Raw genomic sequence first — 144,179 nt, 5'->3', positions numbered from 1 at the left:
CACTGCCACGTTTCACCTCAGCATAAAATACTCATGCTCAGCACGGCAGAAACTGTCCTCCATCTCTCTCTCTCTTCTTGTCTCACATCTCAGTGCCCAGTGGTTCCTCATTGCCCAGCTACATTCATATTTCTCTGGGCTCTCTCCCATTTCTCCCTCATGCCTTTAACTTAATAAATTGCCAACATTTCTTCCTTCTTCGCACAGGCTGCTGAGGCTTTCCCCCATGCTTTTGATAATCATGGTATCTAACTCACTCATAGATATCTCCCAGCCCTGGAAATGTAACCTATTCAGAATTCTACTCTCTACACTGTTACACGTCAAGTCCCAGTCAACAACTTTTGTTTCAATCATCCAAACTGGCTATTTGTTAGGCACCACCACCTTAAATCTTCAACCTTTTATCTCTCCTCTGCATTCAAGCTGATCATTCCTACTTTTTGTTTCCCCTTCCTTTTTGACATTCTGTATACATTTTGTTTTATGCCTCAAGTCATGTTATTTTGCCCAGATCCATTCTGGGTTCCACACCAAGCATGTTCGGAGAGTCTGCACGTTTAGTAGGATTAAGATTAGCATTTAGCACAACAGTACCCGAAATAAGTGACTTCATGTGGCATGAAAAGAGATGCTGAGATTTTCCGACAGAACTGCTCAAATCCAGCAGGATTTGGTGGACAGATAGTTTTGCAAATTTAAGTCATGAGAAAAACTTTGTTGGGGGAAATTCAATGAGCTAGGAAGAGATGGAATGCACTGCCTGCCTGAAGGATGATGAAAGCGCCTTCAAAAACAAAATCACCTGATTGAACCGTTTTTCTGTGCTTTTTGATTCAATGAAAACCATGGATTATCCTGAAAACAAGAAAATCCCAGCTTCCTTCTGCAAGCAATGCATGGATTTGGAGGGACGTTCTTAGATAACAAACTACTAATGGTACACAAACCTCAGATTACACAGGAATGCTAGTTAATGTGCAACTATACGAACTGTCATAGTTTAGTCCCATGATAGTAGTACATAGAGCCCTTGATGGCACAAGACTCACTGTTAGAACACCCAGTTGGGTTATAAATTTCATACTGGTCTTTCACCTTTCTCTTTAAAAAAAAAAAAAATAGTAAAAAGCCAGCTGTCCACACCAGCTGCACAAAAGACTTCAACAAAAATTCTTACCTGCACCAGGTATCTCACAAGAACATGAGGCACCATCTAGTATCATAACACTTACATTTCCTTTAGCCCATTCAATGATATGAAACCTCATGGGAAAAGTTTTTTTTTTTTAATATTACAAAGATCAGCCTTATTTTGAGGGAAAAACCTGAACAAATTCTCCTGGAAATTGGTCAGGAGATCCCTTTTTCAGATTCACTAGATACTGACGAAAATATCAGGTACCTTTGGTGCATCCGGGAATTTCGGGTGTTCTGCTGGAGGAGGTACAGTTGCTCCCATACTGTAAAGAAGATGCAAAAAAAAGTCATTTTAAAAAACATCAAAAATTAACAGTTATCACTGCAGCCACACCTGATCTGTGTTGGTCTCAAAATCCTTTCTTTAATCTATATAATCCAAGACCTCAAGAGAATACAAATACCAATTTATGATGGAGATACAAGGAACTGCAGATACTAGTTTACAAAAAAAAGACAGTGCTGGAGTAACACAGGGTTTTCGACCCAAGACCTCACGTATCCCTGTTCTCCCGAGATGATGCCTGACCCTCTGAGTTACTCCAGCACTTTGTGTCTTTTTTTTTTTTTAAACCTGTTTATGATGCCCGTTTCTCATCTCTTCCTCACAGGTTCACAGACAAATGCATTTTAAAAGAAATTAATACTGTAGCAAAGTTAACTGGAATTAGTTCAGTTTAGGCCCGCCATTGATTTTCTGGCAACTAGTGGTATGGCACCTCCATTAATCCAGACAAAATTACAAAAGTGTGCTTGAAATCTCCCCCAAAATGTAGCACCGAGGCAGAGTGAGGCAGGCGATCTTCACATCATCGGGACCCCCACACCGATCGGTGGGTTGAATGTTCCAACTGCGGCTGGGGCTCTGGAACTTTGGCACAGCCGGCAGATCCGTTCCCATAGCTGGCAGATCTGGTTGCAAAGGCAACACCCCAGTCCGACTTCGCGGCATCTTGGGTGCTGCCTGCGTAGTTTGCGCATTCTCCCTGTGACCACGTAGGGTTCTTCTGGTTTCTTCCCACATTCCAAAGATATGCAGGTTTGTAGGTTAATTGCCCTGGTCTGTACGGAGTGGATGTGAAAGTGGGATAATAGAACTACTGTGAACGGGTGATCGATGTGGAGATGGTAGGCTGAAGGGCCTATGTCCATCCTGTATCTTTCAATCCATTTCTATCAATCAATCCTACTGAAGTTACTATATTTCAGCTCAAATTATAACTGAGAACAGGCAATACAGTCAAGATGTATTTTCCTTTGCAAATCCTCTGACAGAGGCATAGAAACAAGTGGAGGGGTCGCGTTAAATGAGCAACCGAATTAACCAGTAGACCTGAAGAGTTGAATGGGACACTTTGTACCAAGTGACACTAGGAAGGTTCAAAACAAAAGGTACAAACTAGATCCAGGTACCGGAAAACCATCCTAACCTCCAGCATCGGGTAAAGGAAATATACTGTGCATCATATGTTGAAAATGTGCAATGCACAAATTCTTGAAAAAACGGGGCTCAAACAGTATTTTGTCAAATCTACAAGACAGAATGGCTATTTGGCTCAAATTTTACTTTTCTATTCTACATAATCAAGAATCTGCCTTCACCCTGCCCCATTTCCCTTTCTGTATCTCCCCTAACTAATGATATTTAATATGACTTTGTAAAACACTAGTTCTAGTTGCATATTGCAGTCTTTCAAACTTCTGGGTTAAAAAAAAATCCTTCATCCACACCAATTTCAGTTTTTTTTTAAATTGTCATCTATCGTCCATTTTGATCAAACTATTGAAAAACCACAAGTTTGCAAGTCAACTGCTATTGAAGGATGGCGGGCTTAAGACAAACAGCACCCAAGGATTGGTGATATTTCTGGACAGTGAACTAAGGTATCAGGTTACATTCCAATGGTATTACAGCCGCATGCAGAGGATTAGATTTCACTATCCGTAACCCAGATTGAATTATATCTTGCAGTTAAATTCTGAGCAACCAGATTGGACATTAAACAAACTATTACTACTGATCATTCTAGATCTTGATTACTCAGCAGGTCCTCAAAATTTATTGGCAGAAATCTACAAATTAGCTAATTAACAGCAGCGGAAATTGATCGCATGGTTTGGTGCAGAAGAAAAATCAGACTGTTCAAAAGTTCATAAATTCTAGGAGCAGAATTAGCACATTCAGTCCATCAAGTCTACTCTGCCATTCAATCACGACTGGTCTATCTTTCCCTCGCAATCCTACTCTCCTCCTGCCTTCTCCCCATAACCCCCAACATCCTTACTAATCAAGAATCTGTCAATCTCCATCTTAAAAATATCCATTGACTTGGCCTCCATAGTCGGCTGTGGCAATGAATTCCACAGATTCACCACCTTCTGGCTAAATAAATTACTAATCTCCTTTTTAAAGGTTTAAGAAGGAACTGCAGACTCAGTCTGAAGAAGGGTCTCGGCCAGAAATGTCACCTATTCCTTCGCTCCTTTTTAAAGGTATGTCCTTTTATTCTGAGGCAATGGCCTCTGGTTCCAGACACTCTCACTAGTGGAAACATCCTCTCCACTTTCATTCTATCCAAGTCTATTCGGTAAGTTTCAATGAGGTCCTCCCTCATCCTTCTAAACTCTTACAATGATTGCTGACAGGGTGCATATTGGGAGAGGGGGATCTACACTGATTTGACAATTGTCTACAGGTAGTAGTATAATTTGATGGGCAGGCTAGGCTTGCATCTGCTAGAGTTCAATGTAGATGGGATTTGATTCAAACATGCAAGATCCTGAGGGCAGATGCAAAATGCTGTGAGAGATTGTGTGCTCCAGTGCAAAATCTCATGGTATGCCTACTTTGAAGAAGTTCTCCTCTCTCTGATGAGTTCTGTAACACCCGCTCGCTGCACCTACTCTGTGATTCTGTTTTCACACCTTACCCTTCCATACCTCTAGACTCCCTCTCCCTCGACTCTCAAGAAGGGTTTTGACACAAAACATTACACATTCCTTCTCTCCAGAGATGCTGCCTGCTGTCCTGCTGAGTTACTCCAGCATGTTGTGTCTATCTTCAGTGTAAACAAGGATGTGAAGTTCCTTCCTGCACAAGATACTGAGGGATTGGATCAATGAGTTTGAAGCTCTTGCTTCATCTTGCAGGAGAATCTAGAAATAGGGATCACTTTTTAAAAATAAAATGCAGTCCATTTCAGGCAATGAAGCATTTTTGGGGAAATATATTTCAGAGGGCAAGTCATTAAATATTTTTAAGGCAGAGGTGGATGGATAGTTGATAAGGTAAAAGGGTAAAAGGTTACCAAGAATAGAACAGGAATGCAGAGTTGAGGTTACATTCAGATCATCCATGACCATTTAAATGGTGGAGCAGTGTGGGAAGGAATTGCAGATGCTGGTTTAAATCAAAGACACAAAATGATGGAGTAATTCAACGGGACAGGCAGCATCTCTGAAAGGAAGGAAGGGTCGAGACCCTTCTTCAGACAGTCTGAGGAAGGGTCTCAACCCGAAACGTCACCCATTCTTTCTCTCCAGAGATGCTGTCTGTCCCGCTGAGTTACTCCAGCATTTTGTGTCTATAAATGTTGGAGCAGCCTATCCTGCTCCCAATTCATATGTTTAGATCTATTTAATACTCATTAAAGGAGCCATTTGGGAAATATACCAAATGACACTCACAACCACTGCCAATGGAACGCAGTTCAGTTAGAACAAAATTTCCAGGAACAAAGAAAAAAACCAAAGTAATAAACAGGAAACTAAGGGGACAGATCAGAAGACAAAGATCCAGTGTGCTCCATCCAAAACAGTAAGTATGCCAAAGTAAGTCAACATGTTTTAGAATAATGGGCACACAACTCTCCATTTATGCACCTTGCCAACAGTGCAAGAAATGCCACTGATGTAGCTGGAGGCTTTCACTCGATCTTTCACAGTTAAACTACTGCTCCAATGGTTCCATTCTGTACACTTAATTGAAGATGTGAATAATTTGAAATGTCATGCTTGCTTACAAAGACCAATAGAAGTTTTAATGTAATAAAAAAATTGGACAATACATTTTGTTACTCTTACAAAAACTTCTAAAACTTCCATCAAATACCTGTCACCTTTGTCAAGATACATTTACAATGCTTTGCTTCAGACTGATTCTCTTCCTCTAGTATTTCTGCACTAAATACAGCTAATAAAAGCAGCCTTTTTTAATTAGGTCTCTAACCTGTTACATAAGCAGTACTCCTAACATCCTAAAAAAAACAATCACCTTCAATCATCACCAATGCTGACAGCCTAACTAAGATGAGAGATCAGACTTGCAATTTACATCAGTGGTACATTACCTCAGTTCCATTATGGGCTTGCCCCACTTAGGCAATTTTTAGGCGACTGTCATAGTCGTAGCAGGTCTCAGAAAAAACGGCAACTGGACTAATGGGCCTGTCCGCCTTCTGCAATTTTTCAGGCAACTGCCGGCGAATACGACAATGGAATTCACCGGTCAGCACCGGCGACAACCTACGTTACCTGGTGACAACCTATGACAGCACCTACGTCAAGCCATGCTCATTGGCGTCAAACCCACGGTCGCTGAAAATGTTTCAACATGTTGTAAATCCAGCAGCTACGTCTCTTTGGGCGACTGAGGAGACTACTCATAACCATACAGGCGACACTCCGGTGACCATGTGGCGACAGCCTAGTCGCCTGTAGTCGAGTAAAAAATCGCACATTGTGGGACAAGCCCATAAGTACTTCTCACTCCTCTCCCATCCCCTCCCCCCTTACCACATCCTTCATCCGGCAGTACTTCTCACCCACCGTCCGACCCCGCCCCACACCCTGACCCCTCCCCACACCCTGACCCCTCCCCATTTGGCACCGCCACCCCACACTTTATCCACTCACTCCCTCTCCACCAAAGAATCCTATCACTATAGGATCTTTGCTCTCCACCCCCTCTCATACCCCTACCACCCACTCCCTCAGCTCTCCCACCACCCTTCTCCACCCATCTCACCCTTCCCCACCTCACCCCACTCCTTCCCACCTCACCCCCCCACCTTCCCCCTCCCCCACCTCACCCCCCCACCTTCCTCCCTCCCTCCCACCTCACCCCCCCCCTTTTCCTCCCCCTCCCCCCCCACCCACCCCACTCCCTTCCCACCTCACCCCCCACCTTCCTCCCTCCCCACCCACCCCCCCCCTCCTCCTCCCCTCCTCACCCCCCCCACCTCCTCCTCCCCACCTCACCCCCCCACCCACCCCACTCCTTCCCACCTCACCCCCCCCCTCCTCCCTCCCCACCCACCCCCCACCCCCACCCCCCCCTTTTCCTCCCTCCCCCCCCCCCCCCCCCCCCCCACCCCTCCCACCTCCCTCCCCCCCACCCCCCCCTCCTCCCTCCCTCCCCACCTCCCCACCCCCACCTCCCCCTCCCCCACCACCTCCCTCCCCCCCCCCCCACCCCTCCCCCCACCCCCCCCCCCCCTCCTTCCACACCCCCTTCCCCCCCCTCTCCCCCCCCCCCCCCCCCCTCTCCCTCCCCCCCCCTTCCCCTCCCAACCCCCCCCTCCCCCCCCCTTTCCCACCCTTTCCCCAAACCCCCTCCCCTCCCCCCTCCCTTCCCACCCCCCCCCCCCCTCCCCCCCCAACCCCCCTCCCTTCCCAACCCCCCTCTCCCTCCCCCTCCCCTCACCTCTCCAGCCACTCCTTGAAGAAGCGCAGCTCGCCCATGTGCAGCACGGTCGGGCTGCTTTTGCAGTGCTGCACGAAGGCGCTGAGATCGCGGAGTTTCTGCGCGTCCATCGTGCTCCGTTGCTGCAGCTTGGCCTCCTCCCCCTCTCCCCGCGCACGCGCGCCAGTCGCTCGCGGCAGCAGCGGCAGCAGCTCGCGCACCTTCTGGCGGAACCTTCTGGAACTAGCTCTCCCGCCTCCCGCCAGCTTCAAAATCAAGAGTCCACCCCCTTTAAAACCAACAATACCGTAGTTTAATATTAAACTTTTATTTTTTCCAGCAACAGAACAAAACTTGCTGTGAACCTCTCCTGACAATTGGCACCCCCGGATTTTTTTTAAATGTATTTTAATAACCGGCAGCGACCCGGACGCCCACTAGGTGGCTCTCGGCCGTTGAACTTCCAGCCCGCCAATGGTTCATGAGCATTACGTCATCCCTCACCAATGGGCGGGGGCAACGTCACGGGGAGCGCGCCTGCGGTTGAGAAGGACCGGGCGGAGGGGATCCTCGCCCAATGACAGGGAAGAACAAACATGGAGAACCCGCGGAGATTTGATCCCGAGTTCTAGATCTAACGAGTTATAAATGAAGGCGCGGATTGATAATGATTCCCCAAACTGTCAGAAACATCAGTTCTGCTGCAAAGACTCTCAGGATTCAAGGTCAGAGTCTGAACCTCCCTCCAAGCCCGGCTTTGGGGATAACGTGGGCTGATGGTGTGATTTGGGAGCGCACTGTTGTATGGAAGCCTTGGTGTTAAATGGGCAAAGTGTCTCAGTTAAAATCGACCCTCGTAAACTAAACAACCCTTGTAAATTATCCATTTTGGTGGCAAAAACAGGAAAGCAGACTATTATCTAAATGGTGGCCGATTGGGAAAGGGGGAGATGCAGCGAGACCTGGGTGTCATGGTACACCAGTCATTGAAAGTAGGCATGCAGGTGCAGCAGGCAGTAAAGAAAGCGAATGGTATGTTAGCTTTCATTGCAAAGGGATTTGAGTATAGGAGCAGAGAGGTTCTACTGCAGTTGTACAGGGTCTTGGTGAGACCACACCTGGAGTATTGCGTACAGTTTTGGCCTCCAAATCTGAGGAAGGACATTATTGCCATAGAGGGAGTGCAGAGACGGTTCACCAGACTGATTCCTGGGATGTCAGGACTGTCTTAGGAAGAAAGACTGGATAGACTTGGTTTATACTCTCTAGAATTTTGGAGATTGAGAGGGGATCTTATAGAAACTTAGAAAATTCTTAAGGGGTTGGACAGGCTAGATGCAGGAAGATTGTTCCCGATGTTGGGGAAGTCCAGGACAAGGGGTCACAGCTTAAGGATAAAGGGGAAATCCTTTAAAACCGAGATGAGAAGAACTTTTTTCACACAGAGAGTGGTGAATCTCTGGAACTCTCTGCCACAGAGGGTAGTTGAGGCCACTTCATTGGCTATATTTAAGAAGGAGTTAGATGTGGCCCTTGTGGCTAAGGGAATCGGGGGGTATGGAGAGAAGGCAGGTACGGGATACTGAGTTGGATGATCAGCCATGATCATATTGAATGGCGGTGCAGGCTCGAAGGGCCAAATGGCCTACTCCTGCACCTAATTTCTATGTTTCTATCATCTTTGTCCCTCTCAGTCTGAAGAAGGGTCTCGACCCGAAACATCACAAAACGTCTCTGGAACCTTTCAAGAGAGAGCTAGATATGCTGGCTGCTCTTGAAAAGAAGGCGCAGTCGTCTTTCTTACAGTTTGGCTTTCTTCCCAACCAATTGTCCAAGCGCTTTTGATTGCAACATGCGCCTTAATTTAGTTCAACAAAGAAACTGACAAGTTACTGAAGAATCTTAAAAATAGGGGATGTGGGGAGAAGGCAGGAACGGGGTACTGATTGGGGATGATCAGCCATGATCACATTGAATGGCGGTGCTGGCTCGAATGGCCTATTCCTGCACTATTGTCTATTGTCTATTGTCACCCACTGCTTCTCTCCAGAGATGCTGCCTGACCCGCTGAGTACCACTGTACGAGCTAATTCAAGAGTTCTCCGTAGTTTCCCCTGATTCGAACTCAGAGAATTATGGTAATAGCCGCTCGTGGGTCATCAGGGCTCTCGTGGACATTTTTCAGCATGTTGAAAAATCTCCACGAGCTTATCGCGTGTCCCGAGTACCTGCCGTTAGCGTTACGACCGCTAAGAGACATCCCGAGCTCCAACGTACCCGCAACGTACATTCTACGTGCTTACCACGAGTTTGATTTTTTTTTAAACTCGGGAGAGCTCTTGGGTAAACTCATATAGTGGGACAGGCCCATTACTCCAGCATATTGTACACCAGCTTTCTACCAGTTAATCTGTCCTGTTCTTCATCCTCAGACTGTTTGTGTCCTTTCCACACTCTCTGCATCTTAAAGAAGGGTCTAGGGTTTACCTGGATCGAGGGAGCTCCAGTATTTCCAACATGTGGATTAGATTTTGGATTATTGTTTTCTTTTTCTTTGTTATCAACACCAAAATATGGTCACTGCATTTATGAGTAGTGCAAAATAATTTAACTGTACTGTGCATACGTGAAAATAAAGAACCATTGAAGGCTGCACTGGATGCTGGAATTTCGAGTAAAACAAAGTGCTGGATGAACTCAGTGTGTCAGGCAGCACCTGTGGGGGGAATGGATAGGTAACGTTTTGGGTCAGGACAGTTCCTCAGAACTGATAGAATCTCGACTGCAGCATCCGTGCTTCATCCTGAATTCGGCTGCTGTCTGTGTGGCGTTTGCACGTTCTTCCTGTGAAGGTGTGGATTTCCTCCTGCAACACAAAGAGGGATGGTCATTAAATTGCCTCTGCTGTGTAGATGAACAGTAGAGTCTGGGGGGTAACTCATGGAGATGTTGGGGAAGTAGTGCCAAAACGTTGCCTGTCCATTCCGTCCATAGATGCTGCCCAATTTACTAAGTTCCTTTAGCACCAAGTTTTGCTCAAGATTCCGGCACCTACAGTTCCATTTGATTTTAGCTAATGGGGAACATTAATAAGGGATAGGGCTGCTCTGTGGATTAGCATACATTTGAGATTTCACACTTCATCACAGGGTGATACAGTAACGATGGCTAAAACAGTTTATATCGTCCTTCATGGCCTGTGATTGAGTGGAAAAAGGAGACTTCTAAACATTAAAAGTTCTGATGGAGAGTCCCTGACATAAAATGGTGAATCTATTTATTTCTATAGATACTGCCTGACCTACTGAGATTGTTCAGCGTTCTCTGTATTAATCTTAAAAATTAAAGTTCTCATTACTTTCTCTAAGTAGACTGCCATCACAGTTAAATACTGCTAACGCAGAGGATAATATGGTCCAAACGCAAAATCTTGTAGATGCTGAAAATACTCAGTCGAGCAACATCTGTGGAGTGAGAAACAATGTTTCAGGTTATTGGATTTTGATCAGAACTCGGAAAAATTAGAGCGAGAACAAGTTTTAAGATTGGAGAAACTAGTTTGGAGAGTATGTGAATGATCAGACGGTGAGGAACAGGAGAGATGAACTGGTAAAAAGGTGATGGAGTGTAAGAGGGTGATGCAGGAGTAAGTCACAACTGGTGACATTGATCAAGAGAAGAGGCTGTGAAAGCATGTCTTGGTAGAAACCTGATCAGAAAGGACAAGGACAATTTAATCTAGGGTTTTCACCAGGTGATGTGGATGCGATCTTAAAAGTGAATACATGTTTATTTTTTTTTTCAATATGCCATTTACAATGTCATCTGCAATTACTATTTCCCTACTTATTGTAGGCTTTTAAAAAAATAAAAGTTTTGTAAAAAATATTGTCCAGATTATTGCCATGTTGAATATGGGATTGTTCTCATCTGCGATGATATCCATTTTGCTGGACCAACAGAGGTCACGTAATACACACAATACACCTCAGACCCACTAATTATACCCCTCCCGTGTCTCTAAAGCACTATGACCTGCTAGAACCTTAATTAAAACAAATATTAAATATAAATAAATTTTACATCAAAATTTGCATTTCTTGCATGGGCAGCCTGGCGCCAGTTAAAAAGTTGCCCTCGTAGTCCAAATGAGGGTCGGATCGGTGGCCGTCGGCATGAACAAGGCGCTGTTTTCCTGGCAAGACTACCGGGTAGAACCCTGACATTTTGCCAAAAATGCAGTAGGGCAGGTGCCCGCCTACCACCTGACGTGGGCCTCCGAGAAGAGGTCAGTGGTCCGCCGGGTGGGCCGAGATTCCAGCCTGCAAAGTCGTCCGTGCAAGTTGGCTATGGGAACGGATCAGCCGGCTCTGGTCGGGTGAGAGTTCCAGAGACCTAGCCATAGGGAGCAAAATTGATCTGCTAATCGGCCACGAAAGTCCCGATGAACCTCAGATAGGCCTCACCCGACATCACTTAAGGAGGAGGGGGGGGGGGGGGGGGGGGGGGATTTCAATGTGTGATCTCATAATTTTGTCTGGATTAAAGGAAGTGCCGGACAATCCATTGCTGGAAAATCAGTGGTGGATTTGTACCAGAGACACTCAAAATACTTGCATCAAAAATTACTGTAAGGAAGAATTATATAGTATCAAAAGTGGCATACCTCTCTAGAACTTCAGTGTTATCAAATGAAATATTGTTCCTTGTATGCAACATTTGTATTATTATTATTTAATCTTGATAGTTCAGGGTTTTGCGTTAGTGACAGTGACATAACAAGATGTCTAAGTCCTTTTGGTGTAATGCTACCTATCATGCATGTTCCATCCCACATCCCAAAGACAACCTGATTCAGCCAATCTAAAGAAAGGTCCTAACCTGAAATGTTGGGTCCCTTCCTACTTCCTCTCTCTGTCGGGAGACCCTCTCTCACAGCTCCACCTCTGTGAATTAATCAGAAGGGTCCAAACCTGAAATGTTACCTCTCCATTTTCTCCAAAGATGCTGCCTGACCCACTGAGTAACACCAGCACTTTGTCTTATTTTTTAGTAAACCGGCAATTCCTTGTTTCTAAAATAAATTCAGTTATTATGTTGGAAGGACTAGTACACATGTACACAGTGTGAACATACAATCACTGAAACTTTGATCATTTTAACCTGGAATTAATAGCTCTTTATATTTTCTCTCCTTAGGATGTATAACCTGCCTCTACAAGAGATTTTCCATCATGCCATCTGGGCAGAAGAGTCTCCCCACTCGTTATCTTGGGCAGCCCAGTCCTTTTACACACCCCCATCTTCTCAAGACAGGTTAGTAAAAGATAGTGACATGATTAATCTGTAGTCGGGATTTTCAAACCAACATAATCGGACAAGGATAGTTCTCTGTGTACTTGTGCTGTTTCATTGCTGATTTCCAAGTTGTGGCCTTGAGGTTTGGGTGAAACATATACTGTAAATAATTAGAATAGTAACATCTGCTGGATAGTAAGGTTGGATGCCTTTATTTATTTCTCTGGGGGATCTGAGCATCAATGGCAAGGCTAGCATTTGTTGCCCTTCCCTAATTGTCTTACAGAGGGTAGTAGTGAGCCACCTCTTGATCTGCTGCAGTTGTGATGAAGGTATTCCCACAGCAACCGGAAATATCATGCATTTCTTTCAGCATCGCTGGATCCAAATCCTAGAACTCCCTACCTAATTCCAAGTGAACGTATAGCACCCTTGGAGGAGAACAGACAGTTTGTAGCAACTCTTGTGTTATTAAAGTTATTATTGGTGCTAGAGTTTCTGGATTTGGAAGGTGTTTCCAGAGTAGCGTCAGCAGGTAACTGCAGGGCATTTTGCAGTTGGCACTTACTGTAGCCACTATGCACTGGTGGTGGAAAGATTGAGCATTTAGAATAATGGTTAGGGTGGTGGCAAAGTGGATTTAAGATGTACTTTATTTAGCAAGGATCTATCTGGAAAGCTTAAAGGCAAAATTTGACATGACCTCTGCATGTTCTACATTCTCAATGAAATTATCTGCAATTGAGGAGGTTATTGGAACTTGCACATTTTTAAGCTTATAATTGAACTTTCATCTTTAGGCTTGTAGAGGATGTGATTTTACAATGTAGCCCTAAGTACCTTGAGGATGTCAGTGCCTTAGAACATGAGATGACAGGAAAAATATTTAAATGCGTGATTATAGTCTTGGTGACATTATCTTTTACTTTTGCTGTTTGCCTTGAGTAGTCTTTTCCCAATTAGCGATAAGTTATTTAGTTTTAATACGGGTATTGATTTAAAATACCATTGTTAGCCAAATTGTGGGGCTATAAGTATTTCTTTAGTTCTCAATCTCAGAGGATACATCTGCACCTTAGAATTGTCCACAATTCAATATTTAATAAGATAGAATAAACCTGTGGAGACCACAATCAGTCTGAAGAAACTTCACCCATTCCTTCTCTCCAGAGATGCTGCCTGTCCCAGTGAGTTACTCCAGCATTTTGTGTCTACCTTCGATTTAAGCCAGCATCTGCAGTTCTTTCTTACACGTGACCACAATCATGATTGACGTTAGAAGATTCAAACTCACATTTATTAAAATGAAATTGGAAAATTTATTTTAAAAGAGGAAAGCACTTATTATAGTACAATGTAGCATCTCTCATATTAGAGAGCTGCAGTGAAGGATGGTTTATAGAATTATGAAAAATGAAGTTGATCTTTTGACAAAACTGTCCGTATTGACATTTATGTTTTATACAAGCTTGCTCTCATTCTGTGCTGAGTGCAGCAGCACATTATGGTCAAGTAAAGAAAGTTACTGGGGTGTTTTTGCTTCATTTACAGGTGAGGTCACTCCTGGGTTGACACAGATAGAATATGCACTGCGTCGGCACAAACTGCTAAGCCTCGTCCAGAAAGAAGCCGAGACCTTAGGATCTTCTGACCACGCCATTATTCTGCTGTCCCACCCCACATACTACATGACGAATGACATCCCATTTTCATTCCACCAGAACACAAACTTCCTCTACCTCTGTGGCTTTCAAGAGCCAGACAGCATTCTGCTGCTCCACACTATCCCTGGAATGAGCCTGCCTTCCCATAAAGCCGTCCTTTTTGTGCCAAGGAGGAACGAAAGCCGAGAGCTATGGGATGGCCCACGATCGGGGGTAGATGGTGCTGTTGCCCTGACAGGAGTGGATGAGGCCTATAATATGGCAGAATTCAGACAATATTTGCAACAGTTCAAAGGTTGGTAACATCTAACTTTCACACTTGGACAGTAGTGCTGGAAGGTGATTTGATGGTTTCGTGCACCAAAGCCACAGAAATCGATCAATGGAAAATGGAACTCTTACACGTTTAGATATCTATTATGCTGCTGATGCCTAAAGCAATCTAACATTGTTAATCTAGCTTTGTAAATTTATTTGTAGCACAGACGAAAGAGAACCTTTGCAAGGAGATTTAGCTTAAAATCCACACCCTCCTACCTGACAGCAGATCAGAATAGCAATGGGTTCTACTGATTTCCAGTTAACTCTGCATTAAAGTATGCAATGTTCCAGTATGAATTGAAACCTGCAAACATTTGACCATCTGTCTTGGTATGGGGATTTAAAAAGGTGCAGCACTAAGTAGGTGTTTCAGCTCATTGAGTCTACATCGACCATCAAACCACTCATTTGCACTAATCTCATTTTTACGTCATTGTATAATTTGATGTCAAATTATGTTTGATAGGAATCAGTGGAAGGTCTAATATTTAATCATGTCATACAGCACCAGAGGAAACAATTGAATCTATGGCAGCCTTTTGGTAGAGTAAATCCAGTTATTTCCATTGATTGACTTTCCTCATCTCTTTTCCTGCAGATTCTTCTTCCAAGTAGTTAATCCCAATTTTCTTGATGTGAATGCAAGTCACACTACTGACTGATGAATTTTGCCCACCTCCCCCTCTCCGTCTCTCATTTAGATGAAGGGTGCACGCTGTGGTATGACAATGAGTCACCTGTCCACTCAGTGTTACATTCAGACTATCTGCAGCCCTTTGTAGATATCAAGACTAAGAGCAAGAATGTGGTCAAACCGGTGCGGGTTCTTGTCCAGTATCTGCGACACATCAAGTCAGACACGGAGATTGAACTCATGAAGATGGCTGCAAAGATCACCTCAGAGGTAGGTTGAGTTGGAGACATTGACAGACTGGGATGGCAGTGATGGTGTTTTTGTTAAAGGGAAAACAGGATTTTTTATCTAAACTTAATAGTTCCCTCAAAAGGGGAGGCCAGAATTGAGAGTCAGACGGTGTATAGGATAGGGAATTTCATATATTTAGGAGAGCGAGGAAAGTGTACAAATTATAATACAATGAATTGTGGTGCCAAATGGATGGGTTTATTTGAAGGAAAGCTAAATAAATACCTGGAAGTGAGTGAGAAATTGTATTCATGCTAATGGGAAGCTCTTCTGGGTCATTAATGCCAGCAAAGCTTAGTTGGCTGAATGGACTTATGCCATGCTTGAAATACTAGATAATAAAGCTGAAGGTAAGGCCTCCTGTATAGAATAGAAACAAGAAACAGCAGATGCTGGGTTTAGCTGAAAAATGTTACAAAGTCCAGGAGTAACTCAGCGGGTCAGGCAGCATCCTCGGCGAACATGAACAGGTGATGTTTCAGGTTGGGACCTTTCTTCAGACTTCTGAAGAAGGATCCTGACCGAAACGTCTCCTATCCATGTTCTCTAGAGAAGCTGCCTGACCTGCTGAGTTACTCCAGGACTTTTTGCCTTTTTTTTCTCCAGTATAGAGTATTCTTCTTCACATAGTCTCAGTCAATTATGTAGTGCCACACTGCACAATTGTAACAACAACTCCACCTGTGATTCCCTCTCACCTGACTCTCAGTTTGAAGAATGGGTCTCGACCCGAATTGTCACCCTTTCCGTTTATCCAGAGATGCTGCCTGTCCCGCTGAGTTTCCCCAGCATTTTATGACATCTTCGGTGTAAACCAGCATTTGCAGTTCCTCCCTACACATTCACCTCAGCAACGATCTACTATGGACTTTGCTTCTAGTTGCACTATATATTTTGGTTTTGTACAGTTATGGTCAGCGATGAATTTATTGTTTTATTGATTACGGTATATTTATTTGTGTTTTTGTTTTAACGGACCTGTAAAGCTACAGCAAGTAAGAATTTGATTGTTCCGTTCCCGTTACATATGACCATTAACCCTCTTGACACTCATATAAATTCCAATCTTGATGTGTCTGCCTAGCCCTGTGTCTCCCTGAGTAAATACTGTAGCCTGAGCATCAAGTTGTTTCACAAAGCTTGCAGATAATTAAAGAACTAATACAAAGCTCTGTACACTCTGGAGTTTAGAAGGATGAGAGGGTTTCTCATTGCAAAATATAAGATTGTTAAGGGCTTGGACACGTTAGAGGCAGGAAACATGTTCCCGATGTTGGAGGAGTCCAGAACCAGGGGCCACAGTTTAAGAATAAGGAGTAAACCATTTAGAACAGAGACGAGGGAACAATTTTTCTCACAGAGAGTGGTGAGTCTGTGGAATTCTCTGCCTCAGAGGGCGGTGGAGGCTGGCTCTCTGGATGCTTTCAAGAGAGAGCTAGATAGGGCTCTTAAAAATAGCGGAGTCAGTGGATATGGGGAGAAGGCAGGAATGGGGTACTGATTGGGGATGATCAGCCATGATCACATTGAATGGCGGTGCTGGCTTGAAGGGCCAAATGGCCTACTCCTGCGTCTATTGTCTAAAGCTCTTTTTTTTTTTCAGGCAATGAGCAGCACAATGTTTTCAACCACATCTCCAGTTAATGAATCCTATCTTTATGCAAAGGTGAGGAACAACATTTCAGACTAGATACTGTTTTGATCTGTAGCAGTCAAGTGTACATTGGTTGACTGTAAATGAGAAATCGGTCATCAAAACATTTAATATAGTTCAGGCACCCATTTCGCAGATCCTAGCAGATAGAGGTTTTATATTAATCATGTTTCTGCTGTTTTACATACCTGTACATGTTTTTGTCTGTCAAATATTTTTCCAGTTTCCTTTTGAAAGTTACCATTTAATTCGATTCCATTTTCCATAAAATAACCAGTTTAAAACTTTAAAGTAATAATAGGTTCTGATTATAGAAATAATAGGTATTCTGGTGACATTCTTGAGGTTAACGTTTGACTCCTGGCATTTTAAGATTTATTCTTAAATATAGCTATTGATGTTAAGAGTTTTATCAGAAGTATTGGACACAATTCCTAACCTGCAGTCTTTTAAAGTCTCTGATATTCTTTAGTTATTATCCATAAGGTCCTGCCCTGTTGTGTCATATATGCACTTATGTATGCACTGTTTGAATTGGCACTGTGATTATTTTAATTAAGGGAATGCAATCCTATTCTCAATTAGATGTTTTGTAGTTTGGATGCTAATGTGTACGGATAACATATTCGGTTTCTGTATAAGGCAAATTAAATGCATTGAAGGACGTTCTTTCCTTGCTTATGGTTGCACACCGTTTCTACATTGCAGTTTGACTTTGAGTGCCGAGCTCGAGGAGCAGATCTCCTGGCCTATCCTCCCGTTGTAGCTGGTGGCAATCGTAGCAATATTCTGCATTATGTGAAAAATAACCAGCTGGTTCAGGTAATGATGTAGCAAATGTTGATTAAGAAGAGATTTATGTGCACTCTCCACTGATTGATACGTATGCATGGAGATCCCTCTGTGACTGTTCATCTGGCTCTTAGGATGGCAACCCTCATCAGCAGTCTGCTTGATGTACAACTCTGTCCTTTGAAGTGACTTGAATTTTCTCATGTATATTCATTTTGGATGTTTCTGTAAATCCAAACCTTTCACTTCTATTTCCCTTAATTTTTTGTTGATCTCTCGTTATGTTCCCTGAAATCTGCTCTAGATGTCAGCTGATCCACATCGGTGAGACCAAGCGTAGGCTTGGCGATCGTTTCGCCAAACACCTCCGCTCGGTCCGCATTAACCAACCTGACCTCCCGGTGGCTCAGCACTTCAATTCCCCCCCCCCCCCCCCCCCTTCCATTCCGTATCCGACCTCTCTGTCCTGGGCCTCCTCCATCCTCCATGGCCCACCGTAAATTGGAGGAACAGCACCTCATATTCCGCTTGGGGAGTCTGCATCCTGGTGGCATGAACATTGAATTCTCACAATTCTGTTAACCATTGCTGACTCTTCCCCTTCCCAGCTCTCCCTAGCCCTCGGGCTCCTCCTCCTTTTTCCTTTCTTCAATGTGCTCAGCTAAAATCTGGAGGTGAAAGAGTTAGTTACAAGAGAATGAGCAAGAATGTACTGGGATAAATATCCTGGCTAACTGTTTCTTATCCTCCTGGCATGACTTTCAATCCAACCTGAAATAAGTGAATTATAATGATCTAGCCCGCGTTTCTGAAAACCCATCTCATTAGTTCTCTGAGAAAGAATATTTTATTTTTCATATTTTTATCCAACATTGGGAGGAATCACTTGGCCCTTCAAGTCTTTGCCAGCTCTCTCATCAGCTACACTCCCCATTCATTCCCCTGTAACATATTTGCACTGGCGTCTATCAACCTCCCCCGGTTCTCATGTCACCTACATACATTAGCGGGGGACGTTACAGTATCTGTCACATTTGGGAGCACCTCTACACACAAACTTCACCAACCGACACATGAAGCTATGTAAGAGGGCTGCCGTGGGAGGAATTGGAGATGCCATAAACCTGGAACCCCTGAGAGAAACGTTTCTGCAGCCATACATTACAGAGTACATAATTACATTTTACACAAACTTCACATAACTGATAACATCTCTCCACAGAGTCAGAGTCAAAGTCAAGATGGCGACATTAAGCCACGCCTGTGGTGCGAGGTCGCACACCGGGTCTTGGTGAAGACCCCGGCGTGTAAGTGCCCCGCGGCCATGTAACTGCCGTCCAACTGTGAAAAGCGGGTCCCGTGAGCCCATACCGAAAGTCGCCGTTGGAGCCCCGAAAAGCGGGCTCCCGTAGTGCCTCCGTCAGCACTGCAGCGACAGACCGATCGGCCAGCTCCGCGAAATCTCAGAGTCTCCCCTCTGTTGGAGGCCGTTGCAATGGTACGATATAAGGTGCAGTGCAGGGAGAGATTCAAAAGTTTTCCCACCCCACCCCCGCCCCCCACACACAACCTCTGTAGTTAGGACAGAATAAAATAATAAATGCAGGGTGACCAGATTCCTGCATTCCAGCAAACCTTGCTGCACCCAGTTTTTGCAGGTAGGTGCATTCCAACAATATAATTCTCAATTAATTCTCCTTGAAGTTGTCCATCAAAGTAACCGATAATCATTGTCACATCATGAAGATACTGGAAGATGTCAACCGGCCTTCTATATTTACCAGAGTAAAGGGATGTTTGAAAGTAAAATGGAGTGTCCTGAAGTTACAGAGGGGAGGGTATTACTAGTTTCCCCATCTCTTGCTGCTAATTACCACACCATCAATAGAAAGTCATCAAAGCAGGGCACATTTTCATCAGATGTGATCAACTAGCTAAAAACAGATGGTAAAAGTCAAAAATTAAAACTGAAAATGTTGACCCAACGACATCCCTGGAGAGAGAAACAGAGTTAACGTTTCAAAACTAGTGGATTGAAATTAACTAGGTGTGGGCATCTAATCAGGACCAGGCTGTTCAGGAATTATGTCGGAAGGCATTTCTAAATCTACAGGGCGAGGAAATCTGCAACTCTCGTCCCCAGAAATAGTTTTGAGGCTGGGGAGAAAATGTCAGCACTGGGACTACTAGTTCGTGTTGCACTGGGATGTTCAGTGTTGGAGCCAGAGCAGAGAGGTGAAGCTTAGATACAAATCAGGGGCACAACGGCTTACTCTTCTTTCTCTGCTAACCTCCAGATTCAGAGACAGTTTCTTCCCAGCTGTTTTCAGGCAACTGAGCCATCCCACCAACAACTAGAAAGCAGTCAGTCCTGAGCTACTATCTACCTCATTGGAGATCCTCAGACTATCTTTAATTGGACTTTATCTTGCAGTAATTGTTATTCCCTTTATCATGTATCTATACATTTTGGATGGCTCGATTGTAATCATGTATTGTCTTTCCGCTGACAACAAAAACTTTTCACAGTACCTCGGTACACGTGACAATGAACTAAACTAACCCATTTACTCCATTATTTCGCCAGGATGGGGAACTGGTTTTGTTGGATGGAGGGTGTGAATATTCTGGCTATGTCAGTGATGTCACTCGAACCTGGCCTGTTAATGGAAGGTAAGACACAGAGGTTGAATTTGCTCCAGGTCATGTGTTTCTTAAATTGCCCTGTTTTGTTCTCTTTCTTTCCGAAATGGTTAACTCACACCAGGTATGTTTCAGTAAGCCTCGCCGATCCTTGTTCTCCAAATAATAAGAGAATTGTACTGACCAAATGGACACAGTGCATGAAACAGTAGGATAGAAGTCAAGGCTGCTGTGCACTTTGGAGGAGTGGGCATTGGTTGTCCTTTTCAGCAGGAAAGTATTGAGTGACATGAAGCAAAATGATGAAAGCTGCAGAAATACAAAATGATGTGCTTCAAATGGCTCTCTACAAAACTCACATCAGTCCGTTTATTGTGGAATTTAAAAGCTCACAAAAATAGCAACTTTCATCATGGGACAAGTCTTCTTCTTAAAAGCCAGCAGGTCAGCTCAGATCTCAAGTTTAAAACTGCTAAACACAGGCTGAAGCAAATCCTCCCACTTCATTTAAGTGTCAACTGATGGAAACTTGTGCTGAGCCAAATGAGGTATCACCAACTCCCTCAAATTTCCCCTGCCTTAGGGTACGCATTTGATTAGGAATAATCGGTTTCCAGGATAAGGGTAAATAAACCTTTTCAATTCAGTTAATTTAAATACATTTAATTGCATGTGCATTATATATTTTTAAATCTATTCAAATACTTTTGATTTTGAAAGCTGGTCAATCTCAGTGACTTTTTGCCAGCTAGTGAGCCTGGGATTGGGGGCTTCACCAGCCATCAAACAAGTGCTGGAAGTAGACCCAGCCATTTGGACTTGCAGAGACACAGTACCAAGCTGGGCATTACAATCAGTTCCGAGCATGCCTTCCTGTGAAGTATTTAATTTAAGATCACTCTGGGAGGTCCGAGGGTATGTGACCATCAAGCTTGGAGGACTTCCCATTCGGTCCAACCTACATGGTGAGACTGCGGAATAGTCATGGGGAAAATGGCATTGTGACATTAGGAAGAACTGGAAACAGGAGGAAGGAAGAGGAAAGGGTGCATGGAGGCTGGAGGAATTTCACATAGAGCATAAACACTGCTCAAGCCACTGGTCCTCTGTTGTGAAATTTCAGCAATTCTAATCCTAATAACTCCAATTCTAATTCTAATATGTCACACAAATGTCTGATGTTAGCCTTGCTCTTTCCTGCAAGAAAGTACTAAGTAGCTTCTTGCTTTGCTGCAGATTTACAACGCCTCAGTCTGAGCTGTATCAGGCCACCCTTGATGTTCATAAGTCCTGCCTGAGTCTCTGCACTCCTGGGATCAGTCTGGAGAACATCTATGCTTTCATGTTGAATCATCTGGGACAGAAGCTCAAGGACGTGGGAGTTCTGCAGGAGAAATGCAAGGATGATATTTACAAGGTTAGTTACAAAGCCAGACAAATATAAATCTATAAGCTGCACTGACATGGCTACAATTGGGTTATCAAGCATTTGGCAGGCAAGTGGACTGGTTTAAAAATAAGAACCAAACTCTATTCCTGTGAGTTTATGTGTAGCAAGATTACCATTTCATAAGTAGACAAAAATGCTGGAGAAACTCAGCGGGTGAGGCAGCATCTATGGAGCGAAGGAATAGGTGGCGTTTCGGGTCTAGACCCTTCTTCAGACTTCTTACCATTTCATAATTCTTCAAATCTTTTTTTTTAACCTTCTCTGCACATGGCACAAACCAAACCAGTTGTTTTGGTACTTCGAAGAATAGTGGGGCATTTTAGCCCCAAGGGCACTGCATCCTTGTGCCAAATCAACTTGAAGCCATGTAGTTTCCTGTCCAGGCTGAAATCCATATTAATCTGAAGAGTCCTGACCCAAAACCTCACCTATCCCTTTTCTCAGAGATGCTGCCTGACCCGCTGAGTTACCCCTGCACTTTGGGTCTTTCTTTGGTATGAACCAGTATCTGCACTTCTATGTTTCTACATCACAGGATATTGGTCCGGAGAAGGAACTACGGGGATTCTCCATTAGGAATTACAGGACATTCCAGGTGATTTTCTCAGGAAGATGGCAGTGCAGTTGACATGCTCCAAAGTGATGTACACAACAAGTACACTTGACTTGCAAGCAGTTGACTTGCTCCAAAGTGATGTACAGAGCAATCACCAGCAGAAACACAAAACAAATTGATTATTGTCGAGAGTAAAATTAGAAACAAATTCCTATTGAGTGTTTACTGTTTTAATTTTTAATCCTTAACATTTATATATTTTCTTGTATATACAATACTCTGGAGAATGTTCACAGAAACGGGCAATGAGGCCTAACTAATCCTTGCCAGCCCTCTCATTCCCCCCTTTCTGTAAACTAATTGAAAATTGCTCAACTTGTTATCCTATGATTTCCTCTATTCTACTGTTTTTAGTGGCCCCAGTTTGCTAATTCTGGGAGCATAAAAATATAGTACGGCGAGGCCATTCAGCCCTCCATGCCTATGGCCATGACTGATCTTCCATCTCAATACGACTTATTGTGCTCCCCATATTCCATAATATAAAGTGTGTCTAGAAATCTAGCTAGAATGATTGTTCTGACCTTCCCAGCCTTGTATGTTCATTATTGTCTGAGTGAAGGAATTTCTCCCCATCTCAGTATGTGCATACTTGTGTGCACACACTTCTACTTTTATGTCATTAAGTGAGTTGTCTTTTTGTATATTTTTTAAAACCAAACTTAATGCATATTGACATAATGATGATTGAGTCGGCACAGTGGGGCAGCGGTAGAGTTGGTGCCTCACAGCGCCAGAAACCCGGGTTCGATCCTGACTGCGGATGCTGTCTGTATGGAATTTGTACATTCTCCCTGTGACCACGTGGATTTTCTCCGGATGCTCTTGTTTCCGCCCACATTCCACAGACGTACAGGTTTGTAGGTTAATTGGCTTCAGTAAAAACTGTAAATTGTTCCATTGTGTAGAATAATGTTAGTGTATGGGGTTGATTGATGGTCGGACTCTGTGGGACAAAGGACCTGTTAACGTGCTGGATCTCCAAAGTAAACTGAAGTAAAGTAATCAAAGTAACTTTGTGTCCTGATTCTCTAGACTGTTCGCAGGTACTGCCCGCACCATGTAGGACATTACTTGGGGATGGATGTCCATGACACGCCAGATATCTCACGATCTATAGCCCTGCAGCCTGGCATGGTGGTGACCATCGAACCTGGTAAGCAAGCAGAGGATAATAATACTGAAATTTAACTCACACAAGCTCATTAATTTCAAGGAAGTTTTGCAAACTGTCGAGCTGATTTTTAGCCGAGATTCAGATTATAGATGTTAGACACCCTCTGTATGTTTAAATCGTCAAGTTCACATTCTTTTACAGCAAATACATCTATTTGTCCATCTTGTCCATCACTCTGTTATGAGGCCAAACAAAAGCTGAGGGACTATTTCTCACACTATCCACAGAGCCTGTTTTTAAAATATATGACATCCACAAACCATAGACTGTCTATAGTAAACAGCAGAGTGTTACTAAGCATGATTAAGAATCTTCTCCCCATTACTCTGGTGTTCTACACGTCTGCATTTCCGTGTGCCTAAAAGAGCTTAACTACCTGTTCAATGACTGTCCATTCTTTCATCCTATTACTGACATTCTCTTTGCATCACCTGTGAACCTCCCCACCTTCCCTCTCATGAACTCCAACCTTCCAGGAAAATGCCTTCACAATCCAACAGTTGCTATGAACTTGGTAATTGGCGATATATCTTTCTACATGCTCCAGGATAGCCACCAGTCACCTACCACTGCGAGTACTTGAAAGCTTACCCTTGGCTGTATTTCTGTTAAATTTCCTTTTGATATAATTGTTCCCATTGCAGGAATATATATCCCAGAAAATGACACCTCTGCTCCACCAAGGTTTCGGGGAATTGGAATTCGGATTGAGGACGATGTGTTGATAACGGATGAGGAGCCGGTTATTCTTTCTGCTGACTGCCCGAAGGAATTGCCAGAAGTAGAAAAGATCCTGAACTGTCATTAACAAGCAAATCCTGAAAACCTCATCAATTCATGATATTATAATGCGGGAAGTGACAGGGAAAGGTCACAAATGAATCCAACACTTTTGCTCAGTCAATGATGGCTCTGTGTGTAAGAATGTCACCACCTTATAGTCTGGTCTGTCCAAATGTGTAAAACCACAGTAATATATACACTGCAAGTTGGAATTCCAAGCACTCATGTATTGTCTGAAGGTAGGAGCAATGTTTGAAATGGATAGGAAAGGAACCATTGCACCTGCCCCGTAAAAGCAAAGGAGTCTCGAAATTCCCAGTAACCGCTGTCTACCAGTGAGCATCCTTTTTTTTTCCCGGGGAACTGGACCACTATAATGTGAACCCATCAGGAAAATGTCCATGTATAGACTGTGAATGATAAAGTGATCAGGCAAAGGTGGATGATAAAGCTTCTCGACTCTTATGTGGAGTAACCTTGCCTCGAATTAGTGTCAGATGTCAGCTGGCCAAGAAGATTGACATCAATCGACTCTTCAGGAAAAGTTATTATTATGTAAAGACCTTTGTTAACAATTCACTGATAATATTGTTTCCATGAATGTCTGAACTTACCGAATGTTTAAATATAAAGAACCCAACTAAGCAGGTACTGGAAATCTGAAATACAAACCATAAAATGCAGGAAATATTCCATGTCTGTGATGTTACAATTTGTACATTTTTCCTGTGACCGTGTGGGTTTTCTCTGGGTGTTCCAGTTTCTTTCCACATTCCAAAGGCGTCCAGGTTTGTCAGTTCATTAGCCTATCCATGTTCTCCAGAGATGCAGCCTGAACCGATGAGTTACTCCAGTATTTTGTGCCTTCCTTTCTATACTAATGTTAAACTCAAGCATGTGAGACCTTATTTTATGAAATAACCTTTCCATGATATCTCATCAAATGTCTTTTGAAGATGCAGTTGTACCACATTTTTGTTCCGTCTTGACTTATTTGCAACTTAAGTCAACTAACAGGTTGATAAGTGGCAACTGACATTCATGCCACAAAGGAGGGGGGGGTCAGGCAATGGCCATCTCCAACAAGAAATAGGATGCAGCCCAGATCTTCACACAAACCAACCTCTCTTCCATTGACCCCATTTATACCTCACGCTGCCTCGGCAAGGCAAGCAGCATAATCAAGGATGAGACCCGGCACTCTGGCCAATTCCACTCCCTTCCCCCATCGGGCATAAGGCCATAAGTAATAGGAGCAGAATTAGGCCATTCGGCCTATCAAGTCCACTCTGCCATACAATCATGACTGATCTATCTCTCCCTCCTAACCCCATTCTCCGACCTTCTCCCCATAACCTTCTATACATAAAAGGTATAGAAGTGTGAAAACACACACCTCCAGATTCAGGGACGGTATCTTCCCAGCAGTTATCAGGCAACAGAATCATACCACAACTAGAGAGCAGTCCTGAACTAATAGCTACCTCATTGGTGTACTATCTTTGATCGGACTTTACTGGCTTTGTCTTGCACCAAACGTTATTCCCTTATCATGTGTAGGAAATAACTTATCAATTATCAGTACACTGTATTCAAGAAAGAACTGCAGATGCTGGAAAATCGAAGATACACAAAAAAGCTGGAGAAACTCAGCGGGGTGCAGCAGCATCTATGGAGCGAAGGAAATTTCCTTCACTCCATAGATGCTGCTGCACCCGCTGAGTTTCTCCAGATTTTTGTGTACCATCAGTACACTGTAAACGGCTCGATTGTAATCATGTTTTGTCTTTCCGCTGACTGGTTAGCACGCAACAATAGCTTTTCACTGGTACACAAAAAGGGTCTGAAGAAGGGTTTCGGCTCAAGATCTTTGCTCCTTGCCGATTAATGTGTTTCTGTAAGCGGATGAAGTCGTCTTGACCCATGCATTTGCCCATCTTGCTGTGAACCTATCAACAGAAATGAAGACCTATCTCCTTCGCTCCATAGATGCTGCTGCACCCGCTGAGTTTCTCCAGCTTTTTTGTGTACCTTCGATCTTCCAGCATCTGCAGTTCCTTCTTGAACAATCGCTTTTCACTGTACCTCGGTACACATGGCAATAAACTGAACTGAAGTGAAGTTGCCCCTCAGGTTCCTATTGAATGTTCCGATTGCAGGAAGATTGTTCCCGATGTTAGGGAAGTCCAGGACAAGGGGTCACAGCTTTAGGATAAAGGGGAAATCCTTTAAAACCGAGATGAGAAGAACTTTTTTCACACAGAGAGTGGTGAATCTCTGGAACTCTCAGCCACAGAGGGTAGTTGAGGCCACAGTTCATTGGCTATATTAAGAGGGAGTTAGATGTGGCCCTTGTGGCTAAAGGGATCAGGGGGTATGGAGAGAAGGCAGGGATGGGATACTGAGTTGGATGATCAGCCATGATCATATTGAATGGTGGTGCAGGCTCGAAGGGCCGAATGGCCTACTCCTGCACCTAATTTCTATGTTTCTATCTCCTTCGCTCCATAGATGCTGCTGCACCCACTGAGTTTCTCCAGTTTTTTTGTGAACCTTCGATCTTCCAGCATCTGCAGTTCCTTCTTGAACAATAGCTTTTCACTGTATTTAAGAAGGAACTGGGCAACGTTTCGGGCCGAAACCCTTCTTCAGACTAAGGGTTTCGGCCCGAAACGTTGCCTATTTCCTTCGCTCCATAGATGCTGCTGCACCCGCAAAGTGACAATTAAATATACTCTTGACTCTCTCTTACTCTTGAGTTTCTCCAGCTTTTTTGTGTAGCTTTTCACTGTACCTCGGTACACGTGGCAATAAACTGAACTGAAGTGAAGTTGCCCCTCAGGTTCCTATTGAATCCTGCCCCTCTCATGACCAAAGATGCTCCTCTAGGATCTTTGCTCATGGCATTGCATCCCGCGGGCGGGCTGGCAGCTGACGCCCTGCAGGTGGCGCTTGTGTTGCCCCCCCCCCACACGCCACAAACGCCCATGCGCGGGTCGTCGAGCAGGCGGGCTGCGCGGACAAGATGGCGACGGCGATGGACGTGGACGCACCGAGCTCCACCAACAGCGGCGGCGGCAAGAAGCGCTTCGAGGTTAAAAAGGTACCTCGTCCCGGAACCTCGAATCCTAATTGTGAAGAGCGAAGCGCGCTGAAGGGAACGGAACTGTAATAATGTCCAAAAGATCGGCGGAGGGAATGGGCCCGCCGGTCACATTAACGACGGCGTCGTCCATTTAGGGCGGGGCGTCGGCGTGACTGACGTCTGCGTCTCCGTTCGGGGCGGGGCGTCAGTGTGATTGACGTCGGCGTCTCCGTTCGGGGCGGGGCGTCAGTGTGATTGACGTCGGCGTCTCCGTTCGGGGCGGGGCGTCAGTGTGATTGACGTCGGCGTCTCCGTTCGGGGCGGGGCGTCCGTGTGATTGACGTCCGCGTCAGTCAATTAGGGTGGCGGTTTGTCCAAGGCACCAGCCAGAGCCAATCGTTGAAGGGAGTGGGGGGGAAGGGGCGGGTTCTGGGAAAGGGGCGGGGCCGGTGGGTGGAGGCGGGGCCGCAGCTGCTACCCGCTTCAAAATGGCCCTGCGAGGCGGTGGCTGGTTAGCCTGAGGTCAAGTGTGTTTAACTCATATATCCCAGACAGAACAATTACATTCTTACTTGCAGCAGCGCAACAAATAATACAAACTAATATAAAAAGTAATAAACAAAATACACATAAACAATATAATGACTGAGAGAAAAAGAGTTCAATGTGTGTGTATGTATGTGTATATATATGTATGTATATATATATATATGTATATATATATATATATATATATATATTATACACACACTCACATATACACTGGTCTGAAGAAGACTGGAAACTTCACCCATTCCTTCTCTCCAGAGATGATGCTCAGTTACCCCAGCATTTTGTGTCTACAATTTACACCTCAGTTTGTACCTCGGTACAGGTGACAATAAACAGCATCTGCCGTTCCTATCTACACCTAGAAACATAGAAACATAGAAATTAGGTGCAGGAGTAGGCCATTCGGCCCTTCGAGCCTGCACCGCCATTCAATATGATCATGGCTGATCATCCAACTCAGTATCCCATACCTGCCTTCTCTCCATGTATATAATATATATATACACACACACACACACACATGCATACACAGAAAACAAACAGTAATAGTCTCTGTAGTTCAGAGCTTATTTGAGATTGCCGTGTTTAATAGCCTAATGGCTGTAGGAGAGAAGCTGTTCCTGAACCTGGACGTTACGCCTTTCAGGCTCCTGTACTTTCTTCCCGATGGCAGGGGTGATATGACCAGGGTGGTGTGGGTCTCTGATGGCTTCCATCAACATGCGTTTTGAGTGGGTCAAGTGCACCTTAATGACCTGCAGCCCCCAAAACATCCCTAATCTTAGTGGCAGCCTGACAGCAGACTTTTTGTGGACTAGGGCAGGTTCTAAAAAAAAACCGTTCAGGCTTCATAAAAGTGATTTGCTCAGTACTAGTTTCTTATTCCAACTTTCCTCCTACAGGCAATTGTCTGAGATGGAACTAGGCTGTATGCAAGGAACTGCAGTTACTGGTTAATACACAAAGTGCTGGAGTAACTGAGCAGGTCAGGCACCATCTCTGGATAACATGGAAGGGTGAGGTTTCGGGTCGAGACTGCAGAAGGATTATCTGTAGCTGCTGCCTGACCCGCTGAGTAACTCCAGCACTTTGTGTCATTTTAGGTTTTAAGCAACCTGGTTTTTCCCTCTTAGGGTAAATCTACTCAGTTTACCCCCATGTTGAGCTATCAGAAATATCGACACCATCATCAAAATGTTTTTATGTGCTTAACAACATCTACTTTGTCCTTGCTTCAACTCCTATTGTTGAAATTGTTATGCTCCACTACTTTAGACAATAGACATTAGACAATAGGTACCCCAATCAGTACCCCGTTCCTGCCTTCTCCCCATATCCCCTGATGCTGCTATTTTTAAGAGCCCTATCTAGCTCTCTCTTGAAAGCATCTAGCGACTTTATTTGGACTTCAGTCTTTTATATTCCAAACGGCCTTTGCTCTCGTGCTCTTCTTAATCTTGGTTATTGTTTGCTTAAACTATGCTTAGTTTGGAAAGAGTTGGACTGGTAGAATAAAAGTTTAACATGGTAAAACCTTTAGGATCAGATCTTTCACCCAACATAATAAACATTTCCATTACCAACTTAAGGTTGTATCCTGACCCACAATATCATCCACAATTTTGACCTAGTACTACTACAGCAAATTCCTGTTTATTCTACACTCTTCCTCAGAGTTAATCTGTGCACTGGCCCAATGCAGCTCCTTTGTCCAAAGTTACCTTCACTTGGCCTTAGTCATAGATCTTTAATGTGAACTGGAATGAATAGCACACCCCGATTAATTGCTTTACTTTGTTTTCAGTGGAATGCAGTGGCCCTGTGGGCATGGGATATCGTGGTAGATAACTGTGCCATCTGTCGAAACCACATCATGGATCTGTGTGAGTATCCAGCCTGTGCACGTCCCTTGTGTCTATATGTAGGGTCTTGACTATCCTTTTGCTCTCACAGATGCCACCTGACCTGCTGAGATCCTCCAGCAATGTATTTATTGCTCCCCTGTCTATCTACTGTTGTGTTATTACTTGGATAACCATCATCAAAAACAATATTGGTGTCTGTGAATCTTCCAGAGTGTTGTTACGAACCATAAACATCACTGATGTTTTGGGGGGGAGGATATCTGCTATCCTTGCCTGGTCTGGATTACTGAAGTATGGTTCGAGAAAGCTTGACACAATCTTCATGTGAACAGGTGCTGGCCTGGCCAAACATGTGATGTATAAATCCCAAGATGTATGGAGTGACCAAACAAGCACTTGCTTGAGCCAGATTGTTGCAAAATGGAACCTGGCCCTGGATTTGGAATCAGTAGTCACATCCCACAATTGTACAATCTTTGTACAAACTATGTCATAAGGGCCCACTGAGCAAACATTCAACATCGTACAACCTCATGAATCCAATCTCTCAGCAACACAATAAACTTCTCCATTACCGAGTTTCAGGTAAAATTGTTTGCTGGCCAGCTCCTCACTGTCAACTATTCCTAATATCATGGATTTCTATGGATTCCACTATCACCAATACCAATTGGAGTACAGGTACATTGGCCTGCACCTGTACTCCACTTGGTATTGGTGATAGTGGAATCCACTAAAATATATTGTACTGATGGGCAGATGTAATCCAGATTTAGAAAATGAAGCATGGACAACCCAATATTTTTGGAGTAATCTAGTTTGGAGTTTCCTTGACTATGAAATTCTAACAATAGCAATACAGGTGCACAACCTTTTATCCGGTGTTCCAGAAACCGAAAAGCTCCGAAAACCGGCCATTTTTTCCAGATGTCGTCTGCGATCAAAAAGTAATCTGGTTTGGAGTTTCCTTGACTGTGAAATGCTAACAATAGCAATATACCCTAAATCAGCATCCAGACTAAGCAGGATGGACGACTGAGCCAGCTGTGCTTAGAGGCTTACTCCAGCATGTAGAGCCACCCCATATGACTTTAACATAATTTGACCTCACACGTTGTGTGGACAAATTGAGTGATGTGTTTCATTTTGCTCTGCAGGTATAGAATGCCAAGCAAACCAAGCTTCAGCAACTTCTGAAGAATGCACTGTTGCTTGGGGCGTGTGTAATGTAAGTAGAGATGGTACCAATGTAAATAAAGCTCTAGAACTGGAACTGTAGTACAGTAAACCCTTGTTCTAACAGACCTCTTTATAACGGATTTTGGTGATAAAGGACGGACCTATCGATGGCTACCGACGCCATCCCCCGAAACGCACCGTGGTCCCCTCCCCCACCCCCCATGGCCACTGACACCCCCAGCCCACACCACATCCCCAGCTGCTTCTGCTGCCACCACCGGCCCACACAGCTTACTTGGCCGCTTATAGGCTGTGTCTGCCGCCACCACCACCGACCCTTACCTGGGCTCCAGCTGCCTGTGGGCTCCAAATATTGACTCCACCGATCTCGCCTCTGCTGGCCGTTAGTGCATCTGCATTCCAGGCCCAGTTCCGACCGAGTCTGAAGAAGGGTCTCGGCCCAAAACGTCACCTATCCATGTCCTCCAGAGATGCTGCCTAACGTGCTGAGTTACTTTATGTCCTTTTGTGTATTAACTAAGCACCTGCTGTTGTTTATTCTGCTACTTATACAATGATAACACCTTACTCGGTTATAGTGAACAGTTGGCAATAATGGGCACCATTTCTCCCCTACCAACCCACATGGTCTGTTATTAACAAAGAGTTGCTGTATAGTTTATATTGTATATAAACCAGGCTAAAACCCCAGTTCAGCACCGAGGGGTTGTTGCACCACTGGAGTGCTGTCTTTTTATTGAATGATGATAAATTAGGCCCCTTGTGTCCTCTGATACAGCAACCAGAACGAATCTGGATTACACCATTGGATTCTTTAGAATAATTCCGGTTTTCAAGCAACATCACTTAAAAAAGATGTTGCCGAATATGGATCCTTTCTGCACTACCACGTTTATGTGGCTACCACGTTGACACTTGTCCATTTGAGTCTAAAATTAGCAATTGGGGTCTTTTGGAATTTCTGACTCCTTTATCCATAACACCTTGTGCATCTGGTTCTGCTCCATCTAAAATCACATTCATCATGTGCGCATGTGCACTTGGAAATATCTGACTGATATATCTTGAGTTAACAATCCTGGCGGACCGATTTCTGATCAACCAGCAACACTTGGGGAAAAGTGCAGGGAACTATCCAACTATGAAAGATGCTGTGTATGCATATGTGCTGGTGACTGTACTTCAATCGCTGTCCTCACCTGCTTCCTCCTGCAGCACGCATTCCACTTCCACTGCATCTCTCGATGGCTGAAGACCAGACAGGTTTGCCCACTGGACAACAGGGAGTGGGAATTCCAGAAGTAAGTGTTTCTTTTCTTGAGGATGAGTGCGGTTAACAACAGCATGAGCATATTTTTCTATTTATGTTTTGGTGGCTGTGAAGGGATGTGGTCTGAGGCAATGGATGTGGAATTCCTTGGCCATGACGTATTGCTGTCCATTTACTCCTAAAGCACGTAATTAAGCTCTGGGTCCCACCGAGGTACATGCAGACCACCCTGCACTGCGCATGGTAACCCCACATTAATCCCTCCTTGCTGTCCTCGCACTCTCATCAAATCCCCTGGATTTTACCATTCAATTGCACACTAGGGTCCGTTAATAGTGGCCAATCAATCTACAAACCTGCACATCTTTGGAATGTTGGTGAAAACCCACCTAGTCACAGGGAGAACATGCCGACTCCACGCAGACAGCACAGGAGATCAGGATTGAAACTATGTTGTTAGATATGGGAGGCAGCAAGTCTTCAAGCTGTGCACTATGCTGCCCAGTTCTGCATCTTAAAAGGCCTGTCCCACTTGGGCAACATTTGCGTGTGCGTGGCGCGCAAAGATTTTGTGAATCGCAAAATCCTGGGGCGCCGCACACGACACTGCCTATGTCAGCACGCACCATGCGCACGTCACGTGTAAATGATGTTGCATAAATGATGCGCAAATAACGCAAATAAGTGGGACAGGCCCTTTAGACTACGTAGGACACCCTTTGTGTGTATTTTCTTGGAGGACACTGATATAGTTATCAAATTGCTACTTGTAACCAGGGCCTGGACAGTTGATCCAGGGACATATTTAAAACTCACTGTGGTATCTGGTTAATTTGGATTCAAGTAACCAAATACATGAGACATTTTTTTTCGTGGACTCTTTCAGTGACTGTGAGATCACTGAACTGAGGTTAAAAGTCTGTCCAATGGTCCTCCAGGGAATGAAATTTGCCCTCCATCCGCAGTTGGGTTTATGCGACTCCAGACCGCCAATGGATGTCTCTTAACCTCCTTTTCAGTTCATGACCAACTCAGGATGGACAATAAGCAGTGGCATTGCTAGTGCCATCCCCATCGTCTGAGCGAAAAAAACATCCTGCATGTTTTAAAATACAGCCACCATTATTTTGCTTGCTAACTTACCGTCTGTTATCAGCTAACTCAGTAGATTGTAGAAACAAAGAGTTGCAGATGCTGGTGTATACCAAGGATAGACACAAAGTGATACACGAGTAACTCAACGGGTCAGACAATGAAAGACATGGCCTGTATAAGACAATGAAAGGCCTGTATAAGACAATGAAATTCTTGCTTTGCTTAAGCACATATACCACAATATAAATATAAACAATATATAAACACATAAAGAAATAAACTGATAAAGTGCAAATAGCAGATAATGGGCCACCAATAGTCAGAGTTTTGTCCGAGCCAGGTTTAATAGCCTGATGGCTGTGGGGAAGTAGCTATTCCTGAACCTGGTTGTTGCAGTCTTCAGGCTCCTGTACCTTCTACCTGAAGGTAGCAGGGAGATGAGTGTGTGGCCAGGATGGTGTGGGTCCTTGATGATGCTGCCAGCCTTTTTGAGGCAGCGACTGTGTGATAAATCCCCTCGATGGAAGGAAGATCAGAGCCAATGATGGACTGGGCAGTGTTTTCTACTTTTTGTAGTCTTTTCCTCTCCAGGGCGCTCAAATTGCCGAACCAAGCCACGATGCAACCGGTCAGCATGCTCTCTACTGTGCACCTATAGAAGTTAGGGAGAGTCTTCCTTGCCAAACCGACTCTCCTACTCCTTCCAAAGTCCACAATCAGTTCCTTGGTTTTGCTGGTGTTTGCTGGAGAAAAAGGATGTGTAATGGAAGAGTCCCAACCTGAAAAGTCACCCATCCTTTTTCTTTAGATGCTGCCTGACCTGTTGAGTTACTCCAGCATTTTGTGTCTATCTTTGGTATAACTCGGTTCTGATCCTGCATAGAGCTGGTTCACTTTGAACAGTGTTCTATCACACTGACTTAAAACGACAAAATGCTGATTGTTTCTATACTGAATGCATAAAAGATTTGTTAAACTGAATGAGATTGATTGTATGTCTAATTTGTCTCTCTTCCTCAGGTATGGCCACTAAATGCCACAGGTACGCACCTGCCATCAGCTGTTCCTCTGGCGCATAGACCTACATTATTGGCTCCCATCCTTCCTATTCCCCTCTTCTTGGCGCCTCTGACAGCTGTTTATTCAGATTACAAGGACTTTATCAATAATTGCCTGCTTTTTTTTAGAAAATGCTCTTTAATTTCTCTGGTTGCAGACTCTTCATTATAAAACAACAAAATATTTGGAAAAAGTTTGCACTTATCGCAGGTGAAGAACCAAAAGTCACTCATGTAGACTTTCTTCCCCCCCCCCCCGAATTTAAACAAACCAACAGAAAGAATGTGTGATGGTTTTCTTTGGCTCTTTACCTAAATGTATTTTATTTAATAAATTAAGTTTAGCAGAATATTTCACAATAATGTTATTTTCTTCCTCCTGCGCAATGAGGTGTTGGCCCGCGGTTGTTCAGTTGTTGTCCTCTGGTGCTGTGTTTGGGGGAAAAAGTCCTTTGGATGCCTTGGGAGTTAGTGGGCAGCCGGGGTGGGCACAAAACCCACTTGGAGACGTGACGGGTGCAGGGAGGTAATACAAGGCTGGAGGTGCAGAGTTCTCTGCAGAAGAAAGAGCTGCCTAAAGCCCAAGCAATCCCGCTAGCATTTTGTTTCTGACCACTTGTAAATTCCGGTTGGTGTGAGTCTAAAACTTTGGAAAAGGAGATGCTGTAGAAGTTTCAAAGGGGGGAGAATGAGGAGTGTGTTACAGATATGAACATTAACAACAAACTAGATGCTGGAAAGCTAAGGCCAGGCAGCACAATAGATCAAGAAACAATTGAGGGTTCAGGTACAAAATCATTCATCTGACAAAGTGTCCGTGAAATGTTAACACATCAAATAGCATTTAGGAAGGAGAAAGTCAACTGTTTCCAGCATGTTCTGTTTTAATTGGCAAAGAGTTGTTGTGTACTAGGGTGTCCTGTCCAGAGCATTATACTGCTCAGTACATTGATAATCTGCCCCGGTCTTTGTTGGACCTTGTGTGTGTAAATCTGTTGCTGGGCCCTCCACAGTGAAGCAGGGTGAGAGTACTGGCTACAGAATGTTCTGAAAGATGCTAAATAAATATACGTTTTTGATGGCCTGTATTACCAATTGAACATTTCTGATTTGAAAAACAATTAAAATTTTGTTACATGTGGAATTTTACAATGTTTAGCAGGAGACCGCTTATTTTTACAGTGTGACAATACTGAACCTGGGGACTAGTGCGTCAACATCTTCACACAGGAGTAGATGATGTTTACAGGATACTTTCTTGGAGCAGCAGGTCTGGAACTGATAGGATTCACAAGTGAGTTTGCAGTGAAGCAATCATAACATTCATCTTGAAAGAAGAAAAAAAACCCCAATAAGTTCAGGATTTGTGTTGTATAATTAAATAGGGGCAACTATTACAGCTTGAAAGTTCAAGGGATCAATTGATCAAGATTTCAGAAAATAGATACATACCAACGAGAAAGGAAATAGGGGGAGGGGGGACCCTCCATTCATAATTAGCTAAAGCAGTTAGCAATAGAGGTACCAAACTTAAAGGAAAAGATGACTAAAAAGATGTTGCAATGTGAGTCAACAGAGACTGGGTCTGGGGAATTCATGGAAAAACAGGCACGGCAGATGAATTATATGAGTATTTTAAATTGACTTTTCACTATAGGCAATACACAACTTGGAAACGCCTGTAAATTGGGAAGATTATAATCACGAGATCTGGTACAGAGCACGTTGAAGTGTTGGGCTGACTAGTCGCTGGGTCCTGATGAACTCCCTTAAAAATGAAGATGAGATAGTTGATGAGTGTTTTTGATTTTCCAAAGTTCACATCATAAGTTGACAAATGATAGGAGCAGAATGAGGCCATTCGACCCATCAAGTCTCCTCTGCAATTCAATCATGGCTGATCTATCTCTCCCTCCTAACACTATTTAATACATACTTTGCTTTCTCATTCTTCCTTCCAAAGTGGAAAACACATGTTGTTCGGACACACATTGTACAGATGCAATCTGTCATCTCCTTGCCCTCCAGGCCCTTTGTGCCCGCCTCACTCAACCACTTGACTTTGTACCACTAACTTTTGGTCACTAGAGTCTCCATTCAAATCAGTACTATGGAGTTGACGCCCCAGCATTCCTTCCTATGGAAATCCACTCGTTCCTTAATGCCGATCAGAAAATTATCAATTTTACCCCATTCTTTATAGAGACACACAGCAGGGGAACCGTCTCTTGGACCCAACCAAAATGCTTCCTGATAAAGTAATCCCGTTTAACCGCGTTTGGCCTATATCATTCTAAAACGTTCTAAATCACTTAAAAAAATTGTTATTGTACCTGCATCAACTATCCCCCTCCCCCTCTTAGTTATCCACTGCTCCAGTCAATGCAATATAAACCCCCCAATATTGTCATCTCACCCTTGTACGGAGGTGACAACTGATTGAATACAATGCGGAAATCCAAATACACATCTTACCTTTAAACTCGCCCTGTTTGTTGCATTGCCATACAGGATTTCGCTTTCATAGAGCCACGTTGAGTTTGCTTTTCTAGGAATTCTGTTTACTGACTGGCAGTGCAGGCTCGAAGGGCACACAAGGGTGCAGGAAGGAACCTCTCCAGACTCTTCTGTACCTTGGCTGCACAGAACCGGGAACTGGAGACACTGGAGGAACTGCATATGCTGCGATTTTGAGCAAAATACAAAGTGCTGGAGGGGCTGGACGGGTCAGGCAACATCTCCGGAGGATGCGGATGGACATTAAGGAGGACTGGGAACTGTAGTGATGATCATCGTGCTTCCGTGAAACAAAAGTGGATACAGTAGTGAGCAGAGCAGCGTTACAGCAGATACAGTTTCTAACGCAGGGCGTAATATTTAGCAAAGATACTAGAGGAGCTCCTCTAGTATCTTTGATATTTAGTGACCGACCCGGCAGGAAACACACACACACACACACATCCTGCTTATTCCGAGTTGCAAACAAAAAATGGCCACGGGTTCCTCCAGAGCCGACTACCTTTCAGAGAGGCAACACTCCGTAACATGAGGCAGGCGGCTTCAGAAACCCCTCCCCTCTGTTGATTCACCCCTCTCCCCTTGTACAATCTCCCCTCCCTCCACACACTACCCCCTATAGACTCATTCAACCCTCTCCTTTCTCTACAACCTCTAGAGTGACTAGATTAATCCAGTCACTCTACTCTCCGTAGATTTACCCCTTGTACACCAACCAGCCTGTTGATTCACCCCCTCCCTTCCCTTCCCTCCACACACTAACCCCTTGTAGATTCACCCTTCCCACCAAAGATACTAGAGGATCTTTATATATCTATATATCTGAAGAAGGGTTTCGGCCCGAAACGTTGCCTATTTCCTTCGCTCCATAGATGCTGCTGCACCCGCTGAGTTTCTCCAGCTTTTTTGTGTAACCTTCGATTCTCCAGCATTTGCAGTTCCTTCTTAAACACGATCTTTATATATTTGTTGCGGTGGGAAGCAAAGACACTAGAGGATCTTTATATCCTCTGGTATCTTTGCTTCCACCACAACAAATCCCCTCTCTTCCCGGTTCCCAGTTCTGTTCAGCCAAGGAGGGGGGTCCTGTATATTCACCCTCTGTAAATACCTCTCTGGACCCCTCTCCCCTCCCCACACACGACCCTGTAGCTGTAACCAGCAGCTCAGCGGGACCCGCGTCCCCGCTGTAACCTGATCCCTCTGCACTCGCTACATTAAATTGTTACTCCGGGTTCCCTGGGCCGGCAGCAGAGCGCCGAGCCTCGGCTACAGGGAACCCGGTCCTCGGCCACAGCCAGCCAGCCTCGCTCGGCACCGCAATGCAATGCAATGCAATGCCAGCCCGGTTCCCCTCCCTTCCCCTCGGTTCCCAAGCGTCTCAAACAGCGGAACAACGAGCTTCCGAGTGGCTGGCGACGGAAATTGCGGCTCATTCGACTTGTACAGTCTTCAGCAGAGCGGCGCTGAGTCTAACGTATGGTTCCATGGTGTAATGGTTAGCACTCTGGACTCTGAATCCAGCGATCCGAGTTCAAATCTCGGTGGAACCTGTTCATTTTCGGCCCCAAGCCGATTTCACCTATTAAATTATTTTATCGAGTTTTAGCGTTCCCATTCGTTAAAATATATTACGTAAAGCATTACATTTCAAATCTTTAAAGATATCTTCCAAACTAACCACAACTACGCACCTCATGCAATATGGGTGCAAAATGTCAGTGGGAAGAAAAACAGGGTCAATTTTAAAGTAGATAAAAATGCTGGAGAAACTCAGCGGGTGAGGCAGCATCTATGGAGGGAAGGAATAGGTGAGGTTTTGGGTTCGAGACCCTTCTTCAGACTGATGCGGGGGGGGGGGGGGGGGGGGGAAGAAGAAAAGAAGAGGCGGAGGCAGTGGGCTGTGGGAGAGCTGGGAAGGGGAGGGGAAAGAGGGAGAAAGCAGGGACTATCTGAAATTAGAGGTCAATGTTCATGCCGCTAGGGTGCAGACTGCCCAAGCGGAATATGAGGTGCTGCTCCTCCAATTTCCGGTGGTGCTCACTCTGGCCATGGAGGAGACCCAGGACAGAAAGGTTGGATTCGGAATGGGAGGGGGAGTTGAAGTGCTGGGCCACCGGGAGATCAGGTTGGTTAATGCGGACCGAGCGGAGGTGTTGTGCGAAGCGATCGCCAAGCCTGCGCTTGGTCTCACCGACGTAGAGCAGTGGATGCAATAGATGAGGTTGGAGGAGGCGCAGGTGAACCTCTGCCGCACCTGGAAAGACTGCTAGGATGGAGTCAAGGTGGGGGTAAAGCGACAAGTGTAGCATTATGAAAGGGCATGGATAGACATAACATGCTGGAGTAACTCAGCGGGTCAGGCAGCATCTCTGAAGAAAAAGGATGGGTGACGTTTCGGGTCGGGACCCCGCTTCAGATCGAAAGTGGGAAGGAGGGGGAAACTGGAGGTAGGAAAAGGCCAAAACAAGTCAGGGCCTGCAATAGATGACAAGGATGAATGTAGCTCGGGTTGACAAATTTTCACACTCCCAAATAAGGGACAAAAGGTCAAAATATGGGACAAATTCCCGACGGCAATTCGTTGACCGACTCGGCCGTGGCTGGGTGAACGATGAGTTGGCCCGGGTGCTGGACTGCACACAAAGTCCAGCCGGCCGGCGGGGCCAGCTGAGGAGTTTTGGTCCGGCACCCCATCCAACTCATGAACCAATGATCGGCCATGAGAAGGAGGGGTGGTGGCGGTGTCGGCGGTAAGCGAAGGTCCGAAGGTCAGACAACTGGCTGGGCTGCCGACCAACGGGGCCACGGGCGAGGTGCTGCTGCTGCACTCCATGGGCTGCACTACGTCGGGATGGGTGGCGCGGCGCTCCGACCCAACAGTCCCATCGACCGTCAAATATGGGTCAAGGGCGGTCCCATAGGGACAAACCAATTTAGCCCAAAATACAGGATGTCCCGGCTAATACAGGACAGTTGCATTTCGTTGTCTCTGTACTGTACACTGACAATGACAATTAAATTGAATCTGAGTTGGCAACCCTAACTGTAGCCCATAAGTCGTCTGTTTGTTTGTTTGTTCCCCTTTAGGCGCTGTGCACACGGCAACCACCCAACACTCGCTTGTCTTTTTCTTTTACTTTCAATTTAATTTTAATTCCAAGTTTTCTTGCACCTTGTGTGTTGTGATTGTTGGCAGATCAATTTCCCTCTAGAGATGACACAGGGATGCGAACAGTGGAATTAGTAGGATGTCTATGGTCGGGGAGGAGGGATAGTTTCCAGTGACACTACCTGCCCGGCGTAGTTACTCCAGCACTCTGTATCTTTTTTTTGTTGTAAACCAGCATCTGCAGTTCCTTGTTTCAACATTAATTTGCCCGGCACCTATTCCCAAGTCATAGCACTAAGATCCCCTTTCCTTATTGATATTATTGTTGGGGTGCTCTTACAATGAATGCAGATACATATAGAACAGAGCAGCAGAGGAAGAGACCCTTTGGCCCCAATGTTTGTGCTGAACATGGTGCCAAATTAATCCTATCCCTTCTCTCTGTACATGATCCACATCGCTTCAGTCCCTCAATATTGATGCACACTCTAAAAGCCTCTTAAACATCAGTTGTATCTGGACCACTATCATCATCCCTGATAGCACATTCCACGAACCCGCCATTCTCTCCGAAGACCTTTCCCCCTCTGACCTTAAAGCTGTGCCCTCTAGTGTCTGACATTTCCATCCTGGGAAGAAAATTATCACCCTCTGCCTGATGTTCTCCACTCACCATTTTATACCATATCCCTTCTTTACCGTTCTTGCGACGTGTGTCGCTGCTTTATGGAAACCAACAGCAAGGCAGGGCCCGGCCCCAGAGAGGTCCAGATCCCATTTACATCACCAAAACCAAACGTAGACTGGCCGATCGTTTCGCTGAACACCTTCGCTCAGTCTGCCTGATCTCCCGGTTGCCAAACACTTTAATTCCCCTTCCCACACTGACTTTAATTCCCATTCCCACACTGACCTTTCTGTCCGAGGCCTCCGCCATTGTCAGAGTGACACTAAACACAAATTGGAGGAACAGCATTTCTTATTTTGTTTGTGCAGTTTACAGCCCAGTGGTATGAATATTGACCTCTAACTTCAAGTAACCCCACCATTCCCTCTCTCCTTCCTTCTCCCCATCCAAGTCGCACCAGCTTCTAGTTCTCACCTGGCAAACAGCTAAGAATGTCCCGTTTCCTTTATCATCGTAACTTATTCTTTTGCATATCTTTCATTATTTGTTCAATATCTGTTTCCCTTGCCCACCGTCTATATCTCTTGCTTCCCTTTACCCCGACTGCCTGAAGAAGGGTCTCAACCCTAAACATCACCCATTTCTTCTCTCCAGAGATTGTGTCTGTCCCGCTGAGTTACTCCAGCAGTTTGTGTCTATCTTGCCCTTTAAACAACGTGGCTGAAAATGCAGTGGCTGAGAGAGAGACAGATTTGAGGACTAACATTGAAATTTGTTCATTAAAATCTATTCTGATGTGCGTTTTATCTTAGTTACTTCTGTTGAATTCCTCACACATTGTCAAAGTGCAGGGGTTTGCACTGGGAACAACTGCCAGGATCAGGCATCCATGGAGCAGGTGTCTCTAGGAACAGCAGGTTTAATTAGATTCCCCTACAGCTAAGACATCCAATTAATATCAGAGCCTCGGATGCCCTTCTCCCTCGGCCCAGCTGGGGGTTGATGCTTCCTGCCTCTTGCCAGCCACTAGTTGCTGAGTTTTCAGGCCTGAATGAGCAAGAACCTCTCCCTCCCATACAGTTCTGGTCACCCCGTATGCAGGAAGGAAGTGGAGGCTTTGGAGAGGGTGCAGAGTTACCAGAATGATGCCTGGATTAGAGGATATGAGCTACAGGGAGAGGTTGGACGGACTTGGCTTGTTTTCGCTGGAACAATATACAATCGACAATAGGTGCAGGAGTAGGCCATTCGGCCCTTCGAACCAGCACCACCATTCCACCACCGATTATCCCCAATCAGTACCCCGTTCCTGCCTTCTCCCCATATCCCCTGACTCCGCTGTTTTTAAGAGCCCTATCTAGCTCTCTCTTGAAAGCATCCAGAGAACCTCCCTCCACTTCCCTCTGAGGCGGAGAATTCCACAGACTCACCACTCTGTCCCTCAACACTGGAGGTTGTGGTGATAGAAGTATGTCATATCATGTTAGTTTAGTTTAGAGATACCGTGTTGATGCAGGCCCTTCAGCCCGCCAAATCCACACTGACCAACGATCACCTGTACCCCAGTTCTATGTCCAACACACTAGGGACAATTTATAGAAGCCAATTAACTTATAAATCTGCACGTCCTTGGAATTGTGAGGGAAGTGAAGCACCTGGAGAAAACCCACGCTGTGATGGGGAGAAAATACAAACTTCATAAAGACAGCACCTGTAGTTGGGATTGAACCAGGGTCTCTGGCGCTGTGAGGCAGCAACTCTACCACTGCACCACCATCAAGCCCATGGTAGGTAGACATAATCTTATTCCCAAATGTGGAAATGTCAAAGACAAAGGGCACAGCTTTAAAGGTGAGAGGGACAAACTTTAAGTATGTGTGGGGCAAATTTTTTTTTTTTTCACACACACACGCATACACATACATGTTGCTGAGTACCTAGAAAGGCAGCAGCGGAGACGGATATGATAGTGGCTTTTAAGATACTTTGGATATGTACCTGGATATGCAGGACAGGAGGGATATGGATTATGTCCAGTCAGATGAGAGTTGGTATTGGCATCATGTTTGGCACAATGTGGCTGAATGGCCAGTTTCTGTGCTGGACGATGTTCTTCCCAAGTACTTCAGGATTATTTACACTCATCTCTAAGTGAATTCCATTACGCTAATCGTTAATCCACATTAACTGGCTAATACCAAATTCAACAATGTCAGTGGCTTGCTTTTCCTGCATCAGGACTGGACAGCTCTACTGTGGAGTACTGATATATAACATGAACTGTTTTTCTTTCTATTTGCACTACCTGATCTGATGGGCGTTACCGATATCTGACCTCCATTTCACAGCTTTTACATACTAATTTTCTTACCAAACACATAACCTCATACCCGTCTAGAAAAAAAAGTCTGCATGCCCATTCACCAGCCCACGCCTCTTTGGTGTAATATATGTTTTCTTGATTACAATTCATATCTCCAATTAGGTGCAAACTTTGAAATTATGGCCTGGATATGCCATAACATGGCTCATTTATTCTCCTCTGAAACAAAATGTACATGTATATCAGTCTGAAGGGTTACAACCCGAAACGTCACCTATTCCTTCTCTCCATAGATGCTGCCGCACCCACTGAGTTTGTCCAGCATATTTTTTGTCAACCATGCAGTTTTATAACACCAATTATGTATTTTTCAGAACTTTGAAGTGGTGAATCACTTTTGAAGCAGTCACTGTTGTAGTGCGAGCAACAATTAAGACAGAGAGCTGGAGTATCTCGGCAGGTGAGGCAGCTTCCCTGGAGAAAGGACCTGACCCAAAAGGTCATTTATCTACATTTCAGAGATGATGGCTAACCCGCTGAGTTACTCCAGCACGTTGCCTTTTGCAGAGTTAAAAATTGGGCAGGATTTCTCTTCCAGCTGCAAATTTTACATCCGCACGTGGTGCAATAAGAGTTGTTTGTATATGCATATGTGTGTACATATGTATGTGTGTATGTGTGTGTGTGTGTGTGTGTATGTGTATGTGTGTGTGTATGTGTATATGTATGGATGTAAGTATGTGTGTGTGTGTATGTGTGTGTGTGTATATGTGTATATGTATGTATATGTATATATATTGATGTGCAGTGCCAGTGCAGATGGTGAACTCAAGGATACAGAAATACACCTTACAATAGCGGATGGAATCTTGAACAAGACACATCTACCCCAAGAATAAATGTCAGAGGAGAAATTTTAAGAGCATTAAGGAATGCGAGGTTGTGCATGGCACTGTTGGAGTTTGTCATCAACGTAGGCATCATGTCACTTGTTAGTGAATTGAAGGAAAGATTATTGAAGGATAGAAGACCAAGATCTTAAGTGAAAGATAACACAAGCATGGGGCATGGTGCAGGGTTCACTTATGTTCCTTCTGGCATAAGCCCAGGTAGTCTGGTGCCAGGTCAGTGTAACTCACCTGGAGGGAGCAAGGATGCAGAGGGACAACCTCAATGCCTCTTCCAGTGTTGCTTGGCGGTGTTTGCAAGAAAATTGACAGCCAGATGCATCTTTGTTGGAATTGCATTGAATGGGGTTTCTACCAAGAAGTATGGGACAAAACACAGGAAAATGGGACTAGTGTAGATGGGACATGTTGGTTGGTGTTGGGCCGAAGAGCCCGTTTCCACACTATATTACCCTATGTGTTAATAAATCAAACGCTAAAATGTCACTTACACACAGTGCAGCGGGATAAAACAGGAACAGAAAATTCTGGGAGGCCACCACCATTTCTGGAAGGAGTCGAGTACACATTTCAGGACAAAGACTCCGATGACTGCAGTTTTTGATTTTGAACTGAATCAGGTTCTACTTACCGTCTGTCCCTTTCCATGCATTGTATTCCATGTTTAACACAATGCAGGCCCACAGCAAGTGGTCTCCCCAGCCCGAGAGCTACGAACTCTGTAGAAGTCGGCAATGCTCCTTCAGAGGAGGTCACTAGCAGAGTGCAGGCACAGCAGTGAAGAGTAGAGACTACTGTTGCTGGCTTTAATCTGTCAACAGACTCTGGGGCACATTTAGAGATGTAGCGACATTTGAACGAAGTGCGGGAACACTGATTTAAAAAATCTGTCCAAATAGCCAGTTTCATTTCTACTTTCTATGCAGTTTAGTTTCATTTAGTTTATCTGAGAGATAGTCTGTAAACTGGTGCTTTGGCCCACCATATCCACATCGATCACCCATTTACACTAGTTCCATGTTATTCTACACACTGGGGACAATTTACAGCAGCCAATTAAACTACAAACCCGCACGTCTTTGAGATGTGGGAGGAAACCAGAAACCTACATGGTCACAGGGAGAACATGCAAACTCCTCACAGGCAGCACACAAAGTCAGGATCAAACCCAGGTCTCCTGTGCTGGGAGACCAACCCATCGCATGATACAAGTGGCTCAGCATCTGAGAAGCACATATTTATTTCTAACAGCCTTTGCACAAAGAAACAACTCAGCTGCAATCTAATTTCATTGCAAGACCTTTGGTGCAGAAAAGGCTGAGATTCTTCTTGAGGAAATAAAACCATTGATCTCAAACCAATAGAAAATTAAAGCATCATGTGTATATAACCATATAACAATTACAGCACGGAAATAGGCCATCTCGGCCCTACAAGTCCGTGCCAAACAACTTTTTTTCTCTTAGTCCCACCTGCCTGCACTCATACCATAACCCTCCATTCCCTTCTCATCCATATGCCTATCCAATTTATTTTTAAATGATACCAACGAACCTGCCTCCACCACTTCCACTGGAAGCTCATTCCACACCGCTACCACTCTCTGAGTAAAGAAGTTCCTCCTCATGTTACCCCTAAACTTCTGTCCCTTAATTCTGAAGTCATGTCCTCTTGTTTCCACAAACCATTCTGAACCTCAGAAAAGGTGTGTGTGGTAATGGAGAGAATGAAACCGAATATTTCAGCAAACAAGCTGACCATCATTGACACTTCAATTATAGTCCATGGGCTGAAATTCACGGCCCTCACAGAGAAAATTCAGATGACTTGCTATAACATGTACATAGACATTAGATTTGCTTCCTTCACCAATCTAAGCATCAGCTAAATAATTAGAAATACTTTCCTGAACCAGCCCCAGAACTTCTAAAACTTTCGTCAAATGTTTTTGAGTCGATTGCCATGTGTTAATCTGAAAAGTACAATTCGCTCCCAAAGTTTTTTGTTGGGAAAGGGACCATGACAAAATGTGTTTAGAGTCAAGAAGCACGGCATGGAAACAGGCCCTTTGGCCAACCTAGTCCAAGATCTATCCCCCATTCACAGTGGTTCTATCATCCCCCCCCCCCTTACAATTTACAGGGGCCAGTTAACACACAAACCCGCACGTCTTTGGAGGAAACCGGAGGTTTTAGAGTGAATGTGCAAACTCCACACAGACAGCATCCGAGGTCTAGATTAAATCCCGGTCTCTGGCGTGTGAGGCTGCAGCTCTGCCAAAATATTAAAGATTTTGTATTAGAATCTCCAATCTAGTTTTATCAACTAGTGGTAAAAAAAACATGACCAAAGTTATGGTCACAAATGTTTTGTAACATTGTGAAATAACATATGATCTTGCAGCATTATTGGATCCAAATAGTCAGAGAGAAGCAGTGATTGGAGCATCAGCATATCACCTCAATAACGCTACTGAGCTCGAGGTATGAAAGCAAAACGCATTTGACCTTTTATACCAGTGCAGAACCAAATAAGAGTCCCATTTTCCTTATAGCTGCAGTTTTTGTTCGTTGTTGTGCATCTCAAGTTTATCCCCAAAGACTTGGTGCAATAATAAACGATTCCTTATTTTTTTATCATGAAAAGTTCCAAGGACGTACACAACTTAGCAAGGGATCAATGCTCTCTGTACAAACTAAATGAGAAGTGATCATAATCTTGGGGAAGAACATTGTTTGGTGGACAGCATAAGAACAAACTGTGCTTGTATACCATTGTTAAATTTTAAGATAATCATATTACAGTCAGTTCATTTTCATAACATTGTTAAATAAAATACATAAAGCAGAACATATTCTTCTCCAACTGTACATTTTTAAAGGTCTTTGTATCTGGAAGGTTGCCTTGCGAGTGTGTGAGTGAGTGTGTATGTGTGTGAGTGAGTGTGTGTGTGCGCGCACACTCATGCACTCACACAACAGTGCTGGTTTTGATGGGGCTGAATCCCTTCCCAGGGAATGGCCAATCTATCGGACAATCTTGCCATAAGGCTACATTCAAGCACCATAATACTTAGCTTTATATATTTGCAGATGCCTTAATGCTTTCTATGCAGTACATGATGTGCAGTTAACAAGTTTTGACACTTTTTGAGGCAGCTGCAATGGGATAGAAAAATGTTATCACCAGAGTAAGCACCAATCTGCTGGAGGAACTCAATGTAGCAATGTTACAAAATTTTGAGACTTAAAAAATCAAGTCTGCAATTTATCCCATCAGATAAAGCATAACAATAAGTTTAATTTGACACCTAATTCACTTTCATATCTCAAGTAATAAAAAAGTTATGGCCATTTTCATACTTGGAAATTAGCATCTTGTTCCCTATCGATTTTCTATGGACATAACAAAAAAGCTGTGATCGCGGACAGTCAAAAGCCCATAACCTTCTTAAAAATTACGAGAACTGAATGAAATTTTCAGTTATCATAGATTGAACCATTCTGAAACAAATATAAAACAATCTTACTTGGAGGACCTGAAATTAAAGCATATATTAGTTAGTTACCCAATTGGAGGGAATAGGCAGGTGATGTTTGGGGTCGGGAGCCTTCTTCACATGAATGGAGGCGGGGATGAAACTCAATCTCTGAAACAGATGCTGCCTGACCAGCAGATTTCCTCCAGCACTTTATTTTTTGCTTAGGATTCCAGCATCTGCAGTCTCTTGTGACATTACTGGTGTACTCTTTTGCGTTTGTCGTGCGACCACTCTTCTGGATGGTAGCCTAGTGAATGTTTGCATGAACAGTGGAAAAATTGGGACAATAAAAATCTGACACTTCAAAAGATCCAGGTTCTGCAATATGTTCACTATATCTTCAGGCCAGGGTGTTGATAACATCAGGAATATCGAGGTGACAAGCTGAAGGATATCTTTCCCTCTTTGTACATGAGGAGGAAGAAACATTCTTTTCCGTCCAGATTCATTGCTGCATTGTTGATAACTGTGCCCTGGTTAACAGCAGGAGCGTTTGGGAGAATGAAGAAACGATAAATGCTGAAATCTTGAGCCAAATAAAAAGTGCTGGAGGAATGTAGCCAGTCAGGCAGAATCTGTGGAAGGAATGGGCAGATTACTTTTTGGGTTGGAATTCTTCGTCATCAGTCTGTCCATTCCCTCCACAGATGCTGTCGGACCCACTGAGTTCCTCCAGCACTTTGCTGTCGGTAGAAAGTACACACAAGGCCGAACATTGTGCCGAGGACATTTTGAAGTGAGGAGGGGTTCAGACACCCTTTTCTTCACAACCAATAGATTCATTTTTAAGAACACCCTGTGGTACAGGAACACATCTGAGAACAAGAGCTGGAAGACTAACAATCACGTGGATTTTAGTGAAGATGGCTTAAGGTTGAAGGATGACCAGGGCACAGGTAAACTCCCTTCCCCTCAGGCATCTTCTAACATGGCGTTGGCAGAACATCTCCAAAGGCAACACCTCCAACAATGCTTCAACTAAAACTGCATCGTCCCAATTATAAATTAATCACTTTAGATTTAAATTCTCAACTCGGCTGAGCTAAGTAGATACTTTACATTATAGCTGTAACCCGTTTAACTTTGTTTATCCAGTCGGTATTGGTGCAGATTCTGAAAGCAGATTTTCTCCTCAAAACTGGCAATTCGATCCTCTTCCTCCCCCTTAAACAAGGGAAGGTCGACTTAAAAATGAATAGTTGGAATAAATTCTATCCCAATATTGTTTCAGTCCTGGTGGTAAGTGGAGGGACACCGTTTGGGGAGGATTTTATTACAACATGATCTGGACGAGGGAATTGAAGGCAATATCTCCAAGTTTGCGGATGACACTAAGCTGGGGGGCAGTGTTAGCTGTGAGGAGGATGCTAGGAGACTGCAAGGTGACTTGGATAGGCTGGGTGAGTGGGCAAATGTTTGGCAGATGCAGTATAATGTGGATAAATGTGAGGTTATCCATTTTGGTGGCAAAAACGGGAAAGCAGACTATTATCTAAATGGTGGCCGATTGGGAAAGGGGGAAATGCAGCGAGACCTGGGTGTCATGGTACACCAGTCATTGAAGGTAGGCATGCAGGTGCAGCAGGCAGTAAAGAAAGCGAATGGTATGTTAGCTTTCATTGCAAAAGGATTTGAGTATAGGAACAGGGAGGTTCTACTGCAGTAGTACAGGGTCTTGGTGAGACCACACCTGGAGTATTGCGTACAGTTTTGGTCTCCAAATCTGAGGAAGGACATTATTGCCATAGAGGGAGTGCAGAGACGGTTCACCAGACTGATTCCTGGGATGTCAGGACTGTCTTATGAAGAAAGACTGGATAGACTTGGTTTATACTCTCTAGAATTTAGGAGATTGAGAGGGGATCTTATAGAAACTTACAAAATTCTTAAGGGGTTGGACAGGCTAGATGCAGGAACATTGTTCCCGATGTTAGGGAAGTCCAGGACAAGGAGTCACAGCTTAAGGATAAGGGGGAAATCCTTTAAAACCGAGATGAGAAGAACATTTTTCACACAGAGAGTGGTGAATCTCTGGAACTCTCTGCCAGAGGGTAGTTGAGGCCAGTTCATTGGCTATATTTAAGAGGGAGTTAGATGTGGCCCTTGTGGCTAAGGGGATCAGGGGGTATGGAGAGAAGGCAGGTACGGGATACTGAGTTGGATGATCAGCCATGATCATATTGAATGGCGGTGCAGGCTCGAAGGGCCGAATGGCCTACTCCTGCACCTAATTGCTATGTTTCTATGTTTCTAACATGTCCGCCTTCTGTCATCAGCCCTATTAAGATCGCCCAGAAGAATGGGCAGATCACCTGATTAGGGCTCGCTGTCCACCAACAAGACCACGGGATGAATAATCTACAAATCCAGACCACCAAATGAAAATACAATTCGGTTTTACATTCGTCTGAGAAGCACCATAACATGCAGAGAGCATCCATTAAAAACAGGCAGTGTCGCTGTTGCACACAGTTTATTCAACAATATGGTAAATAAGAAAGAAATCAATTTTAGCAGTCTATACAGTGATCCAAAGTTCATATTTATAAGTAATTATCAATAAATTGCATGATTTACACGTTTCTGGATAGGTTTTTTCTCTTTTTCTGCTTGCCCATTTTCAAGTTTTACACAGAAGTCTGAAAGAGGAAAAACCAAGGGATGTGTTCAATAAAATCAGCCACACAGTTTTTTTTTCTAAAGGATCCTTCGATAGTCTCACCAAAAAAAATAAAATAAAAAGTAAAATGTCACCATTAAACTGAAAACCCCCACAATATTCTACATCTGCAGGACATTTGGCAGCTGCCAGTTTGTGCAATAGTCTCTCATTCTACCTGTACAAATTATTAATACTTTGAAATTTCTGTTCAAACCCTTGTATAGAAATGAAAAAAATTAAGGGAAGAAGGGGCTACACAAGAGGTATGGTAATCCACTGTCGTCAAATAAACAAATGTATACAGTAACGCAGGCTGTATTTTTGCTGTGAAATGCTTTGCATTAATGGACAATGCTTACAAGATTCTTTGAAGTTAGAAAATAAAAATATGAATTCAACTCTCCTTTTAAAAAAAATGTAGGTATGGGCAATCTGCAATTGAAATAACAGAATAGGAAAACAAAAAAAAGGACTGGCTGTTGACCAGTTATAACAAAAAATATATTCTTTGTATAATATCATCCCTCAGTTTTTTTTTCCTCAATAAATTGCAGTTTGTTGAATTCTGGGACAATTGTCCTCCCTAGAAATTTCAAAATTGTTTTTTTTCAGTACAAAAACCCTAAGTAAAGACGAAAAATGAGAATTTGCTCCCAAAATGCTACAAGATGTCTAGTGTATTGTGATTAATGTTTGTGCCTGTTAAGTCTGGGTTGTCAGAACCCAAGCCAAGGTCACTGGCGGCACCATGTAAGCCTGCCATTCCAGGGTTAGCAAGTTGGGAAAGCATTGCACTCTGGTCCGGAGCTGTAAAATGTCCTTGATCCATTGGATTTGCCTGGGCAGCTACCATTCCCGGATGTGGGGAGTTAGTCTGTGGCGAGACATGATGTGGAGACGGTTGAGGTTGCATCCTGGGCGACGGGCTGGAATGAGGTGGTTGGGACTGCGGGCGCGGTGAAGGCACGGGCTGTGGCGACCGGACCTGGTTGCTAAGAGAGGATGGGTGCTGGCCCTGGAGGTGAGGTGACTGAGCCTGGCCAGGGAGCATGTGCTGCTGCGGACTCATGGAGTTGGACTGGACTGGAGAACCCATCTGCTGCTGCTGCTGCTGCTGGAGAATTCGCTGCTGGAGGGCCTGGTGGAGGCTTGAAGTGCCCTCTGCCCCCATTCCTGCTTGCGGAAGTTGGCTCATCTGTCCCATGGGTTGCCCCACTTGGCCCATGGCTCCCTGCTGCATGGGCATATGATGCTGTATCCTCTGTTGCTGCGGCTGTTGCATGGGATAACCAGAACCTTGAGGTTGTTGGAACTGATTAGCCATTCCAGCAGCCATACCAGGGCTCGATTGCTGTTGCTGCTGTTGCTGCTGTTGCTGTTGTTGCTGCTTCTGCTGCTGTTGCAAGAGCTGTCTTCGCATCAAGAGCTCCCGGAATTGGGAGTTCATACTGGGATGGCTCATGTTCATGGACTGTCCTTGTGCATTGATCACACCTATGCTTTGTTGCTGCTGCTGCTGCTGCTGTTGTTGTTGCTGCTGCTGCTGCTGAGGCATGTTGGGCCGTTGAACTCCAGGCTGCATGGGGCTCATGTTCTGCATGCCTGGGTTGCCGTGAATGACTTGTTGTCCCTGAAGACTCTGCTGAGCCTGCATCCCTGGCTGGGGCTGCATTCCTGGCTGCCCCTGCATGCCTGCCTGGCCCTGGCTTCCTTGATACCTGGCTGCCCTTTGCTTGATGAAAGCAGCCATAAGCAGGGGGTTGGAGCGGAGGATAGCAAGCACTTGCTGTTGCTGCATCTGGGAGCTTGGGGACCTGAGAGTCCGCAGTAAGTCCTGCAGAGCTCCCTGGGGAATGGCACCTCGATTGGGCTGAGGCACTCCTGACGTAACTTGGCTCATGGGTGGCGGCGGCTGGGGTTGCATGTTCATTTGCAGGGCTTGCTGGGTCATCTGCATGACTGGTCTCTGCATTCCTTGTGGATGCTGCTGACTCTGGGCCATTCCAGCTTGGGCCCACTGTACCTGCTGCATGCTCGCTGGTCCCATTCCCTGATCCGCATGAGATGGGACTCTCTGCACCTGCTGTGGGTTCATGCTCATCCCAGCCATCTGATTCATGGGCGCAATGTGGGGGTTCATTACGCCAGGCCGTTGGAAAGGCTGCTGCTGTGCCATCAAACGCTGAGCATCAGCTGCTCTCTGAATCTGCAAGGCCATTTCCACTGCAGCTGCTGGTGGTGGAGGCTGTACAGGTGGTGTGGCCTGCGTTGCAGATATTGCCTGACCAGTCGGCTTGCCTTGAGGTATAGGGGCCTGCGGTTGACTTCTAGCCATGCTGTTGTAGGAAGGCATGTTAGACGGTGGCGTAGGTTGGGGTTGGGGCTGCGGCTGGGGCTGTGGTGGAGCTGGGGGTTGGGGTTGAGGAGTCTGTGGGGTGCTGGGCTGCTGTCCTGTTGGTGTAGTGGGAGCAGTGCCACTCGGGGATGGCAAGCTTTGCTGTCCAACGCCGCCTCGCTGCATGGTGGCCATCCTCCTGCGGAGCATCTGGGCTTGCTGTAGACGGTGTTGGAGCTGCTGCTGACGGAGCTTGTGCTTGATGTTGAGACAGAACGGCACGGGGCACTTGGTCTCTTGGCAGTGCTTGGCATGATAGCAACAGAGCGCAATAAGCTGCTTGCAGATTGGACAGCCGCCATTGGTCTTGCGTTTGCATCCCTTGGTGTGCTGCACCACCCTCTTCATCTTCTGGCAGGAAGGCAAAGAACAGTTGGCATTGCGGCACTGACACGCGTGGACCAGTGACTGAATGCAACGCTGTATGCTCAGCCGCCTTGAATCTCCAGTGCTAGCTTCTGAACCTTGCGAGTTGCTCTCATCGTCCAGGCCAAGGCCAAGCTTCTCCATCTTGTGTTCATGTCCTTTAGTGTTAAAGCAGTTGACACAGAGGTCATAATCCTAGGGCAAAGAAAAACAAGATGGTTCAACGACTCCTGCATCTTCAACAACTGGTGCACAAAAACATTTATTCTCAATTGATAACATGAAAACTTCCCTTCATAAACAGCAATCGGACTGGATTATGGTTGAGCAAATTTTGTTTGTGCTACTTTGAATTTGGGACGTTTAATGGTGATTTAATTATACTTAAGAGTGAGGAATAATCGGTGTGGGTGTTTGCAGAGAACTTGCAATCCTTCTGGTTGCGACAAGTAGACAATTACAAAAAGGGTGGCAGAACTTGCATGCCTTAAAAAGGTGAAAAGTACAGGTGCAATTAAAATAGTCAAAAGTCTGATTAAGGGGTATTAAGGTAAATTATCAAGTGGATCAAGAAAAGGATAAATGGAACCAAGATACAGATCAACCATTATAATAATATATAATAATCTTATATATATAGCACATTTTTAGTCAACTTGCATTGACCCCAAAGCGCTTCACATAATTACATTACATTTACACACAGGCAAAGGTGGGTGAAGTGTCTTGCCCCAAGGACACAACGACAGTATGCACTCCAAGCGGGATTCGAACCGGCTACCTTCCGGTCGCCAGCCGAACACTTAGCCCATTGCACCATCTGTCGTCCCGCAACCATTGCTTAAAGAATGGAAGAGGTTTGAAAGGCTGAACAGCTAACAAGTACCTTTTGACACCAAGACAGTTTAAATTGGTAAAAGAACAAGCAATTGTTAGTGAAATATTCCATACGCGATCTAATTCCTGATCTAAGTAATGGAATGAGCAGCCACAAGGCCTGGTTTTATAATCCCAAACATATATTTTGATTGAAGGTGCAGGACGGAAACAGGCCCTTTGGTCCACCGAGTCCATACTGGCCATTGATCACCCGTTAACACTAGTTCCATGTTTGCCCACTTTCTCATCCACTCCCTCCCTACACTCTCGGGGCAACTTTACAATCAATCAATCAGTTTTATTCAGGGCCATTAAGTTACAAACCCGCACGTCTTTGGGATGTGGGAGGAAAGCAGAGCACCCAGAGGAAACCCACGTGGTCACAGATAAAACATGTACATTTTACACACACAGCAGCCGAGGTCAGGATGGCACCTGGGTGCCTGGTGCTGAGAGACAGCAGCTCTACCAGCTGTGTCACTGTGCTTCAATTGATATTTTTTATATAGGAATACAAAGAGCGTTAGTACATGATTCTATACAAATATCAAACTAGAAAGAGTAAATGAAAATAATAAACTAACATTATTCCGCACCTCACAAACAGTGCAGTGCCATCTGGTCTCCACGTGGTGCTTGCACTCATTGCATGTGTATACAAAGCGATCCTGGCCCTGGTTGTGAAGTTCCACCAACATGCACATAGTTGACCACTTGGCTCGTCTCAGCGATGAGAACTCCATGTGCTTGTCCCTTGCCAGTGTGAGAAAGGCATCGCGTCCATCCATCAGGTCACAGGCGATGAGAGGATCAGGATCTAGGATGGTTGGCAATGAGTTTGAGTTGGGACCCGCAATCAGGCGGATCACAAAAAACACCTGCAGAACAAGATCGATTAGACAATTAGAATTCGAGCCAAACATCATCATCAGACCCAAATAAAAATCTGAAAGTTTATTTAATTTGCAACAGGTACAAAGTACCTAACTGGTTGATGATGACACTACTACTGGAACTAACAGACATCTTACTGCCTTATGCATTTCGTTGTCTCTGTACTGTACACTGACAATGACAATTAAAATTGAATCTGGATCTGAATCTGAATCTGAATCTTATCAAAATTATTCTCAAATTAGTACTATAGTATGGCTTGAAATGCATTACACCAACTAGTTCCAATTGTTTAAGAAGGAACTGCAGATGCTGGAAAATCGAAGGCACACAAAAATGCTGGAGAAACTCAGCAGGTGCAGCAGCATCTATGGAGCGAAGGAAATAGGCAACGTTTCGGGACGAAACGTTGCCTATTTCCTTCGCTCCATAGATGCTGCTGCACCCGCTGAGTTTCTCCAGCATTTTTGTGTACCTTCAACTAGTTCCAGTTGTTCATCCCATTTGCAAATTAAATACTTCCAGATTGCATCCTAATTCTATTTAAAAATTATTATTATTTTTTTTTTTTTTTTTGCAGTTAACAGATTTAAACCTTTTGTCCAACCAAATGTCTATTTTTATTTATTTTCAGAGTTTCCTTACAGATTGCAGTAGACATTAGATTTATAACAAAGAGTGCAGTGGAAAGTTTTACAATCAATTCAATGCATACAGATTAATTTGTCTGAAAAGTGCAGAGGGTAAGTGTATTTCTCTCAATCGGTTGCTAGAGGAGTTCAAATTGGCAATGGCTCAACTGCTTGAATGGGCCTAATGGTTAAATCTGCAGAGGGAAAGGCTCTCTGCCAACCACATCTGCTGTACAACATCGCCCTCCAACAACAAAGATCCAGGACAAGACCCAGGAAAATATTTCCATTTCCCTTAGTACGGGAGCCTCCTCCCAGTGGAGGGAGACACTGACGATGAAATTCTGCATCATGTTCAATGACCATCATAAATTTTGTTGACAGAGGGAAAGTATCTGAATATTGTGACCCAAAATCTGTGGTTAAACTCATGGCCTTCCCACCCTCCAAGCTTCCGAGTAGTGCACCACTTACAGAGATGCAGCGAGACCTGGGTGTCATGGTACACCACTCATTGAAGGTAGGCATGCAGGTGCAGCAGGCAGTAAAGAAAGCGAATGGTATGTTAGCTTTCATTGCAAAAGGATTTGAGTATAGGAGCAGGGAGGTTCTACTGCAGTTGTCCAGGGTCTTGGTGAGACCACACCTGGAGTATTGCGTACAGTTTTGGTCTCCAAATCTGAGGAAGGACATTATTGCCATAGAGGGAGTGCAGAGACGGTTCACCAGACTGATTCCTGGGATGTCAGGACTGTCTTATGAGGAAAGACTGGATAGACTTGGTTTATACTCTCTAGAATTTAGAAGATTGAGAGGGGATCTTATAGAAACTTACAAAATTCTTAAGGGGTTGGACAGGCTAGATGCAGGAAGATTGTTCCCGATGTTAGGGAAGTCCAGGACAAGGGGTCACAGCTTAAGGATAAGGGGGAAATCCTTTAAAACCGAGATGAGAAGAACTTTTTTCACTCAGAGAGTGGTGAATCTCTGGAACTCTCTGCCACTGAGGGTAGTTGAGGCCAGTTCATTGGCTATATTTAAGAGGGAGTTAGATGTGGCCCTTGTGGCTAAGGGGATCAGGGGGTATGGAGAGAAGGCAGGTACGGGATACTGAGTTGGATGATCAGCCATGATCATATTGAATGGCGGTGCAGGCTCGAAGGGCCGAATGGCCTACTCCTGCACCTAATTTCTATGTTTCTATGTTTCTATATCACCACCTTATCCCCGCAAAACCTTCCAAATCCTCAAACAGGATAAATGGACCAATGTCCATCTCGAAGGCAACATCCTTTGCATTCGAGTCCTCGCTACCTGATGAGCAGGCCAACATTGTTTATATGTCCAACCTCACGACAGTCTATTCTGAGGCCCATCACAAGAAGAGAAAATGACCAACTTTCTCAAAACCACCGTAAAATAAAATGCAACATCTCAACCGAGTCCTGAGAACTTCAGACCTAAAATGTCAGAGCATTAAGAGTCTCAAATCCATTTGTCAGGAGCACAGAAGCCCAAAGAAAATGGTGGAAGGAGCTCACCTCCCAACCTACTCAGCTTCTCAGCAAAGCATCTCCTCACCTACCTGCAGTAGACTCAGCAGGTCCCACATTGGCTTCATCAGCCACTGCAGAGCTCAAGTGGAAGCAAGTCATTCTCAACCAGGGGACTAGCCAGGGGAAGATCTTTCTTGTTGCAGCATGAAAACCGGGCATCTATTTTAAGGCAGGGACTATCACTGCTACACATGCCCTCATACAGCAACAGAAAAGTAAACATTGGCCATTATACAGTGCATTCAGAAAGTATTCAGACCCCTTCACTTTTTCCACATTTTGTTATGTTGCAGCCTTATTCTAAAATGGATTAAAATTCTTTTTTTTTTTTTTAAATCATCAAATACACACAATGCCCCATGATAAAAAAGCAAAAACAGGTGTTTAGAAATTTTTGCAAAGTAATTAAAAAGAAATAACTGAAATATCACATTTACACAAGTATTCAGACCCTTTGTTGAGGTACTTTGTTGAGGCACCTTTGGCAGCGATTGCAGCCTCGTCTTTAGGGTTTGACGCTACAGGGTTGGCACACCTGCATTTGAGTAAAGTCTCCCATTCTTCTCTGCAGATTCTCTCAAGCTCTGTCAGGTTGGATGGGGAGCGTCGATGTACAGCTATTTTCAGGTTCCTCCAGAGATGTTCGATCAGATTCAAGTCCAGGCTCTGGCTGAGCCACTCAAGGACATTCACAGACTTGTCACAAAGCCACTCCTGCGTTGTCTTGGCTGTGTGCTTAGGGTCGTTGTCCTGATGGAAGGTGAACCTCTGCCCCAGTCTGAGGTTCTGAATGCTCTGAAGCAGGGTTTCATCAACGATCTCTCTGTACTTTCCCTCGATCCTGACTAGTCTCTCAGTGTCTGCCGTTGAAATACATCCCCACTGCATGATGCTGCCAACACCATGCTTCACCGTAGGTATGGAATTGATGAGCGGTGCCTGGTTTCCTCCAGACGTGACGCTTGGCATTCAGGCCAAAGTGTTCAATCTTGTCCAGGCGGCCAGCTCTATTAAGAGTCCTGGTGGTTCCAATGTTCTTCCAGTTAAGAATGACGGAGGCCACTGTGCTCTTCGGGACCTGCAATGCTGCAGAAATTGTTTTATACCCTTCCCCAGATCTGTGTCTCGACACAATCCTGTCTCGGAGGTCTACGGACAATTCCTTCGTCTTCATGGCTTGGTTTTTGCTGTGGCATGCACTGTCAACTGTGGGGCCTTATATAGATGGATGTGTGCCTTTCCAAATCATGTATGATCAATTTAATTTACCACTGGTGGACTCCAATCAAGTTGTAGAAACATCTCAAGGATAATCAATGGAAACAGGATGCACCTAAGCTCAATTTTGAGTGTCATAGCAAAGGGTCTGAATACTTATGTAAATGTGATATTTCAGTTATTTCTTTTTAATTACTTGACAAAAATTTCCAAACCCCTGGCTTCACTTTATTATCATGGGGTATTGTGTGTAGATTGATGATAAAAAAAAAAGAATTTAATCCATTTTAGAATAAGGCTGTAACGTAACAAAATGTGGAAAAAGTGAAAGGGTCTGAATACTTTCTGAATGCACTCTATATGGAAACAGTGGGGCTAGCTGGAACACCAGCACCATTGCTTTGGTTCAAAGCAGCTAAAGTAACTCAGTGGCAAATTCTGTCTGCATAGTTTGTCCATCAAAAAATGTTTTCGATGAATGTTCATGGTATGCAGGTGTCTTCTCACTTAACCTTTGGAGGGTTTGTGGATACATACTTTAGAAATCTAATGGGCACAGAAAGAGGAGGAAATCAGAGGGGCAGCATATTCTTTATTTGATACAAGGAGACATGCAGAACTAATGAAAAAGAAAATCAGCAATTACGTGCAAAAAGACGACAGGAACAGCAGAAACATACCTCCTTGTGCTTTTCCATGGTGGCGTAGAGTTTCTGGGAGAGGTCATTCGACACATTGGGCATTCCTGGTTTCTTCTTGTTGCCCCGGCTCAGGCTGCTCTTATTCTTGCTCGTTTTCTTATTATTCTTTTTCTTTGCATTTTTGCTGTCTCCCTTTTTCCCCTGGAAAGATGCAAATTGATAGTTACAAAATGTCAATCTTTATTTTAATTTTGAAAAGTTACATCAAACGCAAATTCACTTCAACCCAGCTCTCCACTCGAATGGAGCAGACAGGAAGAATTCAGGGCAGAAGTGAAGCCGGCCTGGCAATAAGACGGGTCTTGCATATCCATCACCTCCTTACACACGCTGCCGTTTAAAACAGTACAGCTGAAACATATGCCAAAAAATCACCAACAGATCTCAGAGTTCAGCAAGAGGGAGCATACTACAGATACTGCAGTAGTACCTTTGTATTGTGACATTTTCATGCAAGAAAAGGTAATGCGAATCATCATAGCTGGTCAGGCTTTGAATAAATGAATATAAATGTTACTTACTTTCAATAAGAATACAAGAAAGAGGACACATCCAGTGTTATGTTTTTATGGAAGTGCAATGGTAGTTCTTTTTACAAGAACATAACAATTTAAAACATTATCTAGGCTTCATATCTTATTACATTCAGGCTTAGAAATCCTAAGAAACCCATGAGTATGGTTTTACACTTTAAAAGCCGGAATTAATCTTTGCATCTTAAGTGGACCAATGTGTGCTAGCCAGGATTAGGTTGCTCAAAGCAACTTCCATTTCAGCGTTCTGGTGTTCAGTTGGTTTAAAATGTAAATTGCAGAATAGAATTTCACATGCAAAATAACCATCCCTTAAGGGGCTGTCCCACTGTACGAGCTAATTCAAGAGCTCTCCAGAGTTAAAAAAAAAACAAAACAAAAAACTCGTGGTAAGCACGTAGAATGTACGTAGGTGCTCGGGACGTCACTTAGCGGCTCGTAACGCTAATGGCAGGTACTCGGGAAATGCGGTAAGCTCGTGAAGATTTTCAACATGTTGAAAAATGTCCACGAGAGCCCCGAGTACATACGAGCGGCTATTACCGTAATTCTCCGAGTTCGAATCAGGGGAAACTCGGGAGAACTTGAATTAGCTCGTACAGTGGGACAGCCCCTTTATTTTTCATACTTATTTACCCTTGAGAATGGGCGTTTTTTTTCGTTAAGAGATACAGTGCGCAAACAGGACCTTCGGCCCACCGAGTCCGCACCGACCAGCAATCCCCATACATTAACGCTATCCTACACACACTAGGGCCAATTAACACTTATACCAAGCCAATTAACCTACAAACCTGCTAGTCTGTGGGAGAAAACCGAAGATCTTGGAGAAAACCCATGCGGTCACGGGGAGAACGTACTAACTCCGTACAGACAGCACCCCTTGTCGGGATCAAACCCGGGTCTCTAGCACTGCAAGGCAACAACTCTACCGTTGCGCCACTGCAGTCTCTTGGTTCAAGATCTCCATGACAATGATGAAGCAAAATATATTTCCCAGTCAAACAGTCGGCATGCTTTTAGTTGTGGTGTCTCAAACCCCCCAAAAGCTAAGAAAGAAATGCCTTCGGCTTGGGAAGCAGTATATCCTTCGATTTCGATGTCTGCAGCAATGCCCAAGATGGGAGATTTATTTTAGTTTTGAGTGACAAGTCTTTTCAAAGAGGGGCAGATTAAATCGTTAATAATGCGAAACATGACACCGACCTGTCGGAAAGGCGTCTTTTTGTTTAACTGTGGTAAATCAGAATTAGTTGAGAAACTTAGGAGGCTCAATGATTTCAACATGTGTTTTAAGCTTTTTTGATTTAAACCATTTGGGTTTAAATGTGGAATGGGTATACAAATGTTTAGGGCCGTGAGATGCATTGGATCAGCGATAGAATGGTACATAATTTCCCTGGGTGAAGGGACAGATTGACAACACATGATTTCTGACTGTCACTCATGTGAACCATTGCTCAAATGTAACCACATACAACCAGTTTGTGATATTTCCGTTACTCTCTTTGCAGACACTACTACAGGGGTACTAGCGTCTCTGTGTATGAGCAAATTTAGATTCAGTTTAATCTCACAATCAAACAGCATGCCATCTATGCTTTCCTTCGTTAAAATACAGATACTGTAGCTAATTGCTGGTCCTGTCAGCTTGCAGACTGTGAACATGAACACAGTCCACTCATTTCCAAATGAGCATTGGATCTTAAGACAGGCCAGTTGTTTATTGTGGCATTTGATGGAACGCAATAAAAAACCCCACCAAGTTCCACGGAACGTCTGCCCGAATACCAAACTTTGGGTAGATAGCGGGTGTATCAAGTACATCAGGCGAGAAGAAATTCTGGAAGCTCAGACATTTCAGTAGCTCTATTTGGAAATACTTAAGAGATCAGAAACAAATGGTTAACAAAACAAAACTCGATGCTAGAAAGGGAGACTCGTTGCCCGTAACAATTTGCACTCGACCCCATGGGAATTCTCAACAGCATTATTGTAGTCCCCAGAACAGCTCAAAGGATGGTAATCTCTCAAACTACCAGATCTAGTGTAATTTCCCAGACTTGGGCACATGGGAAGAAGTATCATTTATTTTCTCAAGCTTCATTTTTCCTTCTTTAATCGACTTCACACTCGCCATTTTTCCATGGCCAGAGCCTTTGTTGGGGCACCAACTGATGGGTGTCCACAGTGCACTGCAGTTTTGATAATGAATGAATATCACAACTTACATCAGTGCTCTCACTGGAAGTGTTATTTTCCTCTCTCTTACGCTCCTCTTCCTCTTGCTCCAACTCTTTGATACTTTCCTCCAACACATTGGGCCAAAAGTCACCTTCAAAATAGGGCAACTCTTTTGCACTTGTCAGTCTGTCTTCTGTTGCCTGCTTAAATATGTCCTGCGAGAGAAAAGTACATTGCAAGTTCCTCAATCACGCATTGTATTGTTTAGTAAGATCACAGTGGCACAAACAAGGAACTGCAGATGGTGGTTTGCAAAAAAAAAGACAAAGTGCTGCAGTAACTCAGAAGGTCAGGCAGCATCTCTGGAGAACATGGATGGGTGTCCTTTTGTGCTGGGACCCTTCTTCGGATCCGATCCAAAACATCATCTATCCATGTTCTCCAGAGATGCTGCTTGACCCACTGAGTTACTCCAGCACTCTGTGCCCTTTACATGATTAGTCACTTTACAAATTGCAATCTAATGTACAATATCTTATTTTACATTGTAACAATTTTATAATTTACAATTATAATTATGAAGTTATCATTTTTAAAAGTAAGATAACCGGTTGTCATTGAGAACTAAAATATCATTGCTGGATCTTTGGGTAAATTGCTGCAACAGGGTATGTGAGAAAAAGTGTGAAAGAATAACTGGACATCTACACCAGATAAGATTGTGGAAACAAAGATAACAAGAGGCGTGGAGACAAGAGTGAAAAAGCATCAAAACTAGAAAATGACATTGAGAAATAGAATAACGAGGACAATGAGACAATGTATGTGCGGTTTGACTGAATTAATCATGTGGAGGCTTGATTGAATTATTTCATGTATGTATCTATACAATGTCTTTGAATCAAAGGCAGCAAGCCAAACTGAATTCAATGAGAACAGAGGAAGGAGCACCAATCCAGATCAAACGCAGTCAGCCCGGAAACCCCTTGACACTTACACTGGTTGTCCAAGATGGGCCCATTTATTTTAACCACAAAAGTGACAGAGTTATAAGAACAATAAAAACAATTGACATGGCAATGTCGCCTATTTCCTTTGCTCCATAAATGTTGCTGCACCCGCTGAGTTTCTCCAGTACTTTTGTCTACCTTCGATTTTCCAGCATCTGCAGTTCCTTCTTAGACATAACTCTGAACTTGGATTTAATTATGGATTAAATAATCTTTTGATCTGATACAATTTTAATCCTTGTGCACCTTTGTATCAATAATATTAATAACCTTAGTGCAACAATATCAGAACCAACAGACATTCACAAATGTTACAGAGCTTAACTTTCATTTCTGGACTGTTGGCCAGACAGACAAAGAGGCTGGGTTCTGGGTGTGAAATCACAGCATTTATGTCAACTGGAAAACCACTATTCAGCTCCGCCGAGGTTATTTAGTGCAAGGGGATGGCCGATTGTCAAGAAGCCTCTAAATGAACGATACCCTGGTCTTGTTCAGCATCTCTGGCTCAGCATGGGACTCAAGGTGGGGAGAGTAGTAATGAACATGGTTAACACTGCATAAACAATGTTTTCTTAACCCCAAAATTGACTGCTAAGCAGGTAAAGGTGTTTGGGGGAAACAATTAAGTTATCATAACTCCGCAAGCATGGAAACTCCGATAAGAGTTGCTCAGTAAAGAGTTTAAACCCAGTGAAGATGGAGGAATAATAATAATAATAACTTTATTTATAAAGCGCTTTTAGACAACATCAGTTACCACAAAGTGCTGTACATGGGAAATCAACAAAAAGTTATTACAAACTACTAAAACCATTAAGACGACAGGACTATAAAAACAGTAAAAAATTAAAAGACATTAAAAGCACTAAAACAGGAGCAATGTCTCAGCCAGTGTCGAAAGCCAGTGAATAAAAGTGAGTTTTTAGGGAGGATTTAAAGATGGACAGTGAAGGGGCCTGTCTGATCTGCAGCGGCAAGGTGTTCCAGAGTGCCGGGGCAGCAACAGAAAAGGCTCTATTCCCTCTGAGCTTCCGCTTAGACCTTGGTACCTCAGGAATGGCAAAATATCTTCCCAGTTTTTACCTCTGTTTTCTAATGTGCCCCCAAACATTTTGTTTTAAAATCACATTATTTATGAGCTAGCTTTCAGCTGTTCTCTTCAAACTCCTTCCCTGTAATTTTTTTAATTCTCATTCAATTTAATCAAATTCTTGACCAAGCTCTGGGCTGGGGTTCCAACTTTTCCTCTTATGACCCTGGAACATCAAAAGGAGATTTTTCTATTTTAAAGTCACTACAATACAAGTAGAAATAGTCATGGCTGGAAATGTGCATCCTGATAAATCAGTAGCTCTCAATATTATAATGACAATAAACACCATGCACATACCTTATAGTCATGAATTATTCGTTCTGTCACTGCCTTGTCCAACATCTTCTTGTACCATTCCTGCAGTCTTTTGGGTTTAGGGATTTTCTGATCCAGTGGATGGCAGTGAAAAATATAATCATCGCCTTCACTTGGAGGACAAGCCCAAATGTGCCCAGCTGTGTATCTGGATTGGATTAAAAAACATGAAAATAAGCGCAAAACCAGATTAGGATCTCGTGCTCTGATACAGAGGAAAAAAATGCATGCCAAAAATATAAAGTTGGTTCTACCCGCAAAAGGAATGTGTACTTTGGGTAATTTCAACATTCCTGCTTGATAGTTAGACAGGGAGCAGTTTGGAAGCTCAGCACTTGCACTAGGCAACTTCCCCCCTTTTTGGTAAGTAACCAGGAGCCATAAGTTACTTTTTCTTTAATGAACCCATCAGTTGCTGACAAAACAAAAACTAGATACATCTACTTAACGCACATGGTTGAAACATATAGCAACAAACTATATTTGACTGCTTTTATCTTTGAATCATCTTCTTAAAGGGCCTGTCCCACTTTCACAAGTAATTCACAAATTCTCCCGGGTTTTCCCCTTAATTCAAACTCGCAGAATGTTCGTAACAAGTCCGTAGGAGGATGTAGATATATCGCAGTGGCCCTTTATGCTAGCCGTAGGTACTCGTGGCATCAGGTAACCATATAACAAATACAGCACGGAAACAGGCCATCTCGGCCCTTCTAGTCTGTGCCAAACACGTATTCTCCCCTAGTCCCAGCTACCTGCACTCAGACCATAACCCTCCATTCCTTTCCCGTCCATATAACTATCCAATTTATTTTTAAATGATAAAATCGAACCTGCCTCCACCACCTTCACTGGAAACTCATTCCACACAGCTACCACTCTCCGAGTAAAGAAGTTCCCCCTCATGTTACCCCTAAACTTCTGTCCCTTAATTCTCAAGTCATGTCCTCTTGTTTGAATCTTCCCTACTCTCAGTGGGAAAAGCTTATCCATGTCAACTCTGTCTATCCCTCTCATCATTTTAAAGACCTCTATCAAGTCCCCCCTTAACCTTCTGCGCTCCAAAGAATAAAGACCTAACATGTTCAACCTTTCTCTGTAACTTAGTTGCTGAAACCCAGGCAACATTCTAGTAAATCTCCTCTGTACTCTCTCTATTTTGTTGACATCCTTCCTATAATTGGGCGACCAAAATTGTGCACCATACTCCAGAATTGGCCTCACCAATGCCTTGTACAATTTTAACATTACATCCCAACTTCTATACTCAATGCTCTGATTTATAAAGGCCAGCACACCAAAAGCTTTCTTTACCACCCTATCTACATGAGATTCCACCTTCAGGGAACTGTGCACAGTTATTCCTAGATCCCTCTGTTCAACTGCATTCCTCAATTCACTACCATTTACCATGTACGTCCTATTTAGGTAAGTTTTTTCCAGCCCGATAAAAAATGCCCACGAGTAAATAAAATGGTCAGTTTGAAAGAAATTGCAACTTTTTACTCGTAAGGAGGGCATCAAGATAGTCTTGGGAATTCGTAGACATGTTCGTAGTAGTTCGTGAACATAGTCGTGGAAGGTCATAGGAGTCTGTAGATTGCTACGATCTTGATTTTTTTTTTTTTAGGTCCTTTAAACTCGGCAGAGGTTTTGAATTAAGTCGTGAAAGTGGGACAGGCCCTCAAGTCAATTTGCAATGTAATAAAACCCATACATTAAATTCAGCTCCGAGAGGAAATAGAGATGCAAAGGCAATATTTCAAGAAAATGAAAAGATGATCAAATGTTAAATGAAAAATAGACTAGGAATATTTCATTATAATCATAGCTACACCTAGTAAACACTTACCCCAACTTTCTTACATATTCTAAGTATCCAATCAGAATTTCGTGATAGACAGCTGTTCTCAGACATCGAGGGCGGAAGAAATGTACACTATCGAGGTATGATATGTACACACGTCTGTAATGGAAAATAAATCTTTTAGCATCTTCAAAACCATCACAAATAATTTTCAAGTTAGAGGTGCCTTCACTGGTTGTTTTATTGTGAATCATTGATATTCAATACAAGACAGAAAGTGGACATCAATATTAATCATACATGATCAGAGCACACTTAAATGTTACATTACAAAAACATGTCGTTTAAAAAGCTAATACAGACCAGAAAGACAGACCATCAACCAATAATCAGGCTTCAACCAGAATATTCTTCATCTTTCAGTAATTTAAACTATATTGTAAGAGAATGAAATAAAGTATTTTTACAGCAAAAACGATCTGCTCCAGCAAGTGCATATTTCCACTAACTCAGAAACAGAGCATCTCTTGAATCTTTTCACATTGGCTGCCTCAATGGCTTTCCACAGCAATTTAATAATGTATTTAAATCCCTGCAATGCGAAGTTTCGAACCGACATTCCACTTCAATTTGTTTACAATCTTTAAAAATCTAGAATAACTGAGTCATGATTTTAGAGTTTAAAGAAACAGCATGGAAACAGGCTCTTTAACCAGAGTTCATGCCTGACCATCAATCAACCGTTCACACCAGTTTTGTGTTACCCACTTTCTCATCCACTCCGTGCACACTTGGGGCAATTTTCAGCAGCCAATTAAGCTACCAACCTGCATGTCTGTGGGATGTGGGAGGAAACCAGAGCACTTAGAGGAAAGCCATGCAGTCAAGGGGAGCACTCAAGATCATGATTGAACCCGAGTCTCCAGCGCTGTGAGGCAGCAGCTCTACCAGCTGATAGAGTCACTAATTCACAGCACCAGAGACCTGGGTTCAACCCTGACGTCAGATGCTGCCTCTGTGGAGTTTGCATGTTTTCCCTGTGATTGCTCCAGCGGATTCCTCTCATATTCCAAAGACGTGTAAGTTTGTCGGTTAATTGGTCTCCGTAAATAGCCCCTTGTTTGTAGGGAGTGGATGCATAAATGGAATAACAAAGAACTAGTGTGAATGGGTGTTAGATGATTGGCGTGGACCTGGGGCCGAAGGACCTGTTTACATGCTGCATCTTCGAAACTTAAAACTAAAATTAAACTGGAATTTACCTTTGATTAGGTGGAGGACAGTCAGAACCGTACTCTTGCACATGCATGCCAAAGAAACACACATCCACACCGTCAATCTCTTCAAAGGCAAACAAAGCTTTTGTTCGATAAGGAAACGACTCGGCCATCTCCCCATTATCAACAAACCTGTAAGTAAAGACAAAGTAATTAATAAAGGTCCCTGAAGTTTTGGGGATGTATCTACAAATGTTTCATTTGCTGTATTATTACCAAACATTGCACATAGATATCATACAGATTCAGCATTACACATAATCCCCACCATTTTGCTCAGGAGATGCTACACTTGTCGCTTTACCTCCCCCCTCGACTCCATTCAATGACCCAAGCAGTCGTTCCAGGTGCGACAGAAGTTCACCTGCACCTCCTCCAACCTCATCTATTGCATCTGCTGCTCTAGATGTCAGCTGATCTACATCGGTGAGACCAAGCGTAGGCTTGGCGATCGTTTCGGCGAACACCTCCGCTCGTTCCGCATTAACCAACCTGATCTCCCGGTGGCTCAGCACTTCAACTCCCCCTCCCATTCCGAATCCGACCTTTCTGTCCTGGGCCTCCTCCATGGCCAGAGTGAGCACCACTGGAAATTGGAGGAGCAGCACCTCATATCTTGGGCAGTCTGCACCCCAGTGGCTTGAACATTTACTTCTCCAATTTCCAGTAGCCCTTGCTGTCTCCTCCCCTTCCCAGCTCTCCCTCAGCCCCCTGGCTCCTCCTCTTCCTTTCTTCTTCCCCCCCCCCCCCCCCCACATCAGTCTGAAGAAGGGTTTTGACCCAAAACGTTGCCTATTTCCTTCGCTCCATAGATGCTGCCGCACCCGCTGAGTTTCTCCAACACTTTTGTCTATCCCCAGTTATTTTGCCAGGTGGACATAACCAACAAGGAGTGTATAACTGGATGCTTTGTAACCAATCTTTCAATGCTCACTATGTACCACAGACATGCCTTCCTAATAGGTAGGCACTGAAGTTTTTCAGTTGAACTGCGAATAGAATAACTGAAGATCCAAAGGGAAAATCTGGACTTTTTTTTGCAACAATAAAACGTAAGCTGCATACCCAGGTATTCACTATTTAAAACAAAACTATCTGCCATCGAGTCCTGTATTTATTGAAACATTTCGCCCTCTGAGACAGCAAACTGCTTCTGATCAAAAACAAAGTGCTGGAAGAACTCAGTATCTGTGGAGGAGAAGCTCAGACAATGATTCAGGTCAGGAGTCTTTATTAGACTCCTTAAAAAAATGACCCTTTCTCCTGTTTTCAACACATCATTAAAAAAAACTGGACCGTCGTTCCTCTGGATGCCTCCAAGCTGGATCCCCTAACGCTGGTGGGTCACACTGCCCTTCCCTCGTCTCACATTCTATTCCAACAACATCAAGGATGGGTACAAATCCAGACATTTGTGTGATTCCACAAAAAGAGTGCAAAATAGTGATTTTGAGAAGAAAATATGTTGTTTCCTAGATGAGTAGGAAACATATGCCCTCAGAGAGAGTTTGTGCATCTGGGTTAAAAAGAAAAGTTGATTGTGTTTTGTTATTGGTTTGGAATAACCTGGACCACTAATTATTCTGCAGAGTGTAATGTTCAGATCAGGAATCAGCAGATCTTGCATCTTTCTTTATTTTATTTGCTCAATATAATTTTATGCAATGGTCAGGTTGTCAGAGATAGCTTGGTCCACTATGCCTGTGCTGCTTCTCGGCTCTTTTGTGAGCAAGGCTCTTTCAATCCCACTGTAACTGGCCCCACTCATGAACTCCATTCTTAAGAGTTTAGTTTAGCTGATTGTCACGTGTTCCGAAGCATAGTGAAAAGCTTTTGCTGCATGCTAACCCAAGAGTCATACAGTGTGGAAACCCGGCCCTTCAACTCAACTTGCGCACGCTGACCAACATGCCCCATGTGCACCTGTCCCACCTGCCTATGCTTGGCCCATATCCTGCTAAATTTATCCTATCCATGTACCTATCCAAATGTCCTTTAAATGTTGAGGAAGTCTACCTCCTCTGACAGCTCACTCAGTATACCTGCCACTTTTTGTGCAAAAAAAAGTTTCCCCTCAGGTTCCTATTCAATCTTCCCCTCACCTTATGTTCCTTATTAATGAAATACAATATAACCCATTCATTCCAGCAGCAGTCTGGAAAGTGGCAGATATTTTCATCTCCCCTTTCTCCCACTAGCTAGCTTTCGGGTGTATTTCATCTGATTCGCCTTTACTATTTCCACTCTTCTAAATTCAATTATCTTCTCCTGTCACATTCTCAACCACCCCACAGCCAACAACACTTGCGCTGATGTAGACATAATCACCAGTCCTACTACTTTATATTTGTACCCTACCCAGCACTCTAAATCTCCTTCTCCCAGATATTCATACTCGTCACCATGCCTCGGATGCTTCTCTTTTGTGGAAGATGTGATAGATATACGAGTAATTGGCATATCTACACTTCAGTGACCTTTTAAATTCACAATGGTGCAAATGGATGCTCTCACCTCGTCTTCATTCCAGACTTGACTTCTACAGTTTTATCTGAACTGTGCACCACCCGAACAGTGCACTCACCAGCCTCCGGATGGTTTTGCCTGCGGAGGAAGTCGTTAATACGGGTTTCTAGGTAAATACCCAGCTTAGTGGTTGGTAACCCTGAGGAGAAAACAAAAAGTTGTTGACACAATGTTACTGCATTCTCTGCATTTGAATGTTACACTTCTGTAAAGAAAAAAAGAATTAGATGCACACCATTCAGCAGTGGGACATTTCACAGGCAATGTACATCATAGCCAGTCAGTTCCTTCTACAATGTTGTCGTAGTTACTCTGATTTCTCCAGCAGCTGCAGCGGTATCTATTTCTTATCGTCCATGACAGAATTTTTCTGGAGCTGTACCATTGAGAAGGAAGTCTGAAGAAGGGTCTTGGCCGGAAACGTCACCCATTCCTTCTCTCCAGAGATGCTGCCTGTCCAGCTGAATTATTCCAGCATTTTGTGCCTAACAAATATTACGTTTCTTATCGTTCATGACAGAATATATCTAGATCTTGCGAAAATGTAGACCTGAACTGTTTCATACGATGAGTTGCAAATGGACTTGAACATTGCATAATCAGCAAATAACTCCATTTTGAACTTTTAATGGAAGGACATCATTATGTTTATGGAGTCAGAGCTATTTAACAAGGAAACAAGCCCTTCGGCCCAACTCAGCCTAACCGAGCCAATCCTACTTGCTCGCACTTGTCCCATATTCCTTCAAACCGTTTCTATCCATGTACATATCCAAGTGAATGAAGCAGCTCAAGATGTTTTGGGTGTGTGACTTTTAATACCACAACCATTTCCCTTGTGTGACTTCATCTACTGAAGCGTTTTCCCCTTGATGCTCGTTGACTTCAGATCCTCTGGGGCTTCTTGATGCCACGCTTGGCCAAATGCTTCATTGATGTCAAGGGAAGTGACCGTCTAACTTTGATAGATTTAGATACAAGTAATAGGTGAGAAACCACAGCTCTATCAGACACCCACAAAACCTCATCTCTTTGGAGGATAGTTGTTTTTTTTGAAAGGGAGACATTGTTTTGCTAGACAAGCTCAACAGCTTTTAAAGATGCATCGGTTTTACAACCACAATTCACAACCAAGTGTACTTACTTTTTGCACAGAATTTATTTTCTTTCCTTGTTTTCCCGGTTTTCTTTAAACAGGGATCACAAACAAAACTGCAAGAGGTAAAAAACGACTAGTTACTAGGACTCAAAAAGTTGAAACGGATGGTCTATTTGCATGCAATAAAACAGGTTTTTTTTTTTTTTTTTAAACCCCTTCAAATGCAAGTAACTCTGCACATATTTATGTAGAATCCAACTTACCCTGAGGGCCAAATAAGTTCATGGTGAAGGACACAGATCTGATGCATTTTCCGACCACATTCAGTACATTCAACAAATCTGCAGAAACATGATACAGATGCCGACAGGAGTTAATAAGGTAATATGCTTCTCTCACCTTAAGAAAAACGGGGAGAAAATGTGAAGCACGGCATCTTTAGAGTAAAATGCTTCCTAGAGAGAAAAGGGGTCAGCTGGGAAGCCACCCTTCTCAATGGTACATCAGCAAAACCAATGAATGGATTAGATGTCCATCCATTTCACATATACTTTAAAATGAGGACCGGGAATACTTAAAAGTTCTCAAAAGAAAAATGTTTGCTATTAACATAAACTGATTGGTTTTGATTTATCAAACAGGAATTATTTACTAGATAAAGCTAAACCATTTTATAATCTTTTCAGAAGCCAATCTCAGACTGTGCAATTGTGCATTTGCTACTGGCAATTTACTCAAAGTTGTCTACCTTAACTATATAAATTTTCAACACCAGCTCAGCAGGTACATTAGCAAAAAACTTCAAAACAAAACAGGACAAAAAAAAAGATGCAGAAAAGAAGGCAAATGGAAATTAAATCCCAGCAACAGGAAACTTGGGCACGGGGATTAGAGTTTCAGGATAAGGCCAACAGTTACCCGATTAAAACAAACCACTGTCTTCAGAAATCACTTACACTTCAGGATCCAGTGTATCATTCTTCTTCTTTGAGAACTGTTCCTTTGAAATAGTCCTAAAATAAATGAAAATCTGAAGATATAATAGAATGCAGGAAATAGCAGTGTGATGCAATTGTTTAACGTGATCACATCTAGTCTATATACCAATATCTTATTGCAATTTCGTTTATTGATTTTTATTAAAAGTCTTTAGCTCTAGGAACTGGCAAGCACAGAATTTATTTCACTGGCAATGAATGCAAATGCAACACAAATTTCACCAATGTAAAATGGTATCAACATGGTTATTAATGTCCATATTACTGCAGGAAAATATACTTACGTTTGAGGCTGTGAAGGGTCATCACCCAAGGAGACAGTTTCTCCCTGGATCTCATTGAAACATTTCTCGCAGAAGTGATACCTGTTAAAAATAAATGTCTGGGTGAAATTATGTTTACAACCCTCGAGCAGCAGTTACGAATCAATTACAATATCTCAGTGTGTAAAGTTTATGAAATGACTATAATAGAAAGCATGGCAATGTACAGAATACTAAAGCATTTTACATAAAAACAATCAACAGAGGATAAAATGGGATTGGCCACGTTTATCTTCTTGCAAGTTGCCCACAGGGTGCAGAACAAATTCACCAGGAAGTTGGCAGTACTGGAGAGCCCGAGTTCTAAGAAGATGCTGGATAGGCTGGAACTGTTTTGCCCACCACAAAGGCGGCTGAGACGTGACCTCAGAGGTTTATATGGCGGGCAAAGATGAGACGGATGTCCGCAATATTTTTCCATGAGATAAAACAAGGGGGCATAGATCGAAGGTGAAAGGGGCAAGATTGAAAAGAAACCCCGAGGGGCACGATTTCCTGCAGGGTGGTGGGTAAATGGAATCAACTGCCAGATAAAGTGATACAATTACAACGTTTAAAAGACATTTGGTCAGATGCAGGATTAGGAAAGGTTTAGAGGGCTATGGAACAAATGCAGGCTACTCGGCATGGATGAGTGCCCGTTTCCATGCTGTATAACCTTATGACTATTACCAATTAGAATACCAACTGAAGATTTGGAAAGATAACACTAACCCATAAGATTTTCAAAATTCCAGAACATCAACTCTTAACATCCAATTAGATAGAATCATTGTTTAACTTTGGATCCCAAGGCCATTCCCTCTTTTAGTGCCCTCTATAATGTTTGGGACGAAGACCCATCATTTATTTATCGCAGTACTCCACAATTTGAGATTTGTAATAGGAAAAAAAACATGAGGTTAAAGTGCACATGGTCAGATTTTAATAAAGTCATTTTAATACATTTTGGTTTCACCATGTAGAAACTTCAGCGGTGTTCAACTGTTTGGGACATCATTAAGAGGACAGCGAGCACTGGTGATCGTAAAGGGACTGGCAGGCCAAGGAAGGCCTCCACAGCTGATGACAGAAGAATTCTATCTATAATAAAGACAAATTCTCAAACACCTGTCCGACAGATCAGAAACACTCTTCAGGAATCAGGTGTAGATTTGTCAATGACCACTGTCCGCAGAAGACTTCATGAACAGAAATACAGAGGCTACACTGCAAGATGCAAACCACTGGTTAGTCGCAAAAAGAGGATGGCAAGGTTAGTTTGCCAAGAAGCACTTAAACGAGCAACCACATCTTGGTCTTGTGGGCAGATGAGACAAAGGCTAACTGGTAGCAGAGTGATGGCAAGAGCAAAGTATGGAGGAGAGAAGAAACTGGCCAAGATCCAAAGCATACCTCCTCATTTATGAAACATGGTGGTGGGGGTGTTATGGCCTGGGCAAGTATGGCTGCTGAAGGTACTGGCTCACTTATCTTCATTGATGATACAATTGCTGATGGTACTGGCATAATGAATTCTGAAGTGTATTGACACATCCTATCTGCTCAAGTGCAAACAAATAACTAATTGGATGGCAGTTCATTCTACAGCAAGACAATGATCCCAAACATACTGCTAAAGCAACAAAGGAGTTTTTCAAAGCTAAAAAATGGTAAATCCTTGAGTGGGCAAGTCAATCACCGGATCTGAACCCAATTGAGCTTGCCTTTTATATGCTGGAGAGAAAACTAAAGGGGACTAGCCCACAAAACAAGCATAAGCTAAAGATGGCTGCAATACAGGCCTGGCAGAGCATCACCCGAGAAGACACCCAGCAACTGGTGATGCCCATGAATCGCAAACTTCAAGCAGTCATTGCATGCAAAGGATATGCAACAAAATACTAAACATGGCTACTTTCATTCACATGACATTGCTGTGTCCCAAACATTATGGTGCCCTGAAATGGGGGGGGGGGGGGGGGGGGGGGGGCATGTATAAACACTGCTGTAAATTTTACATGGTGAAACCAAAATGTATAAAAAAGGCCTTTATTAAAATCTGACAATGTGCACTTTAGCCACATGTGATTTTTTTTTCTATTACAAATCTCAAATTGTGGAGTACAGGGGCAAATAAATACATGATGGGTCTTTGTCCCAAACATAATGCAGGGCACTGTATATTGCAGCACCACACTTTTAGTCTAAATTATGTATTGATATCCCAGAGTGCGATTGGATCCCTCAAAATATTTTACTGACATTTTATTTAAGGATCTGTTTCTTTTTTGATCTGGTTAGAGAATGTAAATACATCTAGCATCAAATATGCCCAACACATAATTAAAATGCAAATTCTGCATGGTAAGCTTTCACTGAGCTAATTTACTACATTGAATCTGAAGCGATTTTGAAAATCTTTTAACATGCATCAAATTACTCACCCAGGGACTGTTTAAAACCGATCAGAGACTGTCTGAAGATTTTTTTTTAAACTGTTCCCCATTCTTAATGGCATCAACTTTCAGTCATTTGTCCAATTTAATTTAAACAGAAGTATCAAGATATTTTGATGGTATAACAAGCTATAAAACGCTCATGAGGTACATATGAAAATCATTTCAATCTCATTGTACACATTTTTCCTCCACACATCGCTGTAACCCGTATTAAGAGGAAAAAATATGATAATCAGAATATTATTCCAAAATGAAAGAAATGCAGATGCTGAAATAAAAATAGAAAATGGTGGAAGGCATATGTGGAAAGAGAAGCAGAGTTAAAATTTCAGGTCTGATCCTATGACAGTTCCAGCGAAGGGCTTCAGACTTCAAACATTAACTCTGCTTCTCTTTTCACTGATAGTATAATGATCATTTGACATGCTCATAACCAGGTTAGATGATATTATTAAAGAGACACAAAACCAGGCCTGGTAGAAATCAGCGCATCAAATAATTTATTTAAAATATTAAAATACTTCAGGTTGATTCAAACGCCACCATCTTACCTGTTTTGATAACTGTAATAGGTAGCATCCCGGGGGATTGTACATAACTGCTTCCCATAGCAACAGAGGGTTTGTGGAGAAAATTCCAGCTGCAAAGAATCGGGAGAAATGATTATAGCTCATGCAACTCTTCAAAACAGCAGAAAGGTTGCTGCTTTTTGTTGAAATGCCACAGAATGCTACAAATCTATAATTTGCTTTTCAGTGTGGAGTGTTCATATGAAGGTCAGCAAGACACCTGCTGCTCAGCCTCACAGCATCGTTAATATTCCCAGGTAGCCAATTCATTCCTTATTTAAATTAACATGCCCAAGAATTTTATATCTTTATTTCACCCAATGAGAAAATCTGCTTTTTTACTCCCAACAGCGGCAAGCATTTTGCCTAGTGAATAGAACGCCGAGAGCAATTGCAAGTTACATATGGTCCCTTTCATAAAATGTATAGAAAATTGAGTTCAATGCAGAGAATTGAGCTATCCTGGCTTGGTTACATTGTGGTTGAAACAGCAGACGGCAAAAGCACTTCTAAAGAGCATCAGTTTATTCCTTACATTTTTACATATTTTCTTTAGTTGAAAAATACAAATTGCTCCCCAGTCGGAGAAACTTTAAACATAAATGCTGCTTCAATTAAAGAAATATGTTATTTTTTCCTTTGCCATCACAAAATAGGGTTCAGCAATAAATGGCTTATCAAAATTGTTGGTCAGATCAGAACAAAGTCTCACCTGTAAGTTTATATTACCAAATGCCAAGTATTAATGTCCAGATAGCTTTAAACTATTCCAATGAGAACTTTGGATAAATTTGGCGCAGACAGTAAATAGAAAGACTGCACAAAATAAACAAATTTAGAATGCGGCAGTATGGAAACCCCTTAAGACCCAAGCGAGTGGGATGGACTAAGGTTGCAAAGATTGCCGTTGCTGATTATTAGTCTGGAGTATACAGTGAACATTACAAAGAACCTTAGTGTGATATCCATACTTACTCCATGGTATAAAAAACATGGCCACACCCATTTTAAGCTTTAAAACGAGGTAAAGATACCAGGATTTTTATATCCCATGTAAATGTGATTCTTACATCATTGGGTGGAGAGTATGTTTTTTGGGGGGGAAGGGGAGGGGGCGCGAAGAGAAAGAGGAGATTAAATTAGGAAGAGTTGAGGAGGGAGGCAAACAGAGGTTGTCGATAGGACAAGCTTTCTTTTCAATTATTAATTGATCTTCATTACTAAATATTCGACAAATCAAATTAAGTAAACAGAATTCTAGAAAAACGTATTTAGAAATCAAACCATTGAAAACCTAAGGGCCTGTCCCACTTGGGCGTCATTTGCGCGCTATCATTTACGCGTCACGACGCATGCATTGTGTCGCGCACGTGACGTAGGCAGTGACGCGCGGTCGCACGCGGCGCCTCCAGGATTTTGGTATGTACAAAATCTTCACGCGCCACCTGCATGATGCGCAAATGGTGCCCAAGTAGGACAGGCCCTTTATGACCTTATGATTCATCTTAAAAAGGGTGTTGCCGTGCTTTTTATGCAATGGACATCACACCAACATTCTTCCTAATGCTTCCTTACATACTCGGACAAGTAATCAGCAACTGGAATCTTTGCAAGCATTTTTTGATCATCCCACTCTCATGGGTCTTAAGGGGTAGTATGGTTTCCATACTGCCGCATTCTAAACTTGTTTTACAAACTGGTGCAGCCTTTCCATTCATTGTTGCCCATATCGAATTTATACAAGGGCAACATAGAAACACTGAAAGTGGACAGAAAACCACAAAATCATTGCTTAAGAACAAGATATAAATTATTCCCCTCCGCGCAAGTTCAACTGGATTTGGACTCGGCCTGCTCATCTCAATCACATTTGTTGAAAGATAGTGTTTTGAAAGGCACAGTCAAAGAGCCTTAACAGAAAAACTAAAATCTCAAGTATAGGTAATAGTTTACAGTTTTCAATGAAATATTCTTAACAATGAGCAGGCTTTGAGAGCTTTGGGATTGGGGGGGGGGTTGACATTTGGTTAATTTATTAGATTTACTTGGATGGTATTCTAAAGCATATCATAGAGGCTATTACAGATTTCAAATGCTAAAGTCTTTAATAATCTAGGAGGAACAAAATTATGTTCGGGGGGGGATATTTAATAAAAGGGGATATGCTATTCAAATCAAGCAGTAATTTAGCTGAAAATTCAAGTAGTACAACTTTCTATTCAAACAAATGTAGCTTCCATGTTGATTCTCATCTATTGAAGCTTTCAAGACAGATCCAATTTTATCCACAGCAATTAAAGGAGGTAGAGTTATGACAAGGAAACAACATGGCAGCAATGAATAACCGCAGCACAATTTAATATGGAACAGGTTGGTGGGATGACGCTCCCCCTCTTTTAAATGTTTCTTGATTCCATTTTGACTCTTGTTCGATGGGCAGTCCCGTTCTGCTTCCGTGAACCAGTGCATAGTTAGGAAACAGCTAGTGATCAATTTCAATCATAATCATATTTTATTGGCCAAGTATGTTTTGCAACATATGAGGAATTTGATCTGCCAAAGTCATACCAATAAAAAGCAACAGAACACACAGAATACATTTTAACAAGGATTAAAAACAAAAAAAGATAAACTGATAAAGGTAGTCTGAAGAAGGGTCTTGACCCGAAACATCATCCATTCCTTCGCTCCATAGATGCTGCCTCACCCGCTGAGTTTCTCCAGCATTTCTGTCTACCAAAGAAGTTACCCACCATACTTGCTCTCTAAGAACCAAACAGTTGAGTATCTAACTGCTAACCATTTCAGATGAAGCTTTAAAGTGAGTCTTCATCTGCAGGCAGAAGAATTAGATCTGGGAAGTTAATCTGATGTACTGTTTAACATAAATTTCTCAATTAACTTTGCTATGCAGGGAATTTGATCGTTATCATACTACATTTGTGGAACCACGCTGTGTACAAATTGGTGGCATTTTGATTAGAACTGTGCACTTGAGAGAATGCACTCGCCACTCTGGGAAGCAACGGTTGTGAAAAATACAACGTGTAACAACAGAATTGAAGATTACACATAGGGATGTATTTTTGAGCAGGGCACTGGCGAGCTCAGTCCTCGAGTATTATGCAGAGTTCTGGCCCTATCATTTAAGAAAAGATATCCGTCTTGAAGACAGCTCAAACAAGACTCACGGGGTGGGAGAGTTGTCCGATCAAAAGCAGCTGAAACTGGATTTGCATTATTGCACTTTATGAGAACAGAGTGTGATCTTATTGAAACATGCAAAATTCTGAGGGGTAGACGTTCAGATGTTTCTCGGTCGTAGAATCTCGGAGAAGACATAGTAACAAGATACAGGGATAGAAACAAAGCGTTGGAGTAACTCAGAAGATCGGGCAGCATCTCTGGAGAAAACGGATGGGTGATGCTTCTGGTCTGAACCTTTCTTCAGTGAAGAAGGGTCCAGACTCAAAATATCACCCAGCTTTTTTCTCCAGAGATGCTGCCTGACCCATTGAGTTACTCCAGAGCTTTGCATCTATCTTCAGTATATACCAGCATCTACTGTTTCTTGCTACATACAAGATATGGGGTACTCATTTAAAACTGACAAGTTGAATCCTCAGATTTCTTTGCTCTAGTGTATTGTGAAGGCTAGATAATTGGTGGTTAAGGGGGTTTTGAAAATATATTTTAAAGATCAGAAAATACAGGGCAATGGGGAGTTGGCTTGGGTATTGAGACCTGGGGTATGTCACTAATACTCAGGTCAAGCAGGCTCTGCGGAGTGGACAGTGTCATTATTTAAAGTTAATGCCTTTCATCAGTAGGTGGAAAAAAATAGTAATCAAATATGTTTCAAGTTATGGAGAAGGTGCTGGGGAAGGAAGAACAAAGAGACTGTCTGTGACAGGGTGGAGATGCAGTGATTGAAGACAAGTGATGAAGATGTCAGAAGTTGAAGGCTTTTCAATCAGAAAAAGAAAATGTAAATGGAAGGGAGTGAATAAGAACCGCTGAGGTAAAACTGTCAAAACTGAGATACAACATAAGAGAATTGTTGGAAATTCACAATAAAAGCGAATGTTGATAAAGTGTTAAAATTGTAACATCAACTCTTTCTCTCTCTCATTTCTGATGTTGACTGACCAGAATATTTCTATTTTATTCTATTTTACTTTAGATTTTAAACAATTGCTGTGTCCACACACTGTACATTTTTCTCAGAGCTTGTGTACCCTCTTGTATGTACATCTGCTCCAGACATCACCTGCAATTAACCAGCCTTCACCTTGCTCTCAGCCACCAACACAACCATTTGCATCACTGGTCTCCATCCTGTAATAGACATTCCCCTGTTCTCTCCACCTTTATTCCCTGTGTTCTCCATTAGCAAAAGAAAAGGATTCATGCGAACCCTTCTACTTTTTCATGTTCAAACAATCTGCTGGAAATGCAACTGTGTAAACTTTAGATAAGAACAATGTTTTCATATTCTGGCCCTCCCGATCCTCAGCCTCTCTCATCTTCCTGCCCCTTCCACCACAAGTTGAATAACCTGTTGGTATTCTGTCAAATTCAAAAACATATGATTATTATTTGCAGGAAGAAGAACTGAGTGAAAGCCTCTCAGACAAAAACAGTAAAACAGAATACAAAATATTTAGAGACTGACCTTTCTACCACAGCAATAGCCAAGATTTTGCATGACAGGGTCGATCTCCAGCTCAAAGACCTCTGCCAATTTTGTACAGTACTTATACACACGCGACGTCTTGCGATTATACAGCCAGGCATTGTTGAACATCAACCAAATGTCGTCTACATACTGCCATGGCTCCTGATACTGGCCAGTGTCCAGTTTGCGCTTGATTGTAGACAAGTCCATTGGTGTCTTCACTATGTCAAAGTAGTCCTTCAAGAGACAAAAGAAAAAAAGATTGACTTTTCTACAAAAAGGTGCCAGAAGCAACCCCACAGGTTTGGATATTCATCATTGCCCAAGATTTTCTATACAACTTATACGTCATTTTCCAAAGTAAACACACATAAGGGATTTACTTGTATTATAAATGGGGAAATATGCAAACACTTGAACTAGGTATTTGAAAGAGAACAGAAATTAATAGACACATTACTTTAGTTCCACACCATTGTAATTCACCAAAGACAGCAACTTGATGACATATTTGCTGATATCCCTCATTTAAATACTTATTGACCTGCCTTTTGAAGAACCTACAGTTTACACTATATCTTCATTATCCATGAATCTTCTCATCTGAGTAATTGCAAAGACTGTCCCAGGCCCTGCTTCAAATTTGTTCCGAGATACAAAACCAGCAGAAATGCCTGCCAGCATTTGTCAGGTGGTCCGGAAGGAGGACTAGGGTTGGGGTCCTGAATGTGAGCTGCGCATGCAGCTGGAGCCCGGGTCTGGAGATTGGAAAAAGTCCAACGCACCTGTATGTTTCAGCTCATCTTGACAAGCTGAAACCTGCATGCAATTGTTATTTTACCGGAGATGTCAATAGCCTAAGAATGATCAGTTTTTCATCTGCACGAAATTAAGCGTCCCTGTCCTTTGTGAATAATGAGGATTTAGTGTACATGTGCAGAGAAAAGTTTGTAAAAGAAAAAGATAGCATGTGCTTAATAATGATTACTGCAAAATTAGTCTACGACAAATTCAAAAGGACTGATAATGCAAAATCAATGTTTTGCAATCAAGAAAAATGGAAAACACCATTATATTTTATATGAAAGGATGCAAAATCCCAATACCTCAGAGGTAGGGGGCAGGAGCAGGCCGTTAAACAATGTAGGTCAGCCATTCAAAAGAAATCTTGTTCATCTTGTAACACAAGTCCACGTTCTCACCTGATCCTCAAACCTCCCTTCACTGTTAAAATCTCAGTTCCACATTTTGAATATACTTATTAGTTAATATCTCCTTAGGTGGAAAGGTTTCTCAAACTCCTACGTGATAAAAACTTCATTCAGGCATAAAGCTCAGCCACGCAGGTCTATGCACCAAAGTTTTAAAGTTTCCTTTTGGAGGAATCACATTTTCACAATCACAACAATACTTTATTGGCCAAGTATGTTTTGCAACATACGAGGAATTTCATTTGCCAAAGTCAGTCATACAAATAAAAAGCAACGGAACACACAAAACACATTTTAACATAAACATCCACCACAGTGACTCCTCCACATCCCTCACCGTGATGGAAGGCGAAAAAAAGTTCAATTTCTTCCCTTGTTCTCCCACAGACGGGGGCGTCGAGTCCACCGTTGACGGGACAATCTTGACTCTCGTGGCCGGCGGCGTTTGGGCCCTCCGCATCGGGGCACTCAGTTCCTGCACCGGAGGGGATGTCAGCTCCCCCGCGCCAGTAATCGGACCCCGCTTTGGGGCTGGTCGAGCCTCTGCGTCGATGGAGCCTCCTGACTCGGCCTCTCCCGAGACTGCGAGCTCGCGATGGCAAAGTCCGCAGGCCGCGGTTGGAGCAAGGGATCGACTCCGATGTTAAGTCCACGCCCGCATTGGGGCTCAAGGTCAGTCCGAAGAGGCCTCCAGCTCCATCGATGGTAGGCCGCAGAGCGACCGGAGATGCGATCCGGAAAATAATTGGATCTCCGGCAAGGTAAGAAACTGAAAAAAAGTTTCCCCCTCCCCCCCAACCCCTCATAAACAAACCAGAGAACATTTACACTAACTTTTAACATGCACTAAAAATAAAAAAGACGAAAAAGCAGACAGACTGTTGGCAGGGCTGCCAATCATGCAGTGCCCCTGGTGGTCAACCTTCATTGTTATTCTCCCAGAATATTACAGGTTTCGGGAGATTAGGCTTAATTCTCCCAAACACTGGTAACTGTAGGTCTACCTATTCAAAGTTACTGATTAGATTATAATTTCCTGTTTCTTGGTTAGTTCCATGAGATATTGCTCAGGAAAGCCTTCCCCAAAGCGCGGAATAAAAACAGAATTTAACTTATTCATTCATTATAAAATTATTTTTTATCCATATCAAAGGCTAGTGTCACAGTTTCTACCCTCAGTTCATCAAAAAGGTATAACATTAAAAATTGGAAATTGGCTTAATCAGGTTAATGTACACCAAATTTTGGCAAGCAACAAGGGGGCCAATACATCTCTATGGTATTTATATTTGCCTTTTCTTTTTGTTGCCACCACGATGCAAAAAAAGCAGCAAAAAAGAAAAATTGCATGATACAAGAACATGTTTTGTACTAAAAATAAACACATCACAGAACTTGCTCTGGAGGCAAAAATTCATTGCATTTCAATTTTCCCAGCTGTTTCAGCTGAACTGGGAAAGCAATTAACTGTTGCTGCAATCTTTGAGTGCAGTCACGGAAAAATAGCATTCATGATGCTCTGTATAGCCTCTCAAACTACTTACAGGAATACCCAGGAGTTGAGGATCCACAGGTTGACGGAAGGGAAGGGACTCAGGGTCCTGACGGTAAAGTGCTTCCAGTGTCGGCATTAGTGCCTGCCGCAGTTCTTCTGGCTTGAAAACTAAAGACAATGAAAAAAAGTTAATTCACAGAAGCTAAAGCAGTCATCGACTTAAAAGCATTCAAAAGAAAGTCTTATGCCTTTGCTAGCGCAAGCTGTTAGTTGTTCGCAGAAATAGACTATTATGAACCCTTAAACTGATGAGCAAATACATGCCCGACTTTAAAAAATGGTAATTTTGTGGGTAGCAAGGAGGGTTGCCTAAGCCTATCTTATAAAAGAAAATTGGGCAGTACACTGGCAGATAACATTTAACCTCAACAATGGTTTTTGGTCAGTCAAATAGGGGTGGGGCATATATTTTATTTGGCCAACACTCTGGTAAATGTGACCTTGGGGTTCAAGTCCAAACTTACCCGAAAGTGGCAACATAGCAAGGGTAGTAAAGAAGGTATAGGGCATGGTTGACTTCATCGATCGGCACAAAACACAATAGTTAAAAGTTTCCAAGATTCTGGCTAGGCCACACTTGGGATTATTGTGCGCAGTTCTGGTCACCACAAATGTAAGGATGTGATTGCGCCAGTGAGAGTACAGAGGAGATTCACCAGGATGTTCTGTGCATAGGAGGACTTTAGGTAGCTGGGCTTGTTTTCCTTGGAGTGATAGAGGCAGAGGGGTGGCAAGTTATATAAAATTATCAGAGGTGTAGATAGCGTCAAAACCTTTCCCCTCAAGTGAGTGCCATTCAGCATTCACACTTTCAACCACTTTAGATCCTCAAAGTAGATTTTCAAATTAATAAATAGGATTTGTCTTACTTAAAGGTGGATATGTACTGTACAATTCCCATTCAAATCTCATTTTAGCGGGAACTTCAGTTTCATTTGCATCTTCTCCCCTCATCATCACAAGGAAAAAAGTTATTGTACGTACTTTTCTTACGTGACTGTCCACTCGCAGGAGATGATTGCGTTGCCGAATTTGTAGTATCTTCTTCCTCTTTTACTTCACCTTTCACCTCTGGTTTCTTCTCATCAGCCTCCATTGGCTCCTGTTTACACTCTTCTGCTGCAGGTTCTTCCTTCACCTACACAAAATCAAAGGGTTTTTAAAAAAACGCAGATTGGTAAGAATTTCTTATCCAGTTATTTCAATATTGGGGGAAACAATCTGAGTCGATTTATAACTTGATAACTAGTAACCCAAAATACAGTGAACAAACCCAAAATTGCTTAACAATTTTGTCGTGCATTTTGTGACTTAGTAATCAAAGATAATTTCTGTTTGTGCAATTTGTAGGGAACGTACTTACTGGTGTTAAAATGCTTGGTTTGGGAACTGCATTATCCTAGACTGCAAGAAATTGCAGCGAATTGTGGACACAGCCCAGACCATCTCACAAACCAACCTCCCTTCTATCGACTCCACTAATACCTCACGCTGCCTCGGCAAGGTCAGCAGCATAATCAAAGACCAGTCGCACCCTGGCCACTCCCTCTTTTCCTCTCTGGCAAAAGGTAGAGAAGTGTGAAAACGCACACCTCCAGATTCAGGAACAATTTCTTCCCAGCTGTTATCAGGCAACTGAATGATCCTACCACAACCAGAGAGCAGTACTGTACTGCCGTCTACCTCTTTGGTGACCCTCAAACTATCCTTGATTGGACTTTGCTGGCTTTACCTTGCATTAAACGTTATTCCCTTATCATAGATCTATACACTGTAAATGGCTCAATTGTAATAATGTATTGGCTTCCTGCTCACTGCATAGCACGCAACAAAAGCTTTTCACTGCATCTCGGTAAACGTGACAATGAACTCAACTGTAAAATGTGTAAATAATTATAGCTTCACAATGTGAAAACTAAACAACTGCAGATGCTGAAAATCTAAAACAAAAATGCAGGAAATATTCAGCAGGTCAGGCTGCATCTGTGGGCAGTGAAGCAGAGTCAACGTTTCAGGTTGGAGACCCTGCACCAGAAACAGAAAGTAGACAAAAGAAACTACAGGGAGGGAGGGGAAGATATCCCCTCTGATAGGGTAAAACCAGGGTGACCGTTGGCATTGGCCAGATAAGCTTTTTTTTTTTTTTTTAAATAGTTTCCCGAGAACATGGACAAAAGAATATGGAAGTTGCAAAATTCAGAGCAGGAGGACGTCGCCCAACAAGTCAGGCTAAACAGATCCTCAACTCCTAGAGATATTAAAGTAAAGAGGTATTATCATAAAATCAGAAGTGACTCCATTAATTAAGAAATAATTGTAATTTTGCACCTCTTGTTTAATTTCTTGTTTTAGCTCCACAGTTTCTGGCTCAGTTTCTTCCTCTTCTTGCTTCTCCTCCATCTTTACATCGGACATTGGTGCTTCAGGAGCAGTCTGCTGAGAATTTGTGTCTGTACTACTGACCGATGCTGGGGTCGATACTCGGCCATCTGCACTCACTGCCGACTGTGAAAGCTAAAACAAACCAATTGTAATCAGGATTTTGAAACTAGAGAATACATTCCATTAAAGAAAAACTGGTTCAAAGCACAACATTAACACATACAACAGTCGCACGCGGTTTATTTTCTTAACTTGTGGTCTCTTTTGATTTACATTTTCTTCAAAGGACTCCCAATATTAATATAATGGTATTCTGGACAAAAAAAAACCCAAAAAGGCTCACAGAACATTATAAGAAATGGAGTAGAGAACAGATGGATGTTTTAGTTGTAGAGGCAATAGATCAGATTGCAGCTTTGGCTATTATAAAATATATATTTTTTTTAGTTAAAAAAAAAAAATTTCACCCAGAGAGTTGTGAATCTGTGGAATTCTCTACCAAAGGCATTGGAGAGCAATTCACTGCATGTTTTCAAGAGCAAATGAAACCAATGTATATAAAAATGGCCTTTAATAAAATCTGACAATGTGCACTTTAACCACATGTGATTTTTTTTTCCTATTACAAATCTGAAATTGTGGAGTACAGAGGCAAATAAATAAATGATGGGTCTTTGTCCCAAACATTATGGAGGGCACTGTATTTCAATGGATCAGAAAGCTCCTCCTTCATTCACAGGTGTAAATATTTTACTAAAAGCTTTAATAATAATAATACTCACCGGGGTACTGGGATGTTGAGGCGGTATTGATGGAATCGGTGTAGGTGTTGATGGTGTTGTATTCTGTTTTTGTGCTGCTGGGGTCGGTGGGGCCTGCTGCTGTTCCCGCTCTCGTTGCTGCTGCTTCACCCCAGCCGTGACCTGGGACTGCGGAGGTACTGATGGAGGACGGGGAAGCTGCGCTTGTGGAGGTGTCTGAACTTGAGGAGGGGGCGGCATTGACGGCGGTTGCGAATTGGGCGACGGTGTCTGCTGTCGCTGTTGAGGGGGAATGCTACTAGGCGGTGTCTGGTGAGGAGTGGGCGTGAGACTTCCTGGTCCAGGGGACGGGGAATTCTGGTGAAGCGAAGGCTGAGAATGAGGTGGTGGACAGTTAAATTGGGCATTCTGGACTCCTGGCTGCATGGAAGCAGAACTGTTGACAGGTAATGAGGTGTTCTGAGCCTAACAAGGAAATACATAAAATAGAAGACATTAACTCAATGAACTCGTGAAAAAAGACTAAATCAATTTACAGAAGCACTATACTAAAATTGATAATTCCTCTAAAATACATTCGGTGGAAGCAAAACATTTTGTTTTAATATTTGTGTATATATTACTTCCGCTAAGACAAAATTTATAGCTTGCGTAAAAAATAAATTTAAATAAAAGACAGAAAATACAGAATATTGGGGTCTCACAGTAATGCCACTAGAAGTTTAACCGTGACCTCAAATGCTGTCAGTGTGTATTTCATACGTTCCTCCTGTGAGGTCATAGCTTACCCCCAGCTTCGCATCACTGTAAATCGCAACACCAGACCCTGTCTAGGATTGCAACTCCCCCTCCCCTTACACAGGCATTGTCTGTAGTGAGAGAATTGCACAGTGGGGAAATTCCATGACAATTATCACTGAAAAGGAGGCGGCATTCGATGCCTTAGAAGGCTTAAAGGTGGATTAATTGCCAGGGACTGATGAGATGTTTACTAATCTGTTGGAACCCCAGAAATCTCCTGCCTCGCCTCCCAATGGAGGCTACAATCATCTCATCAGAAACAAGGGATTAATGAGGAAGATGGCTGAACTTTATTGCCTTCCCTCAGTGGGAAACGTTGATTCCGCTGTGGGTGGGTGTTTATGTTAAACTCTATTGTGTATTGTGTTATTTTTTATTCGTATGGCTGTATAACTCAAATCTCACTGCACCAATTGGTGCACGTGACAATAAATGCAACTTGAACTTAAGCTATTTTTAAGAATACTAAAGCATCTAATACCTCCCCATTTTCATTAGGTGTTTTAGAAGGCATATTAAATACTTGCCTTCAGTAGGCAGGGCATAGGACATAAAAAAAGCAGGGAAGCTATGGTACCAATATATATAAAACATTAGTATACAGCTGGACTATGTAGGTAGCTCTGGTAGTCACACAACAGGAAGGACATGATTTATACTGGAGAGAATGCAGAGAAGATTCACAAGGATATCGCCTGGCATGAAATGTTTCAGCTATAAGACACTGGATAGTTCCCTTGGAGCTGAGTAGATGTGGTGGGTGAGAGTTTAATCTAATTGGAGTGTACAAAATTTGGAGGGGCACGGATTAGTAGTGGAGTCAATGACCAGAGTACATAGTTAAACTATGGAGTAGGGGATTTGAAGAGGCATTTCTTTCACCCAGAGGGCAGTTTAATCTTAAATGCACTGTTTGTGGAAGGTAATCTCACATTTTAGTTGTATAAAATGAACAGTTGAAATGCTATTAAACAGAAGGCTACGGTCCGAGTGCAGGGAAATAGTATTAGTATAGATGAGTACACGATCAATAACAAAGATGCAGTGGGGCCCACGGAACCGATTCTGTGCTACAAGACCCCTTTAAATAAAAACTAACATCTGGTAGCTTTTACAACTCGTTTGTCTTTGGGGAAAAAAGTCCTTATACCTCTGCCATTTTATCTTGGACATCTGGTATACGATTAAATTGCTACACCGTAACAAATTAATGATGGGGTCTACTCATTTTATTCTCTTCAGTTCACTTACTGAGTTTTTTCTCCATGCACGGATCTCTATCATTCTTTACCTGACACCCAGATGAGATTGACAATTCTAAAGACTCAACATTTGATTTATTTTTTAGTTATGGTCATTTGTCCATTAAGATCCCCCAAATGGCAATATGAAATGGGAATAAGGAGAGCCAAAAGTTATCCACTGATTAATATTGAAACCATTTTAAATGTAATAACACAAAGCATTAAGATGGAAACATGAGGCTTGTTAACTCGATGTAGTTTACAAAAACAATGCATTTTACTCCATCTAGTAAATCATTAAATTAATGACTATCATTCAATATTGATTTAAGTATGGTAGAAGGATTCCCTTTGTTGACATTTCCTCAGAATTAAGATTTGATGGGATTTATCCAACAATCCTTTCCAGTGTATTAATCTCATTTAGGATCTTGACTGTGCCAGTCCCAACAAGGTGTTTAAGATTATTGATAATAATATCTATGACGTTCATCAAATTAAAAATTAACCATCAAGTTTGAATACAAAAGAGGTAGAGGAGAGACTATTTAATACCGGAGACATGACAGGCTGGTTGCTGGCTTGCGTCATGGTGGTACTGCCAGTGTTCATTCCAGGAGAGGATACAGGAAACTGATTAGGGGTCAGGAACTGATTCTGGCCAGGATGCTGTGCAGCCATTGGCTGTGACATTCGGGAAGTGGTTAATCCCATCTGTGAACAAAAAAAAAAATACCGATGTGAGCAGACAAGCGATTTCGGAAAGACATTTAATTAATTGTATTTCAGGGGGTTTACGTTGTGTAGAATGTCGTTGATTATTATGGCAGTATCACGGAACTGTCTGCTGATGGCATTCAGTGCAGAGTGAAGACAAATGCCTTGGCCATTCAACGCTTCAATATGCGTGGCAGATCAGTGTCATCGCTAGATTGTGTTCGAAGGAAGTTCAGATGCCGCTTTACACCATAGAGTGCCTCAAAAAGCTGGAGTATCCCAGCGGGTCAGGCAGCATCTCTGGAGAAAAGGAATAGGTAACGTTTCAAGTCTAGACTCTTCATCAGCCATACTGATGAAGGGTCTCAACCCGAAACGTCACCTACTGCTTTTCTCCAGAGATGCTGCCTGACCCGCAGTTACTCCAGCCTTTTGTGTCCATTTTCAAGGCTGGATTAGCAGTTTAAGAGCACGTTTACCCATACACTGGGATACGTGGACCCAAAGACGGGGCAATTGGGGAAAATCTTTTAATTTAGTAACTTGTCTAACTCTCAAACTAATCATTAGCTCTGCAACGGTCTGTTACTGAGATCTTAAAATATCCATATTGACAAATTAAATAAACAGCGCCTGCTTGTTCATGGCAATTAATTTTGTTAGGCAATTTTCAATATGATGCTAATTAGACGTGCAATTTTATTCCAACTTGATTTTGCAGATTTGATTAACAATATGCTTGCGTAATGGATATAAGCAAGACAATTTGTAATCAGAAAACAACTGATTTGCATGATAACAGAAAGTATTGTCATCCTACCACTATACTTTGATGTTTGTTTAATCTGCTTTTATGCAGCTGTTTGGTATAGTATAAAATCAATATTCATTCATACGCTATGTGCATATTTAATCTAAAAGTGGAATGGATTAAAAACAGTATTATCAAATGCCAAGTACATAATTAGCAAGTCCTTAATATGCATAATTTAGTGTTACCAATAATCCATATTCCTGCTTCAATATAACCCATCCTCAATGTAGCACTTGACTAAAATTTTAATTTTTAATGTGTTTTAATGGAGAGGTTTTTCTGAGAATTGCGGTGGAGAAGATTCAAACTAGACCTGATTCATGGGTCCTGTTTGTGACATCTGTCCTGGATGCGGTAATGGAGGATTTAAGCGTTGTCCCAGACCAGGCATCTGCATACTGCTCAGAGGTGGAAACTGATTCATTCCTGGATTGAACACAGTAACAAAACAAAAAGCACGTTTTAATAGAAAAGTGTGAAAGCGTCATTTACACCATCAATCAAATCTAATAGACTTGGACAGACACTCCTTGTAGTCGCCAGCAGAAACGTTAACTTCCAAATTGTAATTTCAAGCTGTGTCACTCTATGGTGTAAAGTGACTATTTTTTATTACTTATTTACACATAACCCTCTTAACCCCATTTTATACTGCTTACATAATAGCAATATTTCACTTTAATAGCTTTTAATAATTACAATTTAATAATTTTAATGCACTAAAATTGTATCAAAAATGTTTCCATAAGCGAGTTCGGTATTCCGATTACACATGCCCAGGTCAAAGGTCACTATGCATAAACAGCCCTGGATAGCAGTGAAGCAGTGGACCTTCATTTCTCCCGCTTTTTGATTCTTCTAGATAAGAAAATACTGCTTTCAAACTATGAAATAGTTGTATTTATTGCTCCTTTATTAAAAGCCAAGATTATTTTGTAGTTTTTATTGCTTTATTATGCTTTGGTGAGTGAGGGAGATCGTGCTCGTCCGTGGTCGGTGTCGGGTCTGGGTCTGTTAAGTTGCTGCTGGGCCGTCCCCGTCCCCTCCCGGGTGCCTCGTCCCTGTCCGGGTGCGGCCAGAGCCAGCTAGAGGTGTAGGGCCGGGCTTGCAGCCAGCGCTGCCTGGCGCTTAGTCTCCGCGCTGGCTGTGGGTCTGGGGCCGCTGGTGTCGGTCACAGCCAGCGCGGAGAAGAAGTGGCAACCCCAGCTCAACTCCCACCAGGCCAACCGACAGCCCCGGATCGACGACACCAGCCCGACAGGAACGAGCCACCTGGGACGGAACGGGGACGGCCCAGCAGCAACACAACAGACCTGGACCCAACACCGACGAGCACGATCTCGCTCACTCACCAAAGCATGAGCAATAAAAACAAGAAAGTAATCTTAGCTTTTAACAAAGGAACAATAAATACAACTATTTCTTAGTTTGAAAGCAGTATTTTCTTACCTAGAATAATCAAAGTCGGAAAAAACAGAAGAAATGAAGGTGCATTACTTCACGGCTTTCCAGGGCTGTTTATGCAGTGACCTTTGACCTGGGCATGCACAGTTGGAATACTGAACTTACTTATATTAAGCCAATATATCTGTTTAGTTGGACACTTAAATTTCTATTCCCATTACCATCTAACATCAATTTCACTGCAGTGTTAGGATGCAAGTGTCAAACAATGAAATCGTTATTATTGTAAATTTTCAAACAATTCAGGAGATCAAATCATTAAAAATTATGAAAATTATTTCAATAAATATGGCCGTTTGTGGCATGCATCCAAAGATGTCTAGAATTATGTCTAGTTTGCCAACAATATTGTTCTTAATGCCTCGAAGAACCAACCCCACTAACTTGCTGCTTTGGTCAACATGTGACTTCATATTATAGTGCTGCCTTAAGCCTTAAATCATCCCAGGACAAATACAAAAGCAGATTTTAGACTTCAACATTTCCATGTAAAATGAATACTTCAGCTGAATCTCCAGTTAGACTAATGGGGGAAAGATGTGTTAATATAGTAAAAGGTTGCTGTAGCAGCTTACTGGACCAATACTTCAGAGCAACTTAAAAGTAGTTGCCCTCAAGTATTGCTATTCACTGAAACTTAGTCAATAAAAGAACTGTTGATCTTACTTAATGTTAATCAATTATTTTGTTTCGTCTATCATTCATAAACTCTGACTCTGATAGACCCACAGCACAACCAATTATAGAGAATCAATCAGAACATTGAAGATCAATACTATATTGAGAATCTTGGTTAAAAGCGCAAGGCTATTATTGATAACTCCATAATCAATTAAAAACAGATTATTTATCTACATCAGGGAATTGCCCTTTAATTGCATAAACAAGGAGCTACAACAAAGACATGATTACAACCAAACTCCACAGATCAATATAATTGTTAAGCGTATTGTTGGTGAGAGGCTGAAAGTTTTGAAAACAAGTTTGCAATCATTTCAATTGTACAGCACAATTCATTTACACCAGTCACACAAGAAATACATTTTGAAAAATGTATGTTACCACTTGGGGTCTGCATCCGGTTCATGATCTGACTTGGCACATTGGGCCGCATAAGGGTAGGGTCAGAAAGTGGCCCATCTGAAATGCAACAGGATCAGATGTAAACAAAAACGTGGTCAAATGTCAGAATAATGCAAAAGTATTTTTTGCTGCCAAAGGAATGGGGAGAGAGGAGGGAAGCAATGCATGATTGAATTATGCAATTCAACAATGGCATAAATGTATGAAACAATGCATTCATTGCCAACGATGAATGTGTTCTTTCCTTTTTTACCATGTGCATTTTACAATCTTGAATACAGCATAGAAGTAGCCCTCCAAACCAAAGGAAATATTTAGAAACTCCAGTAACTTAGAATGGCTTTATTTTTTGGAACTATAACAGTAGTGTACAAATCTAAGTAGGGTATGACTGTAGAGCACGTTTATAACAGTCTGTGGAGATACAATATCCAAGATCCAGGCTGACTTCCCTTTCCAGTGACGGTCCTAGGCCAAGCAAGACCACTATCTGCTTTATCCCAATTGCATCTTTAATCAGTATCAATGCTTGTTTTTAGTGCTGACTCCAAGTTCCTCCAATCCAGACTTTTTTTCCTATTATAGAACATAGGATATGGGATAACCAGTTTCTATTTGAAAAGATGCACTTGCAGAATGCGTTTTAGATAATGGCAGAATGAGGCTTGGCCGAAACCACTTCACCACACAGTCAAATAATTTGCCAACACTGTAACTAAGCAGTAGAAGGCCGTACTTAGTTGAAGTTTTGGAAAACTGCTAGCACCATGAGAACAGTAACGCTGCAATTATCAATCTCAGAAGAGAAAGCATCTGAACAAATATCTGTACAGCAAGAAAAACTCACTAGCTCTTTCAAACCTTTTTAATCCAATGCAAATGTGACCTTTCACTTCAATTAATCATTAAAAACTAATTAAAAGTAGAATTCCCAAGGCCAGACACTAAATTACTTGTGCTATCCTTTAATATTAAGTTATATATGAATCCCAAGAGATGGTTTTAAATTGTCGTCACATAATACTGTGAAAGAATACAAAAATAAGATCATGCATCGAGTAGATGCGTTCAATTGTATTTTCTGATTACAGGCCCAAACCATAAACACCATAGTTGTCTTTTCTGTTTATAAATGCTGATAAACAGCATTTTCATTGTATTTTAAAACATTCCTTTCCTTTCTTAGTTAACAACAGACAGGAGTACTGTTCCACAACATTGGCGATCACCTACTGCACAAGTTGCAAGACTCCAATATATGAATTCGGGCTGAATGCTGACTAACTGAACATTCAACTGCGGAGTTACTGCATGAAGACCACATGCAACTCGTATCTGGTCCTCAAACAAACTGAGTTTACAGCTGGAATCATCTGGTAAATGATTTCTGTTTTAATCCAAGATTTCATAAAAATTATGATATGTACCACCTTCACCTGACACCAGCAAACAAATTTAACAGTCCAAAAGTTAATCACCAGTTTGCTTAAAATCATGATGTCTAATGCCTACAAAGAGGTTTTTTTTTTTAATATGCCGATCCAAATGAAGTAAATTATTAAAATGAACAAATCAAAATAGCATGGGAGAAAAGGAAATGCAGATGCTAGTTTACAAAGAAAAAACAAGTTGCTGGTGTAACGCAGCAGATCAGGAGCCTCAAGAGGACAAGGATACGTGTTGTTTCAGTCAGGACCCTTCGTACTCTCTGCCTCAACCCAAATAAACAGCCAAAAAAATGCTGTATATGTACTTAAATTATGTGCAAAGTACAGTAATGGGAAAAATAAAGAATCCATATTGGAGTCCATTAAGCATTTGACAAATGTGAAAAAAAGAGGTTCTTTTAATTCATTCATATGTTCAAAAAAACATTACAAAAGTGCAACAAAATCCCAGCTTCTTACTCGGAGGGAGTCCCGACTGCAGCTGTGTCATGCTGGGAGGCTGGGCCCCTCCTGCAGATAGCAGACCACTTTGGTTTGGCATCACACCTTGTTTCTGAAGCCTAGTGCGGCGCTTTTCCTCAAGTTCTTTCTGAATCTTGTAGATCTTCTCAGCCAACAGATGATAGTACTCAGCCTGAATTTACAAAGATAAATTAGTCTCATTTTCATAAAGGGAAGACCACAAAATCTAATGGCAAACAATAAAAAGGCAGCGAGGTCAAAACAGGAGACGAACCTAAACAGTTTTAAAAGAGAACGAGTGTAAATTCGCAGCCAGTGTACATTTAAACCCAACTCAAAATGGCAGGAAATGTGTGTTTTATTTTCATTCATAACTGTTATGTCAGCTCAGTGTCATTCCAACTCGGTTCAGAAATTATGGTAATAGAATTGCTCACAGCTTGTTTGACTAACTGTTGCTTAAACGTGCTTAAATGACAGCTAATCAAATTTTGGTCCATATGCTTTGTGCATATTTAAAGCTAGTGCAATACTGATTAAACCACATCCAGAAGACTGAAAGTAGTTCTAGTACCTCACATTCCTATAAGTTGTTGTCTCCACATACTTTTGATAGGACTTCAGAAATGGCTATAATGGGTTCAATTGACCTGACAGTACAGCAATTATTTAAACTATACTTAGCATTCTGTGCAGTTCAATTTTCAAACAGTTACATCATACATAATTACACATTTATCATAACATGTTTGTGAGAACCAGCCCCAATGCTTTCCACTAAACCAAGTTCAAATTGAAATCTTGAATTGTAATTTACCCTGCAGTTAGCAGATTCGTACATGTCTCCTTCCACTTTTCTTGCATAAGCCACCAGGTTTTCCATTCGTCTATCTTTCAATGCTGCTGGATCAGGTGTTGGGAATATGGCTTGAACTCTGCATAGAGGGAAATAGTAATTTTAAATAACTTGGATGCACAATGGGCAAAAGTGAACTTTAAACATGCTATCTTTAATTTATGCAGCAGGCTTCATAACCTAATTAAGATTTACAACCTAAAGTACCAACTTTAAATTCAGTTTTGTCAGAGTGAAGCTGCTACGTCATCAAAGAGGAAGCTATGCTGTGTTAAATATCTCACAAAATAAATTGCAAAGAACCCGAGTTACTGAAAAGTTCTGCATCATGGCACACTTGTTTGTGACTCTTTTTATAATTAAGCCACACATAGAAACAATTCTGCCTCTTGCCTATCCAATTACTTTCTTCCTTCATAGCGTTACAAATCTTCTTTCCAATATTTATCCAATATGTCTTTTGAAAATAATTAATGAATTGGTTGCCATGGCCTTTTAAGGCTTTGGATTCTCACTGTGGAGAACTCACTTTTCTTTCGGCCCGAAACGTTACCTATTTCCTTCGCTCCATAGATGCTGCTGCACCCGCTGAGTTTCTCCAGCATTTTTGTGCACCTTCACTTTTCTTTATATTGCCTCTGACTATTTTGCTATGACCTCTAAATTTGCAACAAAGATAGTTTGAACGAGGATAACCCACATGTATAGTCAGCTTTTGTGAGTGTGCAATAACCAGTTGTAATGACAAATGGAATTAAACTGCCTCGTATGCATATCCACAAAGCGGCCCCATAGCAGAAGCGTCCACGTCGCAGGGCTGGAAACTGGAATCATCCTGAGCTAATTCTGCTACCACCATCACCTATTGTAACAAGTGGTGGCTCCCACTGACTGTCGCTGGAAGCTTGCATCCTTTTCAGTCGATGACAGCGATGTCAACATTTGTAACAAGTTGGACTCGAAAGAAGAAGATCCACAAAGCGATTCATCTTTGACTGCCATGAATAAATTATAATCCCACTTACAATTTGTGCACAAGATGATTGCGTAGGTCCTGAGTGACATCTTCATGCCATGATTTCCGAATGCCAGTACTTGAGGGGGCCGCTGCTGTTGGCACCGCACTTAGATTGCCAACACCTGTTCCGTCAGATAACATTTGGCTGCAAATATCAAAAGTTGATATGAGTATGGAATAGGCAATAGTGAAAAGCATGTTATTGAATCCCCCACCCATTACAGATTCAAAATCACTGAACTAAAAGCATACAGGTATGGCCATGGATTCTAATAGCTCTTTATTCCATGATCAGCCACACATGATATTGTAACAGTAAAGTTCTTAAGCTTGGTCATAAGAATATAAGGCAACAGTGGCACAGCGGTAGAGCTGCTGCCTTACAGTGCCAAAGACCCGGGTTCAATCCTGACTGCGAGCGCGGTCTGTAAGGAGTTTGTACGTTCTCCCTGTGACCGCGTGGGTTTTCTTTCTGTGCTCTGGTTTCCTCCCACATTCCAAAGAATTTGAGGTGTGTAGGTCTCAATTGGCTTTGGTTAAAAAAAAAAATCTGTAAATTGTCACTAGTGTGTAGGATGGTGTTAGTGTATGGGGTAACTGCTGGCCGTCACAGACTCAGTGGGCCGAAGGGCCTGTTTCCGTACTATATCTCTAGAGTCTAAAGCAATGCATCTCTAAGCTGCAGGGACAACATTGGCAACCAAACTAGGTTTAATACGTTTGCATTAAAATATCAGCAGTGGAAATATATGAAACAGTAAATGAGTTAAAATGAATCCTAGACTTACTTTGTTGAAGTCATGGATGGCAGCAGCATAGCATCGTGCAGTAAGCTGGACTGCTGGGAGGAGGTCTGCACACCCACATTACTTCCATTTACACCCATTTGATTGGTACCTATAACATGCATGAAACAACAAGTCATTGGTAGAACTGAGGCATCATCTCATTTGATGACAATCCAATTGGTTCACATGCATATATTTTCTTGTCACACAATAATTTATTCACACACTAATAAAACATTTTTTTGAAATGCACCATTATGATCCTGAGAGCTCTCATTTTAAGCAATATTTTTTAATAGCTGTACTTGTTGTTCATCTTTCATCTTTTCCCCCCCCCCCCCCCCCCCCCCCCCCCCGAGTTAAATAGATCACAAATATGTATGAAGCTGACAAACAATATCCAGAGCCAGAATGGTAAAACGCTAAATCCCTTTCACTAACCCCTCCATTAAGTTCCAGATATACATTTGATTTCCCTATAGTAGTTTTACAGCTGGAATTCATTCTATCATTTAATACTACAGTCATATGTCTTATTTTCTTCTTAGTAATATCCGAATTGCCAGTAACAATCAGAAGAGCACTTTATCCAATCCAACTACTAAGTTTTAAAGATCTTAAAATGCCTCAATACATTTCTATAAATTTGCCCAGTATTTATAAAGCAAGAAAAACTATTCTGAAGGCATTATCTCTGGCAAACAAAATAGAAAATGAACTGTTGCAGATTTTAATAAAATTGCTTTTCTTGTTAAATCTTAATTACCAATACTTAAGGACTAGTTCAGTAAGTATGTACAAAATGAAATGTCTAGAGAATTGCAAATAACAACCAATGAACAAATTATCTTCAACAATCAGAGGTATTTTGCGAGTAGCTTGTCTGTACCTACCCATAGCATTCATAGACCGCAGAGATTGGTGCCCCTGTGAAGACTGAGACGATTGTTGGTTCTGCATCGCAGGTTGAGGCTGCATCTGATTACCCTGATATGTGAGTCCAAGCGCTGCGTAGGCTCTCTCTATAGAACTTGGGTCGATCTGACTGGTAGTGTTTATACTTGGTGTGGTTGGTTGTCCAACTCCTACTGACCCTAATGAATTTCCTAATCCTACTGCTGCACCAGCTAATAATGCTGTGGAAAAGGAAAAATGTACATGAATCAAAATATTAATTTACACACCACAACTTTTACTAGAACTGACTCGGGTCCCTACCATTGTCTGAAGCGACATAATGTTGAATGTGCCTCGTTTATATTACCAACACACTGAATGTACATTATTGTTTTAAAAACACAAACATTTTCAAGAACACTTACTATCACAATAAAAAAAGCAAAATCCCAACCCAGGAGTTTAAAAAGATTCAATCCAAAAAATCTGATGAACCAAGAGTTCCATTTATCTACATTTGGCCTTGAAATAACATTGCTTCAAACTCAGAATGTGGCTCGTAATATTTAGCCACATTTTCAAAACCTCTTCCACTGGGTGGCGCCAGCAATGGCTGCCTCGCCAAAAGTCTGTCTGTCCCTTCCTTCTTTGTTGTTTTAATAGTGTGCGTTAATTGCACGTTTTAGAATTCTTTAGCTTTGATCACTCCAACGCATGGTTCGACTGCCCCGACCGAATAAAGAGGGGAGAAGATTGTACTTTATTGCCTTCCATCACAGTAAGGAACGCGGGGAATCCGTTTTGGTGGGTGATTACGTTAACTTTTATGTAGTTGTGTGTCTTGGTGCTTTTTTTTTTAGTATGGCTGTATGGTAATTCGAATATCACTGTACCTTAATTGGTACTTGTGACAATGAAAGATCTTTGAACCTTTGAAAATAGCATGCAAGGCTCATTTTGCACAATGATATAGGAAATTCCTAAAGCACCCACTTGCCCTGTAGCCTTTATCCACAGTTACCCAGTAAGTCAGCTGAACAAATGCAGGACACCATAATAGATTGTTCAAGATTTATATAGAACTTTAATCCTGTGGATCACTTGTGCCACGCTTTTGCAGACTTTCAAAGCAGGTAGACTTACACTGCTGATTACGCTTATCCCCAGCATTTTTCAACGGTAGACAAACAGGACAGTCGTGCCTCGTACAATTTTTCCAATGGGAGATGATCTGTCGTGATGAAGCACAGTGTGCAACTGGAAAGGACCAGCAACAAATACAAAAATTAGGGCAGACAAAAATGTTAAACAGAAAATATAACAAAATCAGAACTCCACATTCAAAAGTGATTTAAAACAACAGTTCTAAACTCTGATACCTTAACTAAATCATCACAGAAATTCCACTCTTTGCTACAGCAGGTGGTAATAACAGGATGAAATGTAATCACAGGTCAACTGCAACAGAAACAGGTTCTTCATAAGTTTGACCTGGTGACTTTGATGAGCATTTAGCATCATCATGTGCACAAAATGTTTGAAGTACATTTTAGAGGTAAACAGTGCCAAAAAAAACAAAAAAAAAAATCCAAGACTACGCTAAATGATTTGAAATAGAGTACATGGAATTTTATGCATCTGAAAAGTGAGACAAATCCCTAATAATTTTACATTACCAGTTCAGTCCATACTCACCCTGACAAGATTTGCCAGCCTGACAATGCGTCATGTGATTGAGGACATTCTTCATAGTCCGGCAATGTGGCAAGTTGCAGGGTCGTACCTCACCGTTTGCTTGCTCCCGACGCTGGCATTTGTGTGCATGCAAAAGCAGAACCAGCTGCTGCTGGATAAGTTTTCGTTTCTCTGGATCCGCTGTGGGTGCAGAACCCATCCCTTGCCCTGGAGGCTGCCCAATTCCTCCTTGTTGCACTGGAGAAGGTTGCTGTGGCTTTGGAAAATAAGACATTATTAATATTACACCTTTAACATGAACAGGATATACTGAGATACTTTATAGAGATACAACATGGAAACGGATACTTAGGCCCGCCTACAGTGCCCTCCATAATGTTTGGAACAAAGACCCATAATTTATTTATTTTCCTCTGTACTCCACAATTTGAGATTTGTAATAGGAAAAAAACATATGCGGTTAAAATGAACATTGACAGATTTTAATAAAGGCCATTTTTATACATTTTGGTTTCACCATGTCGAAATTACAGCAGTGTTTATACGTAGTCCCCCCATTTATGGCACCATAATCTTTTGGACACAGCAATGTCATGTAAATGAAAGTAGTCATGTTTAGTATTTTGTTGCATATCCTTTGCATGCAATGACTGGTTGAAGTCTGCAATTCATGGACATCACCAGTTGCTGGGTGTCTTCTCTGGTGATACTCTGCCAGGCCTGTATTGCAGCCATCTTTAGTTTATGGTTGATTTGGGGGCTAGTCCCCTTCAGTTTTCTCTCCAGCATATAAAAGGCATGCTCAATTGGGTTCAGATCAGGTGACTTGGCCACTCAAGAATTGACCATTTTTAGCTTTGAAAAACGCCTTTGTTGCTTTAGCGGTATGTTTGGGATCATTGTCTTGCTGCAGAATGAATTGCCGGGCCAAATAATTTTGAGGCATTTGTTTGAACATGAGCAGATAGGATGTGTCTATACACTTCAAAATTCATTATGTTACTACCATCAGCAATTGTATCATCAATGAAGATAAGTGAGCCAGTACCATCAACAGCCATACATGTCCAGGCCATAACACCCCCACCACTGTGTTTCACAGATGAAGTGGTATGCTTTGGATCTTGGGAAGTTCCTCCTCTCCTCCATACTTTGCTCTTGCCATCACTCTGATATAAGCTCATCATCATCTCATCTGTCCACAAGACCCTTTTCCAGAACTGTGGTTGCTCTTTTAAGTACATCTTGGAAAACTGTACCCTGGCCAACCTATTTTTGTTGCTAACCAGTGGTTTGCATCTTGCAGTGTAGCCTCTGTATTTCTGTTCATGAAGTCTTCTGCGGACAGTGGTTATTGACAAATCCACACCTTACTCCTGAAGAGTGTTTCTGATCTGTCGGGCAGGTGTTTGGGAATTTGTCTTTATTATAGAGAGAATTCTTCTGTCATCAGCTGTGGAGGTCTTCCTTGGCCTGCCAGTCCCTGCCAGTCCCTTTGTGATTAGTAAGCCTACGGTTTGTCTGATGTCTCTAACAGTTTTATCCTTGTTTCTTAGTCTCATAATGGCTCCTTTGACTTTCATTGGCACAACTTTGGTTCTCATGTTGAAAACAGCAATAAAAGTTTCCAAACGTGATGGAAAGAATGGAGGGAAGACTAGGTGCTGAGAGCTCTCTTATATCTGCACGAAGGGGGCAATTAAACATACCTGAGGAATTACAAACACCTTTGAAGCCATGTGTCCCAAACATTATGGTGCCCTGAAATGGGGGGGACTATGTATAAACAAAGCTGTAATTTCTACATGGTGAAACCAAAATGTATTAAAAAAAAAAACCTTTAATAAAATCTGACAATGTGCACTTTAATCACATGTGATTCTTTCTATTACAAATCTCAAATTGTAGAGGCAAATAAATAAATGATGCGCGTTTGCCTCAAACATCATAGAGAGCACTGTATTCCGCACCGACCAGCGATCGCACTGTACAGTGACACTTTCTTACACGCTAGAGACAGTGTACAATTTAACCCAAGCCAAACCTATAATTCTGCACGCCTTTGGAGTGTGGAGAAAACTGGATGTGAAAGTGCAATCAGAAAATTATACAACAATCAGGAAGAATCAAGAGTTTTATGAAAGGTAAATTAGGTATAGCAAATTTTCTAGGACTCTTTAAGGATGTAACAAACGGAATGGATCAATAACCGGTAGACATGGTGCATTTGAACAGTGTGTCACAAAAGATTACTTTGCAAGGTAAGTTGAAATGATGTTGCAGGTGTAATATATTGGTACAGAAGTGGCTGATAGAAGAGATCAGGGTAAATGGGTCAGTTTCCAATTGGTAAATAACAAGCGGAGTGCCACGTGGAACAGCTTGGATGTCAACTACTTACAATCAATATTATTAATTTAGATGACGGGACTGTGCAGACTACATTCAAAGTTTGTGATGATACAAAGGTACTTGGCAAGTTGGGGGAGCAACACAAAAAGCCTGCAAAGGCGCACAGTTAGGTTAAATGAGTAGTTGATAGGGGGAGCATAATGTTGGAAGATGCAAGGTTGTCCATTTTGGAATGAACAAAGAAAAAGCAAATTATTATTAAATAAAGCAAGATGGCCAAATCTTATAATATAAAGAGATCTGGGGGTCCTAGTACACAAGACATAAAAGTAACATATAAGTAATTGGGAAGGTTACTAGAACGTTGACCTTTATTGCAAGAGATGGAGTATAAAAGTAGACAAATTTAATGCAACACTTAAGCCCTGGTGAGATCACATCTGGTGAATGGAATTTTGATTTCCTTATTTAAGGAAAGTGATACTTGCACTGGAAGCAATGGTGTGAAGGTTCATTCTGGGATAAAGGCTTTAATGTACAAAGAAATGTTTAGCCTATACGCAGTATGAGTGATGATTGACAGGGTAAACACTGAAAGAATGCATGCCCTCTTGGGGTATCTAGAATGAGAGGATAAGGTTTCAGAATAATGGTTCTTCATTTCAGAGGGAGGTGAACAAGAATTTCTTCCCTCAGAGAGATATGATTCTTTGGAATGTCTACTCCAAGGAGCTAAGGAGATAGAGTTATTGAGCATATTCAAAGTGGATCGACATACACTTGAACTACAAGCAATCGAGAGTAGAGGGAGAAGGGTGGAAAAGTGATGTGGGGACCAAGATCTGATTAGACATGGAAACAGGCAGGCTTGGCCCATTCATCATGTTCTTATGTTTTTCAATCTTTATCGTTCTTCATTACACAAATTTAACTATAACCAGAGAAACAACATAGGAAATTCAGTCACAATCCTCATCAACCCTACATTATAAGGGAAGTATGATTTAAAAAAACTTTGAAACATCTATTCTGACATTCACTCCCTTCTACATTTTTACTGTTAACAAGGATGACCAAACTTAAACTCAACAAATCATGCATTGAGGAAATACGAGTATTAAGTTATATGCACGCATCATCACTCACCAGGTTTGGCATCCCCACACTGCCAGCAGGTTTCTTCTCCATTGTAAACTGAGGCAAGCTGTTCCCTAGCCCACCTTTATTCTGCTGGCCAAGTCCACTGCTACCCAGTGTTTGACTGGCATTCTGGCCATAAGGCTGCCCATAAGGATTCGGGGTTCCCATCATTCCCATCTAGAAGTAAACAAAATGGAATTAGTTAAATTATACCGACTCGCGCTAATGCTACATTTTCTTTGAACCTTTTTAGTATCCATTCAAATATACTGGGGTGATCGGGGGAGGGGGGAGCACTAATTTTGATGTGCAGAATGATTCTGCGATTTCATGAGTAAAATTTGAGTCGTTTAACTGCAAATTCTTTTTAGATGTTCTTTTACTGTGGCTCTTAAGGGCCTCCAGTGGCAGAAAACAAATACTGCATTACAAAGTGACACAAAATCTTACAAACTATGATAATTAGCCAAAGATACCATTCAAAAAAAACTTGTCCTGGCTAAGTACGTGAGCTAATATATATATTCCAACCTTAATTAAGATTAAAAAATCTGAATATGCCCTGATCTAGTTCCTAAATAAGGAAGCTTCTACCCTATGCCAAAATGAAAAGATGAAACTTTTCTAAGAAATGTTAGGGATCAAGTTCATTCCAAGTTCCCTTGTCAAAATATCTTATACATGCTCGATCAGCACCTGAACAGCATTAATACAATGGCCAATTTGATTCAAAATACCAGGCATTTCTGTATGCAGTGTTAATGACTTTCATATCAGAAGTTGCTGAAGATTTGTTTTTAAAGCTAGATAGCTGATTTTAGTTTGTTCTCTACATATTACTGTAATATAATTGAGTTACTAAGGTACCACTGCAGCTTCCCATACAAGGAAGCTGGCACATGATCTCATATTGTTTACTCCTCAAATAAATGCACAGGTGAAAGCTACAAATCACCATTTTTGTGACGTTTTGGGTCGAGACCCTTCTTCAGAGATGCTGCCCGATTTACTCTAGCTTTCTGTGTCTATCTTCGGTTTAAACCAACATCTGCAGATCCTTTTTACACACCAAGTCACCAAACTGGAAATGGTACCCGTTAAAGCCAAATGCTTTCAGGATTAAATTATTGGGATTCTTAAATCGAAGGCACCTTGTAAATAAAAGGAGGCAAAGTAAAACAATGGCATTGGCTACTGACGCAAAGCTTATTGATTAACCATTACAAAATGAATTAAAAAAAAAAAAAAAAAAGTTACTTGGTCATGGACCTGCTTCATTTTGATCTTTCACTCCTCCTCCTCCCCCTCAATTTTACATTAATCCAAAGTGTGAAATCACCCTTTACAAGAATGTATTTGGAAATATGCGAAGTGGCATTACAAGCACTCTCATAATGGTCATCTCAACTTATTCTTTGAAGTTATGATGATACTTTCCACTTCTGGTGACAAAAAACACACACATGTACATATTTTATCCGACACCAAGTCACCAATCTGGCAATAGTATCTGCCGGTCAAATGCATTCTGGATTAAGATTCACATTTCAAATGCTCTCTGAAATCGCAATTCATGCAAAAAAAAGCAAAATCAGTGTACTTTGGGATTTTTTTATAATTTAACTCAAGTTGGCTGCATTAATTAAAAATCAAAGGTGCTCCTACTGAGAATGAGCAGAACTAAAAATACAAAAATAATTTCATAAATCCATATCAATAATATAACAGAAGAGAACATTTTGGGGCTCTCTAAAGTAGAAAATATGAGGGCTAGTTATAGGCAGAGACTTCAGAATCTTTGACCATTTTTCCAGCTGTTGAATGTGTGCATTGCAAAAATATTTGGAAAATGAAGAGTTAATAAATAGCATCTGAATTGTCACTGACAACTTACAAGCCGTATCAAAGTGGTTGTATAGAAGTACACAAACGATTTTGCATCATTCAAACTTACCACTTCAATAGATATATTTACTCAAAGTATTTCCCTTCTGACTATTAAACCATGACCACAAATTTTGCCCTCAATTCCCTGATCACTTTTCCACTGTAATGCTTCAAAATTTCTCATGGGAATGCAGATAAAATAACATTAGAGAAACTTGCAAATCATTGGTGGAGCGGAAGTAAACAGAGAGCGATTGGAAGAGGAGAGAGTTGGAAAGGGAAGAAAGAGAAGAAAGAGAGAAAGAACAATGCTTGTAAATATAGACTGCAGATATTTCGGACAGAAGTTCATTTATCAGATTCGGGAGCTGCTTACAAAGTCTACACTTATTGCATCAGCCTGTCTTTGAAAGGTGGTGAATCACATTAAGCTACTGCAGACTATATGGTGAGATTTCATCTATGATGCTACTTAATAGATAGTAGAATAATGAGCCGACAAACAAAATTCAGTATTACCAGTTTCCTGCTTTTGAGAGTTTAGAAGTAGTAGTTAAATCTTGTTAAGTTGCTGCAGTGCATCTTACTGCAACTTACTAAATGGTGGAAGTGAACACTAAGTGGTGGACAATCAAACAGAGCACTCTGTTCAAAATGGTACTGGGCCCCAAATGCTTTTACAACTGCAGGCATCAGGATATGTGAAAAACATTATTTTACACTCTTGAATGATGCACAGTGGATGGCATGAAACAGTTAGGAATCAGAGGGCAGGTAATTCACCACAGAATCTGATCTCTTATATAGCCACTATATTAATATGACAGGCCAGTTACATTTCTGATCAATAAGATCCTCGGGATGTGCACATAGTCGTGTTATACATTGAATGGGGTGATCAGTGTCTTGTTGGAGCAATTACTGGCTGGTACCTATGTAGTGTAAATATTATTTGCCATATACAACAGCATCACATTGCATATGCAGCCAAAGCCACCAAAATGTAAGTGAAAGTAAACATGGTGATCAGCAGATTCCCATTTGTGACCATACGTTAAAGGAAAAGGTCATTGCCAAAACAGCTGAAGACAGTTAGGCATATGGTATTAGACTGAGGAACTACGAAGTTTGTTAAAATCGTGTGGGGGGGGAAAAAATATTTCAAATAACTGGATGGAAAGATGCATTACTTAGCACATGGATCCCATTGTTAATTTGTGCATTCAGAAGGCGGTGAACCATTGGAATGTCCTGCACCAGAGGTCTGTGGAGACTCAGCTGCTACATTTATTCAAGCAGAGATTGATTTCTGGACATTAAGGCAAATAGTGCACAACAAATCTTGGTGGCAAGTGGAGTACCTTCTAAGGGTCGAATGGACTACCTCTGTGCCTATCCATATATTTAGATAAAGATTCTTTACTACAGATTGTGCATTTACTCGACACCTAAAAGTGCCCAGCTTTTGCTGGGGTTATCAACAACTGCCCGATACTTCATTCAACTGGTTTTCCTCACATGAGCTCAGATAACGAATGATGGATCAATGCAATGACACTTTCAAAGAGCAAAATTGATGACAAGATAATAAAATACAATTACAGAGGTTAATTTAGAGGAAAACCAGTGTAACTTAGCCATATACTCAAAAGCTATTTAACATGGGGAGGCAGGGCCGACTGCAGAATATGCAATTTAGTCAGATCCTGACCATAATACGGAAGCACTTCCAGAGTAACTTAGAATATCACAGCAGAGAGCCTGGTTAATTTGTCACTAATCATCATACAATGTAAACATTACAAAATTATGGACATTACTTTCTAATCTGTAACCCAGAACAAATGAATAATATTTAAAAAGTAGGATATGCATTGGACAGTAATGACCTTGTACTACTCTAATGGGCCTGTCCCACTTAGGCGATTTTTCAGGCGACTATCAAGTTGCCAGCAGTCGTCTGAAAAACCGACAACTGGTACGGCGACTGTCAGAGTGGAACACACACACACACACACATCGCTTTCTTCACCAGCCCGTTATGCAGGTGGGGGACCAGGCAAGCGGGGGAGCGCTGTCTGAGTGAAATTCACAGTTCAAAGCCAAGGTGATACGGAAACACACCACGATGAACAGGAAGGTTGGCGCTGTAATTAAGACAGCTAAAGCGCAGTGTACGGTAAGTCCTTTAAAAGAGTGGAGGAGAGGGGGAAGAAGGAGTGGGAACAACTTTTAAGACAGAGATATACAGCTGTGAAGTTCGGCGGACATTAACATTACTGGTTGGTTATCGGTTCTGAAGACTACCGCTTATGTTTCCCCCCCTAATGAGCCAATGAAATTCACCAGTCAGCACCAGCTACAACCTACGAGAACCTTTGATCTTCTGGCAACCGACTAGGGCCTCCTGGCGATCCACCTATGGCATGAGAATTCTCACTACTCTCCATGGCGGCATCATTCTGGTCGCCGCTAATTTTTCAACATGTTGAAAAATTAGCGGCGATCATAATGAGACTGCGACTAGTTCGCAGAACGTGGGAACTCCTCACGATCATGAAGGGGACTCCCCGGCAACCACCCGCGAACATGTGGCGACTGCATGGTCTCCTGCAGTCGCCTTAGTGGGGCAGGTGTTTAAATGAACAGGTTAACGGAGCTGAAGCTAAAATCTCCTGTTAACATTACCTTAGATTGCAAACAAAAGTGTGCGCGCTGGGGGGCTGGGGGGAGGAGGAGAAGAAAATGACCTGATTTTCTTGAACTGCATAGGCAACAGATGGTGCTTACACCACAGCATAAGAACAAAGAGGGAAAGGAGCTGGGCCCTGTGCTGCACAACCAACAACATGTTAAGCCAAACTTTAGACTCAAGTTCAGCCATTCATGTTTAAGGAGAAACTTAGAAATTGTTTAGAAATTGTCATCCTTTAGAACCAACAATCAGAGCGCAACTGCAATGCCTTCATTTACACGACTTGACTAAAATTAAATTTATATAAGCAATTTCATTCTCTCTCCATAAAATGTCAGTCAAGCTACTGCAGGTATAAATCATAACTTTCCTTCAAATTTAGAAAAGCAAATAATTTAAACAGTACTGCATGTGCTAAAGCAAATATTCTGAACAGTTAAATTATTGAGAATAGCTTAAAATGATAGCTTCTTAATGGGAAGTAAGAAAGTAGATCTAAACACTGAAAATTCAAATACATTTGTATTCAAGATATTGAAAGGTACCCGTAGACAGATTAATTAATTTGAACTATAGCCATAAATATTAGTTAAATATGACAAAGTGATCATGCCCATCAACATGTCCAGCAAAACCTCTTATCCCTAAAAGCAATGTAGAGGAAAGCACAGTAATCTCCATAGTCTTCATTTTATTATTTTCAATTGCCAAAGTGAGTGCAAAGATCAGCACGACTCAGTTTGTGAATTGGATTTATAAAATGCACTATTATTGTTGTCAACCCACCCCCACGATGATGACTGAAGCAAATTACTGGTTCATGGTCACTGATGAACAATTTAAATTTACCATGTAGGGACTTCTTCCCTTCCCAAAATCCACATGTGGGAACAAATCCTTTCGTAAGATGTTTCAAAGACATTATTTGGGAAAGATCACTGAATTCTTTCATCTACTGAAATACCTCACCCATTCATTTCTCTGCAAACACATTTATCCAAATCTCGGCTGCCTTTATCCAAACTCACACCATTCATCCTGTGTTCAATCCTCAAATTTAGTGCTCATTTGAACAACACCCCATTTTAAAATTTTCATTTATCAAATTCCCACACGTCTTTGCTCCTCCAATCGCTCTTACTAGTTCTACAGTCCTTTCCAGAATATTTGATTTTAATCTCTATTAGGAAAATTAGGAATGGGCATTATATGCTGAACATCACAGAGAAGCCCATACACAAATAGAATTGGTGGCATTGTCTTTGGTTGCCAATGGAACTTCCTCCCTCAACCCCTCTCCTTCTCCAAATGTCTTCTCACCACAAACTCCTTAAATCTTCCCTGATTAAACGTTTGAACAATCAGCTTTTAAAGCCCAATCTCAAATTTTCAATATCTTCCTACGAAATGCATTGAGACATTTTACCCCATTAAATGTGGTGATTTTCCTCACAATCTAACCTTTGGGCGTAGATGGTTAACACACAATATTAACCGTGGGTCTTATTTATTGTGGATATCCAGTTGAATCATAGCTGTTATGTGGTTTGGCAAAGATAATCCAATCATAATTTTTAGCAAAAGTAGCTTACAATTTAAGATTATGTTGATATATAGAAGTAAATTGCAATTATCTCCACATGGTCTCCTCTGCATTAGGGAAGTCAAACATAAATTAGATCAGTGCTGTGGAACACCTCTGCTCACTCCACAAATGTTCCAAAGCATTCGCACATTTCTGAGTATCTGTCTACAGTATCAACATTGGTATAAAGCTCAAGATATATCTATAATTTGCGCTTTGCAGAATTTGCATTTCACATTAAATTGATTTCAATTATTCTGCTGTACACCACCTCAGAACTTTTGTTATTGAATAATCCTTTCAATACCCAATTTTACCTTGTACTATTGCCTCTTCTGTCATTTAATTATACAAGCCAAATACTAAACAGTGGCCTTTCCTCCTCCATCCCCTTTCCCTTTCTTGATTTTGTTTGCTCTAACTTTTAGCAGTTTTCATGATCATCAAACAGAAATATTTAGTGTTTAAGAAGGAACTGCAGATGCTGGAGAATCAAAGGTTACACAAAAAAGCTGGAGAAACTCAGCGGGTGCAGCAGCATCTATGGAGCGAAGGAAATAGGCAACGTTTCGGGCCGAAACCTTCTTCAGACTGATCGGGGGCGGGGGGGGGGCGGGGACAAGAAAGGAAAAAGGAGGAGGAGCCCGAAGGTTGGGGGATGGGAGGAGACAGCAGGGGGACTGAGGAAGGGGAGGAGACAGCAAGGACTAACAAAATTGGGAGAATTCGATGTTCATGCCCCCAGGATGCAGACTCCCCAAACGGATTTATTTAGAATAAATATTTAGTCATTCGTTCAACGGAGAAGGTCCAGAGGAGATTTACACAAATGATCCCAGGAATGTGTAGGCTAACATGTGATGAGCATTTGACAGCACTGGGTCTATACTCGCTGGAGTTTAAAAGAATGTGGACCTCATTGAAACATACAGAGTAGTGACAGGCTCGGATAGAGTGGATAGATGGGGAGAGGACGTGGGAGAGTCTATGACTAGAGGTCATAGCCACAGAATTAAAGGATGTTCTGTTAGGAAGGAAATGAGGAGGAATTTCTTTAGTCAGAGAGGGGTGAATCTGTGGAAATCTTTGCCACAAAAGGTGTGGAGGCAAAGTCTGTGGATATATTTAAGGCAGAGATGGATTCTTGATCCATGGTGTCAGAGGTTATGCGGAGAAGGTAGAAGAATGGGGTTAGGAGGGAGAGATAGATCAACCATGATTGTATGGCAGAGTAGACTTGATGGGCCGAATGGCCAAATTCTGCTCCTATCACTTATGATCTTATGAACACTTTTTCTATTGAGTTAGCAGGCACTAGATCAATGAAGTATTTCAAGAACTGATTTCCAATTTCCAGCATCAGTACTAATACATATTTGCCACATCCCCAATAGTGTCATTCGCGGAATAGAGGCTCATCGCGATTTTTAATACAATTTCACTTTCATGTTAATGTACACAGGGCAAAATGCTTGGCTCTTACCTTGCTCAATGCCCCAGGCTGGGGTCCTTTGAGACCAGCTGCCATCTGAGGTGATCCTTGGGATAACGATTCAGCAAGTAGGTTATTTGTGTTGGACATGCCTGGACTTGAGTACTGTACATTAGGTCTGCCCCTTCCGGCACCAAGAGAACCGTTCATTACTTGTCCCTGGATCATGCCCTGAGTATTCACACTGTTCATCAGAGCTGGATTCATATTAGCATTCATGCTCATTCCTGCTTGGTTGGTTGGACTGTTTACACCAGGCATCAAACCGGTTGCTGACGTATGAAGCTGGTCGTGTTTTTGGGGGTTCACGGACTGTGGCGTTGTAGGTCGCTGGTTGGCTCCACTTCCTCCAATCCCCATATTGGGGGGGGACGTAAGACCACCTTGCGTTAACGGGCTCTTGACCATGCTACTTAAACTTCCTATACTGGGACTATTCTGTTGACTTTGGCTGCCTACGGACTGAACTGGACTATCCATGGATCGTGATGAGGCACCACCAGAGCTGACTGTTCCATGTCCCATGTTGATACTAGAACCACCGCTTCTCAGAAGTTCTGACAGTTGCTTGTGCTTCGAGGCAGCATCCTGCACCATGCCAACACCAGTTAGCTGAGCCAAGTCACCTCCGTTTGTCAGTCCTAAAGGATCTGAACGGATCAATTCATCTGGCAAGTCATTCTCAAGATCAAAAAAGGGTCCAAAATCTGCAAAGAAAAACAAACACAAATTAAAAAATGTTTTCATTTGCAGGATATAATTGTAATCACTCCCATTTTGTTATCTACTCTACTTTCCCTCTGGTTTCTGCCACGAGTGCCAGTTTTGAGGATCTTCGCAGACCTTCCAAAACCATCCCTTGGATTATGGGGTTACAGCAGACATCAGCAATAAGACTCCATCCCTTCCATAAGTAGAGCCACCATAAGTTCTATCAAAACTAGCTTCCATAATAAATATAGAACATAAATCAGCCGAAATGCTTTATACCAAACTACATGTTTCCTTTGAATGAGCTATAAAGACCCTTCTCGCATTTCCATCTTTAGTAGGAAGATAAAAAGGCCACACATTTCTTCAGTAACAGGCCCCAAAGCAGAACAAAGCAATTTAAGGGTTGAGAAGATAGGAATGCACAAATAGAAGTTACAAGGCCATTACAAATAGGATTCTGGTCCACAGGGATAGAATTGAAAGCAGAAATCTAAAGACTTTGCCTGATCATACAAAGTATTCGCAACAATTTGAATCTTCACATTAGGTATGGGAACAAGGTGAGATGTTTTACAAGGTGACATAACTGAATAATATACCTTCACACTACAAAGAGCAACGGAGAGACACAGAAATTAAGAAATGCAATAGAAAAAGCCTTTTTAGATCTGCTCAACCATTCAACATTGTGACACCACTATTTTGATTCCACTCTCCCACTCAAATACATTTTTAGAATATTCTTCATACAAAGTTTTGGATGTATGGAACAACACTCAGTTTTGATTTCAGAAAGTGTTCCAAAACATGTGCCTCATCTCAGACCTAAAATAGTTGATCCTTATTTTCAGACTATAACATCAAGCTTGAGATTTTAAACGGCGGGATTCGCACAGGCTTGACAGATCACTCCCACCGAGATATCTTTCAATAAACGTTGGGACAGAATCCAGTCAGTTTCCAGCGTGACTTTCCATTGACAAAGAAATTAGAAGTACCCAAGTAAGTTAAGAATCATGCCGTCTTTAACTTATGCTTGTTTTGGGGGTTAGTCCCCTTCAGTTTTCTCTACAGCATATAAAAGGCATGCTCAATTGGGTTCAAATCGCATGAGTGACATGCCGAATAAGAGGTTATCTGTACTTTATTGCAGACTCAAGTAACCAATGCAAGATTGAATGAAGGTTAAAATTCTGATAACTGCCTTTTATGCCAAGAGTTTACCAATATTAAACACAAAAGTTATGCAGGATGAAACTCAATCCCACCCATAAGGTTTAAACATGAGAATTGTTGAGATCAGGATTTGTTACAAGACAAAATCACATATTTAGATATCAGTTTGTAATAATTTGCAAAATATAACCATTAACACAAAACATAATTAACTAGTACAACAACCTTCCAGAGTTACAAATAAACTTAAATTAAAAACTTCAGATGTTAGGGAGTTTATTCGATTATATCATAGCAAGTTTGTGTAAAGGAACCAATATCAGTGGCTATAGGAAATGGACATTTCTGGCAGTATAAATTATACTGTATTTTGCTTTATAATTTATAAAAAGCGTTTTGAAGAGATGTAGGAGGGAAGCACTAGGTTATTGGATACTCATATCACTCGGGCTTTAGGCAACAAAGATTTCCTCACCCTTCTTCATTCACTGCTACCAGTCATTTAAATAAATGTATTCCAAATAGATGTAATTTTTTTTTAAAACAATGTGCTGGTATTTTGTTGCATATCCTTTGCATGCAATGACTGCATGAAGTCTGCCATTCATGGACATCACCAGTTGCTGGGTGTCTTCTCTGGTGATGCTCTGCATGTATTGCAGCCATCTTTAGCTTATGCTTGTTTTGGGAGTTAGTCCCCTTCAGTTTTCTCTTCAGCATATAAAAGGCATGCTCAATTGGGTTCATTCAGATCGGGTCATTGACATGGCCGGCCACTCAAGAATTGACCATTTTTTTAGCTTTGAAAAACTCCTTTGTTGCTTAAGCAGCATGTTTGGGATTATTGTCTTGCTGTAGAATAAACCACCAGCCAATGAGTTTTGAGGCATTTGTTTGAACTTGAGCAGATAGGATGTGTCTATACACTTCCAAATTCATTATGCTACCACCATCAGCAATTGTATCATCAATGAAGATAAGTGAGCCAGTACCTTCAGCAGCCATACTTGCCCAGGCCATAACACCCCCACCACTGTTTCACAGATGAGGTGGTATGCTTTGGATCTTGGGCAGTTCCTTCTCTCCTCCATACTTTGCTCTTGCCATCACTCTGATATGTTAATCTTTGTCTCATCTGTCCACAAGACCTTTTTCCAGAACTGTGGCTCATTTTAAGTACTTTTTGCAAACTGTAATATGGCCATCCTATTTTTGCAGCTAACCAGTGGTTTGCATCTTGCAGTGTAGCCTCTGTATTTATATTCATGAAGTCTTCTGCAGACAGTGGCCATTAACAAATCCACACCCGACTCCTGAAGAGTGTTTCTGATTTGTCAAACAGGTGTTTGGGGATTTTTCTTTATTATAGAGAATCTTCTGTCATCAGCTGTGGAGGTCATCTTTGGCCTGCCAGTCCCTTCGCAATTAGTAAGCCCACCAGTGCTCTTTTTCTTCTTAATGCTGTTCCAAACAGTGATTTTGGTAAGCCTAAGTTTTGACTGATGTCTCTAACAGTTTTAGTCTTGTTTCTCAGTCTCATAATGATTTATTTGAATTTCATTGGCACAACTTTCTTCCTCACGTTGATAAACAGCAATAAAAGTTTCCAAAGGTAATGGAAAGACAGTAGGAAAAACTAGATGCTGAGAGCTCTCTTACACCTGCATTAAGGAGGCAATTAAACACATCTGAGCAATTACAAACCCTTGTGAAGCCATGTGTCCCAACATTATGGTGCCCTGAAATGGGGGACTATAAATAAACACAGCTGTAATTTCTAAATGGTGAAACCAAAATGTATAAAAATGGCCTTAAAATGTGCACATTAACCATATGTGATTCTTTCTATTACAAATTTTAAATTGTGGAGTACAGAGGCAAATAAATAAATGATGGTTCTTTTCACCCCCAAACATTATAGAGGGCATTGTGAGCAACCCTACTGGATCTCTGTCCAATCAAAGAGCAATAAATACTAATACACAGCTAATATTTATATTTCCTGAAGCAACTCTAAGGCTCATCAAATGGGATTATATTTTTAGAATCCCTGAAATAGGTACAACTTCCAAAGTAATACCTATGGAAATTTGTAGAAAATTATTTGTGTAGTAAATAACTTCAGAGAAAATACCTATGTGCAGACAATTTATATGCTCAAAACTGATGTTTAAATATTCGGATTCATGGTTAAATCTACTAAAACAAGAATTCCACATATTGTAAATCTGGTATACTGCAGATTTGGTGTGTAAAATTCCAGTTTTATGCACATAACTCTTTCGTCTCTCTATTATGAGTGCAACTTAGTCAAATTACTGCATATGGTATTGTACATTTTCTTCGCTTCTTCTGAAGCTTTCATACAAACACTTTCTCATTACCTGTAAAAGTACAGATGCTTTAGATGATTAATTATTTCAAAAAATGAAAACAGAAAGCTCATCTATATTCATGTAAACTAGAAACATTGCAATTATAATCAGGAAACTTGTACATCCTAAATCCCAAGGAATTGCTGAAGGATAACTTGCTTCCATTCCCAACTCCAAGATGCTATGAAACCTGATCAGGCCACCTTGGGACACAAACTCTGCCACAATTTTACAGGCGATACTTGTGGAGCGGATGAGCAAATGGGGTGTTCAGGTGGTGCTGCACTCCATCATTTCCACCGAGCCCTCAAGATTCTTTCGTTCTATAGGTACTCCTCCACCCTTTAATGGTCACAGATTAGGAACAATGACAATCCGCTAGGAACGCTAGAGAACTTGTGTCTTGCCAACGTTTATTGCAAAGTTAATTAATGGATGCTTCACTGAATGACTCGGTAATCACTTGGAACTCAACACTCAAACGTGCACATATACAGTGTTGTCTATGTACTGTACATTTATGACCAGGATGAAGACACCTTGGTTCAGGAGTTGAACAAATTACTTATTCGGCCTATAGATTAGCATGCACATTGTATAACTAATTGAAAATATTTAAAAACCATGGACTTTTAACAACAACAAAAAAAAAAAAAATTTAAGTAAATTGAACTGTATTTGTCAGGAAGCAATTAAAAAATAAAAATCGACACTTAAAGGGAACAGTTCTTACATATTTAGATTACAAGATTAAAAATGATTTTTTAGTTAAAAGAAGAATTGACCATTTTCTCAAACTTATTCCATACTAGATCACAGTTGGTCTGTGAATCAAATGCATGCTATGACATTGCCCATGTCATTTATTATCTTTTGTTATCTATCAACCTCAGATTTAAAAACATAATAAAATAGGGACAAGAGTACGTTATATGGACCAAATACCCATTTTTTAACAATTACTTTAAAAAAAGACAATTTATCTAGCATAAACTAAAATATCACAACTAGGATAGAATAACTAAACAAAATTCCAAAACTAGGACAAATGTAAAGTTAATTGACACCCAATCAGGCAGTAACAGATTAAATATATAAAGTAGGTTCACAAGGTTAATTCCCAGGATGGCAGGACTGTCATATGCCGAGAGAATGGAGCTCTGGAATTTAGGATGAGAGGAGATCTTATTGAAACATATAAGATTATTAAGGGTTTGGACATGCTGGAGGCCGGAAACATGTTCCCGATGTTCGGGGAGCCCAGAACCAGGGGCCACAGTTTAATAATAAGGGGTAAGCCATTTAGAAAGAAGATGAGGAAACACTTTTTCCACACAGTTGCAAGTCTGTGGAATTCTCTGCCTCAAAGGCCGGTTTTCTGGATACTTTCAAGAGAGAGCTAGATAGGGCTCTGAAAGACATTGATTGTGGATGATCAGCCATGATCACATTGAATGGCGGTGCTGGCTCGAAGGGCCGAATGGCCTACTCCTGCACCTTGTCTATTGTCTGATGTACAACATTTTGCAAATATGGGGATACAATGCATAGTGAAGTCACAAATAAAGATTGAACAAATCTATATCAGCTACATTTTGTCATTTAATCCTTTTTTTGGCCATTTAACCCAATAAATGGGGGGGAAAATAGCTGTTGAACACTTTTGTTATTAGAATGAAACAGGTATTTGCTAAAGCCACTAAACATTAAGATTTCATCTAAATTTAATAGAACCATTACTTCATGTTTGAATGAACGAGATGACATGCTATATTTCAAAAGGAAATAAAGCTGTGCTATCAATTTATATAGTCCACATTGAGATATTAGCAAAGTGTGAAAACTAACTCAAGAAATGGACCAACTGGAATGCTGCCAGTTATTAAAGCAAAGAGACAGAACTCGATTTCCAGTGATGACAATAAATTAATAATTATGCGATGACATTGTTGCTCACTTGACTAGTATAGCCATTAATTTAGTTTGGTAATTTCATAACTACAGTAAACCCTTGTTTTAACAGAACTCTTTTGAACGGACTGCAGTTATAGCAGACGGACCCGGCTCGCAAGGTGACTATTAGACAACGGCGGGCTATTCTTCACCCACCACACGGTCTGGTTGATGTGGCTGTTGTTGCGACTCATGGCGTAGCCCCTGACGACAGCACTTTCTTCAGGCAGCTCTGGACGCGCTCTGCCACCATGGGGCTCCTTCCGCTCTCACCAGTTGCTGTTTCTTCCTGTTGGCTGTCGCTTCATCCGATCCACCGTCAGCTCATCCCGTCCCTTTGCCCACTCCACTGCTTCCCTCTCCACCTCTGCCTCCTGCTCCCGTTGTCACCAAAATATTCCACCTTAGATGTCAGCGACCGCGGGAGGAAGACGTGGCAGAGCGAACAACTCGACAGCCGACAGGAGAAACGGCAGCAGGTGTGAAGGAATGGGGCCCCACACTTACTGAGCGCGTCTTGTCGTTGGCAGCAACCTGAAAACAGAGCCGCAGGCCAGGGGCTACAATGTGAGCTGCAATAACAGCCATGTCAACCAGACCATGCAATACCTGAAGGGCTCGCTGGTGCAGACCAGCAGCATTAGTGCCTTGTTTAAAGGTGAAACGAATTGCTGGAGTAACTCAGCAGAATGAATCGGCCTGAAGCGGCCCAACATCATCTATCCACGTTCTCCAGAGATGCTGGACTCCAGAAATGTGCATTCTTTTGCGTATTAACCATCAACTACGGTTCTTTGTTTCAACAACATAGAATGATAGTACCTTACTCGATTATAGCAGACAATCAACAATAACGGCTGCCTATGGTCTGTTATGACAAGTTTACTGAATGTGCAAACTGCAGGAAATGTGTCCACTTAATCCACAATTTTACAATTAAAGTTTCAAATTTAACTAAGCCTCCACAACATCGACTAACTTGAAGTAACAGAATCAAATGACTAGAGATAGAGTCTGTGCCTATCGTCAAACATCCATTTACGCTAATTCCATATTAATCCATTTTGTACTCTAATTCCCCCCAGCTTTTACCACTTACCCTCACATTAGGGGCAATTTATTTACGGACCCATGACTGGGATTTATGGGAAAACTAGGACGCCAGGAGGAAACCTACGTAATCACACGGAGGACGTGCAAACTCAACGCCGTCAATTCAAAGTCTAAATTAAACTCGGGTCTCTTGCACTAAGAGACAGCGACTCTGTTAGCATCGATGTCACCCGGGGTTATAAACATTCATACCAACTAAATAACGTATTGCATCCTAATCACATTATATTCAATGAACCACTCCACAAATGAACTGAACCTTGGTATTTTCTTATTGTTTATGACAGACTCAATGGGTTGCATGGCCTCCTATGTCTTTTTTTACTCGTTTATTTTCCTGTGACCTATTCTCTTACACATTCTCATTAACACCTCTGATTGTTTTACTACCATCCTAGACTACAGGCAATTTACACTAGCCAATTAACCAGCAAATCTTTGGAATGTGGAGGAAATGGGAGCACCCAGGGGAGAATAGGCAAATTTCACACACATCAGTACTGTCAAAAGTGTTTAGTTGTCCTATGTACCATGAACGGAACAATGAAATCCTTGCTTGCTGCAGCATTACAGGCATATTAACGCAATTAGACAATGAATAAAAATATAATAATGAAGAATACAATAAATCATCAGACATACTAGGTAACCAGACCATAATAGTGCAAACCAAAGTACATAGTGCAACCAAAGCAAAGTCCATCATATATCGTTGCTGAGGTACGGTTCCAGTTAGAGTTGTGCGTAAAGGGCCTGTCCCAATTGGCGATTTTGCCAGTGTCAATGCAGTGCTGCCAAAAGATTTTGAGCATTTCAAAATCCAGCAGCGACAAAAATGTGGTTGTGACACTTGAAAAAACACCGTGCATCATATGTTGTCACGCCGCGTATCTTTCGGTGACATGAAACGTCAGTCAATGATGCCGGCAGTCACAGACAAAATCGCCAAGTGGGACAGGCCCTTTATAGTTATGGTTAAAGAGCCCGATGTTTGATGAGATGACACTGTTCTTGAACTTGGAGGTCACAGTAGTAGGCTCTTATATATTCTTCCTGAGAGCAGCAAGTTAAGAATGTGGCCAGGGTAGTGTAGGTCTTTGACGATATTAGCTGTCTTTTTAGGCAGCGCTTTGCGTAGATAGCTTCGATGGTGGAGAATTCAATACCCATGGTGGACCGGGCCAATGTCCACTACTTTGTGCAGCCTCCTTTGATCTTGGGCATTCGAGTTACAAACCAGGTCATGATGCAACCAGTCACATACTCTTTACTGTTCACCAGTAGAAGTTTAATAAAGTATTCAGCGACATGTTGAAATCTCGTTAAACCTTTGAAGAAGTAGAGGCACTGATGAACTTCTTTTGTGATTGAATCAATGTGCTGGTGCCAGCCCATATCTTCAGAGATTTTTTAACCCAAGAACTTGAAGCTGTTGACTCCATCACCGTACCGTCAATGAACGCAAACTAACCCATCCTCAACTTCCTCCTTCTGATGTCAATCATCACCCTGGTCTTCCTAACATTCAGAGCAAGATTGTTCTGGCACCATTATCGATCTCCGTCCTATACTCTGACTCATCATTACCTGTTATTCGTCGAACTGCAGTGTCATTGTCAATTTAGAGATGGCTTAGGAACCGCCTAGGTACACAATCATGGGTAGGAGTGAGCCGGAGACTGAGCGCACAACCTTGAGTGTCTCCTGTGCCGATGGCCTGAGGAACTGTTGTTTCCAATTCATACTGATTGTAGTCCAACAAGTGCACTTTCTGCGGAGCATTATCAGGCTTTCACATCCAAACGTCACTTAAATACCAATAATATTTTCCCTTATGTGGTGCAAGTAACATATGAATATGTCCTAATCTAATTAGCAAAGAGCAAGCAAACTAAACGTTACAATGAGCAGCACGAGGAGATATTTGAATAGGGCTGCTAGTATCACTTAGCCACTGCAGGGATATGATTTTTTTTAAAAGAGCCCCTTAAGCCTTCTGTACAATCCAACCCAAGATTCTACCTGATCCAGAGTCCAAGGCAACTTTCCAATCCAATCCCTTATTCTTTGATAACTTTATTTTCCATATGATCAAGTTCTGAACATACTTAACTGCCACAATTCTGCCATATGGCCATCAGAAAAGTAATCCTTCCTATCTCTAGTCTTAAACATACATGCGACTCATTTATCCTAATCCCTCATGTCCCTAATTTTGAGTTCTCCAGCCAAAGGAAACAGCTTCTGGCCACCTACCCTGTTCAATCCTTCCAGAATTATATTTCAACAAGATTTCCTCCCATTCTCATAACCATCAGTAAATTTGGATCAATATTCCCTAATCTCTCTTCACAGATCAACTCCTATTATTATGCAGTGCCCCCAATATCCACCATCACAGTGCTTGTTGCAGCTCCGAGGCTTTTTTTGCACTTTCTTTGTAGCTGTAATATTGTATTATGCACTCTTGATTTTCTCTTTTGCACTAGAATTAATAAAGGCTGGTTTCAACAAAACACGAGCTGTGGGAGGCATGGAGTGGAACAATACTTGAAGTTATACTAAGATCACTTTATGATGGCATGGATATGATAGGACTCTCATTATAGGGTGCAAGTGACACCAGGGATTCAAATGGGTGGGCTTTGTCTCAGACAACAGCAAGGAACAAGGGGCGGTCAATGGTAAGCGAACAACCATAGCAATAACTTAAAGTAGCATCTGCAAGCTTCCAAATATATAGTTCAGCATACGTCAGAGACCATGAATATTTAGTCAGCTAATTTGGAAATGGAAGTCTCTTCGTTCTGCTGCCTCGGTAATGACCGTATAATAAAAATTAACAATGAGATTTGTTCCACGTTTCTCTCCCCAATGCCTTCACCCCAAATTTTCCTCCGAAATACCATAATTTCCAAAAACACCAAGCATCAGCACAATTAAGGAATAATCAGCTAACATTACCACACATAATACAAAGATGGCATAACTCGGGAACTATGTCCTGACATTTTCTAAAAAGGGAGGAAAATAAGAGAAAGCACAGTGAAAAATATTTTCAACCTAGCATGAAATCAAATGGAAAGGAAGTCACAGAGTGTAACATTCACCAAGTAATGGAGGACCTAATGCCGAGGCAGTTCACATAAAAACAAACACGTTCCTTTAAAAGAAACATGGATTGTATGCCCAAGGTGATGCGTGCTGAAGAAAAAGGAAACTGAAGAAAAAAAACACTTTACAGATAACTTTCAGCTAAATCCAGAACAATAACAGCAAGAACAGGAGGGAAATTAAAGTAAATAAGGCACTGAAAAGGCATTATTAAACTGAGCCCCCAAATATACTGGGCCAAAATCCTGCCCAATAAATACCAGCAGGTCCAAGCTTAAATTGCTTCAATTTATCCATTCATATCACACGTTCCAAATGCAATAACAAATTCACATGCAGCCCAGTATCAGAGCACAAACTTCCAGATTCCCCAACATGTATTACTGATAATCTGGATAGGGTTAGATCAAGCAGCGAGGCATTCATTTCAATGGAAATTTTGCTGCAGTAAGAAGAGGCAAGCGGTCTTGAACTGAAACGTCACCCATTCCTTCTCTCCAGGGATGCTACCTGTCCCGCTGAGTTACACCAGGACTTTGTGTCTATATGCAAGATATATAAGCAAGTTCGGTATTCTGACTGGGCATGCCCTGGTCATAGGTCGCAAGCAAAAAACACTCTCAGCAGCCATGCTTTTCCCCGCAATATTTCCGACCCTCGGTCAATTTTGTAATTAACTACAATTAGGTAATTAACTAATTATATGCTTTAATTTCAGGTCATCCAAGCAAGATGTTTTATATTTGTTTCAGAATGCTTCAATCTATAATAACTGAAAATTTCATTCAGTTCTCTTAATTTTTAAGAAAGTTATGGGCTTTTGAGAATTTCCAAATATGAAAATGGCCATAACTTTTTTAATACTGAAGATATGAAAGTGAATTGGGTGTCAAATTAAACTTCTTTTTATGCTTTATCTGATGGGATAAATTGCAGACTTGATTTTTAAAATCTCAAAATGTTGTAACATTGCTACATTAAACCTTTCCCCTCTCATTTAATATTCTCATTTTTGATTTCCCCAACCCTGGGTTAAATGTGCATTCATCCTATCTAATTCCGTCATGATTTTATACAGTACAAGATCATCCCTCAGCCTATGTGCTAAAAAACAGCCTCTCAAGCCCTGGGTACATCTTCTCTACACTATTTACAGCTTAACGACATCCTCCTATAGCAAGGTGTGCAAAATCGAACACAATACTCCACATGTCGATTCAAAAACATCATGTACAACTAACATAACATCCCTACTTCTATTACACTGATGAAGACCAATATATCAAACACCTTCTTGGCCACCCTATCCACCTGTGACACTACTTTAAGGGAACTATGTGCTTAACTCCTAGATCCCTCTGCTATACAATATGCCCCAAGGCCCTACCATTATCTGTGAAGGTCTGCTTCTACTTCCCAAAATGCAACTAGTTGCACTTATCTGTATTAAACTCCATCAGCCATTCTTCAGCCCACTTGATCTTGCCTATTGTAATTTTCCTACTTGGTCCAAAGATTTCAAAAAAAATATTCAGGTTATTGGACTGTAGATTTCTGCGCACTTTCCATTGTTTTTTAATCAAAATTAAAATGTTTATCACGTCATTAGTTCTTGATAAGATGCATAACTAACAGTTAAAACAGCTCCAAATAATTTTGTGACAAATGTTTCTCCTAGTTGTCAAGAAAGTGAATTTACACAGATATTTTACTGCCTTTCCACACAAAAATTTAATTTAGAGATAACTGTTACCAAAAATCATGGAGATTATCATTATCCAAGTAGTTCTGTATGATCAAGATTGCCTCAGTACTCTTACTGAACAAATCATGTTAAATAGCAGATTGATAGGACATGGTTAAGAAGAGGTTGAAATAAAGTTTAATTAACTCATTAAGTACTCTGCATAACAAAATATCGAGCTAAACATTTTCACAAGGCAATCAGTTGCTTCATGTTACAGTGATGTTGTTTAAAATGTTTGGCATCTCAGGGTTAGGAAAATCAGACCAGAAATTGTAATGCCAGTTGAATGGTGCTGCAATAATACATGCGGATTAATAATTTGACAAAAAGATTCTCTACATAATAATAATAATAATAATAATATCTTTTATTGTCATCGCACATAGGTCCAACGAGATTTGGTATGCAACTGCCATCCGATAGTCATAACTTAAATAACTAATAAAATGTAGATACCCCGAGAAACATGATTTATAAAAAACAGTAAAACAGTCTAAAGTGCAAATATGTCTGTGCCGGGTCGATGCGCGTGAATACAGTTCATGGGGGGGGGGGCACTCAGCAGGCCGGTTCAGAGCAGCGATAGCTCTGGGGATGAAGCTGTTCCCGAGTCTGGAGGTGCGGGCATAGAAGGCCTTGAAACGTCTGCCGGAAGGTAGGAGTTCGAACAGACTATTACAAGGGTGTGAGGAGTCTTTGTGGATGCCGACGGCCTTCCTGAGGTACCGTGTGTAGTAGACGCCCTCCAAGGCGGGTAACTGTGTCCCAATAATCTACTGCGCCCTGTGGACGACGCGCTGAAGAGCGCTCCTCTCCGCCTCCGTGCTGCTGAGATACCACACAGAGATGCCATGTGTTAGTATGCTTTCTGTGGTGCTGTGGTAGAAGATTGTCAGCAGTTGTTGGGGAAGACCAGTCTTTTTCAATGTTCTTAGGAAGAGCAGTCATTGCTGTGCCTTCTTGACCAGTGCAGCAGTGTTGGTGGACCATGTGATGTCCTCTGAAATGTGTGCGCCCGGAAACCTAAAACTGGCCACACTCCACACCACTGTCCCCATTGATAGAGATTGGGGTGTGTTCCCCATTTTGTGTCCTCCTGAAGTCGATAATCAGCTCCTTGGTCCTGGAGGTGTTTAGGGACAAGTTATTACGTGAGCAACAGTCCGCCAGGTTCTGCACCTCCGCTCCTGTAGTTTGTTTCATAACCGTTGGTGATCAGCCCGATCACCGTTGTGTTGTCTGCGAACTTGACGATGGTGTTGGTGTCGAATACAGGAACACAGTCGTGTGTGAAGAGGGAGTAGAGCATGGGGCTCAGTACACAGTCCTGTGGTGTGCCGGTGCTCAGAGTGATAGTGGAGGACAGTTGTGGGCCCAGTCTCACTGCCTGCGGTCGCACCCTCAGGAAATTCAGGATCCAGTCGCATATCGGCGAGCTGAGGCCTAGCTGGTGAAGTTTGGTGATGAGCTTGGTGGGGATGACCGTGTTAAAGGCAGAGCTATAGTCTATGAAGTGCATCCTCACGTACTTGCCCTGTCTTTCCAGGTGAGTCAGGACAGTGTGAAGAGCCAGAGAGATGGCATCCTCTGTGGATCGATTTGCCCTGTATGCAAATTGATGCGAGTCCAGTGATGCAGGGATACTGGATTTGATGTGAGATAGGACCAGCCTTTCAAAGCACTTCATGGCTATTGGAGTTAAGGCAACCGGACGGTAGTCGTTCAGGTTGGTGACTTTTAACCTTTTCAGCACCGGCACTTCGTAGGAGCTTTATTATAAAACTGGGAGATAATGGAAAACAGGGAAGGCAGGTAGGGAAGAAAACTAAATCTAGGCTGGGCAATGTGCAACATTTACTCTAAGGTCAACAATATTGTTCTGAACTAAATTAAAGAATTTCACATTTTATTACATTAAAACAGCATGTACCAGCTACTATTAAATGTATCGATTTTCATAAATTTCCCACTAAATTACCTTCTTGCTGCTGAAAATTAAAGCTATAACATCCTTGCATAAAATCAAAAACAATTCCTTAAAATTCTATTCACCTGCATTACACGACATTTATTGTAAAGCTACAGTAGAATAGATTTGCCAGATTATTGTACTGAATAAGTAGAGTCCCTCAATTGGAAAGAGTAAAATCACTGACATTATAAACCCAATGCAACATCTATGGCCTGATTAAACATTTCTATCTTCGTCATATATATATGATTTATAACCTGTATTTAACCTAACAATAGTTGGACAAATTTTAACATGCTAAGTCCTACTTAGCCATTATGTTTGTGCTTATTGTCCCAACACCACATCCAGCAGCACAAAAATCTTCATCCTTTCTGGTTTTTGCCTTCCTCATCTCTGCAGCTTCCTTCAGCTATCGAACCAAGAGTTTCCATTTGTTGCTCCATTTTCCTCAGCTATCCAATAAATGAAAGATAAATGGCTACTACAAAATATCTCTTACTGCAGATACAGGGCATAAAGAATCAGATGTGGTGGGGCCATGTGAGAGGAGTAAGTTGCAGATGTGCAGGGAAATAAAGAAATGAGATACTGGAATTGTTTGATTGGAAGCAATGTGCACCTGATGCACCAAATGGCTGTCTTGTGTATCATGGGCAATCAAATCTCACGAATCAAGTTGCCTTTTTAATTCTACATTCTTGTGCCTTTTATTCTATGCAAATATTCTCTTGGACAAACAGCTAATATACAACTCCCCAAATTTTCCAACTTTCTACTGTTCCCTTCCTTAAATATGCTCTTTAGAATCTATCATTGTATAACATTCCGTGCCATCCACAATGTTATCACCCTCTGTGGCTTTGTCAATAAAAGGTTGATAATACAGGTCCACCGCCGATTTTCCCGCAACTGGTGATCCGGCATCTTCTTTAATCCAGGCAAAATTACAAGAGCGCACTTGAAATCGCCACAATGTCTCCCGTCTCGCCACCCCCTGCCATGTGAGGCAGATCAGGACATCATCAGCCCATCCGCGTCCGATCGAATTTGCCCCCTGCAGCCGGGGCCGGCAGATCTGTTCACATAGTCGATTTCCAAGGGAAGCTTTGCAGGCCGACATCTTGGTGTTATGTTACCGTTCCACACCTCTCGCAAGGCATGACTTCAGTTCGTCCGGCAAAACCGATAATCCAGAAAGACTCTGGAAAAATCAGGGGTGGACCCACATCTGTTAAGCATTTTTTAATCTTTAATTATACTCAAGGCACAACATAGACTCAATACAATTCTGCGCACTTATTAAAAAAACAGCCAGTCCTCCCCCTCATAAAAATATAATCAAAACCTACACTAAAAACCCAACTACTCATGACAACAAGCAACTGAACTGTGCAAACCAGGAATATTTAAAAAACTCAATTCTGCAGTTAACCGAAATGGCAAAAAGCAGTCTCAACTACACCACCAAAAACTAAAAAGAATTGGAATAAAGATGGATATAAAATTGTGTGCCTTTCACCTCCCATTAAACAAAGATGATTATGGGGCAAAAAATTCCCAAATCACAGTGCAGTGCAAAAGAAACAGACAAACTTCAAAATGAGGGATTATACTTGCTAAATTAAATACAGGGCAGCAAAAGAAATATTTGTACACAGATGTGGCTGTCAACACACACTTGTACACTATATATTCATTAAAATTTCAGATTAAAATAAACACAAAAATCCACGGAAAAAGGCTGAAGGGATATTGGCAAAGTAATTGCGTAATTAGAGCTATTGGCTTACCGAGGCAAAATGACAGCACAAACTAAATGTGCATTTTCATAACTTCTATGTATCATTATGACAGAAGATGTAGAGAAAACACATGTAACTCTTGCCATCTCTTCCTGCAACATGGGTATCCTTCTAATAGCCACACCCTAGACTCACACATGAGTAACAATCAAAACACATCTAGATTCACTGAACTGTCCTTTACCCAGGAATTAATACAATTAGTGGACAAGGGAAGAAAATTAGCAGGACAGAGAGATTATAACTGTGTTTAAGTTTAAATGAACTTACAGATCTAAATGATTAATAATAATCCTACAAAGCCATTTAGTTATTTTTATTATTCTGAATACGATCATGCCGGGCACATTTTTCAAAAATATATATTACAGTCTGTGGCTGATTGGAATTATTTGGAAGCATACTCCATATATTTAGAACCCATGTCAAAGAATTATGATGGTTAAATAAGACTGAACAACACCCCACCCCCCCCCCCCCCCCCCCCCCCCCCCCCAACACGTCCAGCTCTGAAGTTTGTTGCGTCTTTAAACTAATTATCACACCCATTTCTCCTAAAACTTCAAACTAGACCAACCACTACTCGGAAAAGGTACATACTATCAACCATCGAAAAATTAATTTTACCCTCCGTTCTATAGTATTACAGTGCAGTACACAAAATAAAGAAAAATAAGGCTCCTGTAGTTCTTCACAACACTAAATAGTGGTTAGGTCACAATTACAGCCCTGTATGCCACTTTTGACACTATTATAGAAGGAACATTAAAATGTCATATGCAAAAGAAATGTAGGTGAATGACGAGGACAGAAAAGTGTTAACTGCTTGAGCCGTAGCAGTTATTCCACCGAAATCCATTACCCAACTCCGATTACATTCAGTACACAAAATAAATAAGGCTCAGTGCCTTCACAAACTGAAAATAGTGGTTAGGTCACCCAAACAGCCCTGTATGCCACTTTTGACACTATTATAGAAGGAACATTAAAATGTCATATGCAAAAGAAATGTAGGTGAATGACGAGGACAGAAAAGTGTTAACTGCTTGAGCCGTAGCAGTTATTCCACCGAATCCATTACCCAAATTGGATTCAGTGAAATAGCTGCCAGTCTGAAAAAGGATCCTAACCCAAAACATCACCTTTCATTCACTCCAGAGATGCTGCCTGACCCTCTGGATTACTCCAGTACTTTGTGTTTCACAAAAGATTTCAGCATCTATAGTACTGTGTGGTCAAAATACTTGTCGAGAGCTTCCTTTCAAAAGGTTAATTTGATATTTCCTCTGAAAAATCAGTGATAAGTCTTCAAGTTATACCACCTTGGTTGGGATGGAAATCAAGGTAGAGAGGCCGGAGGTCAGCGAGGGAAGATGGAGAACAATTAAAAATTATATGGAACACTTTACAAGGTAAAATTGTGCAGGTTTCAACCACTGTGATGGCTCAGCACCATCTTCAGTTGAGCAATCAGCAATGGGTGATACGTAATGGTCATACAGGTGCCACCCAGATAGCAAGTAGTGATTAGATACATTATTTTTAATCCTTAAAGGGCAAATTGGATACATTTTTAAATGCAGAAAATGTTTTAATTGGTAATATATTAGAATTAGATTAAATTTGGTTAAGCCATAACTGCCTTGGATGAGATTGATTTATCCTCTCTGTGGTTTGTTAAATTATTAGGATAATAATCACAGAAGACGAACATGAAACTGGTGGCTTATGAGCAATAAATTCAAAATACAGACTAATGTAGCAAGAGCACACCAGGCATGTGTTAATGTACAGTAAACAATTAAACCAAGAGAACTCGGGGAAAAAAATCACTTGAGTTCAAATTAGTTTGCACTTTGTTTGGATAGATTTAGATCTGACATCTTATGCACATGGTGAAAAACTTGCAACCCAATTCAAAATGTCATAATAGGCTTGGTTGTAAAATAAATATTTTCCAATTAAAGATATAAAAAGCAACAAATCGATAGGTCAGGCAAAATTTGTAGAAAAAGAGCAAACATTTTAATTTGACAAAGGATTTTCAACCTCAAACATTTGTTGTTTCTCTTTTCAGTGCCTGACATACTGACGTTTCCAGCATTTTCTTAAAGCTCTGAATTTCAACATTTGTGATTTTAAAAACATTTAGTGCATCAGCACCAGTTAACAAGAAATCTTTTTGGTGGATTTCAATTAACTTGGTAGATTTATTTTGCATTTTCAGTGTGGCAATGTTAGAATTAAAAGGTTCATCAAATAGTATAACAAACTGATATTCAAACCAATTGGTTATGGTCATCAGTGCAAGTACCTGAATAATTATATCTAAAATTGATAACATTTAGTTGGATAAATACCAGAAAATAATTTGTGCATGTTAAAAACCTACTGTAAACAGCATAGGCTACCTTTCACATTAAAATAAATACAATATGTATCATCCCTTTATGGGGCACATAGACTAATCCATCAAGCATTAAGATAAAACATATCTTCAATGAACCCTTTCCCTTTTACAATTTTCTGTTATTTTTTCCCCCAATGCCATGCAAAGAACACCATTGGGGAGTGGAATACTTTCCATACCAGTTACTCAACACTGCGGCTTCGTGTACAGGATTTTTTTTTAAACTCATATTTTTTTCAAATATGTCAGTACCTCTGTTCCGCTAACTGGTTGTTTTGTAGACAATCCAAGATTACCAATGAGTGACATAATTTGAAAGTATTGCACGTCTTCATTTCATCAAAGCAGCATGCTGTAGCATTCTGTGTTATTAATGTTTATGAAGTTTCCTACTCAAGTTGCAAAAAGCTGCAAACAGATAACATTAGGACATACACAACATTATTTAATGGGGAAAGTGTGCTTAGGGCCCAGAAGCGATTCTGCGTTTCTGACATGAAACTACACAACACAAAAAAATATATTATACTGATAAATTGCTTAAATTCTAACATGACCAAACTGGCATAAAATGGTCAATACTGAGCCTGATCTTGAAAAAAAGTCCGAAATGAAATTCGCTACAAAAAAGCTCTATGCATTACATACGTACAGTTCATTAGTTTGGAATCATAGCAGTGTTGATCCATAATACAACATTGGGGAAACTATAGAACTATGTTCAATGTCTTGACAACACATTAATCCTATCTTACATTAATATGCTTAGTTAGCTACACTCAATTTAAATCACCATTACAACCAAGAAATCAATTTCCTGAGAGACCCTTTTCAATAGAACTGAAATTGGCAGTGGTGATGGTTGATGGCGATGGGAAAGGTTGTTGTTGATGCCAAACTGAAATAACCAAGATCTGACTTTCATGAATGGTGATCTGTATCGCCATCTCTACAATCTCACCAAAAGCATTAGCAGGAGCCGAAGAACCACTGTCAATTCTCAAGTTCAAGGTCTCCTGGTAATCAACATGCCTTTGAAGTTAGTATACAGAAACAGGCATTTGACAGATTTTTTCCAAAGTTTGTGCAGGATTGCAAGTTCAATATCCACCTACAAACGTTAAATATCTGACAAATACATCGCTAACTGTGAAAATCAGAATACGATGCACTGATTTAAATAATTGCAACTGACAACTACCAGGGTTTAACACGAAGTTTACAATGGCTATTTCTTCAACAAATTTAATAATTACTCAATTAAATACTACCAAGAATAGTTTTACCTAACCATAAACTCGTTACAAAGTTGCTGCCTTACTCATATTTGCTACTTTGTTCGAAACGATCGTGAAAGAAACGCACGAAAGAATATATCTCCCATTAGGATTCTTTTTTTCACTGCGCTAGATTCACATAGTACAGGCAATATCTTGAAAATGTAGAAACAATGAACTGAAGATGCTGGTTAAAGCACAAAAGGACAAAGTGCTGGAGTAACTCAGCAAGCATCTCTGGACAACATGGATAGGTGACGTTTTGGGTCAAGACCCTTCCAACAGTCTGAAGAAGGTTCTCGACAAGAAATGTCACCTATCCACGTTCTCCAGAGATGCTGCCTTTACCAGAAACATCTCTGGATTATCTATAAAAAAAATTATGATAAAAGGTAGTGATCCTATTCATGTAGTGGAAGAGACAAATAAAATAAATCCATATTATAAACTAGTAATATAAGATAAGATGGATAATTTTTTTTAATAAATCCAAGGCTGCCCAGATTAGAAGCTATTAGAGGAATTCTGAAGACTGCATTTATGAACAAAGGTAAGCACAATTATCTTGCATGCAACATGTCCCATAATTGTCATTTTTGAGAAACAACCCTCAAAATGACAAATTGATTTAAAGTATATAATTACAAACCCCCAAAACTAGTTTAAGCCCAATTTTCAGTTATATGATAACTGAAACTTAAAGTCCAGTGGAAATTAATTTTTAATTATTTTTATATAATTCTCTAAGAGAGAACCAAGTACTTATAAAGTTGATGTCGTGAATCCATTTTGCCATGAAAAACTAACAGGCTAAAGTTAATGGTTTGGAACATTAAAGTTGAAGAAATGGAGAATAAATTATGTAGTAGTATCAGTGTAACGCCAAGCTTAGCGAACACCACAAAACGAAGTGGGTGGTGGACCAATACTTGAACCCACTAATACTCCACCATCGCTGACCATACACCATGAAGCAGATTGAAAAACAGTTGCCAGAAAACTTAAAAGTGATCTGACCATATCAATAGAAATTATTTTGAATTGCAATGAGGCTGTGACTACTTCATTTTCAATAAGATTTTGCTTGAAGAAAACTATAGAATGCAAGTTCCATCGCACCTCATTTCACCAGGCTGAAATTATTTAGCTGAAACTGATGTTGGAGATACTGTCAAGTTACTCGAGGAAATCTTTCACTTGTGAAGTGTCCTCTAGTTGCATTTTTAGTAAGCTTAAAGTAGCATTCCAATTGGCTGAAGATTACTGTAGAACAAAGTGCAGTTTCATTCACCTCACAGCACCAGCGCCACTGCTGCAAAGTGAATTATCAAAAATATAACCACATAAAAAGATGGAATCCAAAGTAGCAAATGTTTTTAAATTAGAAAACAAATCAACCATACACTTGCACCGAATTCTCTGCACCAAAAATTGACCCAGGTTTTGCCATATTTGACCTTTACTTCACAACTGAGCTTAATTTTGCTGGTCTTTCAATTCAATTTCAATATATTTAAGATAATGCGAGATATAACAAGAACACTGTTAGAATTATTTCCAATGAAAAGAAAACAAATTACACAAATGTGTGAATGATCTTGTGTTAAAGTATGAAGACAACATACCGGAACTTCTCACTCAAAACTTTATTTCCATGAAATAGAATCAAATACATCCATAGATATATATACACATCGTAATCAACAGTTAATTTTGGAAATCTCTCCGAATTAGATTTGTATTCATATTCTTATTGGGGACAAGAAATTAAGCAAAGCTTGTTGCATATTCCCAAAGTCAAAACATGCATTCTTCAAAAGGTTTCATACCTTTTACACACAGGTGCAAATTCAGCTAAAACAGCCTAATAATATGCTGAACAATAATATTTAATCATCTCTTGAAGAAACGTTTAAGTTACAATACATAGGATATTATCCTGTCATTAGACAAATATCGCCAGTTAAAAATTGAGGATACTCACTAAACGCCAACAAGCACACTACTACACTGCGTCAACATGGTGTAATTCGTTTTTATCTACATTACTCAGAACATGTAAAGTTATAAACCAGCACATTTTAGAGAGCCAACTGCAAGACCTACCTACCAAACCAACCATGATCCATTAAACATACACCTAGTCAACCAAGTTAAAAACGAAAGGGATAAATACGTCCACATTATCTTCCATTAATACTCCTGAAATTCTTGGCATAGTAGAATTATTTATTCTTTGCATAGACACAAGAAATGAATAAATGCATTTAAAGCCCTTTCATGCAAGAGGAAGAGAAAACCACTGATTAAAATGCAACCTATGTGAAGGGAAAATGACTTATCCATCCTCCATAACAATACACTGGACAAGCACAGATCCTTTCCAACCAGAGGGAAACCATAGCCCAAGAAAATTACCAGTATTTTTTATAAAATACTTCCTCCAAAACGTGCAATTAAAATGAATCATCAATTTTAACACACATTTAAATGAAAAAAACTGCAGTCTGAATCATAGCCTTACATTTTCTTTCCAGAATAAAGAAAAAGCATCACAAATACATTTTGTAGCGCACACAAGCACAAACTAAGTGGCGAAAGAGAAAGGTTTACACGGTACCTGTGCCATCGCTGGTCGGAGGAGCTGGGGAGGAGATTTTAGGCCGCTTGGCTGAAGGCGGTCCGTCCAGGAGATTCTCTGCCATTTCTTCCCCAATTTTAAAATTACACGTTTCAACTTTTTTTCCCCTCCCCAAAAAAAACGTAGAGGGAGAAATAAAAAAAAACCGCACGAACCCTCGCGAATTAATCGGTGGACTTGGCTCCTTTGCTCAGCCCCCACTGCCTCTGTTCGCTGGGGCAATTTTATACCTTATCGCTAAAGTCTTGTGTGGAGAGAGAGAGAGAGAATGAGCCTAAGGCCTACGGCCAGGCCCAGGCTTTCTAGGTCGATCGTCCATGGGCACCAGAGAGAAAAAATAAGAACGGAAAGGGGAGCGAAAATAATTAAAGAAAATGAAAGACCAAGCACAACGGCGTCTCCGGCGAAAACCGCATCCTAAATCACCTCACGACGGTCTTTCCTTCCACATTCCCGACACCAAGAGAGGGGGGGGGGGGGGGGGGGGGGGGGGGGGGAACCCTGTCAGAAAAAAAAAACCTTTAAAAAAATTCCCCCTCTCGATCCAATAAAGCGAGAACGATTCATCCACCGTCCCTCAAGAGAAAGCCTCCGCTCTTCACGGGAGCAAAAAACCCAGGAACCGTTGTTAAATCACTCGAAATGTTTCGGCATTTTCTTCTTAGTCTATCATTTTAAATTTTTTTTTAAATAACGGACGGTGGAGTCGGCAAAAAGATGAGGCTTTTTTTTTTACAGTACTACTTTTCTTCCTCCCTGCTGTTGAATTCGTATTGCTGATTATATATTTTGTTAGTTTTTCTTTTGTTTCCCCCCCCCCCCGTTCCCTCCCTCCCCCCCGCCTTTTTCTTTTTCTTCTTCGTCTTTTCTCTTCCTTCCTTCCTTCCCCCCCCACCCCCCCCCCCGCCCTCCATCCGCCAAACCCAGCGAAAGGATCTCTCCTCTCTCCCTCTATCGCCCGCTTCTCGCCGTCTCCCCGTCTCCGTCTCTCTCCCACCAAACAAAATGGCGGCTTGTTGTTCTCTCGGCGAGCGCAGCGACGTAAAAAAAAAAAGACCCGCCGCGCTCGGCCAAAGCCGTCGCCACTCGCCGGAAATTGCCGATGTCTCCGCCTCACGTGACCCGCCCGGCTGCCTCCCATTCGCCGGCGGGGCGGTGCATTACGTCATTTAACCCCATCGTCCCCACTCTCCCTTCTGCAACGGGAGAGTGGGTTTTTTTTTGTGATTAAATGGGTGCGCAGACCTTTTTGCAAAAAACATTAAAATCAATTTTTCCCCCCTTATTCCAGGAGGTAAAACATCCCGTTCGATAATGCAATTGAGCGTTCTTTCCATCTGTTTAATAATTTTGCATTATGATTATTTTTCACTAAAGGAACTACATTTTTTCATAGATGCTGCTTGCTGCACCCGCTGAGTTTCTCCAGCATGTTTGTGTACCTTCGATTTTCCAGCATCTGCAGTTCCTTCTTGAATACATTTTTTCCTCCCTACATAGCAGTACACCACTTTATATCTATTTTTTTCTTCTGTAGAATATAGTCAATAGAACTCCATCTGTGAAATAAATAGTGTTGGTACTCACGTCCTTTTCCAATAAGGACAAAACATGAATGATGGAAGCAAAAAACATCCTTTAAATAGGAATTGTAGATACTGTATCTCCAATTTAGAGTCGAGCAATAAAAATATTACAATATTATTTCAAAAGTATATTTTAATTTCCTTTAAAAACACAATGCAATGAAAACACAGAACTAAACTGACTGCCATACACAGTTTTTCTGTTGGTATGTATGTATTATTGTCACTCTTATGGAGATATGGTGATAAAACCCTATCCAGGCATACCATACAGGAATACGTCAAGGTCGTGTAAAATAAGAAAAAAGTCCAGAATATCGTGGTGCAGCCACATAGAAAATGCAGATTAAACAAAGTGCCACGTGGTAGATTGGAAGATCGGGAATTTATCCTTAGGATCGGAGGTGGACACAAAATGCTGGAGTAACTAGCAGGTCAGGCAGCATCTCTGGAGAAAAGGAATAGGTGACATTTCGGGTTGAGACCCTTCTTCAGACTATTCCTTCTCTCCAGCTGCCTGCCCGCTGAGTTACTCCAGCTTTTTGGGTCCATCTTCGGTTTAAACCAGCATCTGCAGTTCCTTCCTACACACGTTGGATTTGAGAGATCTGTTCAAAAGTGATAACGGGACAAAGCTGTTGCTGAATCTGACGGTACATGCTTTCAAGCTTTTATAATCTTCTGCCTGACCAGGAGAAGGGAGAAGGGAGAATGACCAGGGTGTGAGTGGTTCTTGTTATGATTATGTTGGCTGCTTTCCCAAGGTAATGTGTAGTATAAATCGGGTCAATGGAATGTGGTGAAGGTTGGTTTGCACAATGAACTGAGATGTGTTTACTGCAATTTCTTGCCATCAGCTGCGATGCAACTGGATTGGATGCTTTTTACGGTGAATCCGTAGAAATTGGTAAGAGTTGTTGGAAAAATGCCAAATTTCCTGAGTTTTCTGAGGAAGAAGAAGCATTGGGATTCTTTCTTGGCCATAGTATCAATGTGTTGGACCAGGACAAATGGTTAGTGATGTTTGCACCTAGGAACATTAAGCTCTTGACCATCTTCACTTCAGTTCCATCGATGCAGACGTCCACTCTGCTTCCTGAAGACAATGACCAACTTCTTCATTTTGCTAACATTGATGGAGAGTATGTAGTCTTGAAACCATGCGACTGAGCTATCTTCCTACTTCCTGTACTCTTCCTCGTCATTGTTTGAGATCTGGCCCACTATCGTTGCTGTCATCTGCAAACCTGTAAATGGAGTTAGATCTGTATTTCGCTGCACTGTCATGAGTTTACAGGGAGAACAGTACAGGGCTGAATACTCTGCACTGATGTTCCGAATTCTCACAGAGGATGATTTGTCGCCTATCCTCACTGATTGCGATCTCTAAGTTAGGAAGTCAAGGGATCCAGTTCTAAAGGGAGTTCCGAGTCCTTGGTCCAATAATTTGGAGATGAGTTTGATTAGAATTATGGTGTTGAATGTGAACCTAATGTCAATAAATAGTCAAGAGAGTGGGCGATGGGTATATGGAACAAGCCATAGGAAATATTTCAGGCAGGTACAGTAACAGCATTTAAAATACATTTTAGGTGCATGGATAGGAAAGGTTTCAAAGGATATGGGCCAATCAAATCAGGTGGGAGATGCATTGATGGGGCATCTTGGTCAGCATGGGAAATTCAATATTATATGACTGGGGACTAATATTCGATATTAGGGCAGCATGGTGGCGCAGTGGTGGAGCTCAGATTCAGATTCAGATTCAATTTAATTGTCATTGTCAGTGTACAGTACAGAGACAACGAAATGCATTTAGCATCTCCCTTGAAGAGCGACATAGCAAATGATTTGAATTAAAAAAAATAATAGTGTGTGGGGGGGGGGGGGGGGGGGGGGGTCTGGGGGGAGTTTGTGGCACGATTCTCCCTTACAGCACCTGCGTGGGTTTGACTTACTACCGAGCTGTCTGTCGGATTTTCGTTCTCCCTGTGACTGTGTGGGTTTCCTCCGAGATCTTCATTTTCCTCCCACACTTCAAAGACGTACTGGTTTGTAAGTTAATTGACTTGGTTATGAGTGTAACATTGTCTCTAGTGTGTGTGTGTGGGGTAGTGCTAATGTGAGGGGATCGCTGGTCGGTGCGGACCTGATGGGCTGAAGGACCTGTTTCCGTGCTGTATCTCTAAACTAAACTAGACTCTGACACCAAATAGGCGTCTGACCTGGGTGTCCTTGTTATTCAAATGTTACAGGGATGAGCGCAATGCCAGGATGGCATCTGATGTGAACCTGTTGCGGGGTTATGTGAGCCTGGAGGCTGGACTTCATGCACATTGTGACCCTCCTCTCAAAGCACTTCGTGATGGTGAATGTCAGCCACCGGATTGTGGCCGTTAAGGCATACTACTTTATTTTTCTTTAACACTGGGATGATGGTAGTGGTCTTAAAGGAGGTGAGGACCTCAGATTGGAGTAGGCAGAAGATAGAGATGGCTGCAAATACTCCTGCCCGCTGGTCCATGCAGAACTTGAGGACACGGCCAGGGGCTCCGTAAAAAAAATATTGACTGTTGAAATTACTTATTTTTGATGTCCCTTCCGTGTTAAATTATTTTCTGTGCCAGTGTTTCCTAATAGAGTCAAAGTGATACAGAGTGGAAACAGGCCCTTTGGCCCAACGTGCCCACACCGGCCAACATTTCCCAGCTGCATCAGTCCCACCTGCCTCTGTTTGGTCCACATCCCTCCAAACCTGTCCTATCCATGTACCTGTCTAACTGTTTCTTGAACGTTGAGATAGTCCCTGCCTCAACAGCCTCCTCTGACAGCTTGTTGCATACACCCACCACCTTTTGTGTGAAAAAGTTACCCCTCAGATCCCTATTACATTTTTTGCCCTTCACCTTAAACCTATGTCCTCTAGCCCTCGATTCACCTACTCTGTGCGTGTCTCCGATCTATTCCTCTTATGATTTTAAACACCTTGCGAGCCTTCCGCAATCGACGTGCGTCTGTGTGGTTCGTCTGGACCTCCAGCTTGGTTTGAAATTGTCGCCTGGCATTCTTGATGGCTTTGGGATCAGTTCAACACCCGAGATTGGGTCTTCATTAGGGAGTAAGTCTCATGCTTCATCCTCAGATCGAGTTCCCTGGCATGCAGGCCTCCGCACACTTATCGATGAAGTCTGTCACAACTGTGCTGGAATAACTCAGTGGTCCAGGCAGCATCTCTGGAGAACATCTCCGGAGAACGTTTCGGGATGGGACCCTCCTTCAGACTGATTGTGGTAGGAGGGAGAAAGCTGGAAGAGAGGTGGAGGGTCAGGATAAATCCTGGGAAGTGATAGGTGGAAACATGAAGGGGGGGGGGGGGGGGGGGGGGGGGGTGTAGATGATTGGCACATGGTTGGATAAAGACCAGAGATGAAAAGACAAAAAGTGTGATAAGGATGGAAGTGTGAAATATGAAGCCAGAGGAGGAAATACAGGTGGAAGAAGAGCAGGGAAAGAGAAAGGAAGAGATGGATGCACATCCAGGTGGGGCACAGGGAAGAGAGAGGAGGGGGGGGGGGAGAGGGAGAGAAAAGGAAGCAGGGGGGTTGTTTATCTAAAATTGGAGAATTCAATGTACATGACATTGGGTTGAAGGCAAACCCAAGTGGAATATGAGGTGCTGTTCCTCCAGTTTACCTGTCGAATCACTCTGGAAATGGAGGAGGCTCAGGAAAGTAAGGTCAGTATGGGAACGGGAGGTGGAGTGAGAAGGGTCCCGACTCGAAACGTCACTTATCCATGTTCTCCAGAGGCAAAAACAGGAAAGCAGACTATTATCTAAATGGTGGCCGACTAGGAAAAGGGGAGATGCAGCGAGACCTGGGTGTCATGGCACACCAGTCATTGAAAGTAGGCATGCAGGTGCAGCAGGCAGTGAAGAAAGCGAATGGTATGTTAGCTTTCATAGCAAAAGGATTTGAGTATAGGGGCAGGGAGGTTCTACTGTAGTTGTACAGGGTCTTGGTGAGACCACACCTGGAGTATTGCGTACAGTTTTGGTCACCAAATTTGAGGAAGGACATTATTGCCATAGAGGGAGTGCAGAGAAGGTTCACCAGACTGATTCCTGGGATGTCAGGACTGTCTTATGAAGAAAGACTGGATAGACTTGGTTTATACTCTCTAGAATTTGGGAGATTGAGGGGGGATCTTATAGAAACTTACAAAATTCTTAAGGGGTTGGACAGGCTAGATGCAGGAAGATTGCTCCCGATGTTGGGGAAGTCCAGGACAAGGGGTCACAGCTTAAGGATAAGGGGGAAATCCTTTAAAACTGAGATGAGAAGAACTTTTTTCACACAGAGAGTGGTGAATCTCTGGAACTCTCTGCCGCAGAGGGTAGTCGAGGCCAGTTCATTGGCTATATTTAAGAGGGAGTTAGATGTGGCCCTTGTGGCTAAGGGGATCAGAGGGTATGGAGAGAAGGCAGGTATGGGATACTGAGTTGGATGATCAGCCATGATCATATTGAATGGCGGTGCAGGCTCGAAGGGCCGAATGGCCTACTCCTGCACCTAATTTCTATGTTTCTATGTGGCCCTTGTGGCTAAAGGGATCAGGGGGTATGGAGAGAAGGCAGGTACAGGATACCGAGTTGGATGATCAGCCATGATCATATTGAATGGCGGTGCAGGCTCGAAGGGCCGAATGGCCTACTCCTGCACCTATTTTCTATGTTTCTATGTGCTGCCTGACCTGCTGAGTGACTCCAGCACTTTGTGTCTTTTTTTTGGTAAACCAGCGTTTGCAGTCCTTTTAGTTTTCCGGCACGTCCGTTTGGTTTGGCCACCGAGTCCTTGAAATTGGAGCAGTCCGCCAACTCGAAGCAGTCACACGTGTTTCCCCAGAGAGCGCAAGACGACTCTGTACGAGATCCTCACCTTCAGTTTCTGATTATAAGCAGGGAGTAGGAGCACAGGCAGATGGTCAGATTTTCGACCATGTGGGTGGAGGATGGAACAGTAGATGTATTTGATGGTGTGTATCAGTGGGCCTCTGGTGGGTCAGGAGATGGGTTGATGGTATTTTGGTCGCACACTCTTGAGGTTGGTCTGCTTGAAGTCCCTGCTTTGGTAAACAATGCCTTTGGGTACCTTGCTTCAAGGCTTACTCATGCCAGGCTAGAGGACCAGACCTACCACACAGTCACACAATAGACAATAGATAATAGGTGCAGGGGCAGGCCATTTGGCCCTTCGAGCCAGCACCGCCATTCAATGTGATCATGGCTGATCATCCCCAATCAGTCGATTCTGGAAGGCTTGCAAGGTGTATACATTTATGAGAGGAATAGATCAGGTGGACGTTCAGAGTCTCTTGCCTAGAGTAGGCAAATCGAGGACCTTAGGACATAGGTTTAAGGTGAAGGGGAAAAAAAAATTATAGGAATCCGAGGGGTAACTTTTTCACACAAAGGTGGGTGTATGGAACAAGCTGCCGGAGGAGGTAGTCGAGGCTGGGACTATCCCAACATTTAAGTAAGAGTTGTGCACTCAGTATGTACTTTCATTTCACTGCACATCTTTCATTTCACTGCACATCTCGTATGTGTCAAATAAACTAAACTTGACTTGAGTACAAGCTTCACGTCCGTGAGATGGGATGTAAACGATAGTCGGACTGGCAGAAGAACATTCCCGCTGCAGTTAATAGGACCACTGCTATATTACATATTCCAAGGAGCAGGACCTCACCAATACCACCATGTCCAAACACCACGAGCCATTGATTATGAAGTAATCGCCTCTGTTGCCGCAGTCCGAAGAAGCTTCCCGGCCCAAAACATCACCTATCTATGTCTCACATCCAAAGGTTGCTCCCTGATCCACTGGGATACTCCAGCACTTTGTGTCCCTCTGAGGAAATACATTCTTGCCATAGAGGGAGTACAGAGAAGGTTCACCAGACTGGGATTCCTGGGATGTCAGGACTTTCATATGAAGAAAGACTGGATAGACTCGGCTTGTACACGCTAGAATTTAGAAGATTGAGGGGGGATCTTATAGAAACTTACAAAATTCTTAAGGGATTGGACAGGCTAAATGCAGGAAGATTGTTCTCGATGTTGGGGAAGTCCAGAACAAGGGGTCACAGTTTAAGGATAAGGGGGATGTCTTTTAGGACCGAGATGAGAAAAACATTTTTCACACAGAGAGTGGTGAATCTGTGGAATTCTCTGCCACAGAAGGTAGTTGAGGCCAGTTCATTGGCTATATTTAAGAGGGAGTTAGATGTGGCCCTCGTGGCTAAAGGTATCAGGGGGTATGGAGAGAAGGCAGGTACAGGATATTGAGTTGGATGATCAGCCATGATCATATTGAATGGCGGTGCAGGCTCGAAGGGCCGAATGGCCTACTCCTGCACCTATTTTCTATGTTTCTATGCCTCTTACCTTGCCCGACAACACCACTGATCTGGGATTATGCGAGGAATCTACATGAAACATCATGGAAAGGTGAGCCGAGTGAATAGACAGTCTACGCAGATTTGTTTAACTCAACTCAATAAGGAGAATCAGAGATTAATTAGCCTTGGCTTGGAAAAAGACAGGCAAAAAAATAGCAGCTTAGTTTCCAACCCTAACTGTGGATGAGCAACCACTGCGGGAAGTGGACTTTTGTGTGTACATCAGCCCTGGCTTGACAAGCCCGTGATATAAAAGCTGGTGGGTGAGCAATGGCCACGACGGAGATGGAATGGTCCGTCATCTCAGAAACGATGCCTTCAGGAACAATCTGGTGAGGAAAAGATTTAAAAAGGGAACATTAATCTGGGGTGGTCACCTTTGGACAACAAATATTGATAGGTATTAATAGAGGTGATGATAGTGAGAGTTATAAATAGACGTGCAAGTATAAACAATTAGTATTAGATTCAGATTCAGATTCAGATTCAATTTTAATTGTCATTGTCAGTGTACAGTACAGAGACAACGAAATGCATTTAGCATCTCCCGTGAAGAGCGACATAGCAAACGATTTAAATAAAAAAATAATAAGTGTCCGGAGGGGGGGGTGGTGATTGGCAGTCACCGAGGTACGTTGTTGAATAGAGTGACATCCGCCGGAAAGAAGCTGTTCCTCGACCTGCTGGTTCGGCAACGGAGAGACCTGTAGCGCCTCCCGGATGGTAGGAGGGTAAACAGTCCATGGTTGGGGTGAGAGCAGTCCTTGGCGATGCTGAGCGCCCTCCGCAGACAGCGCTTGCTTTGGACAGACTCAATTATACCATTGCCGTTGAATTCCCCAATTTTAGGTAACCTCTAACTAAACCCCCTCCCTCCTATTTCCCCCCCAAAACCCTCTCCTCCTCTCATCCAATATTTCTCCCCCTCCCCCCTCCTCCTCCTCCTCCTCCTCCTCCTCCTCCTCCCCCCCCCCCCCCCCCCCCCCCCCCCCCCCCCCCAGGCCATGCCTGGACTTCCACTTATTTCTCCCCTCAACCCCCCCCTACTTTCCTCCTCTGGCTTTACAATCCCCGACTCCTCAAACCTGTCCCGCACCTAATGTTCTTTCCACTGGCCTTCTGCCAGCCGAAAACCCCTTGCCTCTGTTGAGCTACTACAAGTCATGCTGTGTCCTTTCTCTCCCCTTTCAAGTTTTCTCCTCCCCTCCCGCCTGTACAATCAGTCTGGATAAAGAAACGTCACCTCTTCATGTTCTCCAGAGATGCTGCCTGATCTGCTGAGTTACTCCAGCACTTTATGTCCTTTTGTGTACGGGCCAGCATCTACAGTTCCTCGTTTCAACATTCGAGTATTACAATGAACAGCACAGGCCCAAATATGAAAGTAAATCTATAGACTCATGACCCGTCCCTTCACCTCATTCTGCCAGCTACCTCCCCTCTACTCCATCATTCTGATGAATGATCCTGATCCACAATGTCATCGGCTCTTTTCTGTCCACAGATGCTCAAGTTCAAGTTCAAGTGTGTTTATTGTCATGTGTCCCTGATAGGACAATGAAATTCTTGCTTTGCTTCAGCACAACAGAACATAGTAGGCATTGACTACAAAACAGATTAGTGTGTCCATATACCATTGTATAAATATATACACCCATAAATAAATAAACTGATAAAGCAAATGACAGATAATGGGTTATTAATGTTCAGAGTTTTGTCCGAGCCAAGTTTAATAGCCTGATGGCTGCGGGGAAGTAGATATTCCTGAACCTGGTCGTTGCAGTCTTCAGGCTCCTGTACTTTCTACCTGAAGGTAGCAGGGAGATGAGTGTGTGGCCCGGATGGTGACCCATTGAGTTCTTCCAGCAGTCTCTTGTGTATGACCATGTCCATAATGGTATTAGTGGTGATTAAATAATGTGTTATCATGAACAACAGAATATCAAAATGTATTCTAGTTGGGAAAACGAGCATTACCTGCACATAGTCCTCACTATAAGACAGGGATGCAACCATCTACCCCTAATTCAACCAGGCTATCATTATTTACATCCTGTACCATTGATCTCAATATAAACAGCAAGCTTCAACAGACGTTACTTGGCCTGGTATTATCAAAAAAGATAACAATTCATATGTTAAAACAACATATTCAAGATGAACCATCAAATCATATATTAGATCTCAATGGCAACTCTATGTCACTTTAAAGGTAGACACAAATGCTGGAGAAACTCAGTGGGTGCAGCAGCATCTATGAAGCGAAGGAAATAGGCAACGTTTCGGGCCGAAACCCTTCTTCAGACTGATGTAGGCTGGGGGATGGGCGGGGAGAAGAAAGGAGAAAGGAAGAGGAGGAGCCCGAGGGCTGAGGGAGAGCTGAGGAGGGGAGGAGACAGCAAGGGCTACCGGAAATTGGAGAAGTCAATGTTCATGCCGCTAGGGTGCAAACTGCCCAAGCGGAATATGAGGTGCTGCTCCTCCAATTTCCAGTGGTGCTCATTCTGGCCATGGAGGAGGCCCAGGACAGAAAGGTCGGATTCGGAATGGGAGGGGGAGTTGAAGTGCTGAGCCACCGGGCGATCAGGTAGGTTATTGCGGACCGAGCGGAGGTGTTCGGCGAAACGATCGCCAAGCCTACACTTGGTCTCACGAGATGTAGATCAGCTGACATCTAGAGCAGCGAATGGAGGTTGGAGGAGATGCAGGTGAACCTCTGTCGCACCTGGAACGACTGCTTGGGTCCTTGAATGGAGCCTAGATGTAGCATCTCTTGCGGTTGCAAGGGAAAGTACCGTATGTCACTTTAAATAGGTGCCATGTAGTTTAGAGATCAAGTTAACAACTTCTAGCACTGAGGATTTTTTTTTGAAATACGAGGTTTAAAAACAGAAGATCCTAGTTTTCAGTTTGATCAATTTATCAATGGTGACCCAGTGAATTGGCAGATGAACAATATGAATCTAAAATTAGTAATAATTTTGAAAGGATTGTGCGGCAGAATGGCGTAGCTCGAGAGCTACTGCCTCACAGCACCAGAGTCGTGGGTTCGATCCTGACTTGGGGTGCTGTTTGTGTGGGGATTGCAAGTTCACCCTGTGACTGCTGTTCGTTACTTTAGTTTAGTTTAATTTAGAGATACAGCATGGAAACAGGCCCATCGGCCCACGCCAACCAGCGATCTCCGCACATTAACACTATCCTACACACAGGAGGGACCATTTTACACATACACTAAGTCAACGTACCTGTACGTCTTGGGAGTAATTGGCCTCTATAAAATTGACTCTAGTGTGTATGGAGTGGATGAGAAAGCGAGATAAAACAGAACACGTGTGAACGGGTGATCGATGGTCTGCGTGGACTCGGTGCGTTGGAGGACCTATTCCCATGCTGCATCTCTAAACATGAACAAAAATAAAAGATGAAATTAATAACTAACCTACTGGTACCCGATTCTCGTCAAACTGGACTCAATAATAATTCATACAAAACTGAGCGGAACAAACACACGGTGAGGTTGAATGGCTATAATATTCATCTGAAATTTTATTTACAAGATTCACCAATGTACTGCTACAAGATTTTTAAGACTGAGGTGAGAATAAACATTTTTACCCAGAGAGTTGTGAATTTGTGGAATTCCCTGCCACAGAGGGCAGTGGAGGCCAAGTCACTGGATGGATTTAAGAGAGAGTTAGATAGAGCTCCATGGGCTAGTGGAGTCAAGGGATATGGGGAGAAGGCAGGCACGGGTTATTGATTGGGGACGATCAGCCATGATCACAATGAAGGACGGTGCTGGCTCGAAGGGCCGAATGGCCTCCTCCTGCACCTATTTTCTATGTTTCTATGTTAAGATTTCATATTGAGATGTCAAACAGTTAAATGCCAGCTCAAACATTTAAACTTTGAACAAGCTCAGGTGAAGAAGCTTCTTAAGGGAGGCGAGATTCTGTTTCTGTTTC

The 144,179-nt window shown here is 42.1% G+C and overlaps 4 protein-coding genes, 1 long non-coding RNA gene and 1 other non-coding gene across 8 annotated transcripts in view; 3 read left to right on the top strand and 3 right to left on the bottom strand.

The window, feature by feature from the left end:
- st13 (ST13 Hsp70 interacting protein) overlaps positions 1 to 7,083 on the bottom strand; it is a 23,292-nt gene extending 16,209 nt beyond the window's left edge. Inside the window, exons 1-2 of the mRNA XM_055663225.1 lie at positions 6,905 to 7,083; positions 1,406 to 1,463 (exon numbers count right to left, since the gene is read on the bottom strand). Of these exons, the coding sequence (XP_055519200.1) occupies positions 1,406 to 1,463; positions 6,905 to 7,014 (168 nt within the window). The 5' untranslated portion in view covers positions 7,015 to 7,083. The remainder of the gene's footprint in view (positions 1 to 1,405; positions 1,464 to 6,904) is intronic.
- A 352-nt stretch (positions 7,084 to 7,435) lies between these two features.
- xpnpep3 (X-prolyl aminopeptidase 3, mitochondrial) lies at positions 7,436 to 24,897 on the top strand. 2 transcript variants are annotated; one of them, XM_055663223.1, is made up of 10 exons: positions 7,436 to 7,608; positions 12,083 to 12,199; positions 13,733 to 14,140; positions 14,868 to 15,070; positions 16,695 to 16,757; positions 17,454 to 17,567; positions 20,125 to 20,210; positions 21,417 to 21,597; positions 23,282 to 23,402; positions 24,068 to 24,897. In XM_055663223.1, exons 1-10 carry the CDS (start codon positions 7,551 to 7,553, stop codon positions 24,229 to 24,231), a joined length of 1,515 nt encoding a protein of 504 aa, XP_055519198.1. In that variant the 5' UTR covers positions 7,436 to 7,550; the 3' UTR covers positions 24,232 to 24,897. The 2 variants fall into 2 exon arrangements, with proteins under 2 accessions (XP_055519198.1, XP_055519199.1); XM_055663224.1 differs by lacking the exon at positions 16,695 to 16,757.
- A 2,262-nt stretch (positions 24,898 to 27,159) lies between these two features.
- rbx1 (ring-box 1, E3 ubiquitin protein ligase) lies at positions 27,160 to 34,457 on the top strand. Its single transcript, XM_055663226.1, has 5 exons — positions 27,160 to 27,309; positions 29,648 to 29,726; positions 30,866 to 30,936; positions 32,124 to 32,209; positions 34,294 to 34,457. The coding sequence occupies exons 1-5, from the start codon at positions 27,232 to 27,234 to the stop codon at positions 34,304 to 34,306; spliced, it is 327 nt and encodes a 108-aa protein (XP_055519201.1). The 5' UTR covers positions 27,160 to 27,231; the 3' UTR covers positions 34,307 to 34,457.
- An 802-nt stretch (positions 34,458 to 35,259) lies between these two features.
- LOC129713872 (uncharacterized) lies at positions 35,260 to 37,421 on the bottom strand. The gene is made up of 2 exons (XR_008726286.1): positions 36,807 to 37,421; positions 35,260 to 36,099 (listed from the first exon to the last, which is right to left on the bottom strand). It is a non-coding gene; the product is annotated as an uncharacterized LOC129713872 (long non-coding RNA).
- A 908-nt stretch (positions 37,422 to 38,329) lies between these two features.
- On the top strand, positions 38,330 to 38,401 carry trnaq-cug (transfer RNA glutamine (anticodon CUG)). Its single transcript has one exon. It is a non-coding gene; the product is annotated as a tRNA-Gln (tRNA).
- Positions 38,402 to 49,818: 11,417 nt separating this feature from the next.
- Positions 49,819 to 132,644, bottom strand: ep300b (E1A binding protein p300 b). 2 transcript variants are annotated; one of them, XM_055663221.1, is made up of 31 exons: positions 132,143 to 132,644; positions 109,858 to 110,573; positions 102,214 to 102,384; positions 98,716 to 98,971; positions 98,164 to 98,277; positions 97,017 to 97,259; positions 96,124 to 96,232; positions 95,343 to 95,480; positions 94,279 to 94,396; positions 93,459 to 93,633; positions 91,531 to 91,608; positions 89,318 to 89,430; positions 88,029 to 88,187; positions 85,450 to 85,893; positions 84,614 to 84,799; positions 83,270 to 83,423; positions 82,275 to 82,393; positions 79,517 to 79,756; positions 74,824 to 74,912; positions 71,793 to 71,873; positions 71,467 to 71,523; positions 70,774 to 70,851; positions 70,556 to 70,623; positions 69,400 to 69,550; positions 66,871 to 67,017; positions 65,654 to 65,767; positions 63,784 to 63,949; positions 61,428 to 61,595; positions 58,643 to 58,804; positions 54,247 to 54,540; positions 49,819 to 52,978 (listed from the first exon to the last, which is right to left on the bottom strand). In XM_055663221.1, the coding sequence occupies exons 1-31, from the start codon at positions 132,225 to 132,227 to the stop codon at positions 50,684 to 50,686; spliced, it is 7,488 nt and encodes a 2,495-aa protein (XP_055519196.1). In that variant the 5' UTR covers positions 132,228 to 132,644; the 3' UTR covers positions 49,819 to 50,683. The 2 variants fall into 2 exon arrangements, with proteins under 2 accessions (XP_055519196.1, XP_055519197.1); XM_055663222.1 differs by having other exon boundaries at positions 54,259 to 54,540.
- Between the last annotated feature and the right edge of the window lie 11,535 nt (positions 132,645 to 144,179).

The sequence above is a fragment of the Leucoraja erinacea genome, chromosome 37 (genome assembly GCF_028641065.1).
Source record: "Leucoraja erinacea ecotype New England chromosome 37, Leri_hhj_1, whole genome shotgun sequence".
Classification (NCBI taxonomy): domain Eukaryota; kingdom Metazoa; phylum Chordata; class Chondrichthyes; order Rajiformes; family Rajidae; genus Leucoraja; species Leucoraja erinaceus.
The sequence above is the reverse complement of the archived record's forward strand: the minus strand, read 5'-3'. Positions and strand labels throughout refer to the sequence as shown.

Bases quoted from the DNA above. Each gene is read 5' to 3' on its own strand.
- xpnpep3 (XM_055663223.1), top strand. From the start codon at position 7,551: ATGATTCCCCAAACTGTCAGAAACATCAGTTCTGCTGCAAAGACTCTC. The intron at 12,200-13,732 runs GTTAGTAAAAGA...CTTCATTTACAG, and splicing joins CCCCCATCTTCTCAAGACAG to GTGAGGTCACTCCTGGGTTG. The intron at 23,403-24,067 runs GTAAGCAAGCAG...TTCCCATTGCAG, and splicing joins GGTGGTGACCATCGAACCTG to GAATATATATCCCAGAAAAT.
- rbx1 (XM_055663226.1), top strand. From the start codon at position 27,232: ATGGCGACGGCGATGGACGTGGACGCACCGAGCTCCACCAACAGCGGC. The intron at 27,310-29,647 runs GTACCTCGTCCC...CTTTGTTTTCAG, and splicing joins AGCGCTTCGAGGTTAAAAAG to TGGAATGCAGTGGCCCTGTG. The intron at 29,727-30,865 runs GTGAGTATCCAG...TTTGCTCTGCAG, and splicing joins AAACCACATCATGGATCTGT to GTATAGAATGCCAAGCAAAC.
- ep300b (XM_055663221.1), bottom strand. From the start codon at position 132,227: ATGGCAGAGAATCTCCTGGACGGACCGCCTTCAGCCAAGCGGCCTAAA. The intron at 71,874-74,823 runs GTAAGATGGTGG...TATTTTTAACAG, and splicing joins TATTACAGTTATCAAAACAG to GTATCACTTCTGCGAGAAAT. The intron at 54,541-58,642 runs GTATGTTTCTGC...CTTGTTCTGCAG, and splicing joins CCATGGAAAAGCACAAGGAG to GTGTTTTTTGTGATCCGCCT.